This window comes from Notamacropus eugenii, chromosome X, assembly GCF_028372415.1.
Source record: "Notamacropus eugenii isolate mMacEug1 chromosome X, mMacEug1.pri_v2, whole genome shotgun sequence".
In the NCBI taxonomy this organism is placed as follows: domain Eukaryota; kingdom Metazoa; phylum Chordata; class Mammalia; order Diprotodontia; family Macropodidae; genus Notamacropus; species Notamacropus eugenii.
The window spans coordinates 99,199,830-99,342,195 of NC_092879.1; the positions used below are offsets into that span (position 1 = coordinate 99,199,830).

General features: G+C 47.0%; 3 protein-coding genes across 5 annotated transcripts; all 3 read left to right on the forward strand.

The window, feature by feature from the left end:
• Positions 1-268: 268 nt before the first annotated feature.
• Positions 269-6,039, forward strand: BMP15 (bone morphogenetic protein 15). Its single transcript, XM_072626814.1, has 2 exons — positions 269-882; positions 3,976-6,039. Exons 1-2 carry the CDS (start codon positions 567-569, stop codon positions 4,800-4,802), a joined length of 1,143 nt encoding a protein of 380 aa, XP_072482915.1. The 5' UTR covers positions 269-566; the 3' UTR covers positions 4,803-6,039.
• A 2,569-nt stretch (positions 6,040-8,608) lies between these two features.
• Positions 8,609-15,937, forward strand: LOC140516221 (liver-expressed antimicrobial peptide 2-like). The gene is made up of 3 exons (XM_072627257.1): positions 8,609-8,754; positions 13,714-13,910; positions 14,827-15,937. The coding sequence occupies exons 1-3, from the start codon at positions 8,698-8,700 to the stop codon at positions 14,861-14,863; spliced, it is 291 nt and encodes a 96-aa protein (XP_072483358.1). The 5' UTR covers positions 8,609-8,697; the 3' UTR covers positions 14,864-15,937.
• A 26,689-nt stretch (positions 15,938-42,626) lies between these two features.
• On the forward strand, positions 42,627-107,675 carry PHKA1 (phosphorylase kinase regulatory subunit alpha 1). 3 transcript variants are annotated; one of them, XM_072626781.1, is made up of 33 exons: positions 42,627-42,757; positions 43,686-43,844; positions 46,316-46,363; positions 48,841-49,009; positions 56,078-56,160; positions 56,681-56,761; positions 59,631-59,729; positions 60,649-60,795; positions 61,991-62,044; positions 63,935-64,057; positions 66,241-66,336; positions 66,766-66,873; positions 71,866-71,944; positions 76,115-76,249; positions 80,127-80,236; positions 81,847-81,991; positions 82,892-82,970; positions 83,857-84,038; positions 85,269-85,445; positions 86,698-86,792; positions 87,186-87,325; positions 89,949-90,105; positions 90,809-90,888; positions 92,995-93,073; positions 93,235-93,364; positions 95,541-95,642; positions 97,343-97,458; positions 97,536-97,574; positions 99,621-99,671; positions 100,277-100,447; positions 102,527-102,580; positions 103,243-103,443; positions 105,998-107,675. In XM_072626781.1, exons 1-33 carry the CDS (start codon positions 42,680-42,682, stop codon positions 106,169-106,171), a joined length of 3,741 nt encoding a protein of 1,246 aa, XP_072482882.1. In that variant the 5' UTR covers positions 42,627-42,679; the 3' UTR covers positions 106,172-107,675. The 3 variants fall into 3 exon arrangements, with proteins under 3 accessions (XP_072482882.1, XP_072482884.1, XP_072482883.1); XM_072626783.1 differs by lacking the exon at positions 99,621-99,671; XM_072626782.1 differs by lacking the exon at positions 97,536-97,574.
• The last annotated feature ends 34,691 nt before the right edge of the window (positions 107,676-142,366 follow it).

The window sequence follows — 142,366 nt, forward strand, 5'->3', positions numbered from 1 at the left end:
CTTAGAGCCGGGCCAAGCCTGGCCTGCTCGCCCCAGTGTCCTTCTGATGGCTCTTACCAGCTGCCCTCTTTAAAGGCAAGACAAGATGAAGCTGAAGCCGAGGAGAAGTCTGGGGCCCTTAATCCTTGGTGGACTCTGGCTCGCCCCTTTAGGTGGATGGAGAATCGTCTTCTCTCCTTTAGGTCTGCCCCCAAGGATTTCTCCTCCAGATTGCCTCCTTAGGGAAGCAGCTGGCAGTTAGGAATAAGGGCCTCGGGCTTCCTTGAGGGGGAGCCGACAGAGGGCCTAAACACAGGTGGGGAAGATCACTTCTCTATCAAAGCAGCTTATAAGAGGTGTAGGGGCAGGCAGGGATTCACCTGAACGCAGCAGAACCAGAGAGTGAGCGCGCAGCAGCAGCACGGACTTTCTTCTCGGTCCCTTCCAGGGCACCTAGGTTGAGCTGAGCCCGGGGTGTATGCCTCCCCCCTCCGGACTCCAGGGCCCCCAGTGTCCAGGTGTCTGCTAGTCTAGGTCCGGGACTACCCGTGCTTTCCCTGCGACTCCCTACCCTCCTCTTCCCATTCATGGGTCTCATGGGCATGATCCTGTGGGCACTGCCCTTTGCCCTGAGGCTGAGCTCCCCGACGGGTACCCAGGTCCAGGATGCCGTGACTCCGGCCCAGGTGCCCACGCTGCTGCCCCTGCTTGGGGCGCTGCTGCAAGAAGCACCCTGGAAGTCCCCCCAACCGCAGTTGACTCGCGGGCCTCCCCTACACTACATGCTGGCGCTGTACAGGCGGAACTCTGACCAGCACGGGCGCCCGCGGGAGAAGCGCATCTTCAGTGCCAAGGCAGTGAGGTTGGTGACACCGGTGAGCAGCCGCGCTCTGCCCCCCCGAGGTGAGTGGGGCAGGAACCTTAGCGGCCAGAGAACCCGAACAGCCCCTCATCTTACAGAGGAGGAAACTGAGGCATTCCAGGCCCGCGACGCCAGCTGTGGCTGAAAAAGGTGCCCTCTCTCCGAGGGGTGGCTGTGCTAAGCTGAAGAAGTATGCGGGGCCTCCGCACCTGCCCTCCCCCTTTTTCCTTTCATCCTTCCTCACTCTGGCCCCGTGCGGGTCTCAGGGCCTCTGGGCCAAGACGTGACTCATCCCTTTCCCTGCAGCAGGGAAGGAGGGGGAGCGCCCCGCCACTTCCCAGCTGAGGCTCCCCACCCTCCTCCTGGAAGCCCAGGATGGAATCAAGAAAGAGAGGGTCCCTCCGTCCCTCCCTCCTTTGTCCCTCCCTCCCTCCTTTGTCCCTCCCTCCCTCCTTTGTCCCTCCCTCCCTCCTTTCTCCCTCCCTCCCTCCCTCCTTTCTCCCTCTGGCCAAAGTGAGACTCCCTTGCCCCAGCCGGCCAGGGTCCAGCAGCACAGGCCAGAGGCCCTTAGATGCTTGGTTAGGGTGAGGGGTGTCCAGTAGCTGAAAAGGCAAGGGTCTAATGAGGTCAATGTGAATGACTTCTGACCTCTACACTCCCCTGGGCCTCAGTTTCCCCATCTGTAAAATGGGGATTGAAAAATGCCTGTAGCATATATTTTACCTCACTGGGAGGCTCAAAGGAGACAGGGCATGTAAAATGCTTGGCATTTTAAAACACATTTATAAAGCACCTTCACTTTTGGCCTAGACACTTGATGCATGAACTCAAGCAGTCTGGGAGGCCAATTGCACCTGTGCCTGTAAACCCCACCCCGAGCCAATTAGTCAGATAACTGATTTTAATTAGGCTTAGTCTTTTTCCTGGGGCTGGAAGGAAGGTGCGCTGCAGGCACCTTAGGAAGGTTGATTGACTGATGGCTAAGAGCTTGAACCTGGGAAAAGACTCATTTGTGCTTCCCTCTGTCTTTGGCCTCCAGCCCTTGTCTGAGCTAGAGTGGCCCCCCAGTACCCCAGGGAATACAGGGGGAAGGTGCCCTCAGTCTAGCTCTGGGGTAGAACCCTTGGCAAGACCCCTAAGCTGAGTGAAGACTGAGGTTCCTCTCCACCTTCTCAGTCTGCGACCTTCCAAGCCTCCGGTCGGAAGAGGCTGTCCCCCAGGTCAGCCACTTGGTGTCAGGGTAGCCTCAGGCTTGGTGGAGAGCTAGCCTCAAGTCCTCTAGCCCCAGGGAGTGGGTGTGGAGGAATCTGGATGCCTGGGGCTTCTCATCCCAGCTCTGCCTCAGCTATGAGAGGCTGCGAGGAGGCTTCCAAGGAGGTCCTTGGTCTGAAACAAGCTTCAAGCTGGAACCTGGGGAGAGGTAGCTGGAAGATTGGAGGAAGTGAAGGGACATGGGGGGCACGGCGGGCAGCAGAGGAAGGGTAGAGCCTGGGACGAAGAAGATGCTTGGGAGCGGAGGTGAGTCACTTCTTCCAGAGAAGGAGAGCAAGCTGGCCTTGGGTTATGTCACTGTATGCCCCCAGGATCTAGACTAACCCATCCCCAAGGGCCCTTTCTACCCTAACAGATGTTCGATTGTGGTCATGGCAATAACAGAAGACCAGTGAGCATTGATGAAGTGCCTATTATGTGCAAGGCACTGAGAATATACAGTCTCTGCCCACAAGGAGCTGATGCCATCGAGGGGACATAGACAAAGTACAAAGTATGGGAGAGGCATGAACAGGTGGGAGTCATAAGGGGTAGTGCTTGGGATGCGCATTCAGGGCACCAAGGGATGTGAAGAGGTAGAGGGGACAAGGGAGTGTGTCCCGGGTCTGGGAGGGAGGGATGGCAAATCTCTTCTGTAAGTAACACCAAGCAGGGCAATCTGGCTAGACCATCTAGCTAGACCTCACCGCATGAAGGGGAACAAGATCTAAGGCTGGAAAGGATGGCTGGAGCCAGGGGAACCCCTTCAGTTTCTTGAGCTTTGGGAATGGTGAGGTTTAGGGATTCCTGAATTGGAGCTTTAGGAAAGTCCCTTGGGCAGCTAACTGAATGGATGGGAGCCAGGGACATTCATTAGGAGGCTCTTGAAGTAGATCAGGTAAGAGGGGATGGAGGGTCAGAGAAAGGGGATTGATGGAGGTAGGAAGGAAAGGAAACAATAGAAACCTGACCAGTTGACTGGGGGGCAGGGCGTGGAGGCTCCGAGACAGGAGGGTCCTCACCATGGAACAGGCACCTCTGGCTGTGCATTAGCGTGTTGGAGGCTGGGGTATCCCGAGGTCCTGAGTGACCTGTTGACTGAGAATAACCCCAGTCATTGCTCAGCACAGACAGGGTTTCTTCTCCAGTTTCCTGGGGCAGTTTGAATAGCCTCAGAATGGCAGTGTCTCTCTTGCCTTTAGAAGGTTTGCGAAGGGATTTGTGTGTTTTGTCTCATTTTACAAATGAGGGAAGTGAGGCTGAGAGAAAGAAAGGAGTAGTAACTGGCCCAGGTGAGCTAAGAAGTCCCAGGGCAAGACTGGAATCTGGGCTCTCCTAGTGCCTCACTCTTGCCCCCTTTCTCCTCCATGAGCTTGAAAATGAAATCTCTTGGAAGGAAAAACCAAGTGTCTCCACGTGCCCAAAAAGGAGGTGCTTTGCTTGACCTACATGATAAGAGGAGCCACTGGGCGGGCTTTTGGCATGCACCCATGTGCACATGAACACATCCCCATGGGGCAGAAGGGGGTCTCTGGCTCAGGAGAGGCAGGGAGCTGACTGCCTTGGTCTCTTTCCATCCTCTCCTCCATGAGAAAGCATCATACCAACAGCTCACCCAGGTTCTTGAACTGCATTTATTTAAGTGCTAAGAGATCTGCGAGGCTAGGGACTAAGACTCCTTCCATCTTAGTGTTGCCCAAGCACCCAACTGCTCCCCAGTATGTAGGTGTAGCTTCCTTGGAGTCACTATGAGGCACCTTCTCTCTTGCTGGCTTTGAGGGGGAAGTGAACACCCCCTCCCAAATTGAGAAGGCCTGGTCAGGTGGGTTGGGAAGAGAAGCTGCCTTTCTGTTTTTCTTACATCCTTCATTTCTTCTTCGCAGGTCCCTGGTACGTGCAGACCCTAGACTTCCTGCTTCAGCCAAACTGTGACATGGACCGGCTGTTGAGGGCCACTGTTGCTTACCGCCCTCACCTCCACCTGTCCCACTCCCATCTCTCCTGCCATGTGGAACCCTGGGTGCACAAGAGCGCCATCCTCCCGGGAGGGGGCTCCCTGGGTTTGGCTTTGCTGGAGGCCTGGGCAGAGATAGATCTCACCAATTACATTCAGCAGCAAGTCTGGCCTCAAAAGGGGAGAAGAGTCCTTCACATTCAAGTCAGGTGTCAGCAGCAAGAAAGGACTGAGATTGGCCTTGGGAAGAGGCAGGCTTTGGCTACTGACACTACTTTCCTGGTTCTGTATTTCAACAATACCTTTCAGAGTGCGCCACGAACAAGGCTACAAGAACTTCTGGTGGGGGGGTCTGAGGGAGCTGATCTCCTTTCCCTTGTCCGACAGATCCGTCAGGTGGGTCCCGTGAGATCTGAAAAACCTGGCCAGTCACTGGATCAGAGCCAGTGTTCTCTCCACCCTTTCCAGGTTAGCTTCCGCCAGCTGGGCTGGGAGAACTGGATCATTGCCCCCCACGGGTACAGTCCCAACTACTGCAAGGGGGTCTGTCCACGGGTGCCACATTCTGACCTCCACTCACCCAACCATGCCATCATTCAGAACCTTATCAACGAACGGGTGGATAGAAGCATCCCTCGACCCTCCTGCGTCCCTTACAAGTACACGCCCATTAGTGTCCTGATGATTGAGGCCAGTGGCAGCATTCTGTACAAAGAATACGAGGACATGATTGCCCAGTCCTGTACCTGCAGGTGAGCATGGAGGCCAGGAGGCTCCTGCTTGCTAGGTGCTATTGATCTCAAGATACAGCACTCCTTTCACTAATCCCCAGACTTGTCACCTGCCACCCCCACACCACCAGGCACAGTCACTCTTTGATCATCTCACTTTTGTTTCCACAACTGATTTTAAAACCAAGCCCAGGCTTTGAACCGACTGAGTATCTAATGTCTTGGGAGATTGTTCCTCTGGCAGTCCTGCCTCCCACTTTCCTGCTTCTTCCTGTTGGGTGAGAATCCATCTTGCCAGAAGAATCTGAGACTAGTATGGTGAAAGGTGTGGCAGCTTGTTCTTTCAGAGTCCCAGCTCTAATCCCCAGACAAGTCCCAAAATTTTGAGAGCCTCTGCTTGCCCCAGCCAAAAGGGTTGGGCAGCCCTGAGCTCCAGAGGGAAACAGCCATCAGACTTGTCTGAAATACAGATTCAGCAAGGGGGATAGGGCAGGGAGTCCATGTTTTGAAGGCCTCCCAGGGGTTCTTGCTACTCATGGCTCTTGCATCTGTTCTGGGCCAACACCAGAACAGATTGCTCTCACCCTGGCTGGGCCTTTTGGAGTCCTGTTATTCTGTAGCTGCTGCCTGGGGCCCTCATGGCCCATTCCTTGCTTCTCCAGGATGCAGGAGGAAGTGGGCTGAGAGAGAAGATTCCTGGGATTGATTGTTTATAGGATTCACATCTCTTCACCCCATGTGTGAGGAAGAGGGAATGAGAAGCTCTCGGATCTCTTCCTCATGCCTTCTTTTTAAAAAATGTTTTTAGACACAAAAAGCGTCACTGAATTGTTCCTCATTTTATGTGCAAGTAAAGCCGGCCCAGCAGATGGACTGTGTCACTAGGACCTACCCTTTAGGGGGATGGAGGGCGCATAGGCAGGCAGCTCCAGCATGCCCTTTCAGGAGAAGGTGGGAGGCCCCACCTAGAGGCTAGGCTGGGCTGGAGGGCAGGCAGTCACTCCCAGCTTTGCTGTGAATTTTAAACTCTACTAAGGCCAAGGGCCATGGCTGTGGGCCCAGGGTTTCCTTGAGGAAGTTCTGATGCCATATGAGCCGGGTTCAAAGGGCCTGCTGGAGATGGGGCCCTGGTACAACCACTTTGGGGGGGAGGCACTGCCTGTACCAAGTGGCCTGTTCTTTCTGACAGAGTTAATATGAACAATGGAAGTTTTCTATTTTTGTGCTGTGGTCAATAAATCAACTTTTGCTTAAAAAAAAAAGGTTGAACTTTCTTGGCTTGAGAGTTGTTGGCAGCTGTGGCAGCGGCGGCAGGGAGGCGAAGGCTTCAGTTTCTGAGGAACTCTTCCAGCTGGATGAGCCAGGGATCCAAGATTTGCATCTCTCCGATGGCTCCTCCACTCCCCTTCCCTTTAACCTTTGGAACTTCCAACCCTCCATTATCCTTTAGGTGATTCTGGTGCCCCATGCTGGATAGACTGTATCAATTTGGGGTTACAGTAAACGTGGAGGCCTTTTTGTTTCAGATTTGGAAACTAAATCTAAACTGATTTGGTTCAATCCAGTTGTCGAGGATGAGTGCCAACCACAACAAGGTATTTGTGAGAAGCTAAAGGTCCCTAGCCTCCAGGGGGTTTCCTGCCACTGATGTAGAAGTGATCTCCCATACTACCAGGTCTGACTTGGCTGGGGCAGTGGGGCTGAGAGATAACAGCCAGATTCTGGAAGGACCGAGGTAATGCTAGGCTCAGGGGAGGGCAGGTTTGAGCCAATAACTCATACAAGTTAACTGGAGGTTCCTGAGCTTTTGAATAGCCAAATGTCTGATAAGACCCTAGCATGTGCCAGGTATACAAAGACAAAAAGGAAACAATCCCTTTTACACTGAGGAAAGCATGTCCAAGTGTTAGCATTAGAACCATGAGACCTGGGTTCAAATCCTGCCTCCTCCCCCTTACCAACAGCCATGTGATCTCTGAGCTGCTGTGTCCTTGTGTGTAACACAACAGGATTGAACTCTATGACCTCAGAAGTCCCTTTGGACTGATCTGCCCCCTGTGCCTCTAAAGGCAGAGCTGAGCCAGTATATTCCAGGCCCGGCTGAGACTTTGCGGCATCAAAAATCTGGAAACTCAGTGGATGCCCATTAGTGAAGGGAATGGGAAAGCAGTGGGGTTATCTTGTGAACTAGAAAGAGGGGAAGACTTATCTGAACGGATGCAAGGGGAAGGGATCAGAACCTGGCAAGCAGTCTGCACAATGACGGTCATCAGAAATGAAACAAACCCCAAAATGAAGACTTGTAATGCCCAATCCTGGGCCTCAAAAAAAGATGAGAAAATGTACCTCCTTCCTTTCAGGAGAGATGGGAGCCTACAGGTGCAGAGACAGTGTGGGGTAATGGAAATAATGCTGGATTTAAAGTCCAAGGACCTGGGTTCAGATCCTAGTTTGGCCACTTACCATCTGTATGATCTTGGGCAATTCACTTTGGTTCCTTTGGGTCTCAGTTTCCTCATCTGTAAGTTACAAACCTGAGTGACTGGGGTGGTGATGTTCTCAACAGAGAGGGGTTTTGAAGGGGGAGAGGGGCATTGAGGCCTGTTGAGTCATCCAAACGCTGTTGTCCAGTAGGCAGTTGGCAATAATTGGATGCATAGGTTTGGGAGCCATCTATGTCATGCATAGAGATGACAGTGAAAGCCATGAGTGCAAAGGAAATCACCAAGGAAGACAACGTAAAGAGAGGACAGAGGGCCAGGGAGGGTCTCAGACAGAAGGAGGTGGGTGAAGGTATAGAGTATCTTTGAAACCAGGGAAATAAGGGAGTTTGGGATAGCATTGGATTCCAGCATCCCACCTTGTAGAGACGACCAAGCCCACAGATTAGAGGGAGACAGAGTTTCAAGGGGGCAGAGAAGAAGAGACCCGAGGGCTCCTGGAGAGGATGTGGGGAGCAAATTTGGGCCTGCTTGGCCGTCAGGAGGAGTTCTGTATGGAACCATGAGGGACATTGAGGTAAGGCTCCCCAAAGGTTGACTCTAGAAACCTCCAATTCATTTCTGGGGGTGGTTGGGACCATAGAGTCTTATGCATCTGGAACTATATAGGTTACTGGGGGGAAGACAGGACTCAGAGACGAGATGGATAACTCCAGTGTTTGTGGGCATCTGTGATTTTATTTGCTGCTATGGGTGAAATAAAAGCAATCTGACTTTCATGGGAGTTGAGGTCCTCTGGCCTTTTTCTGGAGACTAGAGCAGAATGGCATCTAATCTCATTCTCAGGGGAAACCTGTGTTTGAGCAAAATCAGCTGAATTCTGAGTTTCCCCAGGGAAACTCTGGGTGGGCAGCAGATACACGAAAGGAGGGCAATTTTGGAGAAGCTCCAAAGCACAACAAAGTTGTGTCATGTCGATGAAAGCTCAGAGTGGGCTTGTGGGGTCCTGGGTCACACAAGGCAATTTCAGGAATCAATCCTGGGGCACATTCAGGCACAAGAATATTCTGAAGCATGGAACAGACAGTGGCAAAAGTCCCTCCCAGAGGATTCTATGGCCTATGCTTGCTGCTGAGGGTCTCTATCTCCAGACCATTCAAGGGATCAGTGCTCCCACCTCACTGCTTAGCTCAGCAATCAGAAGTTCAGCCTGGAGCCTGGTCGATATCACTGAGGCAGGAGGGCTGGGGAAAGGAACGAAGGGTGAAGAGAGACTGGTAGAAGGGCAGGGGTGAGCCATTGCCCAACAGCAGTTATGTCTCAAATATTTGAACACGTCCTGCAACCCAGTGGGGGGCTGGGCTAAACTGTCTATATGAAGGCAAAGGGGCTGGCCAGGGCCCACAGACAGGGACGGCGGAGGCCCGAGACAGCAGAGGTCAGCAACATCGGCAGCCATCCTGTGTGCAAGGGCTGACCATGAAGGGGGTGCTCTTTGCGGTCTCTGTGCTGTTCCTGCTTCTGCCTTTTCAGCAGGTGGGTCTGATTTGGGGGAACTGGGGAGCGGCAGGGCTGCCGGGAGCCTTAGAGACTATTGAGTCCTCCCTCTCCCCTCCTGATTTTCCAGAAAGGGAAGCTTAAGGCAATAGGGTGGCAGAGCCAGGAGGACCTTTACCATTGTTAGGCTAACTTTCCCCCTTATTGTACAGAAGAGGAGACTGAGGGCCCAAGAGACCCAGTTAAGCAGAAGCGAAGGGCTCTCAGGCTACCAGGGCACCGGTGGGCATTTCTCTCAAGGGACTCGTGGCATTTTCCCATCTATATTTACATTCATTTTGAATTTTTAAAATTTCCACACCAGAGAAGCAGCAAGATGCAGCTGGCCTTGGAGTCAGGAGACCTGGGTTCAAATTCCACCTTAGACACTCACTGGCTCGGTGACTCCAGGCGGGTTATTTGATCCATCAGAGTCTCAATTCCTTCATCCAGAAAACAAGACATTAGGCCAAATGATTGTTGTCATTGCCACCTTTGTCTGGTCTGGCCCTGACATTTCTTCAGTGTGGCTAACTCCCAGTGTGTGACCTCTCTCCACTGGTACAGAAGGATGTCTAGTGAGCTGGGCCACTGAGATCTAAAATCGCTGGGTCGTGGTCTTCCATGTTAAGATGGACCCATCAGAAGCTGCTTGCACCCAGGGCTTCCTGCTTCCAGGACCAGCTCCGCAGCCTTTCATCTTCAGTCATGGCACCATCAGAGTGCTCTTGGGAGTACCCAGCCAAATGAGCAGCAACAGCAGGCTGGCCATGAGTTGTCTGGCCCACACATCTTTAGGGGAGAAACAGGGGAGATGGGACTGGGGGAGGCCAGCTGGCAGGTAGGTGATGCTACAGGAAGGTGAGAAGTGGGAGAGGGGTGAAGCCTGTTGTGTGGGGGATGGGCCTGGACTTCCCAAAAATTCTGGTTAAACTGTTGGCTCGGGGTAATGATACCTGTGGGCAGCTGAAGCAAGTGGCTTCCTGAACTTGGCTCCATTCCCATCTCCCAGAGGGAGAGAATGTGCTTGTAAAAAATGCACTTGTCAATGCTTTGCCTCTGGAGTAGTTTTTTATGAGAGTCTAGTCCTTGAGGGAGAGGTTCTATTTGAAAATGTATTTATCAGATGCAGATTTTAGGAACCTGTGTTTCGTGTGAAAGCTTTTGGTTCAGAAATCCAAGTGTTGTGGTTTCTCTCAGAGCCCAAGTCCTAGGCAAGCCTGTGGGTGGGAGAGCTAGCTGGCAGCAGCTTTCTTTCCAGCAAAATGGTGGCATCCCCCCAGCCCTGCACTGCTCTTAGAGGCATCCTGATCATTCCCCCTTTGTCACAGGATGACCCAGTGCCACCCAGGGTGTAAGAAGAGCCTTCACAGGGAACCAGCACATTATAAGGGCTGGCTCAGTGAACCCTAGTGAAATAGCCTGTCCAGGCCCTCTGGGGGATACAAAGGCATAGGACTGGGCCTCTTCCTTCAAGAAGCTTACAGTCTAGTAATACAACAGCTTTAGGGGGAGGGTGCAACAGTCTCTCAAGCTTCTCAACTTCAAATATGCAGAGTCTCAAACCAGAATAATTTGAGAATTGTCAGAAACCCTGGATATCTGAGGGAGAAGGGACCTCTCACCCAAATGGGAAATCTAAACACCCAACAAGGGCAGCTGGGTGGCGCAGTGGATAGGGCACTTGGACTTGGGAGACTCCTCTTCCTGAGTTCAAATCTGGCCTCAGGTACTTCCTAGCTGTGTGACCTTGGGCAAGTTACTTTATTCACCTCAGTTTCCTCATCTGCAAAATGAAGTGGAGAAGGAAACGGCAAAGCACTCCAGGATCTCTGCCAAGAAAACCCCAAACGGGCTCACAAAGAGCTGGACATGACTGAACGCACTGAGTGATAATAAGAAATAACACCCAGCAAACAGCCAACCAGCCTTCTCTAGCAAGCAATGGGAAGAACATGTGGATTCAAACCATGAGAAAAAAGGTGGGGCTGGACTTGCTGACCTCTGAGGTGAGGGAGCTCTGCTATGGTGGCTGGCTGGGTGATAGGGCTGAAGGACATCTCGAAATCCCACCTAAGAGGTCCTGCTCCTTGCCTTCATGGAGGAAGCATTGAGGATCTGGGGTAGTCCCCTAGGAAGCCTTTGCATTGTAATTTTCAAGATGAAAGTCATCTAGTTCACCTCCCTTATTTATAGAGAGGAAATGACTTGCCCAAGGTCACACAGAGAGTAATAGACTGAGCTGGGATTTGATGAGAGTTGGCAAGTGAAGGAAAAAGTTTTCTCAGAAATGGCAGAAGTCCCCCCCTAGAGGGGCCAGCTCAGGAGGCAGTGGTGGGAGATTCAAGTGCTGGATCTGAAGTTAAGAAAGACTTGGGTTTGATTCCTGTTTCAAGTCAGTCCCCTCCCCTCTCTGTGAAATGAGGGGATAGATCTGGGTGACCCCAAAGGTCCCTTCCTGCTCTAAGTGGAAGATCTTTTGATGGATGATACATCAGTAAGCACGTGTATGGAGGGGATTTTAAAGAGGCCTTCTGAGCTTGTCTCAGAAGATCCCAGGAGACAGGTAGAGAACGGGAGTGACCTTTTCCAGTAAGAGCCCTTCACAAATGTCACCACCAGCATCAAGAAGCCCTCGAAATAGAAAAAAAACCACCCAGACCAAGTCCCAGAGCTCTCCTACTCCTAATGAAATAAATCAATGCCATCACATTTAGACAAAAATGGAAACAGCGAGGGAGAGTCACCCTCAGACATGGTGCTGTGTAATCCAAGCAAGTGGTTTCATCTCAGCTTCTTAGGACCAGACATTTAGGCTGTTAGATGGCATCTAGTCCAACCTGTGGCCTACCCCCCCCCCATTTTACAGAGGATGAAATTGAGGTCCAGGAGGAGGAAGTGACCTTTTTGTGGGCTTAGTTTCCTCCTCTATAAAATGAGTGAGTTGGACAAGATGGCCTTTAGGATATATTCAGGTTTAAGTCTGAGGTCCTATGAATGGCTGAGCCAGAATTTGCACATGGACCCTCCTATGTACCCACAGTCCTCCAATACTGTTGCTCCACTGTCTGTCAAATAGGGAGAATAATACAGAACTTTCCTCTCGGGACTATGGATGATCAAAAGGTACTCAGCAACCACGTGAGTACAATTAGGATTACAGCAGGTCTGTGGAAACGGTCAGCTCATTTTCATGGTCCTTTCAGGAAAACTGAAGCTGGACACCAGCTCGTGCATCCCAGCCCTGAGAGTTTCAATGGTCTGCTCTCCCCGCCCCCCCCCCCCCCCCCCAGGAAAACCACTGGCTTTCAGGACAGTTTGTTTGTGTTAGGAAAACTTTGACGAGAACTCAAATATTGTCCCCCACCCATGAGACCACATCTTCTCTTCTGCAGCTCAGCATCCTCAGCCCCTTCACCTGATCCCTGTACAGAGAGTCAGACTCAGTGGCTAAGGAACCACAGAAAGATGAGCCAAAGCCCCGGTGGATTCTGGGATGGCTCCACTTCTAGGGGGGGCTGGCTTCCTTGGTTTGCCTTTGTGGGAGGCAGACTCCTCAATTCTTCCTCCTCCCTCTCCCCCTCTTTCTCTTTCTCCTCTTCCTCCTTCCTCCCCCACCCCCAACTTCTGTTCCTCTCCAAATTCCCATCTATTATCTCTACCCCCAGCAAAGTTGGAGCAGTCCCCAAATTCCTTTGTCTCCTCCTCCCGGGACCTCAGGCTTTGGACTCAACAGGCTTGCTGCTGCCAGCCCTTAGGTGGCTACTGGCCAGGGGCAACACCCTCGCTCCCTCCCTTTTCCTTCCGTTTCTCTTTCAATACTGAGCAAGCCTTCCAGGGGACAGGGAGAGAGGCTCAGTGAGCAGGAAAGGCAGGGGACAAACCCTTAACTGTGGGGGCCCTGAGACCAACAGGCCCAGGGCAGACACTGGAGTCATCTTCTGTTTTAACAACACAGACAAATTGTCGGGAAAGCAGACAGTTTTACAGGAGGAGGAACAGAGGACCTGTTTGTCCCATTCTCATTCGAGCCTCACAACAGGTAGCCCCATTTTATACAGATGACTTGCCATGGGTCACCCAACTGGCTAGTGGCAGATCCTGCGATTGAACCTAGGACTCCTTCAGATTCTGTCTCTTCCCCACTGTGCTAGACAGACAGTGAGGGGAGGAGGGAACAGAGACTCTAGGCTGCCGCCCCTGTTGTGCCACACAGAGGTTTGAGGATGCCCTAAGTCTACTGGGAGGGGGGGGGCTGGTGGGTGGCAGGTGAGGCAGGCAGGAGGAATTCACCTGGGGTGTGGCTGTCTATCTTAACTAATTCTTCTAGCTCACCAAGTACAGAGCTCAGTTGTGCTGGTGGGGCCCTCTGCATTTCTGCACCCTGAGGCAAAGGCCCAGTCACCCCACCCAAATTTTGGCTTTGAGAGACAGACACATAAAACTATCTGTTAAACAATCCTACAGTCATGACTGTCAGCATGGATTCTAAATCTAGGAGGAAACATGGTAAGATGAAAATATGGAATAATAGTGGGAACCAGGCAAATTTTCTTCGTTCTTTCCATCCACAATCTCCTCTGAGCCACCCCAGGACATTGGGAGACAGTCAGCAGCTATTGGAACCCACAGGAAGGAAATCATGTCCCTGAGGTCACATAGCAAGGAAGCAGCAGACTTGAGAGCACCACCTTCCAGCTCAGGATGCTGTCCACAGGACCCTATTTCATTCCTGGGAAATGTGAATTGTTGGGCTCTGTTGGACATTGGACAGTTTCTGATCTGTTTCCTTGAGCACTTGAGGGTCAAACTGTACTTCTTTGTCATAAAGCCACCTTAGTTTTTCTCCAAATTCTTATTCTAATTTTGTTCTAAAATGAGACCAAAGCCATTTTTTTGCAACACATACCCCGTCGGGACTATGCCACAGTGATAGATGTCTCTGCTTTGTGATTACAGGTTGCGTCCAGCCCCGTGAGGGACAAAGAAGTCTCTGAACATGAGATTAAGATGGATACTTTGACTGGGGCTGGTCCTCTGGGGCAGCTCCTGCTTCATCGGGTGGTTCGAATGACCCCATTCTGGAGGTCACTGGGCTACAAACCTTCCCAGGCCCATTGCTTGCGGGACCTGGAGTGCATCAGCAAATACTGCAGGTAAGTGGCTCCAGTCTCAGTGAATGGTGGGTGGCAAGAAAACAGGCCCCAGGTCTTCCTATATTAGAAGCTCAGACCTTGCTGGCTGAGCCTTCAAGAGTCCAGGGTCTCTCTGTTGGGGGACTTTGGTGGATGCTTATAGACTTGCACATAAGCCTTGCACAGGGTCCATGTTAACTTGCTAGGCATCGTGCCAAGCAGTACCCCTGCTGCCAAGCAGGCATTGCAGCAAACAGTGGGCAGTGTTGGGACAATGGGTATCAACTGTACCTGAGCGCTGTCCCAAAGTGGGACAGGCAGCCGTGGAAAGTGGTGGGTTTCCTTGTCACCAGAGAGCTTTGAGGATAGACTTCAAGCTGAGTAAGGAAGAAGTGAAGCTATTGTAGGCCCACAGGAAATCCTGGGAAGTGTTTGAGGGGGACAGAGAGTGATCCAGTTTGGCGAAAGCATAGAATATGGGCAGGGGACTTTCCGGAGACAAGACTGAGAAGTGCCCTAGCTCCAGAGTCAGAGGAGCTGGCTTCAGGTCCCATATGATCTTGAACAAACTACTTTTCCTCTCTGGGTTCCAATTTCTTCTTCTGTAAACGTAGAAGGTCAGACTAAATTAACTCTATGGTCCCTTTCAGCTCTGATCCTAAGATTACTTAGGACTCTAAATGTTGGGCCAGGAGTTTGACCTTTGCCCAGTTGACAATGGGGAGCCATTAAAGATGTTTGAGCAGAGGAGTAATGTAGCTGATAGAAAATTATTCTGTCAGCAGCATGAAAGAACAGCTTGGAGGAAAGAAAGACCTCTTGGGAGGCTATTGTAGTAGTTCAGGCAGCTGAGTGGGAGGACAGCTTAGTTAGTTCTGGGCTCCTTAGGTGCTCAGGCTGCCTAGGGCCCAGCTTACTCTTGGATTTTTCTTGACAGGAATGGCTTCTGCTCAAAGCCTCAGCTGGAATCCTGAAGCAGTGGAAGCTGAGTGTAGAGAAGCGCCACAAACTACCTGATCTCCTCCTCCCGCCCCCCACCCCGTGTCCCTGCCTCACCCCCCACTTCATCTGAGGGCTCTAAGGATCTTCTCCTTGCTTTGCTTCACTGCATAAGAAATGCCTTCTCCCAAGCTTTCAGAACAGGGGGGCAGTCACACCCAAGAACCTTGCCCCTATGCACTCCAATCTGAACCTTGCCCCTGGAGAAAGCCCCTGGGCCCTATTTGGAGAGGCCCTTTCTGGTAGGGACCACTTCCAGCTGTTGGAGGTATAAAGCCATAACTAGGCTGTGGCACCTGGGCCTTTGTCCTAGGACATCAAAATTCAGAGGGTGGTGATAGCTCTTACTCTCCTTTGATAGCATAGAAACAATTGAACTAAGCACTTGATCAACAAGGATAATTAATTAGTTAAAAAACAGAAGCTACCAGTTCACATAACACCTTACTAGCGACACCTGAGGGCTCCAGATAATTCAGCATGGGAGAGAGCAGGTGGACCCTGATCAGTGAGAGAGGAGGTAGGGATCTGGGGAGAGAGTATCTACCTGGCACTAAAAAGAAGATCTGAGGTTTGAAGACCTTGGTAGCCCATAAATTGCCCCCCCCTCCCCCCATCATCAAAACAGAGCCCAGCCCTCCTTCCATGGTCCCTATTCCCAGGCTATTCTCTGCCAGTCTAGAACTTCTTACCCTCTTCATGGTGGCCCTGGATGCATACTGTAAAAGGTTGTCTCTTTGGGAGGGGTCATGTGATTCTCCCAGACTTTACTGTTTTAGGGATTTCCCTGGACCTCAGGCCCCTAGGGATGATCTGAAAGGCCATATGTTCATATCATACTGCCCACTATTGAGACTTTCTCACACCATAAGAGAGAGTATGCCTATGAGTCTGCAAGCAGGCAGACATGCACCTGCTCTCTTCCTTGCTCACAAACTCACGTTGTGTGAATTAGTCTGCCCTTGGAGACCTATGACCTTCAACATGACCTTGTGCTTCTCTGCCATGTGCTCAGGTAGGAGGATAAATAAAGTCTGCCATGCACTTTACACACATTGTCTCCCTTGAGTCTGACTTTGCCTGTTGGGAAGTCCTGCCCTCCTGGACCCTGGCTTTGACACCTCCTGCCTCACAAGGTCCTTAATGTTCCAGAGGATCTTTGACCTGTTTAGATGTTCCCTCTGTGGAACAAGGCTGCCCCACCCAGACATGTCCATGTCTTCCTGTAAGTTGACCATGGAGGGCCTACGCAACAGGCTAGTGGTCTTCCTCATATGCTCCTGTCATCAAGAGATGCCAGTAGGAGGACCTGACTGATCATCAGGTAGCTCACCCACTTTCCTTATTAATTATCCATTTCTCTGCCCCATTCCCCAGAGCAAGTCCTCATTTGTAATGTGTTGTAGTGTCCCCCTGCTCACTCCATGTGTGTGCACGTGCATGTACTTGCATGCATGTCTGTGTACCATACAGCCTAGAGAAATGGGGATGGTTACTATTATCAATAACCTCTGATTGGAGGGACACCACCAAGGGATGCTACCTGTCTCTGCCACTGCCAGAGGTACCCGTTTTAGGTTGAATTTGTTTTCAGGTGTCCCTGCTTAGGAGGGGACACTTGGTAATGTCTACTACCATGATAGCTAACTATAATTCACCAGAAAGTAGGGCCTTTGGGATGGGTCTTAGGGGATGGACCATGGAGTACCAACCTGAGATGCCTAGTCTGGGTGCTGGCACTGCCAGGGGTAGCCAGAGAATAACTCCCAGAAAAGGTCAGAGGACCTCAGAATTAGAGCAAGAGGGGCCCTTGGAGGCTGGCTAATCCAACCCCAGGGCAAGGGGAACTGGAGGCTCAGAGAAGAGGATGCAGTTTGAGTCAGAGATTATCAGAGCTGAAATCAGGTAGCAGGTCTTCAGAAGTTCATAAGGAAATCTCTGTGCTTGGTAGCCTTCACTGCTGGCATTGTCTTATCAAGGCCTGGCTTGGATGGGGCCACCCACCCTACTGAAGAACTAACTTCCCACACCAGGAGGGCCCAAGGGACCAGTAGCAGCTCCTGCACCGCAGCTAAATCTCCTTCACTGCTTCTCAGTCAGCAAAACCCAGGGCATCTGCAGAGCAAAGAGACCTTGGCAACTGCCCGTCCTGTGAGTTGGGAGCCTTCCCAGGCTGCCTAAAACTCAGCTGATTCTGAAACTTCAATCCAGCTGTGCTCCCACCAAAATCCATTTCTTGTCCCATAGATTGTTAAAGCATTAATTAAGCATTGATCATGTGCCAAGCACTGTGGATGCAAAGGAAGGCAAAGAAGCTGATCCTGGCCTTCTAGAACCTCTCATTCCAATGGAGGAAGGTAACACAGGAAAAAGAGGGGTGGTACACTGGAGCCAGGGCCATGGCCTAGGAATGCTGAGCTCAATCCACCATCTGGAGGAAGAGGGGAGAAGGTAGCCAGTCATCCCCAGGGCTGACCAGGAGAAGGAATTGTTGCTGGAGGATAAAAGGATCCTGATTCCTCAAGAGGCCAAGCCATGTCATGGATGGCCTAGCCCTAGGCATCAATAACTTCCCGCCTTCAGTAGGCATCAATGAATTCCTGCATTTAGTAGACCATCAATGATTTCCTTGAGCCATTCAATGGCTCTTTTTTTTCTCAGTTAGGTTCTGAGTTTTCCTTGACCTTTCCTAACATTTGCCCCCACTGATCATTCAGTCCTCCTTTGGCTTGCATAACATGATCCTGTGAATGGGTGTGACCCTGGGCAAACTCTCTAGCTTCAATCACCTCCTCTGTCAAATGAAAGGCTAAGACTCAGTGACCTTCAAGCTCCTCACCAGCCCTAGATCCCAGGTGCTATGATTGTTTCCTTGGCTCTTCTCCTTCAGCTGTGGCATTCCCTGAGGTTCTATCATAGCCTCTGAAGCTTGGCTTATCTCCGGTGCTCCAGCTGCCTTCCCTTTGTGAGTGCCTCCTGAACCATCATAGCCCCTGTCTGCCTTGGAGCTCCGACCTGCCCCTTTAGCCATCTCCTGGGCCTTTCCACTTGGACATCTCTCACCATCAGCTCATGATCTTCCCCCAAACCAGTCTCTTCTTTGTCCTTCCCAGTTTCAAACAGTTTAGCCTGTTGTCTGGGCTCTTTTTAGCTGCTGCCAGCCTTTGGATGATCCTTCTCACTGACTCTTTGGTTACCTTCTCCTTGGTACTTCTCTGGCCTCACTATTATTACCTCAACCTTGTTCCCCCTCTGGCCTTGATATCTTCACTTCTCCTCTCTGGTCTGTTTCATATTCTGTGGACAGATGAGTCTTTCTCAAATATGCAATTCATTATGTCAAGCCCTTCCTGCTCAAAACCTGTCAAATGCTTCCTTTTCCCTGCAAGAAAGTCCCCATATTCTAACTGACTTTTAAGGCCATCATAATCGGACCCTGCTCTCCCTTTATGACCTTGTGTCCTCCTAGTCTCAAACACAAACTCTAAAACTGAGGTCAAACCATGGCCTTCCCTATCTACAGAAGCTTCAGGGGTTCCCCATTGCCTCCAGGATAAAACACAAGTTTCTCCATTTGACATTTAAGGTCCTTCACAATGTGGCTCCAACCCATGTTTCCTGCCAGATCATCTGTTACTCCTTTCCAAACACTCTCTGGTCCAGCCTAAGTGGCTCCCCCAACCAAACTATCCATCTCCCATGGTGCTACCTTAGCACAGGCTGGACTCGCCTTCCTGGAACGCTGCCCCCCTTTCAGAACTCCTCAAGCACCCCCTCCTTCTACCTCTTGGTGGTCTGGCTCAAGTGAGTTTTTATTTCTTGACATGTGGATATGGTGTGCCTCCCCCTTAGTCGAATGGAAACTCCTGAGGGCAGGAGCAGTTCGGGGGATGGGTTGTCTTTTTATCCCCAGCACTTAGCACTGCCTGGAACAACTGACTTGCTCTGGCCAACCAGGTGTCCTGGTGCTCTTCTACCTTGCTGGAAGTCCCGCCCTCACGAACATGCCAGACCACACCCCTTCTGTCCATGCTCTTTGAAGCCCTCCCTCCATTCTCAAATTCTGTGCCACACAGCATCCACAGGCTGGTATTTAAAACCTTACACAGGAGAATCCCCTGACTAAGAGATCTTAGAAATTAGCAACTTTGCAATATCTCCTAAAGAACCCTCCCTCCCCAACCCCTGACTTCATCTTCATCAGACTCGTGAGAATTTGCCTACTCCACATGCCATGGTCTGATCTCAATTGGCTTCCCTTCTGTAGAGAGAATTCATTGGCATATGGTCTATTTATCAATTATAGTTGAAGCGAGCCCTTTCTTTCAGGTTGCATCCTTCTGGACCACATCTACAACTGTCTCCTCTCACATTAGCATCTATCTGACCCTGCTGGGCAGTGCCTGACTTTGCTAAAGGGTCAGATATAAACATGATCTTGGGAGTTTGCTCGAGTGGCCCTGTTGGCAGGGACCCCCACTTGCCCAAGAATTCTCTCTGCAATATTGCCAAGAAGGGCACAACCAGCTTTAGCTCACCCATCCCCCCTAAAGCTGCCCGTCCCACCTTCCACCAGGTTTCTTCACTCTCCTTGGGCCAGTAGCCTAGGGCCCCCCTCCTCAGAATATTGTTTTAGAATTCATATATTACAAATGCACAGGACTGCAATAGAAAACAAAGCTTAGCGAAAATAATGGTGTAATTTTTTCCCCTTCAGGGTTATGGACCTATGAAATCTAACCAGAGACCCCTTTGGATTTGGGAGGTCCATGGACCCCAGGTTAAGGACCTCTCTTGTACTAGTGCCTCTAGGCCTCTGGCCAAACAACTCAGATCAGTATTGCTCAATTGGTAGGTCAGAGGTCATAGAGCCTACATTTCAACCTGGAAAAGACCTTAATGGTCATCTAGTCTAGCCCATTCCTTTTACAGATGAGGAAACCGAGGCCTGGAGATTTGCTCAAGGTTAGAGGGATAGCATGTGGCACAGCTGGAATCAAACATATCTTTGATGAGCTGACTCCAACCAATCCCCTTTGCTAGCTTCTCAGTCCATGTTCTCATCCAGTGCCTGACCCATCCAACATCGTTGCCCATCCAAAAGATCTTCATTTCTCTGAAATGCCATGATAAGGTGGCTGGGAACATTGTCCCTGGGCCTTCTACATCTCCACCTTGAAGTAGGACCCAGGGGGAGGTGGTTGGATATCTGAGAAGATTCTCCTATTTCCAGTGACTCTCTCATCTCCTTATTGAGTGGGAATGGAGGGAATGAACTAGAGTAGATAAAAGAATCTGCTTAATCCCTTGTTGTTCTTTTTATGCCCTATCAGGCTGGCACCCCTTTCTGTGTCTCATAGTATCTCAAGAGATATGTCAACTGCCCCCTCCTGAAATTGGTATCACTCCCCCCTCATTGAGCAAGGACTCCATCAGGAAAAGCTGAAATGGTGGGCAAGGGTACAATTCTGAGGTTAGACAGAAAGTCTTGTTTTCATGGAAAGAGCACTGGCCAGAGAGTCTGGGGACTTCCCTTTTTGCCCTGGCGCTGTCACTGATAAACTGCCTAACTTAGTCTGTTATTTTATCTCTCAGTGTCATCATCTATATAACAGGCAGGTAAGCATTTGTGATGGGGTGCCAAAGGAGGAGGAGAGATCACTGGACCTAAGGATCAGAGGAAGCGTGGGAGTCAAAGAGCAAAGAGGCACAGAACCTGCACCTGGCCCTCTGCTGGTACTGTGAGTCATGTAGGCTGTGCAGGTCCAGGGACAGAGGCCCTGAGTTCTTTTCCTGCTTGGGGAGACTTCAGTCCTAGGATGTCAGTACAATTCATAAGCAACTGTATAGGCACTTAAAGAAAGAGGTTCCCAAAGAAGAGTGGGTCCTTTGACTACTCAGCTGTCTAGCTCCTGAGCAGCACATTTGCAAGAGGAAGAATGCCTTACAGAACACACAAGTCTGTCCTTTAGCTTTTATCCATTTAAGTTCTGTACTGGCAAAGGTCAACATACACACAGGTGTGTGTATATATGTGGTATATGTATGTGTTATGTGGGTATGAGTGTGTATACATGTGGTATGGGGTATATGGTGTGTGTGTGTGTGTATGTGTGTGTGTATGTGAAAAGGTCATGTGTCCAGCTTTGGATTCTGTACTTGCACTTCCCAAATTCACATGCCATGTCACACTTTCCCTTGAGTGTTAGCAACATGGGAGAGGAGATGCTGCAGAGACAGGAAGGGAGCATCAGGCCAGGCAGTGTAAGGTAAATGGCCCTTCAGTTGTAGCCCAGAAGCCCTAAGCTCATGCCTTGGGCCCCTGGGGACCTGCTCTGCATGTTGGGGTGAGTGTGTTTTTCTGGTCAACCCCCATAGGCAGGTAGACAAGGGAAGGGGTGGGATGTAGATTTCCCTCAGGGTGGCTGTGGGCACATTTCTCTCTCTCTGGCTGAGAGCAGCATGCAGAGGCCACTCACTACCTGCAGATTTGGTTGAAACTTCGGCCTTGTTAAACTCATCTGAAATGGCTCCTGCCATCCAGATGTGCTCACGAAGGCCCCAGAACATGGGGCCAAGGCTGTGTTATTCCCTCAGGAGTTGCCAGGCAAAGTATCCCTGCTTTTTCTCCTCATTACTTTACAGCACTTCTCTACCTGAGGCTGAGTGTATTTTGACCCACACTTGACTTCCTTGAGGTAGGCAGGGTAGAAAAGCTTGTTTGCTTGCACGCTTCTCTATATGTTTCCTTATTCAGCCAGGTGTCTGGTTCCTAAGATTCTGTCCTCAAGGATAGGGCCATCTGAGATCCTTGGCAAGCTGGTTCCTCTGACCAGCCATTCTGTTTGGGCTTTCTTGTTCTAAGACCTTTATTCTGGTGGAAGCTGTTCCCTCCCTCTTCTCACTGGGAACCCTGATGAGTAGCCAAAGCAGAAAGGACAATTAGTTCCACAATTGCCACATTTGAGACCTCCCATGTAGGCTGCTAACAGTTGTATTCAAAGGACAGGAGGGTTTGGATAAGGGTAGAGAGAGCTATTCAAGATCTAAGGGGGAGAACATGAGCAAAGATTCAAAGATGACAATGTACCTGTACCTGTTTGAGGGGAGGAGACAAGTGATGTCTCTCTCTCATTCCACAACAGGGCTGGGTTTTGAACCATTGTTGGGCCTTAAACACCAGGCAGATGCTTCCCTGGAATGCGAAAGAGGAAGAAATGCTGTAAACCTCAGTACAGGGGAAAGAGTTAGTAGCTGCCTATTCTCCCCACCCAGCCACCATGTGACCATGAACACGTTACCAGCTCTGTTTCTGTCCTCGTGTGTATTCTTTCCTTGTGAACTTCGAAAGGTTAGGAGAGCCTCCAGAGACCCAGCAACTGTAGTTGAGTCTGCTGGGAGCCACCACAACTGAACCTAATGAGAAGTCAGCCCTGAGGATCAGTCTGCTTGAACCAGCCCAGTGGTAAATGGACCAGGCAGTCAAGATGCTATGTCTTGTGATCAAAGGAATGGCTCCTCCACTGGCTCTGCAATAACACCCCGAAGTGAATGTGACACGCCAAATGGTGGTGGTGGTGGAGGAGGAGAGTGGGCCCTTGGCTTAGTACATTTTTGTAATTTGACTCTTGCTACATCTTTCTCAGGAAATACCCCTTTCCAAAAGTGAAAACCAAACTATACCAGAAAAGGGAGTTTATAGGCCTGCAAAAGGGAGCCATTGTAGCTTTTTGAGAAGGAGAGGGAAAGATCCGACGTAATAAAGCAGTGTTTTCATGTTTTCCATGGCATACTGGACTCTACAGTAGAAAACACAAAAAGAATACTCTTCCACTATCAATACAATAATGTCTATTTATTTGGACAAATGAGCCATGAATGTTGTTTGGAATAATAATATCAGTAGCATTGCTTACGCTACGGTGAGCCATGGCTTTGCCAAAGAGTTTTCCAGACCAAGAGATTGGGGGCTTGGGGCACGGTGATCAGGGCACCATAAGAGGAAGTTAGCCTGGCCCAGGGAGCCGCCTCAGCCTTAGACCACACTTCTTTCTGGCTTCCTAAGCACTGAGCATCATTGGAGCTGCACGGTGACATGGTGCCACCTCCTCTGCATGGACAGTAGGCCTAGCTGTTCTGTCCTGGTTGGCCCAGCAAGTGCCTCGGCCCCAGATGAAGGGAAAGCGATGAATCGATCTAATTGCTTGGTGACTCACTCACCGCCAAGTGAAGGTAATTTAGGAGGCTGGCAACCTACCCTGTGATTCATAGTTCTGACGACTTAACTTCAATGCACTTAGTCACAAAATTAGAAAGAGCAGCACATCAGTGTTCTAGCCTAGCTGAAGGTTGCTGAGGAAACCAGAACCTGGGCTGGAACTAGGTAACTAGGATGGGACCTGCAGAGCTTGCCCTTAGGGCACCCAGATTCAAAGGGCACACCCTCAGCCTTGGCACGCCTGCTGCCGGGAGAACTGAGCTTAGCACCTGTCAAGAATAATTAGCTCAGATAGGTAGCTACCAAAGTGTCTTGCTCCCAGCAGTGACCACACCCCAGCTCCCAGCTGGCTCATCTCACTCTCCAGAAGCAGCCTTGGGGATCGCCGCTGGCACCATGATTACCAGTCAGGACTCTGACTCCTACATCTGGGGAAGGCCTGGAGTCAGGACCGGGCCCTGAGGCTCCCACAGCCCTAATGTCCGCCTGCAAGATGCAGAAGAGGAAACCAAAGGCCAGAGAAGTTACCCCGGCTTAGCTTGGTTTAGCTGATGGGAAATCTGCCCCACGGGCCTGGGGCCTACTCTCTCAAACAGCTCCTTCCCTGGCTGGCGGATTTCTACTGGTAGAAATCCATGCCTTTAGGTTAAGGCGGTCTGTCTCTCGGATATCCTGGTTGAAATGCAAACAGTCTTGGGTATTCGGCTATTAAACCGTTAGCAGTTTAGTGTGAATTCATTTAGCATATTCCCTCCAAGGCCTTTAGGGAATTGAATTTGCAATAAACTATGTGAGCTGAGCTCCCGCAGTTTAGGGCACCTCACCATCTAGCCTTGGGGATTTATAACAATCAGAACTTAGAGCCAGAAGGGTGCTTCGAGGCCTCATTTTACAGATCAAGAAACTGAGACGGAAGGAAGCAAAGAGACTTGTGGCTGATGAAGTACTAGGACGGCATCAGATTGAGAAGGAGGGGCCTTAGAGATCATCCAGTGCTAGTCTGACCCCTTCATTTTACAGATGAGGAAACAGTCCCAGAGAGAGAGCCTAGGGCTCCCGACTCCTTTTCCCCTATACTACCTTACCTCTGTTCTTGCCCTGGGAATGGGGCAGGGGTCCCAGGGAGGGAAACCTGAAGGCTATGGCCATCTGGGGTCAAGGAAGCTGTGTGTGTGCATGTGTGTTCGTGTGTATGTTGGGGGAGCAGAGAGAGTGCCTCTGCTGAATCCTGCCAAGGGCAAGCCCTGCTGAGGAAGATAGGAAAGAGGAGGTCATTGGCCTGAGCCACAGCAGCTGTCCCTGCCAGGGAACATTGGGAGGCAGGGAGCTGAGCTCCCCATTTTCAGGGACACAGGGCACGACCTCAGCAGTTCTGCCTGCAGAGTCAGCAACACCGAGAGCAAGGTCCAGGGGCCTTGGCCTGTGGGGCCTGCACAGCTGTCTGCTAGCAGAGGAGAGTATACTAGCTGCCACTAGACTGGGCCCCTTCAGGGCCAACCTGAGGAGGCAGAGTGGAGAAAGAGGGAGGGGGAGAAGAAGGACAGAGGGAGGGGGAGGGAGGGAAGGGAGGTGGAGAAGGAGAGAGACAGGGAGGGAGGGAGGAAAGGGAGGTGGGGAAGGAGAGAGACAGGGAGGGAGGGAGAGAAGGAGAGTGAAAAACAGGGAGGGAGGGAGGTGGGGGACCCTAGCTTTCTTTTTGAAGGTAAGAGCCCTCCACGTGGCCCAGGCCAAGCCACCCTGAAACCCTTTGCAGCTAATGTTGATTCAGACACTCCTTCACACTGAGGCAGACATCACTGATAACAGCTTAGCCTCTTTCTTCTCTCAAGAGGACTGCCATTTTAATGGTGACCAGGAGTGGAGACATCTAGAAGAGATCTCCAAAGGTCCAGCACCGTGGACAGCTGCTCTTCCATGGCCACCACTCTCTTTCATTCCTCCACCTTTTAGCCAAAGCAGCTTCCCCACACAAGTTATCTCCCCAAAGAATGAAGGGTCCTTAAGGCAGTGCCTGTTTCCCCCCTCACGCCATGCCTGGTACCTCATAGGTACTTAGGAAAGATCTGTGGAGTGAACTGACTTGTGTGGGAGAAAGGGCCAAGAAGGGAGGACCAGAAAGCTGTGGAACCTCCTGGCCTGGCCCCCTTCTCTCTTGGCCTCTTTGCCTTCCCTATTCCACCATGACAAGACAAAGGGTTCCCTCATGTGACCTCTACCTGCCTGCCTTGCACTGGCACTGTGGTTCTAGAGTCAGTGGTGGACTTGGCATTAGAAGTCCTAGGTTCTGCCACTTTCTAGCTCCATAATGTGAACTTTGGCCTCAGTTTCCTCATCTAGCCAATGGAAGGGTTGGGTTGGCCTATGAGTTTCCTTTCTGCTCTCTGACTTTCTGATCATGGATGGAAAGTGCTGGGTCCTCTACAAATGTCAGACCCTCACAGACTCAGGGGTGCCCTGGAGAAGCAGCCAGAGTCAAGGAGCCAGCCCTGGACTGGGAGGCAGGAGTCCTGGGTTCTAATGCTTATTTGCTGTGTGAACATGGGCTGGTCACAACCTCTGTGAGCATCAAATGCCTCCTTTGTGAAATAATGCTCTTGATCCATGCCCCCCACCCTGGCTTCTCACAAGAGTCTGTCCCTACCCTCTCTAATCTTCAATCTTTCCGTGTCTCCTGATCACCTCCTCTCTTATTTGGAACTCCCTGCCCCATCTGCCCCCTGTGCCCCAGCTGGCCCCATGCCCTAGCTGCTCCCCCAGCTGACCACTTCATCATTCACCTGACATTATTATTATTCTCTGAAGTAACTCATGACCTCCCAGCTGCCCAGTCCAATGGCCTTTTCTCCATCCTCATCCTTGAGCTCCCTGTGACCTCTGAATTGATGACCACTCTCTTCTCTAGAGGTTTCTGGGCCGCCATTTGCTCCCAGGTCTCCCATCTGACTGCTCTTTCTCAGTCTCCTTTGCTGACCACTAAGGTGAGGGCCCCTCACATCTCTGTCCTGGGCCTCCTCTCCTTCCCGTGTACTCTCTCACTTAGATATCTCATCAGCTCCCATAGCTTCAACACACAGCTCTCTCCTGACCTCTTGGACAGTGCAAACTCAATATATTCCCTCAATCCTTCTCTTCTCAACTTCCCGCTTACTGTGGAGGGCCCCCAACCTTGGGGTCACCCTCAACTCCTCACTTGTGCTCGGCACCCATCATAGTCAACTTGGTGCCACGTCTCGTCATTTCTACCCTCACAAGATCACCTATGGGCGTGCCCTTCTTTCCACCTACTCTGTTCCAGGTCCCATATCACTTCATACCTGTCCTACTTCAGTCCATCCTCCACTCAGTAGCCAATGCTCAGACCTCTTACCTCCCTGCTCTCAATAAACTGCCTCCAGGCTGAAATAGAAAGTCCCCTATTTGGCATTTCCATCCCTTTCTAACCTGGCTCCTTCCTGCCTTTCCAATGCTCTTACACCTTACTTCCTGCCACAGAACACTTCTTTTCCCACCTCCACACCTTTGCTTTGACTGTTCCCATACTAGGAATACACTCCTTCCTGATTATCACCCCCAACTTCCTTCAAGGCTCAACTCAAAGTTCCCTTCTTCAAGAGGCCTTTCCTGCTGAGATTACTTCCCACCCACTCTTTCCAGATCTAGGATGCACCCTGTTGTTTGCATATTTTCTCCCTCTTGGTGTATAGGCCCCTTGAGGGCAGGGATGGTGTTTTATATCCCTTGTCCATAGTACAATGCCTGGAACACAGTAGGTGCTTGCTAGATACTTGTTGACTTGCCTTGCAGACCCTCCAGTTTTACAGATGAAGACACTGAGGCGTATGGGTGAGAAGAAACTGGCCCAAGGTCACCCAGGGAGGTAACCTGGGCTTCCTGCTCTTTTGTCTGTGCTCCCAGAATGCCCCTGTCATGGAGACAAAGGGGCAAGCTAGACCCCTTCCTCTCTAAGGGCCTCAGCTGAGGAGGGGGATCAGGTCTGATGACTGTGAAGAGCCCTTCCATCCTCGGAAAATGAGTGATGTTTTGATTCCCTCCCAAGAGACAAGATGCCTCTTAACTATTTGTGAAATGTCAGTGGACTTGGACTACATGACTGGGTTCAGGTGGGCATCTTGGCAGGAAAGACATGGTACCTGCCTAACTCCCAGGATTCCACAGAACCTGGCATGCTACCTTGGCCATTTGGAATGAGGCCTTGTATGTTTAGAGACAGACTGATACACTTGTGTGATCTCAAGCAAGTCCCTGCCCCTCTCTGAGCCTCACTTTCCCTCTTTGTAAAATGAGGGGAGTGGACCAGATCACCTCCTTTAAGCTCCCTTCCATTCTTAGATTGCCAGCCCCACCCCACCCCATAGGCCCCCATTTGCCTCCACAGCCTGCCCCCACCCTGGCCCCCTTTCTCATTCTGTGTCAAGGTCCACTTGCTGTATGACAATACTTTGGAGTCTGGATGAGTTGTCTGCACAATAAATATTGAAACAGTGATATTTGTGGTCCCTGAAATTTGTACTTGAACCATTCCCATGAAAAACAGGTTATTTCTCCAAAACTTGGCCATAAAAAGTACAGTACACCTCCCCTCCCCATAGCCCCAAGTTCAAGCCCCTTCAGCCAAACACTGAGCCATAAGGAACCTGGATACAGATGTGGCATGGGCACCAGCCTCAGTGTTGTCTTGAACAAGACATTTCCTCTCAATCTCACCTATAAAAGGGGCTTCCTAACATTCATCCTCTTTATCACTGGAAGACAGAATGAGACAGTGTGTGTGAAGCCTCTCGGTAGAGGCCTGCTCACCATAAAGTAAGACTTTAGACAAATATGAGATATATTTGTACAGTGCGATAAAGCACAAACAATAATGTGCAAGATAAAGGCCAAGTGTTCTCATCCATTGCCTCTTGTCTTTGGAATCCTCTGAAAGGGTCCCAAAGGATGTCAAGACATAGATTCTCCCCCCGCCCCAAATTGGAAGAGCTGCAGCTGGGGGGTGGTCTGGGCCTAGGCCTTGGGGACTGGGCCTGGGGCTGGTCTCTCAGTCTCCTCAATCTAGGAGCCATTGATCTAACCTCTTCATAGTTCCCTGTACACCTGTTTTCAGGAGCAAGGCAAGGCCCAGGCACCTGAGTGTCAGACCTCAGTTGTTCCTAAAGTGTATTTACTTAGCCAGCCACTCCTGGGTTTTTCAACTTCAGAAGCCATGGATGAAAGAAAGCGTTATAGGTCATGTCTTCACAAGATAAGGTAAGGTGGAACTTTGGGATTCACACAGTGACTGGTTGGTAGCAGAGACCTCCGTGATAGGTTGAAATGAAAATTCTATGTTTCTTTTCATTTCTGGTGGCCTGGGCAGCGGCAGGGGGGATGTTAATTGGGACACAAACAGTTGTTTTTCCCTGAATCATGCAGATAAATTCATTTGGATCAATGAACTTTTGGGTTTGCTAGAAGGAGGTTACTTCTGCTGGGGGCAGAGCTTGGGAAATGCATGGGCAGAAGTGTTGCCCATGGACCCTCTGGACACACAAGGGATTTGGTGGGAGTTGTTGGCAGCCAGAGCAACATCCTACTTTCTCTTCATCACCAGTCTTTGGAGATTTCCTCTCCCTGAATTTATGGATGCCAAGGTCCATAAGTGAATGCTTCATGGAGAGTAGGCCAGACAGGCATTCCTATAGCTACAAATGGCTGCTAGGGCCTTCCTGGGGAGTTTCAGTGAGGCCCCCAAGAGGAATCTGTGAGCACACCAAAGTGGATCTGGGGCAGGAGTTGGGCAGCTTTCAGCAAGGACCCCCATAGGCTTCTGGCCATGACTCTTGACCTGTCGCTCCCAGGTCCCACAGGGGATCACTTGTGATGAGTTCAAAGGTGGGAGAAGAGACCATGCAAGGCAGGTGACTCACCTACATAGTAGCCTCTCAGCTACAAAATCTCTCCTCTCCAAAGTAGCCCCTAAATTGTGGTTCTTTCAGGCTTTCTAACACCACCAGAATTCCACTAATTACAGACTTAACAAAGTTCAACCCCCCTCTTAAGAAATGCAGAAACTCCCAGCTCAAGTCTTCCCTGTCTCCAATCCATGCTCCACTCAGCTGCCAGAGGGCTATTCCTAAAGGGGGATCTATGCAGGTAACTCTTGTGCTCAATAAATTCCAGTGGCTCCTGATTATTTCTGCGATTGAATTCAAACTTCTTGATTTAATATTTACAACCCTTAATAACCTGGCAAGTGCGCACAATCCAGACCCTTTACACTCTACACTTCAGCTCCCCCACATGTCTGCAATGTTCTCGCTTCTCACCTTGGTGCCACCTTCTACATGAAGTCCTCGAACAGAAATTTTCCTGATCTCCCCAACTGCAAGTATTTCTTTTTTTACAATTTTTTTAGTTTTCAACATTCACTTTCATAAGATTTTGAGTTCTAAGGTTTCCCCCTACCTACCCTCTCTCCTCCCCAAGATGGTGTGTAATCTGATACGTGTACAATCAAATTAAACATATTTCCACGTTAGTCATGTTGGGAAAGAAGAATCAGAACGAAAGGGAAAAACACAAGAGAGAAAAACAAAACAAAATGAAGAAGAGCTACCAGCCCGCCCTGCTCTGCATCCAGACTCTATGGTTCTCTCTCTGGACGTGACAGCATTTTCTATCATGAGTCCTTCGGAATTATCTTAGGTCCTTGCATGGCTGAAGAGAGCTAAGTCTATCAGTCAGTCCTCGCACACCGTGGCTGTTACTGTGTACGATGTCCTCCTGGTTCTGCTCCCTTCACTCAGCATCAGTTCATACAAGTCTTTCCAGGTTTTTCTGAAGTCCGACTGCTCATCATTTCTTATAGCACAATAGTATTCCATCACGTTCTTAGACCACAACATCCCCCAATGGATGGGCATCCCCTTGATTTCCAGTTCTTGGCCACCACAAAAGAACTGCTAGAAATATTTTTGTGCATGTGGGTCCTTTTCCCTTTTTTCTTCATGTGTTGTCTCTCCTGAGGACAGAGATAGTTTCATTTTTGACTTTGTATCCTCAGTGCCTAGGACAGTGCCTGGCACATGGAAATTTATTAAAAAACGTATGCTGATTTAGTGTCTGCTGGGGGTTGGGGATTATCAGTCATTCACATGTTAGTTCGAAGGAGTTTGGTGCACTTACTTCCTTGAACCAAATGATTAGTAATTTTGCTTGGAGATAGAGGAAGCCATGAATTGGGGAGTACAGAGTGCTCTGATGCTCATAATAGCTGACAATTATATGGTACTGTACTAAGAGCTTTATAAATATGACCTCAGTTGATTCTCTTGACCACCCTAGGAGGAAGATGTTATTATTTTCCCAATTTTTCAGGTGAGGAAACTAAGGCAGACAGAAGTGAAGGGACTTGCCCAGGATCACACAGCTAGCAAGTGTCTGAGGCAGGATTTGAACTCAGGATTTCCTGACTTCTGGCCCAGCACTCTACCTGTTTTACCACCAGCCACTCCTTTTAGTGTGGAGAGACCCTGAGGGACAGAGAAGCACTAGGGAGAAGGAGACGGTGCATGAGGGAGGGGCAGAGGCAAAAGATAAGCATTCATCTATTTCAACATTTTGCTGAGGTCTGGCCCAGAGCCTGGCCAAGGTGGGAGGAACTGCTTTTCCTCCCTTCAGTTCCAACTTCCAAGGCCTGGGTCTGCTGCAGGCCCAGATGCAGCTCTCATCCTTGTTAGTTCTACGCTCCTGCAGTGTTGGAAGTGAAAGAGGTTTCTGGGAGCTGCCTCATAAGGGACCTTTTAAAGCTGGTGAGTGCCTTGCCTGGGGCTGCCCTACCACAGAGCTGGGTCTGGACACACAAGCCTGAGAGGGCTAGAGATATGGGCTCTCTTGGCCTGCATATGGCCCAAATATGGAGGGCTCCCCAATGACTTCTTCCCCCTCACAAAGGCAAGGTCAAAGAGCAATGAGATCAAGCCCAGGTCAGCTGCTGATGAGCTGGGTGACCCAAGACACATACATGGTTGTTCTCTCTGTCTCTCTGTCTCTGTCTCTGTCTCTCTGTCTCTGTCTTTCTTTTTCTCTCTCCTTTCCCACCCTCATTTTCTTTCTCTTCCTCTCTCTCTCTCTCTCTCTCTCTCTCTCTCTCTCTCTCTCTCTCTCTCTCTCTCTCTCTCTCTGTCTCTCTCTCTCTCTCCCTCCCTCTGTCTAGACCTCTATGGCCTTGGCTTGTGTCATTGCTTGGATTCTGACTCCAGGGGCTACAGTACTGTAGCTCTTCTCAGTGGTCTCTGGCTCACATTGGTCCTCCTTTTCCTTAGCGATTCTGGCCATCAGGGTTGTTACTATGGTTACCTCTGATGCTCCCTTCTCTACAATTGAGGCATCATAACCTCAGGTATGTCAGAAACACCTTAAAGGCCTGAAAACCTCCTCCTTGTCTTGGCCCCAAAGAAATGTATTCCTCCTTTGAAAAAAGATAACCCATGTGAAAGAACCCTGGTTTAACCAGCCAGTAGAAATGGACCAACTCCAGGAGGCGCCACCAGTCATTGGAGTTAACTATATTTGTTTCCTTCAGACCCAAAATGGATGGGAAGATTTCTTGAAAGTAAGGGAAGGCCTCTTCCTCCAATACACACAGTACAAGCCATGATGCTGCACCTGACTTGGCACTTCCCCTGAGGGTCTGAAAATACAGAGATACCTCCAAAGTAGCCAGCAACATGGGCATCTGGAAGACCCTCAAAAACATCCTTAAGGGTCTGATGAAATGCTTCCAGGGGAATGGCCGTCCTAGTGGGTCACAAACAAGGCATCTTGTTTGGAGGCAGGGTTTGCACATACTAAGTGCATAATCAATGCTTTTTCACTTGGACAGCTAGGAGGTATGGTAGATATGGTGCTGAAACCAAAAGAGGGCAGGGAGGGAGAAAACTGTTCACTACCTAGTGAAGCAGGTAGTAGGTGCCATCTGGGATGGAGTAGAGCATCAGAGAGGGCCAGGAGCTCACAGGAGACAAAATCCAGTATCGAAGAAACCAGCCATCAAGCAAACCCAGGGTCTGAAGTCAGCCTGGGAAATCGAAAAGAGTTCTGGATTCCAGGTAGAAGGGACTCACTGTCTCTGTGATTTCAGGCAAAACCCTCTCCCTCTCTGTAAAATGAGGAGGTTGGCTTTCTCTCCTTTGAGGAGTCTTTGTCAGTGCTGATTCTCTCTCTCCCAGGGTCCCGGGGGCTCCTCCGGTCACCTCACCACCCCAGGTCAGCTATGCACAAAGGCTCTTGATGTCTCAGGCCTCGAATCGGGCACTGGCCAGCCTGCCCAGTCTCCTTCCTTCCCCGGCGGCTGAGACGCCACCATACTCATCATTCTCTGGGACCTTGGGATCACTGCTTAGAAGGCCAAGCAAGCAGCTCTGTGTACACTACCATTTTTCCAGGCTGTTCTTGTCAACACTGGGCTTGGCTAGTCTGGGCCAACACTGACTGGTATCCTGGGTGTGGGGGTTCCTGACAGTCTGAGTTCCTTCAGGAGGCAGAAGGTCCAAGCCCAAAGGAGGATGTGATCTAACATTCAAAACCCTTTTCAGTTTTATGTAATCAAAATCACCCATTTTCCCTTTCCTGATCCTCTCTATCGTCAGTTTTGTTGGCCTCTGTAAGTAAGGAGATTGGGTGAGATGACCTTCTTGATTTTATGTGATCAAGGTGCCTAAAGCTTGTACAGAAAACTATCTTCCATTTACCCCTGGCTCCAATTCTCATAGGATTATAAGACCCCCACATAAATGTAGCTTGCTTGAAATATGGACCCCTTCCTTCCTTAGAGGATCACAGACTTAGAGCCGGAAAAGAGTTCAGGGGGAAACTGAGGCCCAGGGGGGGAAGTGACAGATAGGAAGTGACAAAGGAAACAAGCTTGGTCCTGTGTCACATGCATGTTGGCAATAAGGAATGGGGAGCAGTCTCAAGCAATTCTTTTGCTGAGCTCTATAGTTAATGAAGGATTGTATCCTCCCCTTTCTTAGGAGCTCATGGACACACCTGAATATTTCCTGCCTTTCCCTAAACATACCAGTGGGTCTTGGAGTCCCAGGAAGATCAGTTGGACCATGATAACTAGGTGCCAGGCACTGTGCTAGGTCCTGGGGACACAATGACAAATAAAGAACCAATCCCTACTGGAAAAGAGCTTACATTCTAAGAGGGGAGACAGCCAGGACACACAAAAATGGATAGATTACAGAATCTAAAAGCAGCAAGTGAATCAACACAACTCTATGCAGAGAAGTTAAGTACAAGGCAGTTTAGGAGAGAGGCCCCTGGCAGGTGGGGGGATCTGGTGTTGGAGATGCTGTATCTTAAAGGAAGACAGGGTCTCTGGGAGGCAGGGTGAGGAGGGAGTGCATTCAGGATGGCTCCCAGAGGGTTCCTGCCCCACCTCATTTTACCCACTTCCTCTCCCATCAGCTCTGCACCAGTGTCCCCACCAACTTCCCCCCCCTCACCCTCCTTGAAGAAGCATAGTCGTGGTCACAGATTTACAGATGGAAGGGCCCATAGAGGCCAATGAGTCCAATCCCCTCATTTTACAGATCTCACCTCTTTCCCTCCCAGGACACAAAAATATCCTAGTTACCGCCATGGCTCCCCCAGGCTAGACAACTGGGGCCTAGAGTGTGCTCCTAGCTCCATGGGCTCCATAGCTTTCTGGCTCTTTCCCCTAACTGACTTCTGGTCTCTTTGGCAGAATTCCAACCCCACCTCTGTTCTCCCACTCGATCTCTTAGCTATACAGCCCCCTCTTTGTCCTACTAAATTCCATGTACCCAAATACCTTTGAGCTCATGGCTTAAATCTCTCCCCACCCCAGTGTCTGACCGCCCTGTCTCCTCTCAGCCCCAAACAATTTGCAGCCTGGGAAACCATTAATCCTGACTTGGCCCCCAATTACCTTGCCTTAATGCCAACCTCAATGTTACTCGCCACCTCCCTTCCCCTCTGTATGTGCCCAGAGATTCTACGGACCTCAGCCTTGGCATGAAGATGGTTCCCCGACAAGTTTAGTGATTGCACACCCTGCCCCAGCCCTTTCAGGGCTGGGTGATTGGGGGAAAACCACGTGTTTGTGTCTGCCCCCAGGGACTCCGTGATGGATGGAGCTAGCAACTAGGAGAGATGAGGGAGAAGGGAGTAAGAGGAAAAGTCTACAGGAGAAGCCGTGACCCTGAGAGAAGAACTGGAGAATTCTGGGTGGCAGGTGTTCTTGTTTTGCCTGGGGAGATAGCACAGAAAGATTAGAGAATGGTCAAGTTGTCTTTACTTCCCTGAGAAACCTGGTAGGCCAGGCAGCCATGCTGGAGAGTCAGAGGGCACCAAGAAGGGCCACTGGAAATCAGAGGGAGACAAATCAAGCAAGAGCCTGTTTCCCTTCTACTAGCAGGATGCAACTCGGTCAGGAGAGGAGTTGGGGGAAGGCTTCTGCCTAACAGGGTCCTGGTTCTCAGGACTGGAAGTAACTCTGGGGAGCGACATCTATCTTTGGGCCTAATGGCTGCTCATTCATGGGTCTCAAGTACATTGAACTTTCATCTATAATGTGAGGACAAAGCTTGCAAGGTGGTCTTGGCATACATTTCTAGCAGGTTTCTAGAGTAGGAGTATGGGCCAAGAGAGAAAGAAAAGTCCTCCGAGTACACAGGGAACGCACAAGTAGCCCTTTGTGTCATGAGGAACCCAAGGGTGGAACAAGCCGTTTCCTGCCTCCACCCAATCCAGAAGCCCTAGCCCATACTGCAGCACAATCCTAAAGATATGGCCTGATAAAAGAGAATGCTTGTTCTGGAAGCTTCTCAATGCCTCCCAATGGCCTTCTTAGCCCTTCTGCTGACACCTCCTACTGCTAACTCATCTTGAATTGGAAGCACATGAAACCCCCAGCTTTTCTCATCCCCCTGCTACCCATCTTGGACTTGGGAGGTGATCCGGTGGAACTTCCTATCAGATTTCACCTTAGCTTTGGCCTGATGTCTGATCTGTCCAAATCTTTCTAGATGCTGATGGTGTCCTCCAGCCTCTTAGCTGCTCCTCCTAGTTTGGGACTATCTGCAAATTTGACAACCACGCCCCTTAGGGACTTGTTGATTTTTTTTTACCAGAGTGACCTTGAAGTTGAGTAGAGCTCTTCTGTGCCCTTTTGGGGTCTATTTGGTGAAGCCCATGGACCCCTTCTCAGAATCAGGCTTTGGTGCCTACATTATGAATAGAAGGAAATGCTAAATTTCATTGAGACAATAGCAAAAGTGAAGATACCATTTTTGTTCCCACCCAAGGGGGTCAAGACAGTTCAAGAAGAATCTCCTGAAATCTATTCACAGACTGCCTTGGGGATCTGGGGACCCTGGGTTAAGAAGCCGAGTTCTAGAGGCATCCTGATGGAGTAAATGGGGCACTGGGCTTCGAGGTGGGAATACAAATCCCAGTTCAGACACTGGATTGCCCCAGGTAAGTCACATCCTCCCCTGGGGGTTTCAATTTCCTCCTCTGTGCAGTTGTGATGTTGGACTTGACTTCTAAAGCCCTGTCCAGCTCTAAATCTGGGAGTCTATGACAGTCTACTTGAAGCAACCTTTGTCCATCATTGGTAAACTGGGAGATTGGGGTTTCCCAGATTAGATGACTTGATGTCTTGCTTGAACTCCTGCTCCAGAGCATGCTTGACCTGAACTCAGATGGGGCAAGATGCAAACACCAGAGCCCCTTGATGACCCTTCCCAAGTACAGCACTGGCACACAATATAGATATGGGAGAGAGGTGACTGACCATCCCGTCCCACTGGCTCCATGCCTCCTGGAGCCTTCCCTGACTTTATTCCTGGGGCCCCACATATAGTACTGCACGGTGAACCTCCAAAACTATGAGGTCCCCTGACAAGGGCCCAGACCCTAGAAGGGGATGTAGTGTAAACCTTTCCCTGACTCAGCCACATTCTGGGAACATTCGAAGGAGCCAGGTAGGCCCTAAATGGCACAGGGGAGGGGCAGAGCCTGGAGAAGGGGCATTGAGATGGGAAGGGAGGAAAATGGAGGTTCAGGGAACCCAGTTCTACCAGAGCCTCCATAAATCCAGGCAAGGGCCTGAGTGAGCCTGAAGATCAGGGGCTGGACATCTTAAAGGGAGTGGCACTATTCTTGTATAGAAGCTCGGCCCTGCCCCCACATGCCTGAAGATAGCTTAGCAAGCTTGGAAAAAAACATGGAGGGGGGAGGGGGGGGGGGCGGGCAGGCGCAGGCCACAGAGGGAGCTTTACTGTGGCTCCCCTGCCACCTGGTGGCCAACCAAGCTCAAAGCAGCCTCAGGCTGCTTCACTCCTGCGTTCCAAAATTTGCTTGAGAGATCCAGGCCAGGACTTGGGCGGCAGGCCCACAGCTGGTTCATGCGCAGAAGAGTGGCGCTGAGACTGGGCAGTGAGTGCTTAGGAAACACTTCACTGGGGAGCTGATCTCAGTGAGAGAGTCTCAGTTTCTTTTTTTATCCGTGGCATAATAACTTTTACCTTAAGAACAATTTCAGTGTTCAGTGGAACAAGGAAGCATTCCCAGGCAGCTGAGCCTCCCATTCCCCTGCCTCTCTTTCTTGTTCCCACCTGATCTGGGAAGAGCAGACCGCATGCTACAGCTCGGGGTAGGAGCTGGGAACTTGGGAAGACTGGATCTTCATGAATCCCAGGGGTTTGAGGCCTTGGGATTATTTGTGATCCTTTGTCATGGGCTAGACTGGAAGGAACTCATGTTGATCAAGACAGTTTACTAGACAAAGCAGTACTTCCAAGGAGGTCAGAGGCTTGTAGATCAAGAGCTGAGAAGGATGTGGGAGGTCATGTTCTCCACTCCCTTCACTTTATGGAGGATGAAACAGAAACTAAGTGTCCGATGAGGCTCATCTGTAAATTTTAACATGACCCAAGGTCATGGTTATTGTGCACTTGGGAGTACAGTGATGGAATGGTTCGTGAGGATGCCCTGTGTCAGAAAACAAAACCTCTCTAACAATGGGTTGGGGGATGGGGAGAGAAAGAGCAGCCCGAATCCCAGTCCGGAAGAGCTGTCCTGTACTCACTTTCCACACAAAGAGATGCCAGGAAATGTGCTTGACAAGGCCACCTCCAAGAGTTTATGAGAAGTCTGATTCAATTGGTCGGACACAGTCTTTAATGGAAATTTTTAAAAGGGCACAAGTAGAAATGGGTGCCTGTTGCACCCAACTGAGGCAAAGTGGGGTGAGGAAGGTGTGAAGAACTGCTGGTCTGCCATGTTTGTTTTTTCTCTCAGTGCCCCAGCCATGATTTTAACCGCCCCCCCCCCCCCCGCAGGCTAAAGCATGCTTAGTTTTTTCCACTATACTTTTCTATAGTTTCCCACTTGTATCCGGTAGAGGCCTCAGTTGGAAGAAGGCAGCAGTAAATGGGACATCAGCACTACTGACCAATGGGGTCCTCTGTTACCTTGGCCTCAAAACTTTTGCTGGATGGGGGAGGGGAAAACCCTGCTCTCTAGTCCTCATCTTATATTAGCTTCTTCTCTAGGTGGCACAGGAGATAAAGTGCTAGACTTGGAGTAATGAAGACCTGGATTTGAGTATTACCTCAGGCACTCACCAGCTCTGTGACCCTGGGAAAGTCACTGAAATCCTCTCCACTTCAGTTTCTTCATCCATAAAACAGGGATAATAATATATATAGTTCTGTTGTGAAGATCAAATGAAATCATATATGTAAGGTGCTTTGCAAACTTCCTGAGTTGTGAATGAACGTGATTCCTCAGGTCTTTGTGGCTAGCCCAAGCTTTGCCAGATGGCTGCTATTTTCCTCTCCAGTCCCTTGCAAAATCAGCTGGGACAAACATGGTTCCTGTAATCGTATACTATCTCACCAAATTCGCATTAGCACACAACAAAGTTCACTAACATCCCAGGAGGTCACCTTAGAATGTCCTCCACAGTAAACAGGCAGCAACAATATGCGCACCAGACATTGCATGACATGGACTATCACTTGGTGGGTCACTTCAGGTCACTAAATTACATCCAGGATTGTGCACTGAAGGCAGCCTCTCAAGCTGAGATGAAACAAAGTGTGCATCCATTAGCTGCTGGTGCTCGTTTTGGCCTAACAATTTACAACAAGAAAACAGTTCTTTACCAGCCAGCACCATACCATCTGTATGTAAAACCATTGGTTACAGCAAATGGAGAAGTTTGGAATGCTGTGGATAAATTCAGTTACCTTGGTGGTGTACTTTCCAGAGATGTCCACATAGATGGTGAGGTTGATGCACGCATTGCCAGAGCTAGTTCAGTGTTTGGGAGGCTCTGAAGGAAAGTGTGGGAGAGAAGAGGTATTAGGCTGACTACCCAACTGAAGGTCTACAGAGCTGTTGTGCTGACCTCATTGTTCTGTGTGAAACCTGGATGGTCCACCAGTGCCATGCCAGGAAATGGAATCACTTCCATTTGAGTTGTCTTAGGAAGATTTTGAAGATCACCTGGCAGTAAACGCTGAGGTCTTTCTTGAGCTGAACTACCAATTATTCAAACCCTACTGCAGAGAGCACAACTCCTATGGGCTGGCCACATTGTTGGAATGAAGTATGTTTGCCTAAAAGACTATTTTACAGAGAATTCACACAGGGGAAGTGCTCACATGGAGGTCAGAAGAGGTGATACAAGGACACTCTCAAGGTCTCTCTGAAGAACTTGGGTATCTATAGTGTGACATGGGAGACACTGGTGCAGAACTGTCCAGCATAGCATGCCTTCATCAAAGAAGATGCTATACTCTATGAGTAAAGTAGAACTGCAGTAGCCCAAAAGAAATGTGAAATGTGCAAATTCAGAGAGATCTTCACTCCAAATGTTCATATGGAATATTTGTGCCCAACCTGTTGTAGAGTCCTCTGAGCTTATTGGTGTGATCAGCCACAGTTGGACACACTGTACCTTGACCCCAATATAGGGATGCCATTTTAGTTCTCTTTAAGCTTAAATGACAATTAACCAGTGAATGAAGCAACATGTGGGATATGTCATGTGCACACTTTGGAGTGTCACATGCATGACCATCAAACAAAACCAAATGAACATAGAAGTAATAATGGTGAACCTACAAATTATCTTAGCCCATGTTGTCTCCTGTACTGGGATGGTGACCTCCTTCCCTCACCCCAACCCTAACTCCATTTCTAACGCTGCTTTTCTTGAGTGCATTTAGCCTCACATTGGTGTAACAACCCAAATCTGCCTTCCTGGTGTTCTTCAGATGATGCTATATGAATGGCAGATTGTCAGGGGGAACCTGGGCAGTCCCTGGGTCCCAGACTTTTCCAAAGAGATCATAATTCGTACTTGTATGGCCTCTTTTGACCTTCATTTCACAGGTTTCACAATGAGGTGTGATGGTAGTGATTCTGGGTTTCTGGTAGATACTTTTACAAACTGTGTATTGTTTTGGGGGGGGGGAAGGGAGGGAGGGAGAGAGAAAGAGATAGAGACAGAGATAGAGAGAGAGAGAGAGAGAGATTGGGATCATTGATGTATTTTATTGAAGGTTTTTTTCTGTATGTCTTTTGGTTTTTATTTTCTTATTTGAATGGTATTAAGACAGGGAAGCACAGTGACAGGAGTCTTGGGCATGGTGTCAAGGAGACCTAAGTTTGACCGTCATGTTAGATCCTTAGTAATTACAGCATCCTGGGTAAGTCAACAAATCAATGGGCATTAATTACTGTTCTGGTGCTACAAGACAAAAATGAACAAGTTCCTGTCCTCAAGAAGCTTTTATTTTATTAGCAGAAATAAGAGAAAAAACACAAGGTAATTAGGGGAGGGGAGAGACTTCCATTAGAAGATAGTACTTGTCAGGTCAAAGGGACTCCATTTTGTGACCCTATGTTTTGTTTCATGACCTTCAAATGTTTTCTGTAAAACCCCCACTGACAGGGTATATCCACATTCTGTGATCTCATCACAGCTTGCCTGATGCCTACCTGTTCTTCTCTAGTGCTATGTGTGAAATCATGTAGGGGCCAAAGAGCCATGAACCTCTGGGTCACTGTGCTGCCCAAGAGTCATGGACCAGATTTCTTTCTGCAGTTGCATGCCTTGCTAAATGAATCATCTGAATGTAATTTGGGGGTCCTTAATTTCTATAAACATGCTGTAGGTATGCTTTGGAGGAAATGAGATTCCAATTTCTAGAGATGGAGGTACATTCCACACATGGAAGACAGCCTGTGCAAAGGTGTGGAGGGGAGAATGTGGAATGTTGTGTGTGAGAAACAGCGAAGAGGGCCAGGATGGCTGGACCATAGGGTGCATGAAGGGGAGTGAAGTCCAGTGAAGGTCAAAAGGTGGCCAGGTTGTTAAGTGCTTTAAATGTGACACACAGGATTCTATATTTGATCTCATAGGTAATAGGGAGCCACAAGGGGTTGCTGGGGATATCACTTTGGCAACTTTGTGTGAGAGAGATCATAAACTCATAAGTCCAGAACCAGAAGGAAACTTAGAGCCCCTCTGGTCCAGAGGTGTCAAACACGGGTGGGCTGTACATGGCCCACAACACTCTTGAGTGTGGTCTGAACCAGATTAAAATGTAGTTCATGAATGTGTTTATATATTAATTACAAAAAGAAAAATAGCTTGCAGAGATCCATGGCCTCATTTCTATTTGAGTCTGATACCACTGAGGTAGGAAGTCTATTCCCTTCACTTTACAGATGAGGAAACTGAGGCCTTGATGTAGGATGGTTAATTGTTATGGTTGCTGAGTTATTTTTCAGTCATGTCTGACTCTTCAGAACCTGGTTTGGAGTTTTGTTGGCAAAGATACTGGAGTGGTTTGCCATTTCTAGCTCATTAAATAAATGAAGCCTTTCTGTCCTTAGGTAACATTGAAACAGTTCTTTAAGGTCTGCAAATGGCTTTATACGGATTCAGAGAGTAGTAGGGGTCATACAACTATCAAGTATCAGAATGGGGATTTGAACTTGCATCTTCCTGATTCAATGTAGCCTGTATCTCTAGTTAGGTATAAGGACAGAACTTGCCTGTGACTCCATCTGCCAGCTCTTGTGGGGGGACTGAGAAAAGTTCACACCTAGGAAATCAGCAGGCTTCATGTATTGTTTGGTTGTTTGTCTAGACTTAAGAGAGAGCTGGAGAAAATGTTAATTGTGGATGAAACTTCAAAGAGTGTCACCCATATATCTGGTTGGTGAACGTTTACCAGCTCGGTGTTGGGCGCAGTCTGGTAGAATTTGTTGTCGATCTGTCTGATCTCTTGTTCTGAAGTTGTTCACGTTATGCCGTCCCTTTCGTGTTTGAATAACTTAAGAGTTCGTGCTGATAAGCACCCCTTGCATTGGAGTTCTCCAGGATGCCTAGAGCACGACGACCTTTTTGAATTTCAACTCTGCTATTTATTCCTTCCGTGACCTTGATCAAGTCATGGTCTTTACACCGTCCTCAGTTTCCCCATCTGGCGGAACATGAGTCGTCCTACCTTCCTTGCCCCTTTCCATCTCCGTGGCCTCTCATTCCACAATGGCCAATAGTTCATGGGGGGCAGGACGGACTCGCTCTGCTCCGGCCAGGAGAGCTGGCCCCGAGCAGGGGGGAGGGGCACAGGAGGGGGCCGTCGGGCTGGATGGGACTTCACGGGAGGCGTGGGCCTGGGTGACCCCTGACCTTCCGGCCAATGGCGGCCCAACGACAGCGGCCCCGTCACTGGAGCTTCAGCAAAAGTTCCCGCGGGAGGGGGGAGGGGAGGCTCTGCGGTGTGTGTCGTGGACCCGCGTGTGACCCAGGCCTAGCCTCAGTTTCCTCCTCAGTAAAATGAAGGGGCTTGCCTGCGTATGGCTGAAGGAAGCAGAGAGGAGGGGCTCAGGGATGTAGAGGAGCCTCCCGTCGGGCGGCAAGGCTGCCCCCTGCCGGCCACTGCCGACGCCTGGCTGGCGGGCCTCCCTAGGGATCGTCTCGGCAAGGGGCGAACTAGGGGAGGAGCTGAGCTGAGCTCGCAGCTCTGGGCCTGCTCGAGGTTCAAAGCGAACGCCAAGAAGCCCCGGCTGGGCTTCGCGCCACCTTAAGTCGGGAAATGGCTGTCGGTCCCTCGGACCTTTCCGAGGCGAACGCCTCCCGAGGCGCCCTAGGGCCTCCCCCCGCCCCCGGAGCGAAGGAAGAAAAGACGGCCCTCTCAGTGGGGGCTTTGTGTCTGTGAGCTTGTGAGTGTGTGTGAACGCGCGCCCGGTCCCGGGGAGGACGAGGAGGAAGGGGCGGAGCCTCCTGCTATCCCGGCCCTAGACTCCTCCCTCGCACAACCGTCCCGCCCCTGCTGCTGCTGAAAGAGCCCCGCCCCACCCCTGCTATCCCAGACCTAGACTCCTCCCTCCTGCGGCCGCCCCTCCCCTCCCACTGAAGGAGCCCCGCCCAGTCCCCGCCCCTACCTCGCCCCGCCTCCGGCAGCAACGAACTCACAGTCACTTCAGCCGCCACCGCCACCCGGTCAGAGACGCGATGAGGAGCAGGAGCAACTCGGGCGTCCGCCTGGATGGCTACGCCCGCCTTGTGCAGCAGACCATCCTGTGTCACCAGGTGAGAGCCGGGGAAGGGGTCTTCTCGGGAACCCGACCCTGACCTTGGGCGAGTTTTAAACTCCGCCCCAGGCTGCGTTTCCCCACCTGGAAAAGGAGACGCTTGCCCCAGAGAATCGATCTCCAAGCTCCCCTAAAGTATGGGACCCCTTGGCTTTGACCCATGCAGGGGGGTCGAGGTGCTGACCTGGGGCCAGAGCCTTAGGGCCACCCTGAGTAGGAGATCTGGGGGACTTAGGAGACCCGGGTGCACTTAACGATGGCCGGAGATACCCGGATTCTATTGCCTCCTCCCAGACTTCGCTCCAGAAAAAGCCCCAATAAAACCAGAAGACCCACCCCTGTTATGACCCTCAGCTCTCCTGGGCTCTTAATTCTCGTCCAGTCTTACTTTGTCAGAGCTGAGAGGGACTTTGGAGACCATCACTCCAATCCGTTCATGTTACAAAGAGGGAAACCAAGACCCCAGAGGCCAGTGGACTCAGGATCACAGAATAACCCAAATAGAAATGACCTTGGAGAGCACTAAGCCCAACCCTCTCATGTTACAGAGGAGGGAAACTGAGGCCCAAAGAGGGGAAGAAACTAGCCTCAGGTCACACAGCCAACAAGTAGGGAACTGGGTATTGTTGCACAATGGGGGTTACTAATTCATTCTTCCCAGACTTGTTCTCAAGCTCTGGTTCTGTTCGAAGTGTCAGTAATTCAGACTTAAAGGCCAGGCTCCAGTCTTATAATAACAAGGTTTGCGGTTTCAGAGAGGAGCCACAGCTGAAGTAGAAGCACAGCCAAAGAAGGGAATGATGAGCCCATTTCCTAGATTAGGTTTCCTCCAGTTCCCTAGGAACTCAAGGCCCTTCCAGGTAGCTTCTATTGCCCCACCCTTCCAGTCTTTGGACCTCTTCTAACTTCCATTTTTGGCTCTGCAGAATCCTGTGACTGGCTTACTTCCAGCCAGCTATGATCAGAAAGATGCTTGGGTCCGGGATAATGTCTACAGTATACTGGCAGTGTGGGGCCTGGGCCTGGCTTACCGCAAGAATGCAGACCGAGATGAGGACAAAGCAAAGGCCTACGAGTTGGAGCAGGTAAAGAAGTTCCCTCAGGGCACTAGGGTACCCATGTGGGAACACCCACATGGGGACACCCACTCGAGGACACTGGATCTCTAAAGGGCTTAAAGGACATGGACAGGAAGGAAGAAGAAAGGCAGCTGGGACTTAGCTGGCAGAACTGAGCAAAGAAAACCAGGCTTTCTGTCTCCTCTTTCCTCTCCTCTCTCCCCCTGACTCCTGGGACATTTCCTGGCTGCGCTGTAGCCTGGGGATGTTTCTCAAAGCTCAGATTCCTTCTTGTAAATAAATGTGTTTCACTGTGCCTGGCATATCTGTTCTAAGAATACTCTTTGGGCCAAGTCCATCATGTTGTCTCTCATGTTTGACTCATGATGTTTGCCCAGCTGGACACAAGGAAAGACTGTTTCTTGACTTCACCCTGTTCAGGCCCTGTTGGTTTGCTCAGAGATCCTTCCGGGGGGAGGGAGAAGAGGGGAGGGGCAGCATTTAGGTGAGCTGCCACCCTGCCCCTGAATGGGCATCTAGTCTACTCACTTCCCACTCTGGGTGGATGGTCACTATTCAGATATCCTGAATGCCACATCTACAGGCCAAAGACTTGGGCTCAAATCCTACCCAGTTCTGCCCCTTATTACTTTTGAGACTGTGGCAAAGTCACCCTTCCTCTCTGAGCTTCCTTTTCCTCATCTCTATAGCAAGACATTGAATTACATGACCTCTATGACCCCAAAAAGCTTGAAATCTTTGGTCTTGTGACTTGACCAAGGGCATGCAGTCCTGAAAGCCAGGACTGCAAACCAAGACTTGGGTCACCAAGAGCCTGCCTTCTTACCCCAAAGCAATGCTCCCTCTTGGAGCCTGGGCCAGCCAGAGCTCCAGTGTGAATTAGTTTGGTGTACATCTGCTGACTGAAGCCATGTGCAGCCACTGTGGGGGACCAGGAGACCCTCCCAACTTCTGTCTCCAGTCTGACCTCAGAGTCAGGACTAGGACATGGGAATGGGTTGGAGCCAGTGAAAATGGAAGGTGTCCTCCATGGGCCATGAAGTTCCCTGACTGTGCTATTAGTGACCTATCTGGGAGGATTCAGGTCTGGATGGCAAAGGGTAAGAGAGTGTAGTTAGGGTGGTAGAGATAGGGATGGGGGCAATGGGCAGGGGAGCAAGCAGAGGAGCCAAATTTCTTACAGAATGTTGGAAAGGCTCCATCCTAGGCCTGTACTTTCCTCTTTGAGCACAGACCCTACTGTGTATGTGAGTGTGTGTGTGTGTGTGTGTGTGTGTGTGTATAACAATAACTTCAGTATATTCAGCTTGCTCAGGTAAGAGAGAAAGGGGGCAGTGGACCTGGTGTGGGCCACATGGGTCTACAGAATTGAATCTGGCTTCCAAGCATAGGAGTAGCTCTGACTTTTCCCAGCCCTCCCCAATCCTCCAAAGCACTTGAGCAAAACTGGATAAAGTGCCTTGTGAAACAGGACCACTCAAAGGTGGGGGGAGAAAGGACAGGAACTCAAAATCAAATCCCACAACTTTATAGTCCTAGCTCATCACTGATCAATTAAAAATAGACCTCTGCTTTCCCTTTCCCTTCTTAGGGGAGGGGCATTGCTTTGAGGGAGGTAACTGTCTTTTTGGGGGAAGCGTCTTGACATCCCTGGCTTGGGGTGACATTAAGTAAGGACTCCCATGCCCCCCATCCCCCACCATCTCTATCACCAGGAGGAGTGAGCTTCAATTCCCAGATGTCCTTGGTTCCCCCCAAGCCCTCATTCTACTCTTTGCCTGGCTGTGCTCCATTGGCCGTAGGGGACAAAAGCTGCTTACAAAGTGGGGCCACGTGGTTTGTGCCCTCTGAGCAGTCCCAGCCTGGGGCCTGGGCATTAGAGGGCTGAGTCCAGGATCCTCAGACCTGGAGAGTCTAGAATCAGGTCCCACTGAGGCAAGGGGGGCCTCCAGCTGGGGAGACCATCTCTAAGTGCCTCTGGCAGGAGGAGTGGCTGGGGGTTCGCTTTGGGCCTGATGGCTCTGCACTTGTCTCTGAACAAGCTGCAGCTCTCTGTTCCCTGGAACAAGTCCAGATGGGTGTTTCTGTGCTCTTTCCAGGCCGGCTCCTGGCTCTGGGAGAAGAAAGGGGCAAGGGGCTGGGGGGCCTCCTCAGCTGTGTAGCTGAGCAGCCTTCCCGGGTTTTGGTAGGACAACCTCCCCCTCCTGCCAGGGGCCAACTTTTGGGTGGCCAGCTCAGGGGCAGTTGTCACGTGGCTTGTTGCTTTGGCCTGTGTAGATGCAGGCGGGTAGTTTTCCACCCTCCTCCCAGCACCCTGTGCTCTTCCGTGTGCTCATGAAGCAAATGCCATGTCAGTCCTCAGTGGGGATAGAGTTACGTACTTTGCAAAGGTCGGGGCCCAGCTGCACTCGCTGACTCAGGGTGCTCCCGTCTTGGAACATGGGACTAATAGGTTGATTTTCTGTCCCTCCCTGCAGAGCGTCGTGAAACTGATGAGGGGGCTGCTGCAGTGTATGATCAGACAGGTATGCCACCATGGGCTACCCCACAACTTCTCCTCTCCAGTCCTGACGCCATGATGCCTGAAGAAGCTCCCTAGTGTGGCTGCGTGCAAACACACCCACAAGCTGCCCAGTGTCAACTCTGCCCTGTACCATATTGTACCTCTGTTCCTTGGCCTTCTCTCCTCACAGGCGTATCAAGGAATTATTGTTGGTAATAGAAGTGGAGTCCACATATGATGCTGAAAATGTCAGGACTGTAAAAGAGAGAAAAGGAAAGGGAGAGAGATCAAGACAGAGACAGGGACAGAGAGGGAGGGGAGGGGAAGAGAGACTGAGACAGAAAGACAGGAACAGAGAGCAGGACAGGGAGAGAGACAGAGATGGGGACAGAGAGGTAGAGACAGAAATATGAGATAGGCAGAAAGACAGAGAAAAAGAGGAGAGAGAGGGAGAGACAGAAGAGAGAGACAGAAACAAGGAGCAAAGACAGGGGCAAAGAGGGAGAGACAGACAGACACAGAAAGACAGGGAATAGGAAGTGGAGAGAGAGAAATAGGGATGGAGGAGTGGAGAGAGAGAGACAGAGAGACAGAGACAGAGAGACACAGAGAGAGAGACAGAAACAGAAAAAGAGGGGAGACAAGTACAGACAGGGAGAGAGAGGCAGACATAGAAAGGAACAGAGAGCCAGAGGGCAAGACAGACAGAGGAGAGGAGGAGGAGAGAGAAACAGAGACAGAAAAGGAGAATTGAAAAAGAACAGACCTTTCCCTTTTGCCTCCTCCTGGGCCTCAGACCATCTTATAAATCTGACCTCAGTGCCATGGTTCCTTGGGTTTGCTGAGGAAGGGGGTATTCCCTTCCCACCCTCTAAGAGGAGAGGCCACAGCCCAGCTTGATGAGGCCAGGCTCTAAGTTGAAAGGAATAGGGGCTGGCCCTGAAGTCTCTTCTGCCTCTGGCATTCAGGGATGCAGGCATTTAAGGTCTTTCATGCTGGGTGGCCCAGCCGCCGATGCTGGCTTCCAGTGCCTTGCCACTTGGTGTCCCATATAAGCATTAGGAAGTAGAGATGCTAGTTCCTCTCCCAGAACTTTCTGGATCAGTTAAAGGGCCCCCTCCCCACCTCCTCTCTAGTGCTAACTGTCACTGCTGGGTGGCAGAGGTGAGATGCCAGGAGACTGGAGCTCCCTCTGGGCCAGCCATGTATGTGCCTGTCACCCTGGCTTGTACTCTGCAAGCCTTTGTCTCTCTCTCTACATTCTCAAGTCTCAAGAATAACTGGCATTCGATGGGCACATCTCAGCACGTGTTGATGTAACAGCTGACAAATGTCTTGGACCAACTTTTCCCCTATCATTATCATGGCATTTTGGGCTGGGAGAGTTGTTTTAAGTGTCATGCGGGCCAGGCTTTAGCATGCTAGGCTGAGCACAGAGGGTTCAGCACCCAAATGGCCCCTGCCCACTATGATCCTAGTTCTGGTCAGTGAAGAGCTCCTTATCGGAGCTGGGGGAGTCAAGGCCAGCTTGGAGGAGGAGGAGGAAGCGGTGGTGCAGAGGGCGTCAGGGAGGGAACTGCACTGTCATGATGGGGGCAGGTAGGACTTGGAGATACTTCAATTTTTGTTGTTGTTCAGTCGGGTCTGACTTTTGATAACCCTGTGGACCACAGGATGCCAATGCTGACTGTGAAGTTTTCTTGGCAGGGACACTGGCATGGTTTGCTATTTCCTTCTCCAGCTCATTTTACAGATAAGGAGACTGAGGCAAACTGGGTTCAGTGACTTGCCCAGAGTCTGAGGTCAGATTTGAACTCAGGAAGATGAGTCTTCCTGACTCCAGGCCCTGCACTTAACTAAGTGGAGAGGGAAGATGCTGGAAGCCCTTGGAAACCAATTAGGAGTGAGGGTGAGATGTGCCACAGGGCCACTTGAAGGCGGTAGCTATGAGCGAAGACAGAGGACATAGAAAGGGCAAGGTTTGGGTGTGGGAGCCGATAAGGGACGTGAAGACAGACATGGGAAGGACAGATTAGGGAAGTCTGGAGGAGGACCAGGCAGAGGGTCAGTCTGAGGTGATGACAGGCCATCCAGGGACCACATTCCAAAGGCTGTTGACCATGTGAACCTGGCATTGAGGAGAGAAATTAAAGGTGAACACATGTGGAAAGAGGTGTAGACACATACAGGTCTAACTATAGGTATGGATGTATGGATGTGTGTCTACCTAGTATTTTATCTCTGACAAATACCCAAGTTTCAGAAAGGGTGGTGAGCTCCAAGAGGGTAGGGATCCCCCCCTTCCACTTCTCCCCCGACCCTGTGCTTAGCACAGTGCCTAGCGCTCAGCAGTTCTTAGTAAATGTTGGTGGGACTCAAAAAAAGAGAACAGAGATGCCAGTCATTCCAAGCTCTTCCATCATCAATGACAGCGGGTGGAAGAGGGGCTACAAGGCTGCAATTCTGGAGCCCTTCCTAGTTCTCCCTGTTCTGTTTCAGGTGGACAAAGTTGAGTCCTTCAAATACAGTCAGAGCACCAAGGACAGTCTCCATGCCAAGTACAATACCAACACCTGTGCCACCGTGGTGGGAGATGATCAGTGGGGCCACTTGCAGTTGGATGCCACCTCTGTTTTCCTGCTCTTCCTGGCCCAGATGACAGCTTCAGGTGAGTCAGGTGGATGTGCACATCCAGAACACTTAATCAGTCTCTCTCAGCCAGGCCTGGAGAGATGAGATAACCTTCTACTGCCCAAAGCTACGCTGTTTAGGCTGCTTTCCAGACTTCCCTGGGCCCAACGAGAGGGATTGCTCATGATTCTCGAGTGCTTGGCCTCCCAGGGCTATCAGGGGAATGCAGTGAGCTCTGTGATGTAAATGAATCAGAGAACCCTCATTCCCCAAGTGCTGAGGGCCAACCACTGGCCAGTAAGAAGCAGTGGTGATCGCCCTCCATTGTGTTGGTTGCCCAGCTGTTGGGGATTGGAAGGGCAGAAAATCCAGTGGGCCTTTTTTTCCCTACAGAAAAGTAGCCTTTTGTACTTCCATGTCATCCTAATCTAGCTTTATGACTCAGGGTTAAAGTTCCTTCTCCTCTGTAGGGGGGAGGGGGGGGGCAGCAGCTTCTTCTGTCCTGGCTCTAGGGCTCCTTAGCTGGCTTCCTGTGGAGGTGTAGGCACTTGATTTTAAAGGAGTGTTTTGTCAGATTCAACTGGTCCCATGTCAGAAAATGGAATTAGAAATTCTTTTCTTCACCATAGACTCCTGTAAAATTATGGGAGCACAACCCACTTGAGCTAAAAGGGACCTCCAGGGCATCTAGTGTGACTCCTTCATTTAGAGAGGGGTAAACAGTCGCACAAGTAGGGTGACAGTGAACCTCCATTACAACTGAGAGAACCTTGGAGATGACCTTGGCCATTCCTATAGTGTTGGGTTTTTTTTGTGGGGTGGGGGAGGGCTAGACTTATGGGTGAAAAACTCCCTCTATCAGGCAGCTGCAGGTACCACAGTAGGCAAAGTGCTGGGCCTGGAGTCAGGAAGACCTGAGTTCAAATCCTGCCATAGATGTTTAGTAGCTGTGTGACGCTGGGCCAATCACTTCACCTCTGTCTACCTCAGTTTCCTCAACTGTAACATGAGGATAATAACACCACCTACCTCCTAGGATTGTTGTGAGGATTAAAAATGAGACGACATGCAGAAAGAGGGCTTTGTCATCATCAGGAAAGCCAGAGACATTTCAATTGTTTTCTTGTGTGTCATAGTGCATAGAATATTAGTACTAGGAGAGGTCGTAGAGGTCATATTTGACAGAGGAGGAAACTGAGGCCCAGAAACTGGAAGTGATTTTAACTGTCGCCTCAAGCTTATGTATTCCAAATATTTTCTCTTTAGGAGAAAGACATATGATTAATTTTTTTAGCTAAACCCACACCATGATTTTAATAACTGTGAAATTGTTTTATTTTTAGGAAAATATTTTAAAACTATTTGCCTAAAGATGTTTATCGTTGGTATACATGAATATAGGAAAGCTCTGTGGTTTCTTGGACCTCTTGATATGGGCACTTATTCCCCCAAGAGAGACTGCAAGTCTACCTGTAATCTGTAGCTAAATTCTTCCAGGTTGCCTGAGGCTCAGAGAGGTGGATAAAATGATGAGAACTGGGAACCATCAACTGAAAGAAGGCTGAGCTACTCTATTATTATTTGCTTTCGTTTTCTCCAACCAGGAAAATGACCTTTGGACTGCAAGATTAGATCGTAAGAGATTAGATTTGTAAATTCCTTGTGGGCCAGGACTGGCTTTTGTCTCTTTTTGTAGCCCCAGCATTAGCATTGTGTCTGGCAAACAGCAGGTGCTTAGTACATGCTTATTGATTGATTGGGGTATGAGGAGATGTTAGAGAGCTTCTGGCTGCCCTTGATGGATTCAAGTAAAGTCCTGGAAGAACCAAATCCTTGATTCTTGAAAGACCTGGCATCTGTGGCTGCTGAGCCACTTACTGTCAGGGGTACGTGAAGGATCCTAGAAAACAGGAGAGGTGCTACAAGATTAGAGAAGAGCCCATGGTGCCCCCAGATGGCATCTCCACATGGCACCCCGGTTTTCATAAAAGGAAAAAGAACCATAGGCCAAGGAGCTTAGCTTCCATTTTTGGGAAAATGCTGGAATGAATCCCTAAAGGAATAGTCAGCCATGAACTAGAAAGAGAAACAATGATTCCAAGGAGCTGATTTCACTTCCTCAAGGCCAGGAGCTACCGGACTCGCCTCAGATCCTTTGTGGCTGGGCCAACGAAAGCACCTGTCGAGAGCTTACCTCATTGGTGATCAAGTATCTCCTATTGTTATCGTCCATCATTGCAACATACAGCATAGGATCGTTACATGGATTCAGTGATGGTGGGATGTCTGGATCCAAAGAATAGTCACTAATGGCTCAGTTGTCATCTTGTCAGAAGGCGTACTGAGGAGAGCCCCAGGAATCTCAGTGACTTTGAGTGAGGCTTAGAGGGGATGTGCAGCTGACCCAGCTGCCAGGGAGGGTCCCAAGGTACCAGGCTGAGCCCAGTGAGATAAAGTTCACTAGGGATCAATGTAAAGTCTTACCTGTGGGTACAAAAAATGATCTTCACCAATCCAAGATGGGGGAAGTATGGTTAAACAGCAGTCCTTTTGAAAAAGAACTGAGAGTTTCAGTAGAATCCAAGCTCAGGATAAGTAGGCAGGGTGGGATGTGGCAGCTGAGAAAGCAGATCCATCTTGGGCAACACTAAGAAGCCCCATGTGGAGGATTGTGGTCAGCTCAGGCACCAAGGTTTAAGTGTGCTCAGAAGCTGGAGGATGCCTCCAGGAGGATAAAGGGCCCTGAGTTTGTGCCATAGGAGAAGCTTGAGAAAAGTACCTGGGCATGTTTACCCTGGAGAGCATGAGAGCCATCTTCAGGGATCCAAAGGGCTGATGTGTGAAGAAGGGACTGGACTTGATCTCTTTGATCCCAGTGGGCAGAACTAGGCAGTAGTGGGTGATGTTGCAAGGAAGCTGATTGAGGCTTGAGGTCAGGACAAACTTCCCCCCAATGAAAGCTGTCCTGGTGTGGGAGGGGCTACCTTGAGGGATGATAGTGGGTTTCCCCTCCATTGGGTAGGTTACAGTGGAGATTCCTTTTCTTTGTGGGTTGTACTGGATTCCTCTGGATTTCCTTTCAACTCTGATTCTGTAACTGCTGGGATGGGGGCAGGGGAGGCAGCAGCTAGTCAGTCAATACATATTTATTAAGCACCTACTGTGTTTTAGACACTGTGCCAAGTGCTGGGAATACAAACATGAAAATAGGAAGACAGTCTCTACCCGCAAGGAGCTCATGATCTAATGGGAGGAGACAACACAGAAGGGAGATGAAAAGGGTGAGGGAGGTGCTGAACGTAGGGGCATCTGTCCCAGAGTAGTGCAACTGGCTGAGAAACAAGGAGAGCGGAGGCACCCAACAGCCAACGTCAGATACAGGATCTGGACCCAGCCCTGTTCCCTAGGCTGCGCTGTTTCTGAGAGCTGTGTTATATGGATACAGCTGAAAAAGTGAAAGTACCCTCCATGCCCGAGGTTGGTGGGGGGCACAGTAGCCTGAAGAAGATCCCTCGAGCATTGCAGAGACTGGCAAAGAGTCAGGAACTGAAGAAGAAATACAGAGAAACACCTAGGAAGGTGATTTTTTTTGGCGATGGCCAATGAAAACCAGCCTCGTTGTCATAGATTCCTGTATTCTAATGGGAAACTCAGCCCTTGCTGCCAAACGAAACCAGCTCCCCCAAGCACCAAAATTCATGATCCCCCACTTTGTTTGACTAGCTGGACTCTTCCTGAGCCAATGGGGTCATCGTGTGGTCCAGCCAGTGTCTGCAGTGGCCTTCTGCTGACTTCTAGAAGTTCATTGTTCTCTCCCCTCCACCATCTACATACCTCCCTCCCTCTCCTCTCCTTCTCCCTCTCTCTGTACCCTGGTGGATAACCACATTTTGTCATGGCCTAGGTCCCTGTGGAGGCAGCCCTGCCCTCTTCCTTCAGGGTACTGCCCTAAAGATCAGGGCCATTCTGGTGCCACTGATCATTGGCCATGAAAATGTTTTGGTGGACGGGGGCTCCCATCTTGGCCCTGATTCCAAGGTATTGTGAGCAAGAAAAGAAGCAGGGTTGGTTGTAAGCCTTCTGGTGACTTATTTATCTAGCTTTCCTCTAGAAGCTTCCAAAAATCTCTAGAACCAGTGCTCTAAGTGTTATGACCAGTAGCAAAAAAAATGTTTCATGAAAATTGATTCCCTTGTGATGTTGGTTTGGGTTTTTGGTCTGGAGCTGTGGTTCTTGTCGAGTAGGGAACTTCCATTGTGGAAACTCCTCCCACTGATGCAGGTTGTAATTCTTCAGCTTTGAGTCTTGGAGTGGCCTGGAGTTACACAGTTAGTAAGTGTCCAAGGTAGGCCAGGGATTCAGCAAAACCTGACTTCAAGGGATGATTTTTTTTTTTTTAGATAATTAGGCATGTTTATTATAATGTCCAATATAAGGTACAGCTTTTACACATATTAAATCTAGAACTTGGATGTTCAATTCTTTTGTTTTCTTTTTCTTAATAGCATAATAATAGTATATAATACTTAATAGCATTTTATTCCTTCCAATTACATGTAAAGGTAGTTTTCAACATTCATTTTTATAAGATTTTATAAGATTTATAAGATTCTGAGTCCCGCATTTTTCTCCCTCCCTCCCTTCCCTCCTCCCCCACCCAAACAGCATGCAGTCTGATACAGGTTACACATATGCAATCACGTTAAACCTCGTTCCACATTTGTCACGTTGTGAAAAAAAGAATCAGAACAAAAGGAAAAGCCACGAGAAAGAAGGAAAGATCATCAAAAACCAGTCTGTTTCCATCTGTATTTAGACTCCTTTGAGACTCGCAGTCGGTACGATGCTCACGGGGTCGCTAATGCATCGGATAAGTCAGAATTCAAATTGTTCTTAACAGGTGCAGGGGTGGGCCAAGGCTAAGAAGAGGAAATTTAAGAGGGAGAAACAGAAGGTTTTGTACTTGGATTCACAGCCACCATTCAAGTGCATCATAGGTTGAAGCAGGCTTAGAGAACAACTCATGGGAAAATGATGTGAGGGTTTTGGTGGACCGCTCAAACCCGAGGTGAATTGGCAGCATATGACTGTTGTAGGCTGTGTGGAATGGCCCCGTGGCCGGGATTAGACAAGGGATCATCTTCTGTCCTGGTCAGACTGTCACATCAGCAGGCTTAAGTTGTGGACATCACATTTTAGAAAGGATGGCAACCAGGATGGCAAGAGGAGTGAAGGTCGTGATCCGTGAAGCCCTGCCCAGGGAAGAGAATGCTCAGGAGGAACACAAGTGTGGTCTTCAAAGGGCTATTATTTGAAAGGGGTGTCAGACTTGTTCTTGGCCCCAAGCAGAATTAAAGTAATGTGAGGCATGGGGCCAGAGGCTGAAGGTGCTAAGGGCCCCCTTGGCTCGTATGTTTTAGCTGGGATTCTCTGCCATGTAAGGGTTGGACTAGGAACCTCTGGTTTCCTGTCTGTGATTGAGCCTTTTCATAATGACTCATGGTTGACATTATGAACCTCAATTATTGTTTTGCACTGTAATCTATATAACACTTGATTGTTTGCTGGATTTAATGCTCACCTCTGTGTATGTGGCTCCCAGATCTGTCTCCCCAGTGCTGGGCTTTCTCCTGAGCCCCTCTCTCACGTTCCAAACCTCCTGTTGGACATTTCAGATTGGATGGGTGTCCACGGGGCACCTCACACTCACCATGTCTAAATCTGAACTCATGTTCCCCCCACCTCCCTTCAAGCTTTCCCACCATCCTTCTGATCTCCAGTTTGGCATTGGCCTCATCTCCTCACTTCGTAGAGCTAATTAGTTGCGAAAGCTTGCTGTCCCTTCCTCTTCCACATGTGTCTCCTGCCTGGTCCCTTCCCTTCCCTCATGCAGCATGTCCCGGCTGAGCCCTTGCTCTGGCCTCCCAATTGGCCTCCCTGCCTCTCCAATCCAGCCTCCGCTGCTGCCACAGTGATTTTCTTTATGTGCACATCTGACTCCCCTACTCAGTCAGACTCCCTCTTGCCTCAAGGATGAAATACAAACTCTTCTGTTTAGCTTTTTAAAGCCTTACCCAAGCTGACTCCACCCTTCTCTCCAGCCTCTCTCCCTCCCATCTTCCCAGATTACCTTGTATTTAACAACTTATATTTAACTCTTTTGCTGTTTCTGCTGCATATACCTCCTATGTGTGTGTTGTCTCCTCAGATGAGGCTCTCTGACGGCAGGGAGTTCTGTCATTGTGACTCTGTGTCCCCAGTGCCTTCCCCTAGGTCAAGCCTCTGTGGCTAGGGAAGGGTATATGCTTCCTCACTGTCAGGGTTAGCCTCTGGCCTCCCTCCCCTCACCCTTCCCCATTTCTAAACTCCTTCTGATCTGCCATCCCCCTTGAGTTTAAGAAGAGCCAAGAGATGACTCGGGGAGAGCAGTAACCCTCATTAAGTCTGGAACTTTCACCACTTACCCACTTTGAAATTGGGGACTCTCCTCTTGTCTTGCCTGCAGCATAAGCCATGTGGCTTTGAAACAGACAGCACTATTCATCCTCATTCGTAGATCTCTCTTGGGCTTGGTTGGTGGCCACGTTCCTAATGGCTGAGGTTGCCATGAGCCATGAAGAGCTAAAAGGACCCTGCACATGAAATCCTAACTAATAATCTCCTGTGTACAGGGCTGTCCAACATGGCTAAGAATCATGGGGAATCCCCACTGCCATGCTTTGTCTTTCAGTGTTTCTCAGGCCAAAGCCAGGGTTCATGTGCATTCCCCCGCCCCCTGGAGTAGAATTGCAGTTCGGTGGTACACCCTGGAGTAGAATTGCAGTTCGGTGGTACACTGCGTAGAATATTAGCCTGGGAGTTGGGAAGACCTACATTCCAGTCTTGACTGGGACACTTGCAATCTCTGACCTTGGATAAATCACTTGACTTTTATGTGTCTCCTCATCTGTCAGACTGAGGGAGTGGGGGTGGGGGAGAGGGTGGGGGAGGTAGCCTTGCTGGCCTCTGTGGTCCCTCCCAGCCCTGGGTCTGCCATGGTTCCTGTGAGGAGAGGTGATTTGTGCTCAGTGTTTAAGCCTCTCTCCATATTCTGTTCTCTTCTCAGGGCTCCATATCATCCACAGCCTAGATGAGGTCAACTTCATACAGAACCTTGTGTTTTACATTGAATCTGCTTATAAAACAGCTGTAAGTATCCCTCTGGGAGCAGTCTCCTCAGCCTAGTAACAGTTTTTGGTCCTTTGTGGCCTTGTCCCTGCCCTGGTGCTGCCCTGCTGTCAGGAGGGGCTCCTGGCTTCTCAAGAGCCCAAGCACTAGTTGTTCCTGCCATGCTGAACTTTGGGTGTGGCCTCAACCAGCTTGCTGGTTTTGGGAGGACCAGAGAGATTCACTACCACTAGTGTGACCACCTTCCATGGCAGCCCAGAAAACAACTAAATTCTTTTTGCCAAGTGCAGCTAAGCCCTTTGCAACATAAATGTATAGAAAGGTGAGCTCTTCTAGTGTGCCAGGGGCCCCCTAAGGCAGGTGTCAGGTATTGCCACAGCATATCTAGGCTCTCTCCCAGCTCTTCCCTTCGCTATGCGGGGCCCCTAATAGCTCCCAGGGTGGTTACTCCTAGTTGTCCCCTTGACGTGTGGCCCAGGGCTTGTGTGGGTCATGGGGGTTTAGGAGGGTTCTGTTGACCAAGCTGTTATTTTCCTGGCAGGATTTTGGCATATGGGAACGTGGTGATAAGACCAACCAAGGCATCTCTGAGCTGAATGCGAGCTCTGTTGGGATGGCAAAGGTAATTCTCTTTAACTATAATTACAGATACAAGGTTTGTCTTCCCTGGAACTGAGCACATGGTTCCTCATCACGTGCACCAAACTTGGCCTCCTGACCCAGATGGACAGGCTGTAGACCCAGTACATTGTAAGGGAGTCCAGAGACAGCCCACAACTGACCCACAGGCCCCTCTCTGACATCTGTGGCAAGGGGCAGCTGATTTCTGTCTGAATATCTTCAGTGTTCAGCAGGAATTTGGGGGCAGCAGACCTGGGTGTGAATTCTGGGTCTCAGTTTCCTCCCCTGTCAAATGAGGGAATTGGAGTCAGTGGCCTCATAGGTCTCTTCCAACTCTTAGTCTGTGACCTCCAAACTCACTGCCTCCTAATGTTAGGCAGCTCCGACTGGTAGAAAGTCCCTCATAGGACCTCGAGCTGAAAGGGGCATTAAAGGATGCCCCCATGGTGGTACCTCCTGGGTCTTCAAACTTATCCCTATATGTCACAGACAACTTGAGGGACAAATATATACCGCAGAGCAAGACCAGATCCACATGGACACCAGTGAGTGGGACCAGCTGGAGAGATGTCAGGGAAATAGTGGACAGGGATGGACAGGGACATATGGAAGCAAACATATTGAAGGCTGGGGGACCCAGATCTGAGGACAGAGAGAGGTAGGGGATATGGAGAGACAATTCAGTGGCACACACGGTGGTGGGGGGAGACCCAGACAGATGTGAAGATGTGGTGATACGCAGATGTATAAGGGGACAGCAGAGATTAGATGGGTGACCCGGAAAGGAGATACTGAGGCACACATAGCCAGGGTGAGATGCGGACAGGCAGATGGAGGACAAAAAAGAGGCACATAGGACCGGATATATGGGAGCATGCATTGATGGGATCATTTAGACAGAAGGACATTGATGGGGACACACAGGCAGATTGGGGGTATTAGAAATTCAGAGATGGAGGACACAGACAGAAGGGAACAGACATAGGGTGGCACGCACACGTAGGTGGGAAGACACATGGACTACGGAGGCGGGGTGCATGGCTGAGCTCCCACGGGTTCACTTCTCATTTCTATGCGATGGTTCCCTGCTCTGTGTCCGGAGCTCTGGCTTCGCATTTCTAACTGCCTTTGGTCACGTCAACCTGTTTATCCATAGATGTCGAGCCTGTTTCTAGACCCACGTCACCAGTTTCCTGGTAAACGTTTCCAGCGGGGGGCGCCACATCTGCCTTTTAGCCTCTTGCCACTCTCACTCTCCATGGTGATCACGCTCATCAGGTGTCTTGTCCTTCCTCCACTTTCATGCCCTCACTCTGCTTGAGGCTTATCATTTCTCACCTGGAATATTGGTGTGGCCTCTGCTTGGTCTCCAGGCCCCTCCAGGCCAGCCGGTGCTCAGCCGCCAACTTCATTTTCCTGAAGTGCCGTTCTGGCCACGTGACCCTTCTCCCCCCTATTTAGTGAGTGCCAGTGGCTCCCTATTCCCTCCAGGATCAAATATCTCCTCATCTGTTTGACATTGAAAGCTCTTCGCAGCCTGGTTCCTGCCTGTCTTTCTAACTTTCTGGCCCTTGACTCTCCTGTTTACACACTTGGTCCCAGCCGCACAGTCCTTGCTGTTCCTCACACGCACCATGCCACTTTCCCGACTCCAGGCTTTTGCACTGGCTGTCTCCCATGCCTGGAATGTTCCCCCTCCTCTCTACAAGGCTTGGGATCACTTTCTCCATGAGTCATTTTCATTGTTGCCAGGTGCTAGGCCTCCTTCCTAAAACTGTCTTGCATTCATTTGGCGTATATTTTCTTTTTTTTCGTAAAGAGTATTTTGTTTTTTCCAATTACATGTAAAGAAAATTGTCAGCATTCATTTTTTATAAGATTTTGAGTTCCAAATTTTTCTTCCCCCTCACCAAGATGGCAAGCAATCTGATGTATGTCATTCATGTCACCTATATTTTTTACTTGCCTTTCTGTGTATATGTTGTTCTCTCATTCGAATGCATACTCCCTGAGGGCAGGGCTATTCCACTTTGTGTCACCCATCCAGGCATGCACTTAATAAATGCTTGTCAATTGATGGGTTCATCGAGTCACATGTTTCTGGAGGCTTCCCAAAGCCCTTTCCTCTGAACCTTCCTCCATATGCATGCCCAAAGAAAGAGCACCAGAGGTATTGTCAAAGACACAGCTGTCACAGCCACGGTGACTAAGAGACCTCAGACAGCTTGCGATATGGCCCAGCCCATTAGACTCCTCCACAGACACACACACACACACACACACACACACACATACACACACACACCTCAACCATGTGGGAAAGCCACCCAGGTACTGGCAAAAGGAGGAGTCTCCTCTAGCTCATTCTCTCTGTCAGCCCTGCAGTGTGGTGGTGGGCTTGCCCCAAGCTTCTGGCTCTCCCTGAGGCAGCACTAGAGGCTGATGGGAAGCCCTGGGGTCTTCCTGGGGTTGGATGATGGTTGATCTGGTCGGGTTACATCCCATGTCTGCTGCAGCGTGCCAGGCCAAGGAGTGCCTGATTCCCCCCATGGGACACCTAATGGCTCTGTCTAAGCTATTCTCTGGGCTTTGGTTGGATTGTCCCTTTGGTATAATAATCCTTTTTTCTTTTTAAAGAGCTGCACACAAATAATGTTGTTCACTCATTCATTCAATAGCCATTCATTAAATGCAGAGTGCCAGACTGAGCACAGAAGGAGATGCAAAGCTTTCATCAACCCACAGTCTCCCACAGGCTTTTGGAGATGCCTCTGTGTCCATACACATGGTGTGCGCAGGACAGCGGGGGCAGAGAGGAAACATCTGTGGGTGCTCAGGCATTTGTTTGTCTCTTTGCTTGCTGCTTACAGGCAGCCCTGGAAGCTTTGGATGAGCTGGACCTGTTTGGAGTGAAGGGTGGGCCCCAGTCCGTAATCCATGTCTTATCAGACGAGGTCCAGCACTGCCAGGTAAGAGGACAGAAGCTCTGGTTTGCTCCGCCCTAGGTTGAATCATACCACATGCTTGTACCAGTGAGCCTTAGAGATGGGGTGTGGGCCTGTTTCCCTGCAGAGGGCCCACCACTTTTCTAGGGGGGGATTCAGCCCCTGGGCTAACTGGGAACTGCATTCCCAAAGCTTTTCCTTTTCTAGATTTGCAGAGTTGGCAGAATAGGGTGGTAATCCGAAAGCCGAGTAAAAGGAGATGATCCTGGAAAAGTGTTTGGGGTCAGGCTAGGATTGATGTGGGGCTTGGGTCCTCTCTGCCGGGACAGGGAATTTGGGCTTTTTGGATAACGCCCAATGAGAACTGCAGAGCATGATGTAGAATGTGGCTTTGGGGATTAAGTCTGTAGCTCATGGCGTATACATTGACCTTTGAAGTTATTAAAAAAGTCTTTGCCTGTTTGGGAGAAGGCCCATGTGAGATGCTGGCAGCGGCAGTGTCATGTGGAGCTGCTCAGTGGCTACAGTTTCCCTTGTCTAAGCAGGTTCCCAGTTGTTTGAACAGTTGCTCATGGGCTAATGGGGCTTGAGGGATCTGTACCCATTAGAACAAGCGAGTTAAGCTCTGTGAGTACAAAGGGTGACTTGGTCCAAATTTGTCCCTTCATGCTGAAATCATGAGGCTCAGATCTTATTCTTGACTACCCTGCACCCTGAGGGTAGAGGACTCTAAGTTTGGGAGTAGGAGTCATTGAGTCTTACCAGATGAGACAGTGGAGGCAAGCCCGGCCTCCTGGTTGGCTCTTTCGATGTCCCCTCCTTCAGGACCCCCCGGCGGACCTTGCAAGAGGCCTCCTCTTTGGAATGCACCTTCTGAAGCAGAGGGGCTTGTATGTGTCCTAAAGACTCGCCTGACAGGGGCCTTTCCTTTCCTCCCTCTTAGTCCATCCTCCATTCCATGCTGCCCCGGGCCTCAATGTCCAAAGAGGTAGATGCCAGTGTCCTTTCAGTGATTTCCTTCCCAGCATTTGCAGTAGAGGACAGCCAGTTGGTGGAGATTACAAAGCAGGAAATAGTCACCAAACTTCAGGTGAGTCACTATCCGGACCTTTCTCTCACTCAGAGTGCTGGCATTAGGGAGACATAGCCATGTTTGGGGTGCTGGACTTTGGTCTGCTTCAGATTCAGTGAGTGCTGGCCTCTCAGCTCGTTTATAAAATGGGGAGACACACTCCCCTTTGCAGAGGTGGTGGGCTCCAGGAGCAGAACACCCCATACTCTGTCAGACAGTTTTACTTAACTGTCCTTCTTTTGGATGAGGGAGTGTAGAGGTGTGGAGGCTCTAGGGGGCTGTTGCTTTTTGGGAAATGATTGGCATAAAAAACAAAAGAGGTCAATAAAACTGGAAAAACAATTGGATTATGGAATGAAATCTTGAAAGAGACCTCAGCTCATTTGGCCCAGTCCTATCGTTTTACAGAAGAAGAAACTGAGTCCAAAAGAGGTCACATTGAGTGGCAGGTATTACAGTGAGGTTTTACACCCAGACCCTTTGGCTCCAATTCCAGGGTCCTTTCATTGTCCCCATCAGACATCACTGAGGCAGCTGGAGAGCACAGTGTATGAGCACTGGACTGGGGGTCAAAAAGACGTGAGTCTGAATCCAGCTTCAGATACACTTACTATCTGTGGGTCCCTGGGCAGTCATTTCACTGCTATCTGCCTCAGTTTTCCCATTCCCATAATAGGGATAATAGCAGCACCTCCCTCCCAGGGTTGTTGTGAGGATCAAATGAGGTGAGATTTGCAAAGCACTTAGTACAGTGCCTGGCACATAGTAGGTGTTTAATAAATGTGTGTTCCATTCCATGCCCAATCAAGACCCCCAGTCTGTACCACTGGGCTCTGATTGGTCAGGGATAGGACTGGGTGGAGACCGACTGTTCTCCGTGAATATAGCCCAAACAGGATGGGCATACAAGAAAGGCCCTGAAGGCTCCAGAGAGAGTGAGGGAGTAGGGGCTTGACCTTGCTGGGCCACAGGCTGTGGCAGAACCCCAAAGCAGGCTCCTTCAGCTCTCTGGCCAGACACATGATCTGTTCCTTTGCCATGCTGAAATCAGCAGCTTGGGGGTGAAGCACTGTGTTTCTGCAGCTTGAGCTTTCCCCAGTTACTTTGAAGTGGGCTTGTGCCCACTGCTTGGCTGGCACATTCTGCTGCCCTCTGGGTCTGCAGAGGGACCTGGGATTCTCACGCTCTCTTTTCCTTTCGTTCTCACCCCCAGGGTCGTTATGGCTGTTGTCGCTTTCTCCGAGATGGGTATAAAACCCCCAAAGAGGTGAGTTTCTTTCCGCTTGCCCTCCCCCACCCCTACCGAAGGCCAGCAGAACTTGATCAGTGCCAAGGACTTGGGGCACCTGTTTCAGCTGAGCTCCCTCCCCTAGGTTGCAGACAACCCTGTGATTTTTCCAGAGCTCATAAGGACCGAAAACTTGATTGGTTCAGGCCTTTCTGGAATGCGGCTGCCAACAGTGGCAGGGCCCCCGGATTGGTGGCTGGAGTCTAGAAGAGGGAGATGCAGGCAGCCCTGTGCTGTGCCAACTTTCTTCTTTGCCAGCTGGCCATGGACTGAAGGCTCCAGGGTTTTATTCCACTTACCTTGAAGCCGAGTTTCCCTTTCCGAGGCCTAAGGAGAAGCAGGGACCCCTTCTGAAAGGCTCAGGGCATCGAGGGGCTGGGCCAGGGCACACTCTCTGGCAGTGCTGAATATCTTCAGATCTCACGGCTCTGCTGGCTTTTTCAAGTCATGGAGGGCCTGGAGACATGACCCAAACTCTTCAGAGATGTGTGCCCTCACCCTGCTGCCTCAACTACCTCAACTCCCATTCCATTGTGTCCTTGCCAGCTGCCTTCCAGCTTGTCTCCATCACCAGATCCAGTGCCCTTCCTGAGGCTTCCCCACCCCCAGACACCCACTAGCTCGATGACCCTGGGCAAGTCAGCAGCTCTGACCCTCAGTTCCTCATTGAGCCCTTTCAGCTCTGCATCTGTGATCACACAATTAATTCCCTACCCCCTACCTCTTACCCCTCACTCTTTGAGCCTCCCACCTCCCTTTGGTTTCTATGACACTACACTCATCTACACTGCCAACCAATGTGCCAGTGAGACAAACAAAGGCCTCCTCCCCTGATCCCACCTTGGGGTGGTGGCGGTGGCAGAATCTTCCCAGAATCCTCTCCTTAATAGTCTGTCCTTCCTCCACAGTCATTCGGTACAGCTAGTCTCCAGGTTGTTCCACCTGAATCTCGATTTCCAGTCCTGACCTCTCTCTTCTACTCCAACCCTGCTTTTTCAGTGATCTAATAATAGATACTTTCCCTTGGATATCCTGGAGCTCAGCATCTTTTCCACTCACACTCACTTCCCTCCCAGTATTTCCTATCTTTCTGAGTGACCCTCTTAGGATTGCCACTCCACAGGTAGCAAACCTGGAGTTAACTTTGCTTCCTTGCTAGAAAGCTTCAGGGGAGGCCCTGAACAGATGTGTTGGCCCCCACTCTGTTAATGCTGGGAATACACTTCCCAAATATGATCTGTAGGGTAGCCTCATTTTACAAATGGAGAAACTGAGAGGTGAAATGACTCAGGTTACACCACTTGTCATTGTCAGAGGCTCTGTCTAGGATCATAATATTCATCTACCCTTTTTTTAACTAAAGCTCTAGTGTCCAAGCAAGGGCCAGGCTGTCAGTGCCAGGGGCTGATTATCAGCGTTCCATGACCTCTGACCCCAACATGCTCTAGGGTACAGAAAGATGTTCAGAAGGTGTTGGCAAGGGCACAGATGTCCCTGAATTGGTAATGCAGCCACTGTCAGCCAACCCTCCAACTGCGGACAGGCTTGGCCTGGAGCACACATAACACACAGGGACAGTCATATGACTCCCCTGAGTTTCACTGCCTTGCTATGAAGGGCTCTTATCTGGTCTTCCTGCTCTACCTGCTTCTGTCATGATCAGTTAGATAGCTGGGTGCCATGTGGCCCAGAGGCCTGGAATGTCTTTGCTTTGTTTGTTTTTGCTTGCCAACAGGCAGTCTTAGGGTGGGAGAAAGGCTGCTGCCCTCCTGTGGGCTATTGGCAGTGGTTGCCACCTTTCTGTGCCTGCAGCTCAGTTGCCCTGCTTCTTTGATTGGGATGACACAGGTCAAGCCTTGGTTCTTGCAGGATCCCAATCGTCTGTACTATGAGCCAGCTGAACTGAAGCTGTTTGAGAACATTGAGTGTGAATGGCCTTTGTTTTGGACCTACTTCATCCTGGATGGTGTCTTCAGTGGCAACATGGAACAGGTATGGTGGCCTCCAGTTGGCAGTGGCTGAAAGTCTTCTCCGGTAGGATAGTGCTGAGATCTGGACTGAGTCTCTGTCCTAATGGGAGGTTCTCAGGGATCTGGCTGACCAATCAGAGGCCCCAGTGATCCCAGCTGGACAGAATCTTCAGAGACCATTGAGTCCACCCCCCTTACTCTGCTGATGAGGCCAATGAGGCTCAGAGGGGAAGTGAGCCACTGAAAATTCCATGGCAGGGAGCCACAGAGCTGGGCTCTGAACCCAGGCTTCTTCTGCCTTCCCCACAAGGTCTCTGCTCATATCCGATGTTAAGGTGATATCACCAGGCTTGTTCACTTCAATCCATTGAGCACCTGCTCTGTCAGTCCTTGTGCTAGGCCCTGGAGAGACAGAAACACAAAGGAACCATCTCAGTGTTTGCCCATCTGTCTGCTTGGCCAGTTCCATACCTGGCTCTGTCTTCCTTGTCATCCCAATCCCTGCCCTTACGTTAGGGGACTGATGTTCCCTGAGACATTGGAGCCTCCCAGTTCTACGATGTCTTCAAACTCCCAAGACCTCCTCCTCCTCTCCACCTTGGCCACACCCAGGGGTAGTCACAGCCTTGATCTCATCAACCCCCAAGTATTCCATTTCCATGTCCAAGAACCATGAAATTGCTTTATCAGGTCTGAACCTTCTGTCATTCAATCTTTCCCTTTGTCTCATGATGCCTAACCCTGTTCTCCATCCTCCGTGGCATCCGGTCCCTCCATCACTTGGATCTTTCCCAGGTCATCCCCCTTGCACTGGTGATACTCTCCTCTCCTCTCAGTCTCCATCTCTGCACGATCCTCTGCTCTTACATCAGTCAATCAATAAACATTAAGTGCCTCCTATGTGCCAGGCACTGTGCTGTTCTAACCTGCAGTCATTTACTTGATCACACTCACCTTGGAACCCCCTGAAGTCCTGGCTGCCAAGCTGGGTGTCATCTTGGACTTGTCACTCTCTTCCCTTGTACCCAATCTCTTGTTAAAATCTTGTCACTTCTATCTTCATAACATACCTTGAATCCTCCCTCTTCTCTCATGTGACCCTCCTCACCCCTCTCCTGGACTATTGACCCCCATGTCTCATGCTTGTCCGCCTCTCAAACCATCTTCTACTCAGAAGCCCTGGAAATTCTTTGAAAGTGGAGGTCTGACCACATCAGCCTACCTCTTCCCCTTCCACACACGCAGTGAACTCCAGTAGCTCCATCTTATCTTCAGGCTCAAATAGATTCTTCTGTGAAAGGCATTGAAAGGTTTTCCTAACCTAGCTCCTTCTGACTTTTTCAGGTCCTCCTGTGGGGCAGGGGCCACACTGTGTGCCTCAAGACACAGCTGCCCATCTCCTGCCTTGGAACCTTTGTACACATTGTCCCTCATGCCTGGCATGCCATCTCTCCTCACTTCTATCTCTCAGAATTCCTATTTTCCTTCCAGGCTCAGTTCACGTACTGCCTTCTCTCCTGAAGCCTATCCCATCACCTATTTTGTGTATATTTATGTGTGTGGGGGTTGTCTTATACTACCAGGTAAGGCAGTGGATGAGCATTGGACTTGGAGTCAGTGTACACAGGGATAGTAGCAGCGGCTTTCCAGGAGTATGGGAGAAGCAGACTTCCAAGTGCTACCTAAATGCTAGCCTGGATTGTTAGTATTTCCTGATTGGATGCTGGCATCTCACTTCTGTCTGTTCCTGCGCCTGACATGGTACCTGGTGCACTCGTTGCCTCGGGTCTGGAGAGCTTCCGTACAGGTCCTGTGCCTAGTACTCTCTGCCCAGCCCCAGGCTCACAGAGCTCAGGTTCCTGCTTTCCTATCCTCCTGCTGGCCCCTCGGCTTCCCCATGATGCTCCCACTGCCCTTCTGGCTGCACAGACTCTGCTCTCACTGCTTGGTTCCCCAGCCCTTGGGCTGGGCTTCGCCTGCAAGGCTTTGAGCACCTCAGGTGAGGGTCCACTCAGCCTAGGTCAGTAGGCATTGTGCTCTCCTTTGTTTGTGGCCTAGCCCCAGAAGGCCCACCCCAGTCCTCTGATTCTGCCCACCATCCAGGATGAAGCTCCTTGACAGCGGCTCCATGCTGGCTCAGCTGGCCTTCCATGCCCTTCTAGGGCAGGACCCTAAGGTATCCCTCTGCCTTGCTTTCCTTTGCAGGTCCAGGAGTACCGAGAAGCTCTGGAAGGGGTCCTTATCAAGGGCAAGAATGGGGTCCGCCTTCTGCCTGAGCTCTACAGTGTCCCCCCTGAGAAGGTGAGCAGAGTGCAGCAGGAGAGGAAAGGAGGTGTCCTGTCCCTCCTGCAGGACTGGCCTTCTTCACAGTGCCTGGATTGCTCAGGACTTGGGCAGGCATGGCCTTGATTTTCAAGGTTCCAGGAATGAGCCTGTGCTTTTATTGGTTGCAGGTTTTACTGTGTCTCAGGGCTCGAATTTTGGGAGTGGGCCTCCATGGTGATGCAGGACTGGGACAATGTACCTGAGAAGCTGCCATATTTGACAGCCACCTCTTATACCAGTGGTTGGTGGCCTAGGCCAGGGCTAGCTGCACAGACAGTGCCTGGGGCCCAGGTAGAGCAGTCTGCGGCCTGAGGAGACATTCTTTTGTTTTCCCTGGAGCTCAAGCCTCCCTGAGGCCCAGAACTCTGGGATCATGTCCTCTCTCTAACATATGGCTTCTTATAGGTTGACGAAGAGTACGAGCATCCTCACACTGTGGACCGGGTGCCCATGGGCAAGCTGCCTCACATGTGGGGCCAGTCCCTGTACATCCTTGGAAACTTGATGGCAGAGGTAAGAAGAGTTTTGAGCCTTTCAGGACTAATCACATTCAGGTGTGCCATGTCCAAGGCAGGCACTGGGCACATGGTGGAACAAGCAAGGCGGGCACGGGGAGGGTCAAACCAAAGCAGATACCCAAGGAGGACCAGGGTGGGCAGGATGGCAGTGTGCAGCCATGTGAAAGAGGGGTTCACTTTGTTGTGCTTTGCCGAGCAGCGATGGGGTGTCTAGGTTCTTTGGTTGGACTCCAGGCAGGAGAAATTTCCCCGAAGTGGGAAGGGCTCCTGGAAGGTCGTGACTCTGGCCTGTGTGGAGGCTCCTGGGGCCCCTCCCCTTTGGTAATGCTGTGATGCTAATAGACAATGTCATTCGTCTTCAGGGACTTTAGTTCGAGGCTCTCTGGAGTGAGACCCTTTTTTGGGAAAGTTATCATGATTCTTGGTAATAATGACAGCAATGATAATAATAGTATGAATGTCTCTGGCACTTGGGGATTGGCAGAGCTCTTGTACCTCCTGAGTCTCACAGCACAGTGCCTGGCATACAGTAGGTGCTTAATAAATGCCCTATATAAAACACTCACCTAATGCTTATGGAAACAACTAATGGAGTCCAGCTAAAGTATGGCCGTATCCTTGGCGAGTCCTCCCAGGATGCCTTAGGGCTGGAAGGGAATGCCTCGACTTTTCTCATGCATCCCTTCCTCAACCGTGCCCTGAACCCATTCTAGTTATTCCCTCCACATAGAGGCCCTTTCCCATGGGCCCACGTATGGCTCATGTGACAGGTTCTTTGGCTCATTGGATTTGTGTCCTCTCATCCTACAGGCCTCTGGTTTTTCCGATCGCTTCTAGTGGGAGGCATTAAGTTTCTGCAGTCTCTTCTTGGAGTGGTGATGGGCACTAGGTGGCGCACCTGCTCAAGCCCTGCTCTCAGACTTAGGAAGAACATCTTAGACCCTTCTTAGCTGTGTGGCTCCCAAGCATTATTAAGCGCCTGCTATATGCCAGGCCCTGATCTACACTGGGGATACAAAAAAAAGTAAAAGGTAGTCCCTGTCTCAAGGAACTTAAAAATCACTTAACATCTCTCAGTCTCCATTTTCTGATCTGGAAAATGGGGATAGTATTAGCACCTTCTTGTTGTGAAAATCCAGTTGGATAATACAGGGTATCCCAAGAGTCTTAGTGTCATCTTAAGCTTGGGACACCCTGGATACGTAAGGTGAGGTGCAAACCTTAAAGTGCAATAGAAATATTCGTTATTGTTGTTGTTAGAGATGAGGCTGTGAGTGTCAAGTCTCACAGGCCTCTTATTTCCCCCGGGCCCTGCTGATGACCGCAGGACAGTCACTGCCCCCTCCAAAGCGTAAAATCTCTGGCCCTTTGGGACCAGTCACCAGAGCAGCATTTGGCCTGAGAGGCTCATGTCTGAGGCCTTGCTGCCTGAGGAATGGTGTCTAGGCTCATACGCCAACATGTGCCACGTTTGTGGCACATTGTAATTCATTTCTCCTTGTACTTAGGCTACAGCAAATAGCAGTAATGACAAGCCAATCTGCCCAGAGCTCCTGGAGGCTTATCTGGGGGAGGTGAAGGCCACAACCTGGGCTTCCTCTGCTTTAAGGCCCAGTTAAAAAGCAGGGTTGCTCCTTTCTCACTTTGCAAACCAAAAACAATTGAAATTCCCTCAAGTAAAAATGTCAGCAGGCCTGGCCCGTTGATGACTTAGAAACATTGATGATGGCTTTTGTCCATCAGCTCCATTTTCTGCTAAACCAGGGCTTCTTGGCCTTCTCTGTGCCCTGGGCCCCTCTGGCAGCCCAGGGAAGCCTGTGGACTCCTCAGAGTAAAGTGTGGAAACGAAGCAAAAAATGAAATGCATAAGATTACAGAGGAAAACAGATCTATTGAAATATAACTATTGAAATGCTAACCAAACCAAGGTCATGGGCTGCAGGTTGGGAAGCCTTCACTAACCCTGTTTTCCACACCCAGAGAACCTTCTAGAACAAACAGTTTACAGAGACAGACAAAAAGTAGTTCAGCCAAAGTAAGCAGCACATTAATGGCATGTGGGCTTCACTTTTGCCTTCTCAGGGTCTTCTATGTGCCAGGCCATAGCATTGATTCTGTTGTTGTTGCTTGTTTCCCATTTCCATTATCGTAGGCATCAGGTACATTGTTTTCATGGTTCTGCTTACTTCACTACATAAATTTACCAAATCTTCTCATGATTCTCTGTGTACCGATGCCTTTTTATGCAACTTAAAACCAAGCTGTGCCCCCCCTCCTGCATTTCCCCAGATCTTTCAAGACTCTAGCAAGACTCTAGCCCTGTACCCCCAATGTAAAGGTTGGGCAGACTTCCCTGAAATTATCAAACTTGGGGCTTGTTCACTCAGCCTTTCCTTTGGGATGAATATCTTCTATCGCGCCTTTTCTGGGTGTACCAACAAGGCTGTGTAGGACAGTTTAAGAGGACCTCTGTGTCCCATGCGCCTCACCACCCCAAGCTTTGGGGCTAAACAGGAAGAAGAGGGAGGAACACATTTCTTTTTCAACAATTAGATTTTTCTTTTTATCTTTTTATCGTATCCAGTCCTCTTCCAGAGGGCCATCTCTTATAACAAAGGATTTAAGAGTAAAGGAAAGGAGGAAAAGAGGGGAGAAATTGAACAAAATCGAAGAGCACATCAGCAGACATCCGGCATTGTAAGCAAGGTTGTGCCCTGCGGGCCCCCTCTGCAGAGGGGCGACAGTGAGCCGGCTGCCCTTTGGGGTTAGGCTTGCTCTTTGCGATTTCACAACATTCATTTTCCTTCTTATTTTTCGTTCCATTTTTCATTTATTTATTTTTTGTATACATAAAGATTAACAAAAATTAATTCTTGTTGATAGCTTTTGTTTTTCAATCACCTCAATTTCTCCCTGTACCCTTCCCCATGGCTCACTGTTTGGCAAAAGAGGGAGAAGAGAAAAAGAGAGTTGGCCAAACCAGTTGCTGTGTTGAACAAATCAGACATCGAATGCAGCTTCTGCCCCGTGGGGGGGAGGGGGTGCAGTCACAATGTGTCTGTTGCCTTCTTGGCTCTGCTGGCTTCATTTCACCTCAGGTCACATGTTCATCACATTCATCATTTCTTATAGTGTAGACACACTCAATTATATCCATGTGTCATTCCCCGCTCAACAGGTATCTTTGTTTCTGGTTCTTTGCTGCTGCAAAATAAGGGCTGCTAGAAATATTTTGGTGTGCTGAGGACCCTTCTTTTTGTCAGGTATCTCCTTGGGATATGTGCCCAGCAGTGGGAAACTCAGGGTCAAAAGGGATGGACCATTTTCTCAGCATCATTCCAAACGGTTTCACCAACCAGGCATGGGGCCATGTGTCTTTCCACAAGCCCAGCAACATTGACTGAATCTCACCTTTTGTCATCTTTGCCAGTATGCTGGCTGCCAACTGACTTGAGGCATTCTTTACCATGGTTGTTAATACTTTGCATTTCTTCTTTTGAGACCCATTTATTCATATTCTTTAACTACTTCACTTTTAGTCTGTTTTGGATTCCACATCTTTATCGGAGACTTTCAATGCAAAGGTTTCGTTTTCTTTTTCCTCCCTATTTCACAACTTTCCTTCTTATCCAGGATGCCTTAACTTGTTTGTGCAGCAGCGTTGCAGTCTGGGTAATCAAAATGACCTCTTTTATCTTTTGTAATGGCCCCTCGGCTTTGTTTGCTATGGGCGGTATATGATCTTCTCCTCTTCTCCTTTTTAAATGGTATGGTCTCATATATTTGGGTCATATATCCATTTTGGATTTATTGTGGAATATGGTGTAAGATATTGGCTGATGTTCTCAGGTTTTCCAAACAGTTCTTATTAAATAGGGAGTTCTTTCCAAAGTATCAAACTCTGAGTTATTGAGTTCCATGATTTCTAATTCTCCCTCATCTAGTCTGTTCCATCGATCTACTTCTCTGTTTTTAAACTAATACCAGATGGTTTGGATGGCTGCTGCTTTGGAATCTAGTTTGAGGTCTGGAAATGTTATTCCCCTTTCATTCCTCCCTTTTTCAATTTTCATTTGATTTTTGTTATTTTCTCTTGACATCCTAGAACTTTTGAGTAACACAATTCTTCAGGGGAGATTAAGTTCACTGCACTATGTGTGTTGCCACAGCTCCTAAGCCCAAGGTGACTTGCTGAGCAGGCGACACGGCATAGAGAGACACAAATGAGAAATCAGCAGGACAGAGGAGCTGAATTATGGAGGTTGGCACTATGAGCTTTGCAACCAGATAGGACTTGTCCAGGGAAGGCTGGAGTCTGAAACAAAACTAAGCTCTGGAGAAAAGAACTTGGCAGAAAGTCAGGAGATCATGGGTTTAGAGTTAGAAGGGAGCTGCTCTGGGCTGGGCCTGACTCCGGCCAGGGCCCTACTTGGTAGTGTTTGTTATGAAAACAAAATTAGATAGTCATAGGTCCCTCGGTATCTAATTAAAGGAGCTTTATGGCACCTTAGCTGGGGAAGGGTATTCAACAAGGATATGAATTAAGCTCCTCTCCCATTATCCCCTCCCATTATAATGGCCTATTATGACCTTCCAAGCAGACTTCCTGGAAGTGATTTTAATGGCCTGTAGGTCTTTAAGCTAATTAAATTTCGATATCTTTGGAGGAAAAACCGAACCTGACTTGCATGGGGAAGGAGAGGGTAAGGTGTGAGGATATTGCTCCCACCATAGGAACTTGGCAGTCATCTGGTCCAGCTGAAGAAACTGAGGTACAGAGAAGTTGTGCCTTGCTGGAGGTCACAGGACAATAAGCAGTAAGCTGCAGAGTAGGTACTTCAACTCCCATTCTCCTTCTGCTGGGCCTCACTGAACAGCGAACAGCAGCACTCCCTCCCCGGTTACAAACGTGGCGTTCTCATTGCAGGGTATTAGCTGATGGCAGAGGGGAAACTTTGTAATTGGTTTATTTCTGCTTTTTTCTTAGGGGTTTTTAGCACCTGGGGAAGTTGATCCTCTGAATCGTAGATTTTCAACTATCCCCAAGCCAGATGTTGTGGTTCAAGGTAGGTGTGTCCTTTTTGCCAAGAGCACAAGTTGTGTATTTAATGGCTTTTTGGAGGCAGAAACCTTTGGGATGATAGCAGTAATCGCATATTAATAGCATATATCCATATTGCATGTCAAGGTTTGCCAAATGTCTTATGTATATTATCTTATTTGATCCTCTCAGCAACCCCATGAGGTCAGTGCTGTTATTACTTCCATTTTACAAATGAGGCAATGGAGGCTGAGCAAGGCAAAACAACTTGCTCATGGTCAGACAGCTAGGAAGAGTCTAAGGTGGGATTTGAACTCAGGTCTGCCTGGCTCTAAATCCAGCCCTTTCTCCCCTGTACCTCACCTTTGCCTCAAGTTACTCTTCTGAAAAGTGTCATGCTTTATGCTGTGAACGTCATCTGGTCTGATTTATACAATTATCAACAAATCTGTTTTCCAGTGATTTGGCCCAACTGCAGTCGGCTTCAGGAAGCATCACTGCCCTTATGGCTGCCTTGTCCTCTCGCCCGTCCTCCTACCCCTTCTCCGTTTTCTTCCTTAGCATCTCTTCCAATTTCCATCTTGTCATTTCAGCTTTCAAAAGGCTCTATCGGATCATAGTCTCTGCCTTCTTCCCTTGCCTGGATATAGTTCTTCAGAGAGCTTCTCCTCCATTTAGTGCTTCTTGACAGCAGGGACCATCCTCAAAGCTTAGCACAGTGCCTGGCATGCAGTCGGTGCTTGGCATACAGCAGGTGATTAATAAATCCTTTTTTGACCAACTAACTGCCACTTGACAATCTTCACCCCTTGTTTACAGCCGTGGCTTACTGCCTACTCTTCCTGCCTCCAGACATTCCCCTTACCAGTCTGTCCAACACTGCACTACCAAAATGATCAGTTATGTCAGTTAAAATTCATACACCTTGGCCTGGCATTTGAGGCCTTCTACAATCTAACCCAGTTCCGCAAGTCAGACTTTTTATGTCACTGCTTCCCTACATGCCCCTTCAACTCCAACTAGGCCAGTTTCCTTATTGTCCCCTCGCCACACTATGCTAATTTTCTTAATACTTTTCCAATTATCTAAATTCTCTTCATTCTTTAAGGCCCACATTTGCCATGAAACCTTCCCTGACCACTTGAGGCCACTTTGTGCTCCCCAGGGATATGCTGGTAAATGTTTAACAAGTGGCTCTCAAAAAGATGATGCACAGCACACTTTTCAATGTCATCTGCATTGGAGCAGCTAGGTGGCACTGCAGTGGATGAAGCACTGGCCCTGGAGCCAAATGCAGGCCTCAGACACTTACTAGCTGTGTGACTCTAGGCAAGTCACTTAACCCTGATTGCCTCCCCAGAATGTTTCTGTCTTCATCACTTTCTTAAGTCTAAACAACCAACAGGACAACAACTCAAGCCTGATTTGTAGTCTTGGCCAGTTTCTGAGGTGTAAGTGCTTACTGCAAACATTTAAGAATTAGCTTTCATAAGATGATGTTAGCTAGTTCCAGCACCTCCTGTGTCTCCCACGCGTCTCAAAGCCTGTGGCTCTGACCCTATGCCCTCTTGCTTTCTCACCGTTTCATGTCTTTTTTCTCCAATTTGACCCTCTCTAAAGAAGGGACCAGATTTGGAACTTGTCCCATCAGTCATTCCTTCTCTCTCTTTCATTTTCATCTTCCTCCACTTTCTCCTTTAGCCCTGTCTCACATGAAAAGGTGATCTTTCTCCTTGCCAAGGTAAAGCCTTCCACCTGCACATGGGATCCCCTTCTAGCCCAGCTCCTCCAGCAGATCATCCCCTCTGCCATCCTCACTCCTTCACTTATCTTCACCCTCTCCCTGGTTCCTGGTACCTTCCCTGCCTGCAAACATGCCTATGACTCCCCATCCTCAAAGAACCCTCACCTGCCCTTTCCATTACTGATAGCTGTCACCTAGATTTCTTCTTCATTTTGTGGCAGAACTCCTGAAGAAGGCCATCTGCCTTTGATGCCCTGACTTCCTTTCCTCTCACTCCCTTTTTAACTCTCTGCAGTTCATCTTATCATTCTACCAAAATGACTCACTCTCTCCCCCTTATACTCTCTTCTCTCCTTCTTCTCCTCCCTCTCTGATGGCTCGTCCTCAGTCTCCTTGGCATCACACCCTCTAACTGAAGGTGTCCCTCAGGGCTCTGTCCCAGGCCCTCTTCCTTTCTCCCTCTACACTGCTTCATTTGGTGAGCCTACCAACGCCTCTGGATTTACTGACCATCTATATTTGTGCTGAGGATTCTCAGCCTGCCCCAGCCTCTCTGTTGACCTCCAATCTCACATCTCCAGCTGCCTCTCAGACATCTCAAACTGGATGTCCAGTAGATCTCAGGAATTCTGCATGTCTAAAATGCCTCCTAAACCCTCCCCTCTTCCTGTTGCTTTCCCATTACTATTGAGGACATCACTACCCTCCCAGTCCCCCAGTCCCACAACCTCTGTGTCATTGTGGACTCCTCACCCCTCCCCATATCCCACTTTTTGCCAAGGCCCATTGATTTTGCATCAGTAGCATCTCTCCGATACACCCCCTGGGGCAGGTCCTCATCTCCTTACTCCTGGACTTTTGCAGTAGCTGCTGGGGGGATGGGGTCACCCTTCCCTTGTAATCAGTAAATTGCAGTGACTCCCTATTGCCTCCCGGATCAAACAGAAAATCCTCTTTGCAACTTTTGAAGTCCTTCATACCCTGCTGTCTCCTCGCCTTCAGTCTTCTTTCTCCTTACTGCCCGACATCTATCCCCTTTGATCGAGCAACACTGTCCTCCTGGCTGTCCCATTCCTCCCAGCTTGGGACATTTCCTCTGGCTGTCCCCCAGGCCTGGAAGGTTCTTCCTCCTCCTTTCTGCCTCCTGGCTTCCTCCATGCATCAGAAGAGCCTTTCCCTCATTCCTCCTTGTTTATTTTGATATTTATTATTTCCCTTCATTCCTTCTCACTCTATTGATTCTGTTCAGTGGATCGTGTTGAGAGCGTGTCTATACAGAGTCACTGGCGTGTGGCCTCCACTGGATTGGAAGCTTTTCCCGAGCAGGAACGGACGCTTACCTTTCTTTGTATACCCAGGGCTTAGCTCAGTACACAGCATGTAGGAAGTGCTTACAAATGACTGTGAAGTTGACTCTGACAAATAATGCTGCTAAGAATATTCATATGTGTGTGCATGCATGTGTGGCTGTGTGGGTGTCTGTCTTTCTGTCTCTGACTTCCTTCAGGAATAAGCCCAGTCAGTAATGATCACTGGGTCAGAGAGCAGAGAGTTTGCTTGCTTTTCTTACAGAATTTCCCATTGCTTTCCAAAATGATCAGATTGCTTCTTGGCTCCAGCAAAAGTACACCTGGCATGTCTGTCTCCCCATAGCCCCTCTACCATTAACTGTTTCCATGTTTGATACAAGGCGTGGAGCAGAGCCTCTGACTTGTTTGTGCATGCATCTCTCTTATTTTTAGAGATGCAGAGTATGTTTTCATGAGTCATTTAGAGTTTGCATTTTTTCTTTCGAAAACTGTTCATTTCTCTTGGTTTCTAATAGAATGATTCTTGGTGTTAGATATTTATGTCCACTCCCTTTATATTTTGGATATTGACTTTTATTTGATGATCTTTGGCACAAATATTTTCTTCCACTTTACTCTTCTTATAGAAGCTGCCAATTGTTCTGCAAAGGATTTTGTCTTTTTTAGAAATGAGCTCTCAGACAAACACGGTAATTACCCATAAGCTCTCAGTGACTGAGCCAGAAGCAGAGCCTAGTAGACTAGATACTAGAACTTGCTCCTATTAGAGAAAACCATTCAAAAGTAGTAGAACTTTATGTAGATACAGAGCTTTTCAGTTTTTGCTGGTGACAAATTAGAGCCTTTTCCCAATAGATGCATGATCAAAGGACATGATGGGGCAGTTCTCAAGAAATACAAGCAACCAAAACCATATGAAAAAGTGCTCCAGCTCACTAACAGTAAGAAAAATGTAAATTCAGGCATCTCTGAGGTTCCTCCTCATGCCCATCAGACAGACAAGGAAAATGTCAGTTGTTGGAGGGGCTGTGGAAGGATAGGCACACTGACTGTCCACTGTTGGTAGACCTGTGACAGTAATATAGAAAAGACTAAAGAAGAAAATGCTCTTCTCTGGAAAGTCTCTTTTCTCTCCCTGTAGTGTCGTTTCTAGCTGAGACAGAAGACATCAAGGCCATCTTGAAGAACAGTGGAATTGATGTGGAGACCATTGCTGAAGTGTACCCCATCAGAGTACAGCCAGCCCGAATCCTCAGCCACATCTATGCCAGCCTAGGTAAGGAACTCTGCCAGCCCAGGAAGCAAAACCTTCTGTTTCTTTGGCTCTTGGCTTCATCCCGTATCATTGTATTCCACTGACCTTGAGGTGGAATTTAGGGGCTGTAGAATTTTAGCTTTTGTCAGCCCCCTTCTACCTCCTACATAGCCTTAGGGAAAAGGCCTCTTTCACCAAAAAAAAAAAAAAAGGCTCACTGCCTGTGGGGAGTATCACCTATGCCTCGAGTAAACAGATAGTGCTGGGCATCACTGGAGAGCCTCCTTAATGAAAAGGTTGGCCCCACTCATCCTTGGAAGCCATGCTCAGAAAGTGAAATGACATCAGGAAATTAGTTAATATGTCTTACTTCCCTAGGCAGCTAGGTGGCACAGTGGATAGCGTCAGCAAGAACTGGGCACCTCAGACACTTGACCCTTAATCAAGTCACTCACTTGCTTTCAGCCTCAGTTTTCTCAGCCGTAAAATGGGAAATAATAATAACATCTATTTCACAGAGTTATTGTGAGGATCTACTGAGATAATATTTGTAAAGTGCTGTTGAGATGGTAGCTATTATAATTGCTCTTACTTATTGATTGGAGATTTGGGTTGTTTTTGCATGTAATTGGGGAAAAATAAAACACAAAGAATTCAAAAAAATTTTAAAAGGAAGAAATAAATAAAGAAACGAACTTCCAGAGCATGAGAACACAGCTGGAGAACCACCCCTGGTTGAGAAGCTGACTTTCATATGCTGTCAGAAGCAGCAGTTCCATCACCTGCTTTGCCTTAATTGTTTTTCTTTACTATAAAGGTAAATAAAATGTGGAGGGGGGGGGAGTTCAGAAAATGCTTGTAGAATAAAATATGAAAGGTGTCAATAACATTTTTAAAGTTAATATCTACTCCACATATAGCCAAAGTGGGGAAAAAAACATGGGCAGAGGGTACCCACTAGGATGCGCCAGGCAAGCAATCTGTGCCTAGACTTCATTTAGGCTCCCTGGTGGCCATGAGTGGGAAGGCCAAAGCCAGATTGACTCAAGAAATAGAATGAGAACTAGGGTGGCAAGCAGGGAGCTGGGGAGCTCATGGGCCCCCCCCCAAGGGCTGAACCCCTCACTCAACCACAGAAAACAAGAGCAGTCTGGCAGTGAATGGAATGACTGGGCTGAAGGAATGCCTAGTGTGAGGCTATACTAGGGTAGGGGTTCAGAGGCACAGTCTATGTTCTGAGATCCCAGACTGATCTCCACGCTTCTGTTTTCGGAGGTAGCCTTAGATTGAGTCTCAGATTTTGCACACAGATTCCTGGACATTATTTTTATAAATTTGATTCAGTTCTCTATATATTTGAGAAATAAGGCCTTTATCAGAAAAGTTTTCTTCAAAATTTTTTTCACAGTTATAATTGCTAAATGTATTTCCATCCATCCTGTTCCCCCTAGTTTATTCTATTCTCTCTCTCTTTCACCCTGTCCCTCCTCAAAAGTGTTTTGCTTCTGAATACCCCAGTCCCAATCTGCTTTCCCTTCTATCACTTCCCCTTTCTCTTCTCCCCTTCCCCTCCTACTTTACTGTAGGGTAAGATAGATTTTTATACCCAATTGAGAGTGTATGTTATTCCTTCTTTGAGTCAATTCTGATGAGAGTAAGGTTCACTCATTCCCCCCCATCTCTACCATCTTCCCTTCCACTGTAAAAGCTTTTTCTTGTCTCTTTTATGTGAGATAATTTACCCCATTATACCCCTCCTTTTCCCTTTCTCCCCAGACATTCCTCTCTCACCCCTTAATTTTATTTTTTAGATATCATCCCTTCATATTCGACTCACCCTGTGCCCTATGTCTATATATATACTCCTAACTGCCCTAGTAATGAGAAAGGTCTTATGAGTTACAGATATCATCTTCCCATGTAGGAATGTAAACAGTTTGACCTTATTAAGTCCATTATGATTTTCCTTTCCTGATTACCTTTTTATGCTTCTCTTGAGTCTTGTATTTGGAAGTCAGATTTTCTATTCAGCTCTGTTTTTTTTCTTCAAGAATTCTTGAAAGTACTCTATTTGATTGAATGTCTGTTTTTCCCCTGAAGAATTATACTCCATTTTGCTGGGTATGTGGTTCTTGGTTGTAATCCTAACTCCCTTACCCTCTAGATATCATATGCCAAGCTCTCCAATCCTTTCATTTAGAAGCTGCTAAATCTTATGTTATTCTGACTGTGGCTTCATGATACATGAGTTATTTCTTTCTGACTATTTTCAATAGTCTTTCCATGACCTGGGAGCTCTGGAATTTGGCTGTAGTATTCCTGGGAGTTTTCCTTTTGGGATCTCTTTCAGGAGGTGATGGGTAGATTCTTTCAATTTCTATATTACCTTTTGATTCTAGAATATCAGGCCAGTTTTCCACAATAATTTCTTGAAAGATGATGCCTAAGCTTGTTTTTCATCATGGCTTTCAGGTAGTCCAGTAATTTTTAAATCATCTCTCCTGGATCTATTTTCTAGATCAGTTGTTTTTCCATTGAGATATTTCATGTTGTCCTCTATTTTTTCATTCTTTTGGTTTTGTTTTATTGTTTCTTGATTCTTCATAAAGTCATTAGATTCCATTTGCTCAATCCTAATTTTGAAGGAATTATTTTCTTCAGTGAACTTTTGTGCCTCCTTTTCCATTTGACCAATTCTGCTTTTTAAGGCATTTTTCTCCTCATTGACTTTTTGTACCTTTTTTCTTTGCCATTTGGCCTAGTCTGTTTTTAAGGTGTTATTTTCTTCAGTATTTTGTGTGCATTCATTTCCTTTACCAAGCTGTTGACTCATTTTTTCATGATTTTCTTGCATCACTTTTATTTCTCTTCCCAATTTTTCCTCTGTTTCTCTTACTTGATTTTCAGAATCCTTTTTGAGCTCTTCCATGGCCTGAGACCAATTCATATTTTTTTCTTGGAGGCTTTAGATGGAGGAGTTTTGGCTTTGTAGTCTTCTTCTGAGTGTGTTTTGATCTTCCTTGTCACCATAGTAACTTTCAGTAGTCAGAGGTTTGTTCTGTTGTTTGCTTATTTTTCCAGTCTATTTCTTGACTTTTAACTCTTTCTTAAAGTAGGGCTCTGTTTCCACTGTGGAGGGCTCACTGTCTCAAGCATCAGGGGTTTTGTGCAGTTGTTTTCAAAGATACTTCTAAGGACCTGTAGGTTTTCAGTTCTTCCAAGGTGGTGTCCTCTAAAGAGAGGTGTGTCTACTACTCTCCTGGCCCATGCTTAGTCTGTGAGCAACCACAAACACTCTTTTCTGCCCTGGAACTGTGAGGAGGGTCCCTGCTCCACTATGGCCACAACTCTGGTATGCTCATGCTTCTCCTTGCCCTGGGACCTAGGGCAAGCACCTAGCACTGTGACCTGGGTCTGAGTATGGGAAAAGCAGTAGAGCCTTGCCCCCAGTATCAACAGAGAACCCTGTAACCTCCTTCTGATCAGTTGTTCAACCTCCTTACCATCTGTGGGCTGAGAATTCTAGAAGCAGGCGCTACCCTGATCCCATGGCTTCCAAGGCCTGCCCCTAGTTTGTTGGGGTCTGGTCTGCACTGGACTATGTTCCACTCTCACGCAGGTGCAACAGACCTTTCCTGCCAACTTTCTAAGTTATCTTTGACTGGAAAATTATTTCACCCCATCCTTTTGTGGGTTCTACCTCTCCAGGAATTGTTTTATGGTATTATTTAAAGATGTTTGAAGGGGTTCTGAGGAGAACTCAGGCAAGTTGCTGCCTTTTCTCTGCCATAATTGGCTCTGACTGAAGCTCGATTTTTATTATTGTGGTCCTTGATCACATAACAACAAATTTTCAGCCTAATAACACCATGGTAACAATTTCTCAATCCTGTCTTAGGCCGCAATAGCCGGATGAAACTCAGTGGAAGACCGTACCGACACATGGGGGTCCTAGGAACATCTAAGCTCTATGACATTCGCAAAACCATCTTCACTTTCACACCACAGGTGGGTAGAATGGGCTGATGAAGGAATGGGGCTTAGATAGCCATTATATATACTAGCCAGGAAGGCATGAAGTTCTTGCTCTCTAGTATGTACGAACACGTTACATACAGGATGAATGGGAAAGAATTAGGAAGGACTGGAAGAAAGGCTTCCTATAGAAGGTAGTTTAGCTGGGACTTAAAAGAAGCCAGGGAAGGCAAGAGACAGTAGGGAGAGTGTGCCAGACCTTGGGGACAGCCAGAGAGAATGCCTGGAGCCAAGAGATGGAGCATCTTGTTGGTAGAAGAGCCAAGAGGCCAGTGTCACTGAACCAAGGAGTAGATGTCAGAAAGAAAGATGTAAGAAGACTGGAAAGGTAGGGGGCTAGGTTATGAAGGGCTTTGCTCCTGGAGGTGATAGGGAGCCACTGGAGTTTATTGAGTGGGAGTGGAGAGGCAGGGTTGGATCTGTGTTTTGGGGGGAGATCACTCTGATAACTGAGTGGGCATTGGACTAGGGTGAGGAGAGATTTGAGGCAGACCATTGCCATAGTGTAGGGAGGAGGTGGTGAGGGGCTGTCCTGGGGGGGCGGGGCAGGGTCAGAGGAGAGAAGGGGGCATCTCTAGGAAATGTTGCACAGGTTCACGGGACAGGCTTTGACACCATAGTGGTTGGGGGGTGGGAGATGAGGAGTCCAGGATGACCCCGTGGGGCTGGGAGGAGGATGGTGCGCTGGATAGCAATGGGGAAGGCAGGAGGGGGCAGGGTTTAGGGGGAAAGAGAATGAGCTTGATTTTGGACATGTGCAGTTCAAGATGTCTGAGAGTTGGTGGGAGCTGGGAGACTTTGGGGCAGGATGGGTAGATTTGAAAATCATCAGCATAGAGAGCATCATGAAATCTACGAGAGCTGAGGAGATCACCGGGTAGTCTAGAGGGAGAAGAGAAGAAATGGCCCTGGACAGAGCCCTGAGGGTCACCTGTGATTGGAGGGTGTGATCTGGAGGCAGGGCCAGCCAAGGGGACTGAAGGAGCAGTCAGAGAGCAGAGCCCTGAGGGTCACCTGCGGTGAGAGGGTGGGATCTGGAAGAGGATCCAGCCAAGGAGACAGAAGGAGCAGTCAGAGAGGGAGGAGGAGAACCAGGAGAATCAGGATATCCTGAAAACATAGAGAGGAGAGGATTGGGGGGGGGGGGGTAACCAGCCATGCCAGAGGATGCAGGGAGGTGGAGGACTGGCACCTAAGAGACCACTGGTAACTTTACCTAAATGCACCATGTTAAAGCCCTGATTTTGCTCTTTAGATCAATTGAATATTTCTCTTGTCATGCCAAGCCCTGGGCATTTGACTGAAGCCTCAGAGGTTGTGCCATAAATGCTCGTTAACTGACTGAGTCCTGTGGTCAGCAACACGTGAAGGGGGGGCAGGGGGTGAGGGGAATAGTCTTCTATCCTTGCTCATGGTGCGCATCTCCACTCCCATACCCCTGAAATGTAGTTCCCACTACCAAGTGCCTCAGCAACTTTTAAACGGTGAGTTTGTGGGGCATTGTGCAGCTGTGGATTTGTGGGCATTTCGTCAACAGTATTGAATGCTTGTGATGGTTTCTCTCTCCTTCCTTTTTTCACTAGTTCATAGATCAGCAGCAGTTCTATTTGGCCCTGGACAACAAGATGATAGTGGAGATGCTGCGGACAGACCTCTCCTACCTGTGCAGCCGCTGGAGAATGACAGGCCGCCCCACCATCACCTTTCCCATCCTGCACACCATGCTTGGTAAGAGTTGTAAGGAGCATGGAAGAAATCAGCCAGCTGGATTTCCAGGAGGCTCAAGGAACGCTTGACACCTCTAAGCTCCTGGACTCACTGAGAAGCCAATTGGTCAGTAGAATTCAGTTGAAACAACAGTCCCTCTGGTGACACAAGGCCACCCACTCGAGGGGAGTGCCATTTCCTGAGTACGTTGAATCTGGTTTCTCTTTGGAGGGTCTAGATCTTAGAATTCTGGGCCTGAGATGAAGAGAAATAGAGACCCCAACCCAGGCTCTGCCACATACCCCTCTTGTGACCTGGGCTATCATCAGTGGGGGAGGGGAGAAGCCCTGCTTCCCCACAGAGACTACAATCTGCCTATGACATCTGGTGTGTGTTTGAGGTAGGACTGAACCCAGGACTCCAGCTGGGAGGAAGAAATGAGGGGGAGCCCTGAAAAAGTTCAGGCACACCATAGCTGCTCTGAGGATACTTGGAGCTCTTTGGAATGTTTGTTGGGATGTTTGCTTTGAGGAATGATATCTTAGGGAGGTTCCTAGTCAGGGTTGTCTTGGAATAGCCCAGAATTTCTGGAAGGCTAGCCTAGAAACCATCCTGTTCTCCAGATGTCTGGCCTTGTCTAGAGGTGAGTCCCAGAGTACGTCCTAGGGGTCTGCTCAGGGCCAAAGCTCTGGACTCCATGAGGACCCTGGTATCTGGTTGAGCTGTAGGCATGACCTTGGGAACTCCCATGCCAAGCAGCAGTCAATATCATTACATTGGTGAGCCTTCCAAGGGAGGGTGGTTGCTCAAATGCCACACAGCTCCCTCCCCACTCATCTCTGATATGGCAGTTGAGAACACTTGCTACTTTTTTACAACCTCAAAGTTCTGACACCAAATATGTCTTCTGTCTATATTAAGATGAATCTGGAACTGCCATCAATGCATCTGTCCTGACCATGCTCAGAAAAATGCAGGATGGCTATTTTGGTGGGGCAAGGTAAGTGACCTCTCCTGCTAGCCTGTGGAATAAGAAATGTGGGACAGGATCATAGGCCAGCTTGGGAGAGTGAACAGATCCCTTGGTCCCCAGATGGATCCCGTTCTGATGCTGGGCACTGGATGACTCATAGAACAGATCAAGGATTTGGGTGTTACATGATGAAGGGAGCTGGTCCCCCTAGTTATCTGGCTTCAGTGTTAGAGACAAGACAGGAGATGCTTTTGAGAACAGCCCAAACTGAAAGTCAGAACTCTGGAGTTTGACTCCTGGCCTGTTGACTCTTACTCTAGATCCAAAACAGAAACAGATGCTATAGGGACCAGAGCTTTAGGGATGGAAGGGACCAACAGACCAACCCCCTCCTTTTACAGAGAAGGAAACTGAGACCCAGAGAGAAGTCACTTTGCCAAAGAGGCCCAGACAGAAAGGAGTGAAGCTGGGCTGTGAACGCCCTGGGTCCTTTGACTCCACGTCAGATCCACTTTCCATTCCATTGTACTGTTAGCTCCCAAAGCATGGATGGCCTTGGAGTTCTTTGGGGGATCAGAGCCATAGACTTGTCCTCAGCTGCTCAGTCCTTCTCTCTCTTGGTTCTCTTTGTGACCACAGACATGAGTTTGCTCTGGTTGGAATGAAGCAAAGTTAATTAGTCCGTTTGGGGCTGTCAGCACAGTATGCACTTAACACATTTCCTTCCTATTGGTTACTGACATTTCCCTTGGCCTTGTTGGCGCAGTTTCAGAATCAGTGTAGGGATTATGGTGCCATGGACGCAAATGAGCCCCTACCAGAGGTCCCTAGTCTAAATCTGCAGACCTCCTCTTGGCAACATGATATGTAATACCCTATTACTGTCCTTCTTCTCTCTACCCCTCACTATCAGGGTCCAGGCAGGTAAACTGTCTGAGTTCCTGACGACATCATGCTGTACGCACCTGAGCTTCATGGATCCTGGCCAGGAGAGTAAGCTGTATGGTGGGGATAATGATGATGACGAAGAGGACTACGGTGATGGGGAGTTGTACTTGGGCAGCTGGCTGGCTGGTTCCGACTCCCCCAAGCACGGTAAGTAATGCCACCCCTAGGCAGCAACACCAAATCTCGTCAGTAGCCATTGTAATCTCACTTCCCTGTCTTCACCCTGACTGAATCCATTGCAGTTGCTGCCCTGCTTTGGCATCCTTTCTCTGCAGTCTACTTCTGGGAGAATGTCCCGGGGCAGGAGCTCCAGTCTGGGCAGCTGGACACATCCCTGGCATCTGGGGACAGTGGGGCAGTTTTGCAGCAGGAGGAAGTGGTGGGGAAGGAGATGCAGGTGATCCAGAGTCAGGTGTGTTGTGGGGAGACAGGTAGAGGAAGAGGGTGAGTGGCGATAGCAAGGAAGTCTAAGGTAGAGAAGAGGGAGAGTCTTGATCTTCTCATCTGTGGAGAGTGCGGAGGGGCAGGGTAGGGGCAAGGGGTAGGGTCATCTTTCAGAAGAATCAAGCTAAAGGAGGCAAGGCCCTGAGCCCACAGAGGAGGAGGAGGTGAAAATATCAAACTGTGGGTGTGAAGGAGAGATGCATCAGAAGCCAACTGTGTCCTTCCCCCTTTCCAAGGCTAACCCTGCCACCTGTGCCCTTGATCCTCTACCCTTCTGCCTACCCAAGGCCTCTGTTCCAGTCATCCTTTTCTTGCATATGTCTTCTGGAATTCCCTTGCTCTCTCACCCCGAGCCTGCATCTATCTCACCCTCCTGAGATCTCAGCTGTGCTTTAAGTCCAAACTTCAATGCCATCCCCACTGTCACACCACTGGTGATTGCTCTGTCCAGAAAAGCACTTCTGCTTGAGTCAGAGCGTCTAGACTCCAGTTCTCTTTGTCATGACCTGGTCTCTCTGGGCCTCAGTTTTCTCCTTTATCAAATGAGAGAGTTGGTCAGCCCAGGTGGCTTCTCAGAGCTCTCCCATCTCTGAATCCGGGTCCCTCTTGCATTTTCCATGTATGCTTTGAGGAGAAAGGTTCCCTTCCTTCTCTGTGTTCTAATGATCTCCCCGACTGGATTATAACAAACCAAGAGCAGAGACCATCTCTTGTTTGGATTCCCACAGCAAGGCAGGCACACATCAGTAAGGGGTCAGTGGGTGGTGGATGAATGAATAAACGAATGATTCCTGAATGAGTGAATGTAAATGGATCCACAATTGCTTTCTTCCTGTGAATTTCCAGTGTGGTGTGGGCAGGCCTGCCCTTCGATTTGTCTGGAATGAACTAAGTCATGTTCCTTTTCTCCCTCCTCCCCCATTAACCCTGAAGCTCATGGTGGTGATGAAGTCCTGTGGTACTTGGACCACCTTTTGAAGCACACTGCACCCAAGCCCACGAAGTCCCCTACTGCCCAGCAGGGAGGGCTTAGTCGCTTCCGAACGGCAGTGCAAACAACCCGTGACTTCATGTCCTTAGTGACCAAGGCTAAGGACCTGCATGTACAGAGTGAGTAATCCCATGGCTCCCTGGAGGAAGAGGAAAGGGAGCCAGCCAGGGGCAGTGGAGCTACCTGTGGTCAGAGGGGAACAGAGGATGCCCCTGGGGGAGGGAGAGAGAGCTTTCCTTTGTTCTCTTAGAGATAGTTTCACCAATGGAGGAGAAATGGAACACCATATTGCCAAGATCCACAAAAGGCTGAGGGACACTCAGAGCTTAGAGGGGGCACTCAGGGTAGCACTCTCTGCCCAGAGCCTCACCCACCCTCCCATCCTTCAGCAGGGCCTGTAATGAAGGCTGTTGTCACTCTTCTGAGTCCTAAGGAGAGCCCTAAGGAGTGTGCCCACTGCAAGCTGGGGAAACTCAGCATGCATGGCCTTGCCATGGATAAGCCATTGACCCCCACTACCCAGAGGCACAGCTGTATTGGACATTGGCACCACTGTAGGCTTAGTGTGCAGACCCTGGGGCTTTGCCTCTGGCCAGAGGGAGAGTGCTGAGTGTGCTGAGGGAGGGACTGCCAGCCCACTAGCCTTCAGACGAGGACTGGGGTTCCCAGCTCTGCCACCCCCTGCTTGGGCAATTGTCTGACTTTCCTTCTTTTGTCCTTCTCCCTGGGCAGTGGTTCTGGTGAGTATTTGGATGGCCTCCTGCCCACAGCAGGCTTCTTACTTTGCACTTCATGGGCCTAGCATGGGAACCAGTCACCCCCTTCTTTGTGTGCTCTCACCCAGAAGCACCCGATGGCCTCATAGACCAGGCCAAGAGACAGGATATCAGAAGCTCCTTGCACCCATGGCGAGGGAGAATGACCAAACTCCCTGCTCTCGGTGCAGGATTTTGTGGAAGTGTTTCTGGCCACCTTGGCTGTATTGTATGCCCCAAGCTAACCTGAGTCACAAGACCCACAAGAAAAAATACTGGTTTTGGGGGCAGAGGCCCTATGTTCAATTCTCACCTCTGCTCCCTGTGTGACCTTGAGACAGTTAACCTCTTGAGGCCTCATCTGTAAAATGAGGGGGTTAGGCTTGACAATTCCAGAGGTTCCTTCCCACTCTGAATCGATTCTCCTTTCATTGGAGTTGCTCACCCCAAAGGGCTGGTTTTTCTTGACTGCTCCACAGCACTGCCCAGTAAGTGGGAACCAGGCTTTCTGAAGCAGGGACCAATCACTTTTGGAAACCCAGGGTAGTTTTTTCTTAAGCCCCAACCTGAGTGAAATATTCAGTCTCCCAATGCCTTCAACATCGATTTCTTCCAGATGCTCACATATACCTTCCCACAAAGTTACTGCCGGCCTCCCGGACTTCCTTCAGCTTCCTGGATGCCACGCCTCTCCCTCCCCAAGCTGAGCAGGTAATTGGACAGAAAGCACCCCCAGCCACTGTCACCCCTCTGGGAAACAGGCATTGCTCCAAGTGAGCAGCCATCGCCGTGGCTTTCTCTGCACAACTAGTGGTTCAGGAAGACAGCAATTTCCTTTCATTTGATTTCGCCTAGTTGTGTTCTCTCTGCTTTGGTTGCTGACGAGAGATCTGAGGCACCAGCTGTGTCTGGCTTTGTATTTTCCCCAGATGCTCATACTCATATCAGAGCTACAGACATGGGGATTGGAGGGGAAAGATTGATAGGGTCTAGGGCCTCTGCCTGATTGAAAACCATTTGGGTACCCTTCTCCTCCTTCCCCTCCCCCTCTTCCTTCCCCTCCCCCTTCTCCTTCTCCTTCCCTGCTCCATTCCATTGTTACAGGTTCCTTCTGTCCATGTGGAGATGCACCTTCCCCGGGATGAGTCTGGGGAGATCGACTTCCATGCCCTGGTGGCCCAGTTGCATGAGTGTCCGAGTTTACAGGACCAAGCTGACATCCTCTATGTGCTGTACACCATGAAGTATGTAGCCCTGACTCAGTTATTTTTTAAATTAAATTATTTGATTTGTTTTCAGTGTTCCACAGTCACTTCCATGTATCTTAGATTTTTTTCCTCTCCTCCCCCCCTTCCTCCCTCCCTCCCCACTCCCTCCCTAGGATGGCGCACAATCTTATATAGGTTCTACACATATATTTCAACTCGGTTATTTTGAAGCTTAAGAAGTCCCTATTGGGTGTTGAAGTCTGTTGATGGCACACTGAAACCTATGAGCTTCGCATGTGGGGAGGGCTGGATTACCCATGAGTAAGGTGTGAAATCCAATGGCCTCCTTGTTGGTTTCATTCTTTTCTTGGGCAGAGGGGAGAAGAGAGGCTGGTGAGGGCAGAGCAAGGTGGGAGGGAGGCAGAGTTGGATCCATCTGGGGACCCATGGGTCTTGGGGAGACCAAGCTTCCAGCCAGCTTTGACAAGCAGGAGCAGTGGTGGAAAGAGAAGTGGATTTGGAACCATGAACCTGGGTTTGAATGCCAGCTCTGTCCCTCCCTACCTGTGTGATCTTGGGCAAGGCCCTTTCCTTCCCCATGCCTCAGTTTCCTTCCCCATAAAGTAAGGGAGTTGGACCAGATGGCCTCTGATATCCCTGCCCACTCGCAGTGTCTTATGACTCCTCCACTGGCCCACCACCCCTGCTGACTCTGTTACTTCTTCTTGTTCCTGGCTTGCTAAGCTCTGCAGAAGATCTGGGCATCCCTTGTTGTCTTCTTGTGATAGTCACTGAGTTCTTATCAGGGCACATACCTGGCCAGGCAGGTTGTGGATAGAAAGCTGCATGTGTCTTACAAATCAATGATTGAGATTCTAGTAGGACAGGGGTGGGTCACCAGGGATTAAGACAAGGCTCAGACATAGCTTCCCAAACCTACCCAAGCTTTGGCACATTGGCAGGGGTGCAGCAGTTTTCTGTGTAAATTCAGTGGCTCCCTCTGCAATCTGCCTTATTGTGTGAGAGTGATCTCTGGCTTCCAGTCCAGCTGGCGTGCCAGCTGTTCCTCAGCCTGGCACTCCATACTCCTTCATGACTACCCCCTGTTGTTAGCATTCTCTCCTTCCTTAAATGTCTTAGACTCAGTGGGACATAGATTTAGAACTAAGGGACTTTTGGGGTCATCGAGTCTAATGCTCTCATTTTACAGATGAGGAAAGTGAGGTCTAGAGAGGTTAGGGAAGCCACCAATAAGTGTGTGAGGCAAAATTTGAATATTACATTCTGACGGTGGAGAAAGGTACAGATATAAGTGTATACAGAGTAAATGTAAGGAAAAGAAATTCAGAGATATTAGATGTCAGGCAGGTTGGGAGGGTGGAGGGAGGGTACTAGAAGCTGGCATTTATGAAGTGCCAAGGCTGGGGATACAGAGAATAGCAGAAACATGGTCCCTGCCCTCAAGGAGCTCCCAGGCTAGCGGACAAACTAGATCCAGCCAGAATAAACAGAGGCAATCTCAGAGGGAAGGCTCTAGCAGTGAAGAGGAATGGGAAAAAAAAGGCCTCCTTTGGGAGGTGAGATTTGAGCTGAGTTTGGAGGTGAGGAGGGCATTCCAGGCCCGGAAGACTCTCAGTGAAAAGATAGTGAGTTGCTCATGAGAAATGAGTAAATTAAGGAACTAGGGGATGAAGGTTAATATGTGTGCTGAAGCCCTCTAATACGAGGGCTGGATTTGTGTTTGTGAAGCCGAAAGCCTTCATGCACAAGATGGTGGCTGGAGGAGAGGACTCTCTGAGGGGAAGGACTGGCCATGGGACATGGACAGAGAGAAGGCCAGTTTAGCTGGATTATGGTTCGTGGGAGGGGGAGCAGTGGTCATGGAGGCTGGGAGGGTAGGTTGGGTTAGGCAGGGAAGGGTTAATGGGTTGTGATGGGGTTCGTCATTAAGGGCAGAGATGACCTTGGGAGTAGGTGCTAGGGAATTTCCCCACTGTCTCTTCATGCTGCCTGGAGCTACACTGGTATAGATTTCATTCATTTGAGTTAAAAAGGGTCTTGCTTTAAAATTCAGATTCTTCTGGGATGGTGCCCCTTTCAGATTTGGTTATCCCTTGCTCAGCCTATTAGCCAACGAGGGAGTGGGCATGTTCGCTGTGGAGGGGGTAGGGAAAAGAGCCATGGGACACAGGCCTAGGCAGGGCCATTAATTGCTCCAGAGGGCAGAAGTCTGGGAGCAGAGCTTTGGGTGGTCAGAATTCAGCGGCTTCCTCTCAGTCGCTGCTCTACTCTGCCCTAGAAGGAAAAGTGCCCTCAAAAGAATATAAGCTCCTGGAGGGCAGGGACTGGCTTAGCCTAGGTTTGGCATGTAGTAAGTGTCAATTAACAAATGATTGTGGTGTGATTGAAGGATCTGGCTCCTCGGTGGGCTTTCCTCCACCAGTGCACACCCCAATATCTTGGTGCCTTCGTGTCCTAAGCGGTTTGTGATGAAATCCTCCCCTGGGTCTCAGGGCCTGCCCCAGGTCCCAGTGCATCCTGCTGCCTCCTGGCAGTGGCATCATGTATGCCTCCCTCCCTGCAACAGGTGCATCTCTCTCCTCTGCCCTTTGGCTCACCCACAGATGTTTGTGATCTCCTCCTGTTTTTCCCACCCTAGGGGTCCTGACTGGAACACTGACATCCACGGTGAGGAGGGCAGGACAGTCCGGGAGCTCCTCGCTGCCCTATATGGCAAGGCCGGAGAAACACGTCACTGGGGCCTGATCCGCTATATCTCCGGCATTCTAAAGAAGAAAGTGGAAGCCCTGGATGAGGTAAACCCCACCGCTTTTCTTTGGAAAGGATGTGGGAAAGAAAGCACAGGGAAGGCTCTGAAAAGCCGCCTCTTAGACTTCATTTTGCCCATAGTGCCTGGCACAGTGCTAACCATGTCATCATCACTCCCAAATACTTTCTGACTTGATGTCGCTGTTGGGGAAGGGGAGGGTCTGGATCTGTGACTTCACTGCTATAGGGACCTTCCAGTCCGAAAACTCCTTTTATTGATGAACGTTGGCGATTTGCCTCAAAGTCATTGTCTTGGAGAACTGTCCAGGGTCCCATAGCCAGTGAGTGACAGAGGCAGGATTTGAACCCAGGGCTTTCCTAGTCTGAGGTCAGTTTTCTAGCTGCTCACCCTACCCTGCTTCTCATTGGACAGAATTACTTAAATAACTTTTGGACAGTAGCTTTGAATTGGGAACATTTTTCAGCAACAACAAAGTGAATAATTTGTAAGTCTTTTTTGAAAAGACAGTTTTCCATTAGGGAAGCACATCCATTTCACATGAGGCTGTAGAAGTGGATTCACTCAAAGACTGCAGTTGTCATGTGTATAAGACTGACTTACAGAACTGCTGGGATTGGGGGAGGCCATTGAATGATTTAGGAAGGGCTGAGGGAGGGGAGACCAGGCCTGCTCTCACTAGGCATCCCCTCCGGTTGTTGTCACACTTGGTACATTTGACTGTGTTTTAGGCCTGCACAGATCTGCTGTCTCACCAGAAGCACTTGACAGTGGGATTTCCTCCAGAGCCTCGGGAGAAGACCATCTCTGCGTGAGTCAGCTGGTTGGTTTGGCTGAGGCTGGCTTGCCAGGGTTGGGGAGGGCGTGTGAGTTTGTGTACATGTGTGTGCACGAACGAGCTCACACACGCCCAGTGGGGTAAGTCACAATGATAGCAGGTGCTTTGAGTTCTGGGCCTGATTCTGCCAATGGCTAAAACTGTGACCTTAGTCAGATCACTTCCCTCAGTTTCCTCCCCTGTGAAATGGGATGATCTTTCTTGTGTGTCTCAGGGTGATTGATGATCCAGTGAAATGAGGTTCAAGAGGGTTCTTTGAAGTCTCTGTGGAGCCTTCCAGGGATCAGGGTGGGGTGAGAATGAGGCTCCTGGTAGAGCAGTAGTGTGGCCATGTGTGGTCACCACAGGACAAGCAGGCACTAGGGGCAGAATACTGGTCTGGAGGAGCCTGGAGCTATGCTCCAGAGGGGAGGAAACTAGGAGTGGGGGTGGGGTAGGGGACTGAGGAAGGCCATGGACTGGGCTGGCATAACAGGCTAGTGAGGCACCTCCTACTGCCCCTGACTAACTCTTCTCTTGCACTGGCCACTCTGGGCCCACCTCACCTGGACTGTGTGGGGAGTTCAGACTGCCTCCCCTGCTCTCCTTCCCATATTCTCTGAGGTGGGCCACAGAAGCCTAGGCATTCAGGCAGTATATCACATGGCCCCTGAAGTAAGCCCAGCCCATTTATGCAAAAACAGAAGCATCTTCTGGGGTTGTGTATCCTGTATCCCTGAATACATATATCTGAAGACTCATTTTCCTGAGTTCAAATCTGGCCTCAGACACTAGCTCTGTGACCCTGGGCAAGTTACTTAAGCCTGCTTGCCTCAGTTTCCTCATCTGTAAAATGAGCTAGAGAATGAAATGGCAAACCACTACAGTATCTCTGCCAAGAAAATCCCAAATGGAGCCATGGGGAGTTGAACACAACTGAAAACTACTAAACAACAACAAAATGTATATGTGCCTGTGCGTTATACATGTATGTGGCACGTGTATACCTATACTATGTGAAGGATCATGGTCTGTCTGAAATTTAGTAGATAAATCCTAGAGAATTGCCTAAGGCCCATAAAGATTAAGTCCCCTGGGTCACCTAGCCAGTGCCAGAGGCAACATTGAAACCCAGTTTTCCTGATTCCAGGCTGAGAACTCTGTCTCTACCCTATAGTGCACCATAATTAACTGATCAAAACACAAGAGACACCTAAAACAACAGGGACTCTCCAAGTCACCCATGAAGCCTGGCCTCATCATGGCTTGGATAGACAGCAGTGCCAGGTGTTAAGGGGTGGGAAGGCCAAAGAACAGGAATGTTGCTTTGGGGAGATTGGAGTCTGAAAGGGGAGCACAGAAGTGGATGCTACTGTATGAGGGAGGAAAGCCCCTGGTACCCATAATGCTTCTGAGATGGCAGGGGCAACCAATGAACCCACCTGGGGCAGGAAGACAGAGGGTGAGGGGCACCAGGAGAGGAGGGGTGTCAGAAATGGAGGTAGGATGGGAGGGGCCCCAGGTTCAAACTCCCAGTTGGAATTTGGAGCAAGCTCTAGTGGGAAGCCATTGTGCAGTTCATGGAAGGCTGTGGCTGGTTTCTGTCATGAGATGAAGCAAAGCCAGAGAAAGCTGGAATGCCAACTGGTGCCCATGCATTGCTCTAAGACCTACAGAGAGGAAGTGACTTGCATAAGAGCACACAATTAGGCATGGAAGCCAGGCTGCCTTCTGGGGCTCCATGGCTCTGAGAGGCATAGTTTTAGAATTTGAAGGGATCTTCGAAATCATCTCATCGGTGAGGAAACTCCACGCCTCACGTAGAGTGTAAGTGACTTGCTCAAGGTGACACAGAGGCAAGATCTTCCCTGGGGGGAAAGAGCTGTTGTAATGTGGAAGGTGATTCTGAGAACAGAGGGGATGAAGGAGAGGCACCAAGAAAGAAAGATGTGATGGTGGCAGCCTTGGAGGCTGAGTTGGGGGCCTGAGGCCCAATTCCTTCACTCACTGTCTTCTTTTGAATGTGCTGGATTTGGGGATGGGGGAAGTCCCGATGAGACAAGAACATTCTTTGCAATGATGAAAGGTTTCATCCCTTAGTCCTCTACCCTATGAGGAGCTCACCAAGCTGATCGATGAGGCCAGTGAGAACGATGTAAACATCTCCATCCTCACACAGGTGAGCAAAGTGGCCAAGCCTGGCCTGGTGACTAGCACCTTCAAGGCAGAGTCTGCTTCCTTGTTGGTTGCTGAGAGCCCCAGAGTCAGTCAGCAAGGAGCCATGGGCCCCTGACTTCCCTGCTCTTGTCTCCCCTCTCGTCTGAACCGTTGCGTGTCCAGGAAATCCTGGTGTACCTGGCCATGTACATGCGGACTCAGCCCAGCCTTTTTGCGGAGATGTTCCGGCTCCGGATTGGTCTCATCATCCAGGTGATGGCAACAGAGCTGGTGCAGTCTCTTCGCTGCTCAGGTATCTCATTCAGCAGCCCTCTCCCGGGGAGCTTGCTTTTACTTTGGTTCTTTAGCCTCTTGGTTCCAGAAGAAGGCAAAGAAGCCTGTGCATCTGCTGCCCATAGTGCCAGCTCCCAGATTGCCCCTGCTAAGCCTGCTCCTATGCCAATTGCTTACTACTTTGTCAAACATTGGCAAGGGACTGGTTGGGCATAAGCTGTGAAGGAAGAGGAGGTTCCACAATCACTTGGAGGGTCTGAGCCCGGACGACTGGCATAGTAGTAATTTAATCAACAAAAGTAGAGACCTAAAGGGGAGAGGAAGATTTTGAAGGAGGGTGGATGAATTCCACTTGGGGGACCTAGTCAGAAGTCCTGGTGGGGGATACCCCAGCAGGCAATTGGAACTATGGGACTGGAGCTTTGGAGGAGAGTGGAGGGTGAAGATCCAGATTTGAAAGTCTTCTGCCTAGAGGTGCTCACTAAAGCCAGGGCAGTAGCTGAGATTTCTAAGATGGGAGGGCCAAGGACAGAACCTTGGGAACCTCTGTTCATCCACGTGGAAGGTCAGAAAGATGAGGTTAAGGGAGCAGCTCCAGCCACTTGGAGCATGTTTCCTGGTGCCAAAGCCTGGCTTCCAGTTCCCCACAGGATCAGACCCAAGTTTCCAGTTTCCAGGTTTGGGTAGTCCAGGCCACAACCCCTTAACCCATTCTTCCTGATGTCAGAGTCACAGACCTGTCCCTGGGATACATGGGAAAGAACACGAACTAAGTTAGAGGGACTATGTGCCAATCCCACTTCTGCTACTTGCTACCAGCGTGTTCCTAGGCGAGCGACTTAACTTCTCGAGGATGTTTGCCCACGTGCCACATGAGGGGAGTTACAGTAAAGGAGGAGAAGCAGAGTGGATGGCCAGCTGGCCTCGGAGTCAGAAAGGCCTGAGTTCTACTTAGGTCACCTCCTGGAAGTGGAACCCTGGGCAAGTCCCTTCTCCTCTCAGTGTTCTGTTCAGCTCTCTGAGACCATACATTGAACAGAAGATGATGAGCAGCACTGGTGGAGAGTTTCCTTACCTGGGAGTTCCCTAGACCAGGAGTGGGGAACCTGCAGCCTCAAGGCCACATGTGACCTTCTTGGTCCAGAAGGGCAGCCCTTTGACTGAATCCAAACTTCACAGAACAAATGCCCTTAATAAAAGGATTTATTCTGTAAAACATGGACTCAGTCAAAAGGCTGCACCCAAGGACCTAGAAGGCCACATGTGGCCTCAGTCGCAGGTTCCCTGCCCCTGTTCTAAACCATTGAAATTCCAAGTCCAGTCCTTGGCCCATATACTAGGTAATGTCTAGGTCCCTTCCAGGTAGATAGGTGACACAGTGGATAGAGTACCAGGCCTGGAGTGAGGAAGACCTGAGTTCAAACCCAGCCTCTGATACTTACTAGCTGTGTGACCTTGGATAAGTCACTTCCCCCTGTTTGCCTCAGTTTCTTCATCTGTGAAATGAGCTGGAGAAGGAAATGGCAAAGCACTCCAGTCTCTTTGTCTAGAAAACCCCAAATGGGGTCACAGAGAGTTGGAAATGACTGAAACAAATGACCCTAAAGCATGGGATGCCTTGATCCCATCAATTCTTTTATCCTTCTCTGCAGCATCTCTAGTTCCAGGAAGTCATGAAGAAGTAGTGCTAAGGAGAAAAGACAAGAGAATCCAATGCACAGCATTAGCCGGGCCCAATATTCCCATATACCCAAGAGCAGTATCTGTTTTGTAGAGTCTCATATGTGTGTGATGGGTTTCTTTTTGTGCCTGTGTCCTCAGTACCTGGCAGAGGACCTGGCACAGAGTATAAGACCAAGCCTGTGATTCCCTGCTATTGGGAATTCCCTTGACCCATGTAGATCAGTGCCTTCCATTCACTGTCTAGTCTCAGTGTGCTTCCCAGATTGTTGAGAGGTTAAAGGGCCTGTCCAGCATCACACAGCCAGGAGGTCTCAGAAGCAGGGCTAGAATTTGGGTCTTCCTGAGTCGAGGCTGGAGGTGAGCTCTTCAGCCACCTTTAACAATGCTTCTGGAATGATTGAAGTGGTGCAGTCCAGTGGATCATGAAAATGGATCCTGAAGGAAAGTGGGGAAGAGGGGGAGGAAGCCCCAATGGCCCCCACCCCCTCCATCTTTGGGTTTCTCCTGTGCAGCTGAAGAAGCCACAGAGAGTCTGATGAACCTCAGTCCTTCAGCCATGAAGAATCTATTACACCACATTCTCAGCGGCAAAGAGTTTGGCGTGGAACGAAGCAGTAAGTCTGAAGTGCTCTAGTCCATGCCAGTTTGTCCAGAGGGGACCCATTTTGTGGCTATCATGGTAGGAAGTTGGGGGGGAGTGTTTCTGCAGCTCTGCCCCCAGGAGACCCAAGCACTGAAAGACTCTGGGGTCCCAGCTGGTGGGCCTTCTCACCTTTGCCCCGGAGTTCCAGACTTTAGCTGTTTCTCCATCTGTGCCTGCGGTTTTGGCAGTAGCCAAGATGGCAGCAGCTCATGCCAGGCAGTTAGAACAGAACAGTTACTCAGCTTTGTCATGGTGCCAGGTGGGGGAAGAGGGTGAGAGAAGACAGTCCAGGACAATCAGCCACATTCTACAACAGCAAGTGCTTCCTACATGGCCCCTATCTGCCAGCCTTGGGTGGGGGCACACTGCCCCTAGCTTCTAGTCTAGTGGGAGAATCAACACAGATGGCTCTAATGTTGGACTTGAAATCAGCAGGGCCCCGAGGGGTGCAGATGAACTGGCTGTCTGAGGTTTGGAGGTGGGCTGGGATTCCTTCCTGGTAGAGATGAAGTTCTCCTAGGATGGTCAGGAATTCAAGCAGTGAGTTGGAGAGGATGGCATTCCAGGTACGGGGAACAGTGTGAGCAAGAGCATGGAGGCTGGAGGGCACCAATGAGTGTCAGTGGGCATGCAGATTCCCTAATGGATCTGAGCTCAGTGGAAATTCTGTCCATGATGAGAGTGGCATTTTTTATTTTGTAAGCTGGCTCATTGCCTTTCATTGGCACATTTATATCCTATTTTAAAAAATTCCCTTGTCCTGGAAAACATTCTTGTATGATCATTAAGCTTTTAGTGAGTTATTGTGTGGTTCTCCTTTCTAATATGACCTGTGGCTTTCATGGTTGGCTCTCAGTACCAAGAGTGCTTGAGCTCTCTGTGATATCATTCCTTCCTTTCTCTTGGCTGGGCTTCCTTCAGAGCTGTGTGCTGCCCTTGGGATTCAGCTCAGGCTGATTGCCCAATGGTTAGTGTTCCCTTTGAGGAGACAGTGGGCCAGGAAAGTGGGGCTGAGGGTCTGTCCCAGGACAACAGTCCGGTGAGTGGACAGGAAGAAATGTATGCAGGCCACATCACAGGTACAATTGACAGAAGTTGGTAACTGATCAGATGAGACGTGGCAGAGAAGGAGGGGCACAGATGATACCAAGGTTACCACCTTGGAGATCTCAGTGGGAGGTGGTGCTGCAGACAGAAGGGCATATGGTTTGGTATGTTTGAGCTGCCCCTGGGCTACCCTCCATGAGAGGCTCAGAGTAGGTCCTCAGAGATGGCAGAGGAGTGAGGGCAATCTGGTTAGCTGAAAACATCCACTGGCAGAAGCCAAATGACCCCTGGCTTTCTGGGCCCCATGATTTCACTCTTTCTCCCCCTCTGTGTGTGTCTTTGTTGTCTCTTATTCCTTCCCTCTTTCTCTATCCCTTGGTGTATCTGTCTCTCTCTTCCCCACCCCCTCTCTCACCTCCTCTCTCTCCCTCCCTCCCTCCTTCCCTGTCTCCCTTTTCCTCTCTCCCTCTGTCCCTTCCTTTGTCTGTCCATCCATCCCTCCCTCCTTCTCTCCCTCTGTCCCTCCCTCTGTCCGTCCATCCATCCATCTGTCCATCCCTCCCTCCCTCTTTCTCCCTCCCCTCCTTCTTCCTCCTACTGTCATTCTCTCATTCTTATCCATAGTGCGTCCTGCTGATTCCAATGTCAGCCCTTCTATTTCCATTCATGAAATTGGTGCTGCTGGGGTGACCAGGACTGAACGGGCAGGAATCATGCAGTTAAAAAGCGACATAAAGCAGGTAAGGTAGAATCATGAGGAAGCTGGTTAGGGCCTTACCTCCCCATTGGGGCTCACTCATATTCATTTATTTTCTAGGTGGAATTACGCCGGCTGTCTGTCTCAGTTGAGAGTCAGGTGAAATGACTAACCTCTAAACTATTTAATAGCTTGTGCCATGGGGGGTGTTCCCCACCCCCCACCCCCAACTAAATGTGTTCTTGACCCTTCCGCCAGCTAGAATAGATGGCCACAGCTGCTTTAGCCCCCTTTTCAAACAATCAGTCAAGGACACATGTATTAAGTCCCTACTATGTGCTCTGTGTGTGTGACCTCTGGCCTGCTCCCAAGGGGCTTCCATTCTCCTCTATGAGGAGGACATAACATGCCCACAGATGAGTAAATCGAGGAGATCTATAAGTTCAATACTGGTGCTCTCAAAGCAGCTGGGGAAAAGAGCTCAGCCTCCATTTTGTCCACCTTTGGTTGGTGTCTCACCAGTCACACTTGTAGCTTTTCCAGGCAGAAAGAGTGTCTCTGGTATCAGGAGAGATTCCAGTTTGGAAGGGGGATGGACCACATTTACCACTGGACCTTGTGGGGCCATTAATTGAGAGGAATTGGCTAAATTGTATAAATAGTGGCTCTCACTTAAGTTTTAAGCCTCAAGTGCTTATTTATTGTTAGACTTGTAGGGTTTTTTGGGTGCTCTCTGGGATTTTTAAGAACTTGTCCTGGTATTCTGATTTGCTAATTTTCCATCTTGATCGGGAAACAGCCAGTGCTAAGACATGGAGGAGGGAGATGGAGTATAGTATGTGAAGGGAGGAGAGAAGGCCATTTTGGCCAGATTGTAAAGTGCAGGAGAGGGAGCAATGTCCAACGAGCTGAGGAAGTCTGTGTAGGTTGTATGGCTCGTGGCCAGCTCGTGCAGGGTTTTAGAAACTAAACAGGTCAGTCCATACTTTCTCCTAGAAGCAATAGAGAGAAGAACTGAAATGGAATGAGGAGTGGAACCACATAGCCATTGGCATGGATTGGGTGGGAGAGAGACTCAAAGTCAGGAGGTCAGTTAAGAGGCGAGAAGTGGTGAGGGCCCGAACTAAGGAGTGGAGAGAAGAAATGGCATGGAGGTGCAAATGACTGGCTGTGTGGGGTGAGGGAGAGTGATGAGCTGAGGATAAGGCAGAGGTGATGAGACTGCTTGGGAGATGAGAAAGGTGGTGGTGCAGCGGCACCTTCAAGGGAAATCACAAAGGGATTGGAGGGAATAATTGATGAGTCCATTTGGTGATGTGTTGAGTTTGAAGTGCCCAATACGCCATCGCTGAGAGAGGACTGAAACTCCTGAAGAGAGTAACGGGAGGGCGGGCTGGTTAGCTGAAAGCACCCCTGGCAGAAGCCAAATGGCTCCTGGCTTTCTCGGCCCCATGCTTGAGCCATCTGCAGAGATACAAGTTCAAGCTCTGAGAGCTGATGAGGTTTTTGCAAGAGGGTATAGAGGGAAAAGAAGAGAGAGGCTAAGACAACGTGGCCTTGGTGATGGTCATAGTCAGGGGGTGGGATATAGATGATGAGTCAACAGAGGAGACTGAGAAGGAATGACGGGATAGGCAGAAGGAGAACTAGGAGAGAAGAGTGACGTGAATGGTCAGCAAACTCGAGAGTTCCTACCAGCTGAGCGTGACCAACTACACGTTTACCACCTTGTGGGTGTCAGGAGACTCCATTCAGAGCACTCAGCTTTTCTCCTGTGATCGTATTAGGGAGCTCAAAATAATGAGAGCTTCCTGCTAACGCCCCCATGCAAACAGAAGCCACCCACTGCTCTTGGGTCCCAAGCCTAATGCAGTTCCTTACACTTGGTCCAATCTCTTCTACCCTCTTCTGCTGAGGAACTTTGAGAAGCCTTATCCCATCATGCCACATTCCTTCTGTTTTTCTGCCACTGCTCCTCCGAGGACTTTACTAGAAACATCAGTTCTAATAAAAGGGTTATGGATGTGTTTGTGGCCTGGCTGCCTTCTCTGTGGTTTCTCTTAGACTAGTTCTGTTGTTTTTGGCTTTTCAGTGGGAATATGCTGGCCTATTCTTTGAAGAATCAGTAAAGGCCTTTATTAATCATTTTATTTTGTTAAGTGTCCCATTCCTTTTAAATTATTATTCTTTGGTTTTCCTTCCTAGTCCAATGGCAGCCACATGCTGAGTGCCGAGCTGATGTCCCCACCTCTTCTGGTAACTGTTGTCATCTTGCCTTTCTTGTCTCCCAAAGGCCTCTTGTGTCTGTGTGCTGCTGGCCCAGGAGCTCTGGGCAAGTTTGTCGATGTCAAGGGCCAGACCAGACTAAAGAAGCTAAGCTTTGGGGGATTTAGAGCTGGAAGCACATACAACTCTACCTGCCTATTTTTAAGTTTAAAAACATGATTCATCCTAAGTTGTTATTAATCACTTAGTATGGATGTCATTGTGATAAAAAATATCCCAGAGTTTTCAAAATTGTGACCTGTTAAGAGAAGAGACGCTCCAAGAGGACAGATGTCATCGATGCTTTCTTCCCATTTGCTGGGGGGGAGGGGAAAGCAGGGCAGCGCACCAAGTTACTCACCCTGGAATTTTGACATTACCATGAACTCAATCCACTACATTTTTTAGCTTCCAAGTTTCTGTTAGAATGATAGAATTCTAATCCAGTGACTTCCTACAAACATTTGTGACGTCAGCATGTGCCAGGCTCTGATCTCCTGGGGGGGTATAATGGAGGGGGCATGTTGGTCCAACGGGCTTGATCTGTCCGACTTTTTTGCCTTTGGCTCCACTGTGTTTTCCTTTTTTCTATTTAGTCACCTGGACCTTCATTAAGCCCAAGTAGGGGCTCCTTCACAAGTGCCTATGAGGAGCATTCCTGGAAAGACACTCGCCAGGGCCAGTGGCAGCGCCGGCGCCGGCTCGATGGAGCACTCAATAGAGTCCCCATTGGGTTTTATCAGAAAGTGTGGAAGGTTCTGCAGAAGGTTTGACTCCACGCTGTGGCTTTCCCCTCTGAGCCCTCAGCTAGACTAGCACTGGGCCCTTGTGGTAGGCAGAGGCTTTTTCCTGCTCCCTTTTCTCCCTAAGGACAAGTAGACTTTTCTGTCCACCAGCAATGGCAGCCTTCTCTCAGGTGGGATGGCCCTCCCCTAGGACTGGCTTCTCCTCTAGCCAACCTCCATATGCACTTGCTATTTCTAATGCTGTATCAGATGGACTATTTCTGGCTAACTGCTAGGAGGACCTGAATGAGAACCTCATAGGCTGATCAGGCCTCACAGTTGGGAGCTCCCATTATCACTGAGGTGCCTGATCATTTGGGGGAGTTGATTCATTCTCCTTGAAGGCTGGTGACCTTCCCTCCTCGACACAAGAGATTGGACTGGGGGTGAACATAGATGTGATGGGAAGGAGGGATACTAGACAGAAAGCCCTAGATCTCAGGGAGCTCTAGAGGTAAGTAGGGCCCCTAGCATGGTACAGCAATGAGAACACGAGAGGCTGACTCAGGAGAGGAACCTGGGTGTGAGACTCTGTTCCACTACTAGCTGTGGGACTACACAGTAGTCACTTTGCCCCTTTGACCCAATTCCTTGTTCTCTTCCCTATATAATGAGAATACAAATGCTCTCCTTCCCAGGCTTATAGGGAAAACCCAGTGGTGGGCGAGGTGAGCCCAAGGCCCAGTAGGGGCACTTGCCTGGTGGTTCCAGGGTCATGGCTGTTTTCTCTGCCTTTGGCAGTTGGAGCCTCTACCTGGCCTGACATCTCCGATTCCCAGGTGATCTGTGTGCCCCCACAGTATTTGCTCCAGATCCTTGGCCTCAGTAGCACCTTAGTGAGTGACACCATGCCCAGTTCTGTCCCATCCCATTGCAGGGATAGGCAAGCTGAGACCTGGTCCTTGGTCACCTATAAAGCTGGAAGGAGAAATGCAAGTTCTCGAGCCCTTTTCAGTGGTTAATGACACACCTTGGTTCTAGCTCTGGAAGCAGACTCAGCAATTACTTGGTTCACTAGACTTGCTGCTCCTGTGCTAGGGAGGAAGTTCATTATGGAGAGGTGACCAAGCCCGGGCCTCTCATGAATGGTGTTTCTAATTGAGATGAGTGATGTTGCTGGGGACCATGTGACAGACCCTAACACCTCCAGCTCTCCAACCCAAATAGAGATTGGGCTTGGCAGCCAAAACTTACTAAAAAAGGCATGGATTTCCAACCAGCTACCCCAAGAACATCACTGAGTGTGTGGGAGACTGTGGATTCCAGCCTTCTCCCGTCATCACAGAGCAGAGTAGTTAGCTTTGTTCCAGTGAGCAGGTGGCTGCTTCCCCTGCTTTTGAATCCCTGAGCCAGTGAGGCTGGAAGAATGAAGGTTCTGCCATCATCAGTAGCAGGGGCTGCCCCATTAGGCAGCTGCTTCCTCACCAGGGTTTCTACAAAGATCTCTAAGGCTCCTTCCCAGGGGGACCATGCTGACCTAGCGGGACCTTTTTGCATAACCTGGGCATGGGGCCTGACTTTGTCCTGCTGGAGGCCCAGAGAATAGGGGCAGAATATGGGAGGGAGCTGGGCCAGTGGCCTCCAGAGACCCCTTAGTGACCTGGATGCACCCCAGGGGTCTCCACTTAGCCCTAAGGATTGGGGAAGTTTGGAGCCAAATCTGGCTTGCTTTAAAGCCCGGAACCTCTGTGGGTGGCATCTAGAACTGCCCAGTTTACCACATATTTTCTAAATCTGTGGGCCTAGCCTGGCTGCTGCATTTAGGGCTAGGATTCCCATACACATGCACACACAGCACAGGAGAGGTGCCCTCAGTTCCGATGCCAAAGTGGCTTCTGGGCTTCCCAGTTCAATCAGGTTTTCCCAAGTGCCTCCTATGATCCAGGTGCTAGGGAGAGAATGACAAGTGTGAGACCATCCCCCAGCCTTCCAAAAGCTTCTGCTTCTCTGTTCTGCAGTCCTTGATTGCGTACCTAGTGCTGCAGTGTTGTTAGTGTAGCCTGGCAGAGAGTGATGAAATCTGCATTTCTGGCTAATCACCCGAGCTTTCCTCTCATGCAGTGCCATGGCCTGTCCGTGGAAGGCTTCGTTCTTCCTTCTTCAACGACTCAAGAGGTAAGAGTTTGAGTGCTTCCTGGCCTGGGGGCCTACAGAGCCATGCACGCTATAGCCTAAAGTCCTGCGCACCAGGGAGAGCGTTTCTAAGCCACTTGCCTAGGGCTTACATTGAGAAAAAGGAGAAATGTTGGTTGGGCATAGCTTAGCAGCAAGGCAGCCTCTCTGCCAGCCATCTGCCAAGGTTGCTGGTATTGAGAGGACCGAAATAATGGAGATGTGGGAATGGCCTCGGAATAGTGGAGATCTCTCTGGAATCATTGCAGACTCACATGCTGAAGAGGGTCCGAGTGCCAGTTGATTATTCTAGGCGTTATTCTTGTTCCTAGGTCCTCTGAACACTCTCATGTCCTCCATTTGTCCTCTCTTGAAGACAAATGGGATATTTGTTTTTTTAAAAAAGAAAAGTGCTTAGGATAGTACCTGGCACATAGTAGGTACTATAGAAATGCTTATTCCCTTCCTCTTCCCTGCTCTGCTTCTCTACCCGGAGGCCAGGCCAAGGTGGGAGGCACCAGGCAGATCCCAGGTACTGACTCAGTTACTTACAAAGGGACCAGAACATGGCCCTTGGCTCCAGTGGTTTTGCTGACTTTATAAATCCGTGATTCATGTCTCTCAGACGGTGGGCCCCTTGGGAATGGTGCTCTCTTTCCTTCTAGATGACCCCAGGGGAGATTAAGTTCTCCGTTCGTGTGGAGTCTGTCCTCAACCGCGTCCCTCAGCCAGAATACCGCCAGCTGCTGGTCGAAGCCATCCTCGTCCTGACAGTGCTGGCAGACATTGAAATCCAGAGCGTCAGTGGTATCATCGCTGTGGAGAAAATCGTGCACATCGCCAATGAGCTGTTCCTGCAAGAGCAGGTCTGTGCAGCCTGGGCAATCCAGCTGTTGGGCCAGTTTGACTGCTGGGTCGCAGCAGTCAGTTTCTGTCTCATTCTTTTGGTTGCATTATGTGTGCCCCATCCTCTCCGAAAACCAAGCTTTGACAGTGAACTTCTTGATTTCATAACTGTTTAGGGTGGTGGAGCTCACTTTCTCACTGCCTTCTCCATTGCTCTGTCCACAGAGCTGGGCTGTTGTATTGGTCAAAGGGGTTGGGTGCAGAGGGCACCACTGTTCAGCCTCTCACAAACAACGAGGCAGCCTGGTCTGTTCCTCTAAGCTTGACCGCTCTGGTCTTGGGACAGAGTGCTGTCCGGCCCTCGGAGACATTTGGTGGTCTATGCTGCTCATTCAGATTTCTTAGCAGGCACAGCATAGGGTCATTTATAATCATATTGGCTTATTAAGAGACACAGGGACACATATATTGTTTTTTTCTATTTGAATTGTATTGAATTAGTAAGAGAGGGTGGACTTTCCTAAGTGGTCTTGATAGGTGTTCATAGGATCATGGCATGTAGAGCTGAAAGGTGTTTAGTCCAACTCCCTCGTTTTACAGCCAAGGATACTGAGGTGGGAGGGAACAGAGCTTGCCTAAGTTCCCATGATACTAGTTAGCCATTTTATAGATTGGGTGTGAGCCAAGTGAGGAGAATGAAGGGGGTGTGACTTGCCTTAGCTCTGCTGTTGGAGGAAAAGATACAGAAAAGCAGGGAAGCCTGGGCACCAGCACTCCTCACAGGCCAATTAAGAGATCCCATTGCTCACTTTGGAGGGAATAGTTTTGGTGGAATGATGAGGTTGGAAGATGGATTGGAAAGAGTTAAGAAGAGAGTGTGAGAACATGACTATTATGTTTTACATGAGTATACATGTGTGACCTATATCAAACTGCTTGCCTTCTCAGTGAGAGGGTGGGGAGGGAAAAAAAGAGAATTTGGAACTCAAAGTTTTAAAAATGTTTAGAATTGTTTTTATATGTAGCTGGGAAAAATTTAAAAATAAATAAATGAACCAAAAAAAAGAGTGAGGAGAGGAAGTGAAGGCAGCTCTTGTAGACGCCTTTCTGAGGAGGTCAGCGAGATACTGGAGAGATATAGGATCATGGGTAGTGGCAATGGAAGGCCTGAGTAAGGGTTTTCCAGGATGGGGGAGCCATGGCATGTTTGCAGGCAGCAGAGAAGGAGCCAGGAGCCAGGGACAGAGTGAAGATAAGTGAGGGAGTAAGGATGGCAGAGGGAGCAATCTGCTGGAGGAGCCGGTCTGGAAGGGGATCCTGTGTGCAGCTGGAGGGGTTGGCCTTGGTCAGGAGTAAGGTTGTGTCTTCAGGGGAGATAGGGAGTGAGGGAAGGGACCTGAGTGATAAGAGATGAGGCAGAGGGGAGTGGAGGCAGCTCATGGAGAATGGCCTCCATTTTTTTCTGTACAATCTGAGGCAAAGTTTTCAGCTGAGAGAAAGAGGGAAATGTGAGCCATGGGAAGTTTAAGGAGGGAGGAAACTTTGGAAGAGCCTTTGTGAAGAGTGAATTAGTAAGATTGCCTAGCAGCAGTGAGGGCCTAAGTGAGATTATGTAACATAAATTTGTAGTGGCCCCAGTCAGAGTAGTTGTGTGATTTTTCTCCACCTTTATTCAGCATCACACAGATGTGATGGTATGTTGATGGGAGTGATCCAAGGCTGAGATATGAGGACCAGGGATTCAAGAGAGAAGGTCATTGTTGAATTGACTCACCAAGGGGTTAGGATGGGGAAAAGAGGAGGGAGTGGCTAGTGCCAGGAAGATGGCCTGGGAGAGAATTAAGGGTTGAGTGACTGGAGGTCATGGTGTGGAAAAAGAGTAAGGTTATATACGGGAAGGCAGGGGAAGTGGTGAAAAGCCAGTTGCTGATGGTTGGGTGAGGGGCTTTCAGAAATCCTGAACACGGAGCAGGTGCATTTGTGGGTGATGGCAAGATTCAGGGTATGACCATCTTTGTGTGTGGCTATGGTGGGGTGGAGGAGGGGCGCATGGGAAGGCTGAGGAGGGGAGTGGTCAGGGTATTTGAAAGAGGGTCACTGGGTATGCTGAAGTCCTCTAGGATGTGAGCCGGAGCTGGGGAGGAGAGAAAGATTATGAGTCATGCACTGAGCTCGTTGAGGAAGGAAGGGGGTTGAATGGGGTGTGCAGATAACAGCTACCAGGCTTTTGATGGAGTGGTAGAGGTGAAATAGCAAGGACCTCAAAGGTCATCATTATCCCCATTTACAGAGGGGGAAACTGAGTCTCGGTGAGCTGAAGTTGATCTTCCCTGATCACACAGACCTGCCTCCAGAGGCTAAATTCCACTCTGGAAGAGAATGGAGACAAGGAGAATTTAGAAACAGGCCTATGTGTGCTCCTACCTTCGTCCCCTTGGGGCTCAGATCCTGTCAATAGTAGCCCAAGATCTTGCCAGGCAGTGGGAGGTTGGGGGAAATGAGCCACTTGGACATAATCAGGAATTGATTGGTCATTTTTCCTTCTCCCCTTGTCTTCTTCATCCACCGGACCAGAAAGCTCTTGGGGCAGACGACACCATGCTGGCAAAGGATCCCTCCTCTGGAATCTGCACCCTGCTGTATGATAGTGCCCCCAGTGGCAGGTTTGGCACCATGACCTACCTCTCCAAAGCTGCAGCTACCTATGTCCAAGAGTTTCTGCCTCACAGTGTGTGTGCCATGCAGTGAGGTGTCTGGCCTCTGCCACTTTGGGAGCTGGTGCAGGACTGAGCACGCCCTCCCTTTTTCTCCTTAGCTTAGAAGGGGAGCAGACCCACCTAGTACACAGTAGCTGCTTGGGCAGAAGCCATTTCCTCAGGATGGCCTCCAGGTGTGTGGGCTTGGCTTGTTAAGGCTGTTCCTGACTCCCTTTTCCTGTTTCCGCCCTAACTTATTCCTCCCTTCTAGGATCGCTCTATTGTGGGGTGTGAGGTGGGATTTTTCCACTGTGTATTTAGTTGTTTCACTCTGAAAGCTTTGAGGGGTAGGGTGGAGTCTAAGTCTTTCCTCCTAGCTGCCTCCTGGTCTTCTTGGGGTCACATGCCAACCACATGAATGGCCATCTTCCCACCCTCCCTTATGTCCATCCACTCACTGAATGATGCAGGATCTACCAGCTCAAGGCTGGGGGCTCGCGGCCAGATACGACTCCTGATGCTCAGCTGCCCACAAGTGGCTGGCATATGGATATATGTGTAGTGTCTGGCCTTGGACATTTCAAAGAAGGCTGGGGAGGCAACTGATCCTCTTCACTAGCCCAAAGCCAACATCCAAAAGTGATGGGTCAAGGGACAGTCTCCCCTGCTTCTTCTCCAAAGAAGGTTCCAGGCTGTCCTACTCCATCTCACTGCCTTCCAGGCCTCTGGCTATCAGGTATCCCCACTTTCCCCACAGGCACCTAGAGAGTTGTGGGACACATCTGGCTCCAGCTGAGCACATGCTCATGGATGGGGGTTTGGAGTAGCTCTCACTGTGCTTGTGTGGGCCTTATGGGAGGGTTCCAACCTAGCAGGACTTCCCAGAGAGGGTGAGGTGCTGAAACCCTTCCCTAAGTTCAGTTCTCTGACCCTGGTCCTGTATCTGGGTCACCTCATCTGTAGAAGGTTTTTCCAACTTTTCCTTTTGATTGGAAGACCAAGATCCTACCTCCATACTCTCCTGGCATTTACTGCCTCTTCCCTCCTCCCCACCCCCAGCAATCAGTCTGAACTTTGAAAAGAACTCTGAGCCAATGTCCTTTCTACCAAGAAAACCTTCATGCCCAGCTCAATGAGAATCTTCTTAGCTATAGAAAAACGAGCAGTCAGCATCAGGAAACCAAGTATAAAGACAATTTTCCTGTGCTCTCTTACATTCAAAGGGCAAGGGGTGACTGGAGAGATGGGGCTGTCCTCGAGTCTAGTTCCTAGTCCTTCCAGTTGGGGGCCAGCTTTTCCATGGAGCTTACATCCACGACTGCCATTTGACCTGGCACAGCCTGGCATGTGGCTAGCATGGCCCAGCACAAGGACTTCTGGGTTTCCCAGCTGAATCCTTGCTGGTGCTCCCTCACACAATGGCGTTGCACTGTCTAACTTAACGTCAACAGTCTACTGGACACACTTGACACGGAGGATGTGCATAGACTTTTCTTGTTTAAAAAGAAAACAGCAATCTTTTGAAAGCTGGCAGAATAAAAGTGAAATGTACCCAGTGTTTGTCTGTGTCTTTGCTACCAGCATTTCATGCTTTGTCACTGTTTTCAATGACTGGAATCCACTGGGTTGTGTTCAGTTCTGGGCATCATGTTTCAGGACAGACATTGAGAAGCTGGAAAGACTTCAGAAATCAGCCTTGACTTCTGTGTCAAACCATATAGAGAGACGGGGGCCATTTAACTTGAAGAAGGGAAGGCTCTGCAGGGACATGTGAGCCATCTGAGTGTTTGTGGAAGAGGAATTGGACTTGTCCTTCTTGGTCCCAGAGGACAGAACCAGGAGCAACACTGGGTGGAACTGTCAAAGGGATTTGGACCTAGTGTCCTAGAGTGCTTTCTAATGATGAGAGATGTCCCCACCAGAAAGGGGTTGGGCTTCGGCTTCATGGAGACCCTCAAGTAGAAGACAACTTGTGGGCTATGTGAGCAAGAAGACTGCTGTTTAGGGACTGGCTAGCCAAGATGCCCTCTGAGGTCCCACTGACTTGCTGTCATATTCTTCTTTGCTTGCTGGTTTGCTACTTAACATTTCAACTCCTGCTCCACCAGTGGGGGCTCAAGTTTCAGGGAGTGGGTGTCCGAATTAGAAGACTTTTTTCAAGAAATATAGTCTTTATTTTCAGGTACATACATTTGCAGACTCAGTTGACAAAGTGTGTTAATTCACACTGGCTTGTTGGAGTCCTTAGGAAACTTGTTTTGATAGATAAATGAGACTGATTTTAACGTAGAAAATTGCTCGTCGAGTTTTTGAGGGTGCTTCAAAACACCTGTCCTATTAGCCAGTGGTGGTGATGGAATCCTGGCAAAGCTGTCCCCAGCCCCAATATTCTGACTTCCTTAGGGGCTCCACTGAATAGCAGGTCCTGATTTAGCCATGCCGCAGGCCCCCAGACTCCATATAGCCACTGCCCCTAGCTGGCCACAACTCCCAGATCCAATTCACATATTTGAACAGATGTGTTCTTGTACTCAACCACAATCACATCCTCCATTTACCCCAAGACAGGACCACAGTACCTAACTATCCATCTTGACCAGACAGGACCACAATAGCTAGTCTCTCGGTGGGCAGCACAACCAGAATGTTTGACCACTGAACCAGAGAAAGAATCCCTCCCCCGTTACCTCATCTCTTAACCAATCCCTCCTGCCTTTTTAATATTTATAATCTTTGTTATGTAATTGCATGTTTACTCTATAAAAATTCATCTTGCTTTCTCTGAAGTTGCTAGCCTGCTTCTGAGGGATGTCAGTCCTCAATAAGTGCCTACAATTGGATTAGAGGTGGTCTGATTCTGAATTCTTTGAGACAGTGCCACTGCAACACACCATGAAGCCAAACAGTGGCAAACTCAAGTGGTTGGTTGGTTGGTTGTTGTCCTTCATTTTCGAAGAGGACCAAAATGACATCACCATGATAAAGTGAAGTTTCCGTGTGTCCAACTGTGGCTGATCAGATCAATGCAAGCTTGGAATGCTCCACCACAGGTTGGGCACAGATAATTCATGTGAATATTTGGGATGGTTACTCCAGATTTGCGCATCCTACCTTTCCTTTGTGCTGTCTCAATTCTATTTTGCTCATAGAACACCACACCTTTTCTGATGTGGGCATGCCATGCTGAGCAGTCCTCTGCCAATGTCTCCATGTCACACAGTCAAATCCAGAGTTCTTCAGAGAAACCTTGAGAGTGTCCTTGTATTGCTTCTTCTGACCCCCATATGATCACCCGTCCCATGTGAGTTCTTCATAAAATAGTCTTTTTGGCAAACGTACATTTGGCATTCGAATAACATGGCCAGCCCGTTGGAGTTGCACTCTGCGAAGCATAGTTTGAATGCTGGGCAGTTCAGCTCTAGCAAGGACCTCAGTGTCTGGTAGCTTATCCTGCCTGGTGGTCCTCAGACTCTTCCTAAGACAGTTCAGATGGAAGCGGTTCAGTTTCCTGGCATGGCACTGGTAGACTGTTCATGTTTCACAGGCATCCAGCAATGAGGTCAGCACGGCGGCTCTGCAGACCTTCAGTTCGGTAATGTCTGATACCTCTTCTCTCCCCAGTAAATAAGTAAACAAATAAATCACATATAACAAAACACAGATACCATTACATTTGCAAACTACAGCCCTCAGCCTCTTTAGGCCCCCGTGTCGGCCTGGGGTCCATTTAAATGGGAGCTGCTGCTGCCCCTCCAAGGGCCATGGGGGAACCCCCTTGGGAAGGAGGCTCCTGGAGGCCATGATTGGGCAGTGTTTTCGCAGCCTCATTGCCCACCTGGTACAGAGCCTGGCAGCCAGTTAGACCAGATGACCAAGTGACTCTTGGATTGGGAAGGGCAGTGGGAGAGGGTGAGGTCCAAAGGAAACGGAAGGAAGAGCACTAGGGGAGTTCTCGGGGGACCGCAGGCCATTGGTTCACTTGTTGACCCCAAAGCTGCGCGTGAGGAGTCTCAGTTGTATGGGTTTTTTTACCTAGAATGTGGAGCCCCCTTTAGTGCCTTGCTCAGTATTACCCTCTATATCCTGATTCTGGATCATAGACCTAGAGCTGGGGCCTCGGAAGGTAGCTAGTCATGGTAGAGGCCACACAGGGTGTAAGGAAAGGGAAAGGCTGCCTACTCTGTGCCAGGTGCTGTGCCTATTAGTGCTTTCCAAATCCGGTCTCATGGGCGAGGTAGTAAGGGACAGAACTGGGATTCAAGCTTAAAACTTCTGTCTCCAAATCCAGCTAAATAACATTAAGTCATTGAACATTTATTAAGCACCTACTGTATGCCCTTCCCTGTGCTAAGCTCTTTATAAATGTGATTTCATCACAACAACCCTGGGAGGTAGGGACTGTTATTATCCCCATTTTATAGTTCAGGAAACTGAAGAAGATAAAGGTGCACAGCTAATAAGTATACTAAGTCCTGAGAATAGGAAAAGAGAAAAAACAAAATTGCTGACTTCAAGGACCTCACATTCTAAGGGGAGGGGCAACATGCAAACAAGTGCCAACTGATGGATACAGAATAAGAGAAGGAAGACATTAGAATTAAGAGGGATTGGGAAAGGCTTCTTTCTTGTAGGAGGTGGGATTTTAGGTGGAAAAGGAAAGCCACAAGGTGACGATGAGAAGTGAGAGCTTTATAGGCATGGGAGACAGCCCGAGAATATGCCAAGTCAGGACATGGAAGAGGATTTGGCAAGGAGTGAGATGTGATAAGACTGGAAAGGTGGGAGGGGACTAGGTTATGAAGGGCTTTGAATGCCAAACAAGAGCATTTTGGTTTTGATCCTGGGGGCCATAGGGAGCCACTGGAGGTTACTGAGTAGGGGAGTGATATGGTAGAACTTTAGGAAAATCACTTTGGTGACCAGTTGGAAGCAGGAAGGCAGGCTCCCTCAGCTGACTATTGTCTGTGAAGTCACTAATTTTTATTGGTCGATTCTAGTCTTCAGGGAGAGTCCTTTACTTGAATAAAGTTAGCACTTTGCCTTCTAAGCTGTTCTTGCAATGCTAGCTATTTTTAGCTATAGGTCAAATAATGCATTTACTATAGTTTCACATTGGATTTCTTGATTATTGATTGCTGTTGTGAACTTCCATGATTGGTGGAAGTAGGTATTGAATGCTGGGCAGTCCAGCTCCTGTGCAGGCAGCCACATTACCCAGAATTTCCATCTTTATAACCTTCTGGACATCTCTGTAGAAGTGAACACTCTCTCCTGGATACTTCCCTCTAGATTTTCCTGATACTGCTCTTTCTGGCTTTTCATACTTACCTCACCATTCCTTCTTAGTCTCCTGAACTAAATCTCTCACCATGTCTTTTGCACCAGCTGCACTGACCGGAAACATCTACCTTGGACCCTCTCCTTCTCTCCTGGTGATCGTATCAGCTCTCATATCTATGCTGAAGACTCCCCTCTTTCCCCTTTTCTTAGCTCCAGCCCCATATCACAAACTGCTCAATGGTTCCTTTCTAAAAATCTTAATTTTGTCTTTTCCATTTTTGAAAATGAAATTTTAAAATCTATATTTTATCTATAGATTATGTTTCCAACTCCCCCCCAAAAATTGGGATAAAAACCACCCCAACACATACAGTCAGTCACAATAGATTCTCACGTTGGCCATGTTGAAAACTTGGGTCTCATTCTGTAGCCTGAATTGGTCCACACTCTGCCAGCAGGTTGCGGTGGTCTTCATCGTCCCTTCTCTGGAATCCTTGATGTCAGTAGACTTGGAGAGTCTTTCAGTTGTTCTTTTTGTGCATGTTATTCTCTGCTTCTGCTTAGTGTGAAGACTTACTAAAAGTCGCCCCAGGTTTCTCTGATCCAGGGATGGGGAACCTGCAGCCTCAAGGCCACATGTGGTCCTCTAGGTCCTCGGGTGCAGCAGACTTTTGACTGAGTCCAAGTTTTACAGAATAGATCCTTTTATTATGGGGATTTGTTCTGGGATGACAAGATGTGAGGGAGAAATGAGAGAGAAGTGGAAAAACCAGGGTTTCTGATTTAGGTGACTTTGTACATTTAAGTTGCTTGTCCACTTGGATCTTAGGGTAGTATACAGAACATGAGTTAGGGGTCTCAAATTCATTTCTGTCATCTGTATGGAGAACTCAAGAGCCATGTTTGTATTCTGGGGTTTATTGAATATGAGGTTCCTGTGCTAGTTTATTCTTGAACCTGGTCTACCAGGGGAGGATGCACAGGTGTGTGCACATGCACACACATGCTTGTGTGTGTGACACCACATGTACAAAGATAAGTACATGGAAAGTAAGTACCGGAGGAAGGAAGTACCAGCTACGGCTGGTGGGAGGGGGCAGTGGGCAGCGTGCGGTGGACATGAGAGAGGTAGGGGTGTCACCTGAGCTGAGCCTTGAAGGAAGCCCGGGACTGAGGAGCTTTAAGTGCTTCAGATTAAAACATAAACACGAGAGCAAACTTGTGCTTTTGTGTCTAAAAAAAATATTTCCTTGATACAAATGTTCCTTCCCTTTGAGGTTTACCATCGTAATGTTTCTGTTTATAACATTTGAATCCCAAAGCAGCTGTTTTACAGCTGGGCGTGGGTACACTAGCGGGAGCCTGTGTGTGTCCATTCAGTCCAACTACCAGACATCTCTCAGTGACAGCTGGGGAACCTCATTTTGGCAGAAGGTGAGTGTTCACTGCAAAGGTTACTTTAGCTGGCTTATTCAATGTTCTTTATATCTGTAAAAATAGGATCTTGTTTACAAATGGGCAGAGGAAAGCTCCAATAAACAAAAGATTTCAAAGCACGTTCCTTTGGTCCAGAGTTGGCTGAGTGAATCAAGCAGGTGGGGCAGCCTCCTTGTCAATACACAGTAGTTCTTTTCTCACTGTTAGCAAAGCCAAGTGTGTGTGAGCCAAGCTTGTGTAAGATGTTTGCCTCAGGGGACTTTCACCTGCTTGGACCAGATTTGTCATCTAGGCTGGATCCAAGCAAGACCCCCAGTGGGGGAACTGAGTGGAACTGAGAGTGCGATGTAGTCAAATGGCATCCACATCCCACCTCTGCCACTGACTGTGTGGCCAAGTCACTCAGATCTAAGAATGTTGAAATAACAGAGTCGAGAGGTTCCGATGAAATAATCTGAAAGTACTTTAGGAACCTTCAATTGCCTCATTAGGGTCAGCTGTTGATACTTGGTATTAACTTGTTGAGAGAGCTCTATAGTCAAGAAAAGCAAATGTAGACATGTGAAAGGGTCCTTTGTGTTCATGGCGATTCTCTTGAGGATGCCCTGCTTGGTGTATCCTTTACTTACATGACAGAGTCTATATTTCGTTGGACAGCCAGGCCGCATACATCAGGTATGGTACTTCAAAGAGATTCACTTTATTCTTTATTTTTTCGCTTATTTATATTTTTAATTTATTCTGTCATAGAGAAAGTTGGAAACTGCTAAGGTGAGTACTGGGTAAAGAGGCTGGGAAACCACTAACCCTAGTTCTTTATTCTGTCCACTGATTATCATATGATGGTCAGATAGTTGTGAACTGCTGAGCAACAGTGGAAGGAAGAAGAGGCATTGAGTAGGGGCAGATGCTTAGATTCTGTGAATGGAAAGAATGAGAATGACGTCGATGCATAAATGAACTAATGAATAATTGGCCAGATGTGGAGAAAGACTATGGAACTAAAAAATGCAGAGTTAGTTGTGTGTGGGGGTAGCCAGGACTGAAGGTTAGTTCGGTGCTGGGTACATGGGGGAGTAAGTTTTAGCTCTTCTCTCTATCTTGCGTGGGCACTGATGATGCTAAGCCCTGGATAGGTAAGTTTTAATGAGCCTCAATTGGTATGGAAAAAAAATTAAAGAGCATTAGATGAAACCCTAAAGAACCCAGAACAAGTAAATGATTCCAGTGGTGTCTGAATCCTTAGATAGGAGGATCCTCAATCCATTGAGGCAGATCTTCTCTTATTATTTTGAAAAGGTGAGTGTTACTTGGGGTGGGCTTGAAAGAGTTTCAGCAAAAGTAAACATTGTGATGAACTCTTGAAAGAGTATGGGAAGAGACAGTATTGCCTTGCTAGGCACCTTTGAACCTGGCCAGGGCACCTGCTGCTATGGTTTGCAGTGGTTCAAAGCCATGCAAGGGTCCATCCATTTGGGGTTGACCTGGCCCTCTTGGTGAAAGCCAAGAGATAGATGATTAGGGCAGTTGTTTATAATGATTGGGGAGCTTCAGAAAGAGAAGCAACAGCTCCAAGTGCACACACATGTGACTGTGGTTTCTGGATTTGGAGGTCCACCCATTAGGAGCCACAGTTTCAATGGGAGCCAAGAAGTTGAGAAAACTGTTCTTGTACAAATGAGTTTCCTTAGCTGTTATGGCTGTGAAAAGGGAGGGATACTTGAGTAGTGTAAAAGTTGGAATGAAAAAGTCCTAGAAAAAAACACAAAAAAAGTAAAGTGGGAACAGCTTCAGGTCTTTCTGGAAACTTTTTCAGTTGTGGGAGCTTCTTTGGGCAATGTGAAGGTTGGCTGCTCTATTGGACTGTGCCCTCGAGAGGTATAGGCTAGTTCACCATGGGCTTCAATTCGTGAGCACAGTAGAGGAGATAAAGTGGCCTTATTGTTGAAACATTTGGTGTGAGGCAGGAGCCATGCTTTGGTGGGAAGACTGTGGATGGCCAAATGCATGCCTGTCCCCAAGTCATGGGGAAAAGTGTTCAGAGACATGTGGGAAGATTGGGGGAAAATGCCCTTCAATATATTGTCTAACTTGAATTTTGAAAAATCAGCCTTGCTCCAAGGGGTTCTCTGCAGGCTTTGTATGCGACAGACTTGCACAAGGGCACACACTGACCTGGCACCCGGCAGCGTGGAGAACAGGGGCCGTGGCTTGGCTTTGTCCAGGAGACAGGAGGAAGAAAGGTGAGGTTTTAACTTTATTCTTCAAGACCCAATCCGAAGTTTGTACCCATTTGTGGTCAGTCTAGATTTTCTTTTTTAAAATGTTAATAGAAAGGATGGTGAATGATATAGTGAGAATATGATGGAGAGACAAATGAGCACCTCTTGGAAGTCACTTTGAAAATGTTCACAGGCTTTGTGGAGATGTTTGGAGGAAGATGAGCCACATCATACTCTGATTGAATATTTTCCAGTTGGCATAGCTCCAGGAGATTGTTTGAAAGCTGTGAAGATGATGACTTTAAAATGGCACATGTTGAGTGCAGGCTGGTAGCAGACACTTGGGATGACTGCTGCCTTGGGGGTGATATATCCACAATTTATGACGTAGAAAGTTGGGGTTGGAACTTGTCTGGAGACCACTGAGGTTGATCACGTTACCCAGTCCCAGGTATGACCCTCTTTGGGACAAACTAGAGAAATAGGTGGTTTTTTTTAAAATAGCAACCAAGATACTGAAAATACTGAGGATAGATAGATGCCTAACTTCAATCAAATCACCTTGAACCCCCCCCCCCCCATGTTCGTGGAGCTTGTGGGAAGATGGTGAGAAAAACTGCCCTCTCATTGGATGTTGAATTAGAGAAACGAACTCAAGGGAGTTTTTTACAAAGTTGGCAGATCTTTACAAAGTTTACTTGGCACATGAGTTCAGTGATACCGCTTATGTGAGGTTTGAACTCAAGTCCAGTGAAACTGAGCAGCTTGCCTAGTCCTTGGTTTATACCTATTGACAGCAAGGGACTAAGAAGATGGTGAATGGGCAGGTGTACTTCTCTTTCATAATCGCCTTGAAGAGTATTTGTGATGCTTATGGAGAGACTGGATGGAAAAGCCTACATGCAAAAGCCGTTATTGTGCTTCTTCTCTTACTGCTATAGCTAGCAGTTCTATGTTGATAATGGATATCCTGGCTGCCCCAATCTTGTTGGGCAGCCTTCTAGTTTATCTCCATTACAGATAATGCTTACTATCAGTTTGAGATATATACTACCTATTTTAAGAAAAGCTACATTTGTTCCTGTGCTTTTGAGTGTTTTTAATAGGAATAGGTGTCATAGGTTGTCAAATGCTTTTCCTTTTTTAAAAAATAGGTTGATTTAGTATTTAATTTCCCCCCAATTACATGTAAACAATTAACATTTGTTTTTTTGAAATGTTGAGTTCCAATTCCCTTCCTCCTTCCCCTTCCCCTCATTGAGAAGGTAAGCAATTTGAAATAGCTTATACATGTGCAGTCATGCAAAACGTATTTCCATATTAGTCATATTGTGGGAAAAAAGCACAGACCAAAAAGCCAAGAAAAATAAAGTGAATAAAAGTATGCTTGTATCTGCCTTCAGACTCCATCAGTTCTTTCTCTGAAGATGAATAGCATTTTTCATCATAAGTCCTTCAGAGTCATCTTGGATTATTGGATTGCTGAGAATAGCTATGTCATTCACAGTTGATCATTGTACAGTGTTGTTGTTACTGTGAACAATGTTCTCCTGGTTCTGCTCATTTCACTTTGAAGTTTGTGTAAGTCTTTCTGGGAGCATCCTACTTGTCATTTCTTATAGTACAATAGTATTCCATCACACTTGTTCACCATTCCCCAATTGGTGGGCATACCCTCAATTTCCAATTCTTTGCCACCACTAAGAGAGCTACTGTAAATACTTTTGTACATGTGAGTCCTTTTCCTTTTTGTTTTTAATTTCTTTGGGATACAGACTTGGTAGCGATATTGCTAGGTCAAAGGGTATGCACAGTTTTATAGCCCTTTGAGCATAGTTTCAAATTGCCCTCCAGAATGGTGCATCAGTTCACAACTCCACCAACAATGCATGTGTCCCAATTTTCCCACATCCTCTCCAACATTTGTCATTTCCTTTTCTGTCATATTATCCAATCTGATAGATGTGGGATAGTACTTCAGAGTTGTTTTAATTTGCATTTCTCTAACCAGTAGTGATTTAAAGCATTTTTTCATATGACCATAGATAGCTTTGATTACTTCATTTGAAAACTACCATTTCATATCCTTTGACCATTTATCAATTGGGGAATGGTTCTTATTTTTTATAAATTTGACTTAGTTCTCTACACATTTGAGAAATGAGGCCTTTATCAGAGAAATTTGCTGTAAAAAATTTTTCACAGTTGTGATTGATAACTGTATTTAACTCCATCCTATTTCCCCCTTTTTATTCTATTCTCTCTCTTCTTTGACCCTGTTCCTCCTCAAAAGTCTTTTGTTTCTAGGACTGTTTCTGATAGATTTAGCCCTTTACAGCAATGCAAGGACCTAAAACATTCCCAAAGGACCCTTGATGCAAAATGCCATCCACATCCAGAGAAAGAACTATAAAATTGGAATGCAGAATGAAGCAGACCATTTGCTCTTATGTTATGTTTTGGTTTGGTTTTTCTCATGGTTTCTCCCATTTGTTTTAATTCTTCTATACAACATGACTAATGTGAAAATGTGTTTAATAAGAATGTATTTGTAGAATTCATATAAGATTGCATGCTGTCTCAAGGAGAGAGCGGTGAGGGAGGGGGAGAAAATTTAAAATTTATGGAAGTGATTGTTAAAAACTGAAAAAAAATTAATTTTTTAAAAAGTTTTTAAAAAGTATTTTACTTCTGACTACTACCTTTTTCAGTCTTTTAATTTCTCCTAGTTATTAATGTAGCCATGTAAAATTTTTATCCCTTGAGGTTTCATTTACACTTATAATTCAGTTAGATTCACAGTTAAATTTATTTTTTTCATTTTCTTAGATTTATCCATCTCAACAACTTTAGTTTTGGAATTGGTGCTTTGTGACTAGTCCAGACTTCACTCCTACTCCACTTTGATTTAAGGTGCTCTTCTCTATTGCAGTAGATACTTGGCCCCTGGATACTTGTGCTGACCTCTATCTCCAGTAGTTAAGACCCCATAGATCTTTGAGTTCAGAGTTTTGGATCTCCCTGGCCTTCTGTTGTATCTCAGGACATAGTTTAAGGTACCTCAAAAACCCTGTTGCTTGGTCAGTCCAGGTATGAACACTATGGCATTATATTTGATCATCATTGTGTTGGGCTTCAACTGCTGTTGCTCACTGGTACTTCCAGGGTCCCCACCTTGGAAGTTACTGATCATCTAGGGCACAGAGGCTTGTAGGCTATCTAGATCCCTTGGTAAGCTCTGACTTTGTCACTAGGGACCCTTTCTTTTTCTCTTGAACTCCTGGTTGACTTTTTGTGTAGCCATGAAGTGGAAGATCTCATTTCCTTTAGTTTTTTCATTGGATTTCTTAAGCATTTTTTAGTCTGGTGTTAAGTGCAGGCTTTTTTTGGAGTAGGTACATGTGTCCTGGGCAGACTGCCCTCCTCTTCAATTAGTCCTCTTGACCAGTAGAAGAAAAGACTTTTGAGAATAGAAATGTGTATCAACTCCTTGTGATTAATTTTGCAGTTGAGAGAACTTCTATGCTACTTGGGAAGTAAGCAATAGGAAATGTAAATGATTAATAACCTGTCTGCCTGAAGACCATTGAGCAGTGGGTGAGTTAGGTTCAGGATAAGGTCCAGTATTTTGGAGTGGTTAGAGAAATCAAGATACTTATTTCCTGGGAAAGCCTTGAATGAGTATGTTGGAGAGCTTCAGAGGAAAAGATCTTATAAAGAAGTAAACTATGAATGATTTTTAGAAAATTCCTATAAAAAAGATTAAGATGTAAAGCAGCTTCAGAGGACTAAATACCAGCTTCAAAGAATAAAATGATACTAGAGACAACTTCCTTGGCAGATGGAAAGTGGATAAATATGCAATATGGACTACTACAACCCTGTCTTTTTCAGCACTCCTGAGGTATGGATGAGTACTGGTCCAAAGGATATCCTAGATGCAACTCTGCCTCTCCACCAAAAATGTATGGAGGTAGAAGATAAGGATCATCTTGACTGGTTTGTGGATGGTAGATTTTAATCTTCCGGAATTTTCTTTGGTTCCAGTGAAGTGGTCAACAGACAATATGGATCATTTCTTCCATGTCTATTTCAGTACTCCTGATACATGGAATCAGAATGGCAAATAGCTGTGCCTTCTAAGATGTATCAAACTTTGGACTCTTTGGTATCCATATGCCTTGGTTTTTCAAGGATGGAGAATCAGTGTGTGTAGGAAAATCGACTGTGATGCTATAGACCCAATGTTGAACTTGAAAAGGATGTGGAAGTTTTGGGTAAAACAAGTTTGTCCCCTCACATGACTTGAAAAGCTTGCATGCAGCAAGTTGAGTCATTTCTCTCTGTTTTGTTTTGTTTTGTTTTTAACTATTGTTAAAATTTTCCTATTCCAGGCAAAGAGGGCAGCAGGCAGTGTGGATCATTGCTACCCTGTCTACCTTCACGGAGGTATCCAACTTGAGACTGTATGATACTCATGCCTTGGTTCCCCAAGTATTGAAGATCAGTATGTGTAGAAAAATAGACTGTGATGCTCTATCCCCCTTGCAGAACTGTAAAAAGGAGGTGGGAGTTTGGGGAAAACAACTTTGTTCCCTCAAACAACTTGAAAAGCATTCAAGAAAACATGCAGCAAACTGAGTCATTTCTTTCTGGGTTTGTTTTTGTTTTTGTTTTTTTACCATGGCAGTATTTTCCTATTTCAAGCAAAGAGGGCAGCAGGTAGTGTGGATCATTGCTACCCTGTGTGCCTTCACAGAGATATCCAACTTGAGACTATGTTCAGGTTCAAGGATGGAAGATCAGCAGGTCTTTTAAAAAATGGACTGTGATACTGTATCTCCATTGCAGAACTTTAAAAGGCTGAGGTCATTTGGGGGAAACAAATTGTCCCCCCAAGCCCCTTGAAAGACATTCAGGGAAACATGCTACAAGTTGATTTGTTCATGAGTTTTTCATCATGGCAATATTTCCATCTCAAACAAAGAGGGCAGCAGGCAGTGGGGAATATTGTTACCCTGTCTGTGCCTTTGTAGAGGTATCCAGCATGAGGCTGCATGATACTCAAATGTGTGAGAGAGAAAGTTTAAGCAAGTAGAGGTAAGGAGAATGGATGGAGCATTAAAGGAAGGTGGAATCCTTTTGCACTCACCTTGTGAATGGAGCATAATGTGAAGTAAGGTTTGAGAGTTTGAGAAAGAGATTAGAGGAGGTTTATTATCTCATTGATAGAAGGAGATGGAAAACTTTCTCAAGAAGTTTCTGTTAGCAATTTCAGATAATACAAGCTATCAAATTACATGTGGATGCAATATAGAAATAAATTTGCAGCATGGAATTATTTTCATAAAGCATGTGAAACTTCTGTCCTTTAAGGCCCATTAGATGGGGTGTCCCCATCTTTAGAGCCACCATGCATCTTTTGAAATCAGCTGACTGAAAATGGCGAGCTCTGTAATTTCAGGTGTTGGCAGGTAATGAGCTTCAGGGAAAGTTGAAACTATGAATGGAAGCATTTTTTACTATAAATCCAGGTTTGATGTGTCAAAATTTTTCCTGAAACTAGATTAAAAAGCAATCTTGTTTAAAGTGAGATGTGTCTCCTGGTAGGATCGTTGTGGTGAATAAGAACTTAATGCAAAATATACTCAATAATGGGCATGAAGGTGATAGACTTCGAAACTACATGGATTCCCAAATTCAAGTGTGATCTCAGACGATTATTGGCCATGTGACCCTGAGTAAATCACTTCACCTCTGTTTGCTTCAGTTTCCTCATTTGTAAAATAGGGACGATAATAATAGCACCTACCTCCTTCGGTTGTTGTGAAGATCAAATGCATAATAATTGTGAAGTGCTTAGCATAGTGCTATATAAATGTTAGCTATTACTATTATTTTTAAGTATGCTTCATGATTGGTATTTGAATGCCATTAGCAAAAGGATTCATAAATGCATTAAATTGAATTGATGCTATGTGTCAAAAAGTTTTGTGTTGTGTTTTAAAAATATAATTTTTAAAATTTTGTTAGGCTTCTAATTTTTCTTGTATTGTGAATTTGGGGAAATATTTGTCTAAGAAATGCTGTTAATCTGAAAAATGATACCTAGAGGATATTGCAATTATACCATTTGAAAATTAACTTCTCATTATGCTGTTAGGTCATGAATTGAGGTATTAAAGAATGTGGTCACAATGTTTGAAAACTGTTGAAGTATTCAACTGGGTATATCTTGGTTGATAATAATTTACTGTTGAAAAAAGCTATCACAGACCTTGCAAATTGTCTTTCTGAGGTTCTTTGGGATCTTTTATTTGAGTAGGGTTATAAGATCTTATCAGTTTTGTGAGTGAAGCTGCTGGTAGCATGTTGTGGAGTTCTAAAGTTATGAAGTTGTTTGAGAAACTAGGATCTCTCCTAGCTGAAGTAAAAGCACTTGAAAGTCTCTGTTTAAAAAAAAAGAATTTTTTATCTGATAGATTGTTTAGCCATTGCTTATGAAAATTATGAAATTGTACCTGGAAAAGTGTATGTTGAAGTTACACCTTTGAGCCAATTCAGTATAACAGACCTTGGATTTGAAGGTATTGTTTTTTCCTTAGGAATTAATAGGCAATATGGATATCTGTTGGTTTGTAGGCTTATGACATCCAACATTTTTTTCCAGGATTTTTCCATGAACTGCCATGTATTCAGCATATGTGAAAACTACAGAATGTGATTAGTCTTAATTTCTAATGATTGATTTCTACTCCAAGATGAATTTAAACTAGAAAGGGCCAAAAAAGATATGGCCTTATATGTGATTATGTGTATTTATTTTTCACTGTTATTACAACAACATGAAAAAAGTAACATAGCACTAAGCTGTGATTAGTAAAATTTTGCTATCGGAAATAAAATTTCTTGGGATTGTAATTTGGTAGTGTTCTGAGTTTTTATTTCAGGTAGGACTATCTGAATTGTCATTAAGTTAATATTCTACCATTCAAGGGAAATCCCATGTGCTACCCAAAGGGAGTACAGTCTGAGAACTGCTATAGGTTAACTGTTATACATCATTTCTATGCCTGGGAAAGTTGAGAAGATGACCATGGGTAGATGAATGTAGTATCCTATAGACTCAGTTTCCCCATTATGATATTTTCTTTCTGAACAGGAAATTTCCCCCATGGTTAATTTTCAGCCTGTTTATGATGTCCTGTGAATAATGTGGAACTTCACCATATGATTGGTTGTTTCAGAATAAATGTTAACTTATGACCCTTATGTGGAATCAAACAGAACTGAGGGAGTTTTTCCCATTTAGCTTATGTCAGGCTAGTCTGTGCCCTTAAAGGGAACAGTTTTTATATTGCTATAACCGTGTGCTTCTATTTTCATAACAATTTTTTATAATCAGGGCAGGTGAATTGTAGAAGTTTCTGTCATTTCAATCAATATCAAAATATCTCTGAGTTACTATAATGTGTGTTCGTCCTTTGTTGCCGAAGAAGACCATGCCATCAGAGAAATGATGACATGACTTGCACTTGACTTTGTTTTGAGTGAGGGAGGGCTGTGCAGGTCACCAGCCTCACTTCTCCTCCAGAGCCATCTGAATCCAGTGACCAGATATTCATCAGGATGACTGCAGATGACCCAGGATGAGGCAATGGGAGTTAAGTGACTTGCCCAAGGTCACACAGCTAGTGAGTGTCAAGTGTCTGGGGTGAGATTTGAACTCAGGTTCTCCTGACTCCTGCGCTGTCGCTCTATCCACTGCACCACCTAGCTGCCCCTTACTATAATGTGATACAGGTATGAAAGATCTTACCATTTTTAATCTGAATTTGTGGTCAACTTCCTATCCTAAGCAACTAGATAAATGAGTTCTTAGGCTTCCCATCCCTTTGCTAATGTTTATATATTCATGTATAATGCTAGATCCTTAAAGTGTCTCATTCTTTCTATGATATGAGAATTTTATATAGATATATAGATATCCTTAAAAGGTGGGGGGATGGGTTAAAAATATAATGGAATAGTAAACATAACTTCAAGAATGCAACAAGATTAGGCTGTTTTCTCTCAAAATTGTGTGTGTGTGCATGCGTGCGTGTGTGTAACATATGATTGATTGGCTTCCATATGTTTCTAATGTGATATATGGGTATTGAGTATGTCTTAGTAATAAGTTTTCAAAGTTGGATTATGGATTTTATACATAAATCACCTTAATAGTTGTGAAAGGAAATTTTAAATCATATTTTTCCTGTTTTGAAGTTTCTATCTTGATAATATTAAGAGACAGGAAGGCTCATTTTATAAGTCAGGCCCCTCTTGGATCCTTTGTAAGATTCTTCCTTCTGCCTGTAGATGGCATTGTCCATATCAGGTACAAGGATCAAGTAAAGATAGATCAAGTGGTATGTAAAAACTGAATTTTTCTGATCTTTCAAGTGAATTATAGATTCCTAATTTTATGTTCTTACAGTTCTGTCATACATAGGTTAGATCCATAAGGTTTGAGCTTTGCACCACACAAAGTAGCTTCTGAAAAACCAAATTTAAGGGGGTGTACTAAATTGCGTTAAGTCCTTGTTATGGCATATTTTAGCAATGTTAAAAAATGAACCTCTGCAAGTGACATGGAACCAGAAAACTGGATGTGCTGGGAGGAGCCCCTTCCAGACCTGCCATGAAAATGAGGCCTATTCCAGAATGTTAAAGGGAAGATGTTTCCAGGGATCAGATGGCTATACCAGACAGCTGGTTCTCAAGATGAAATGTGATGATTAAATGGACATTTGGAAGAGAGTTTGTTATTTAATATTTGATTATTTTGATTTTACTGTCTCATGGTGTTTATGTTTGCTTGCAGGAGAAGTATGCCAGTTTCCTTTTATTGTTCAGAGATTAGAGCCATTCCTCTTGCAATTTTTGGTCAACTGCAAGCTTGTCTTGTGTTCCTATTAACTTCACTTAACTAAAACCTGACTTATAGAATCCTATGGTTTGTTTTTTGACATTCTTCAGGTAGAAGCCAAAGGGAATTTTGAACTTCCCAAAGTGATTTAGTTATTCTCCTAGCTAACTGTATAAGGGCGGGTTGCCCTGACAAGGTATTATCTTGTCAATATGTAAATTTCTCTTCTCAATCAGTCCATCGTAACCCCTCTAAATGTAATTTAGTCTATAACCTGACTTAGTTTACCTATAGAGTCTGTTTCATGAAATGCATCTCCCATGTGAGATTATAACTCAAATTTGTTCAACTTTTAAGACATTGAAGGAAGCATGGGATTATGATTTTTTGTGATACTCATGGCCACAGTGCATTTGTTTCCTGGTGTAAGTTTAAGTCTCCTAATTTACAGCACCTGAAATTTACTCAGATTGATTCCTCTGACTCTGAGAGATTGGGAAAAGTTTGTTGCCAATCTGGTTCCTACCCCTTCTGAAAGGAATTCTATTAAGCTCTAGACAAGATAGGTAGTGAGAAGGGTGTCTCTAATGATTTGTGTTATTTTAATGAACTTCCTTTGAGAATTTAGCCCAGCTCTCTGCTTATGACATTGGGCTTTAAAAGACTCCAGAAGAGAGGAATAATGAGGAAAGTAGTTTATCGTTTATCCTTTATCAATATTGTTTGAATCTAGCTTTTTGTGGTTAATTAATTTTCTAACCCAAAATTGACCTTAGAGTTCAGGTTGAAATCAATGATACTCTGGGGAAACAGGATGGTTGCAAGGAATACTTAAATCCCATCCATATCTCTTTTGGGGGCCACCTAAAGCTTGTATTTTGGGTTCCCCAAACTGGAATCTTTATACTTAATTACTGATACACATCTCAGACTGCTCTTCTCTGCAAAACTACCTACTGCCTACCTGTGGCCAATCAGGTAAATATCCTTATGCCCTTGTCTGAACTCTATATAATGTAACCTCACAAAGATTTGGGAGGGAGCCACACCTTTTTCCAGCTCTCTCCTTTGCCAAACTGCCAAGCATTCAAACTATGCTTCAGAGAGTGCAACTCCGATGGGTTGGCCACATTGTTCAAACGAAAATGTACACTTGCCAAAAGACTATTTTATGAAGAACTCACATAGGGCAGGTGATCACATGGTAGTCAGAAGAGGTGATACAAGGATACTTTTAAGGTAGCTCTCAAGAACTTTGGAATTGATTGTGTGACATGGGAGACACTGGCACAGGACTGCTCGTCATGGCATGCCCACATCAGAAAAGGTGCTGTGCTGTATGAGCAAAGCAGAATTGAAACCGCTTAAAGAAAATGTAGGATGTGCAAATTTAGGGTAGCCACCCCAAATGTTCACATGGACTACCTGTGCCCAATCTGTGGTAGAGCATTCTGAGCTCGTATTGATCTGATCAGCCACAGTCGGACGGACACATTGAAACTTGACTTCATCATAGTGATATCATTTTGGTCCTCTTTGAAAATGAAAGACAACGACCAACCAACCATATAATGTAACCTCACAAAGATTTGGGAGGGAGCCACACACACCTTTTTCTAGCTCTCTCCTTTGCCAAATTACCTAATATAAATTCTTTATAAAAGGTATTTCAGGTTTTAGGGTTTGTTCTCACAGCTAACAAAGACTACTGTTTGAAAGGGTTTCCCTTCAATTAGAACAGTGAATTAGATCAAGATGTGCCTTCTCTGGGCTATCCAACTTTAAACTATTGTAACCACTTTTATTTGGCTACCTAATGATGGACAATCAGTTTGAGTAGAAAAATGGACTAGATTCTGTATCCCTATTAAATAACTTTATTGCTGTGAAGCAGTGTCGAGGGAAAAAAAAGAAATGCCCCTAAAATCCCACAAAAACATTCAAGGAAACATAGGCAGCAGATTGAGTTATTTGCTCATGGGTATTGCATGTTGGTAATTTCCCCTGGCTCAAGGGAAAAGGGTAGTGGGCAGTGTGGATCATTGCTAGCCCATCTATCTGACATCCCTGAGCTTTACAGTTGGGCAGGGTTTCCACTCCCTCAGAATGGTGAATTAGATCAAGATGTGCCTTCCTTCAGCTTTGGAGTTTGTAGTACACACCTTTGCTTGGTTAGACAATGATAGACATTTTAGGCAGAAAAATGTACTGAGATTCTATACTCCTTTTTGAGAATTTTAAAAGTATGCAAGAGTATGGTGGGAGAAAAAGATCCACCCCCAAAACCTAATTTTTCTTAGTCAAAATAAAGGAGTAATAATTTTGCTGAATGGAATGAATGAATATATTTATTAAAATCAATCGATAACCTTATTCATTTACTATAAGAAGTGAACATTGCATTTGTTCAATGAAAAGATTAAAAATAGAGCAGCAGGTATCTTGAGCCCCTGACCCCTTAGTAACAGGCTGGTTCTTGATAAGATCACAGGAATCATGCCATGTTCCTTGCCCATCTTCAGTATTTGTTGAGGTTATTTGGGGACTTTTTTCCTATTTTCTTCCATGGCATTTACGTTATTGGGAAGCATCATTTTCTATAACTTGTCCAAAAAATAGGAAAATGGATTTGTTAAAATAGAGAAATAGAGAAATGGATGGTCTCAATCAATTTGTTCCCTTAAAAATCATGAATGAATATGTCACTTTTTAAAAATTAAATTAAATTTATTTAGAATTAAAAATAAAATAATTTGTTCAAATAAAAGTTTGAAAAATGGGTAGCACTGGCTCCTCCCTGGCTTTTGGTAGCCTTGAACCCCTGAGCTTTGAGCACAAAGACACTTCCTCTTGATAAGTAGAATAATAAAGGGTACTTTGCCCCTCTCTAGGCATTTTTGTATACCTTAACATTAGCTTTAGCAATAGGAAACCATAATCCTTGTTATTCTGAGAACTCAATTTGCCCCTTGCCTGCTGCTAGAGAGGTGAGGAACTTAAAATGCGGAGAGTTAAATTGCTTTTCTTAGGAATGAATAATTTGTAATTGGGGGAAAAAATAAAATTTCCTCTCTGAAAAAACAATTAGGTAAATTTATTCTTTTCAAATCAGAAATAAGCCACCAGTTCATTTGTTTAAAGAAAAGATTGAATAAAGTGTAGAAACTAGTGTTAGGAGTCTTAAGTCTCCAACCTGTTGGCACAAGAGTGATTCTTGGCAAGATCAAAGAAATTCTAATAGGTACTTCACCCTCCCCCCCCTTTAGTACCTTCTTACATTTTAATTTGAGCTTTGGCAAAACCAAACCAAAAGAATAGAAGAGCAGAGAGTAACCTTGTCACTTACCTGCTGTGAAGGAGTTTATTTGAAAATGCAGCAAATTACATAGTATTTTTGGCTTGACAAGTATGGCAAGGCTTTTTTTCATTACTTGTGGTGCTTTGAAATACAGGTTTGATTTGACCTTTTTTTCAAAGGTATTTTTGGACATTCATCTTTTCTTTCATGTGATTGGAGTTACTGGAAATCACTATTTTGAACAAATTTTCTAAAAAATGCAAAATAAAGGAATATATTTGTTGAATGAAATAAATATGTACATGTGCTTAATTATCAAAATAAATGTATAAATTTATTCTTTTCAAATCGGAAACAAGTTAGTCTTTTGATCAAAATGATCATGTCAGAGTTCTTTAATTTGTGACTCCAAGAGACATGGATGGTTCTTCACACATCACAGAAATCATAAAAGATGCCTTGCCTTTCTTGAGCATTTTTGTGTCCCTTAGTTTGAGGTTTTGTAAAGTCAAGCCAAAAGAATTGAAGACTTTTCCATATGTTTCCTGCCATGGTTGAGATTAATTTAAAATTCAGTGAAGTACATACCATTTTGTGACGTGGCCAATATGGCAAAGCTATTTCCTTGCCCAGACTGCTTGGTCATATGGGCTTGGATCCAAGGGTTTTTTTAAATGTATTTTTAGAAAATTTTCCAATTTTTGTTCCATGGGGATGGGGGTGCTTAAAAGCACTATTTTAACAATTTTTCTTTAAAAATAGGGAAATCTATTTCTTCCTTAAAATAATGCAACAAATTCACTGAGAAAAGTGAATGAATTTGTTAATATAAATCACTGAAAATGTTCATTTAAAGACTAAATTTAAACTAGCTTGCCCTTTGGACAAAAAAAACCCAAAAAAACAAAAACAACACAAGGTGGCTAAAACAGTAGCAGTGCCTTCCCTTCTGGTGCTTCCTCCACCCCACCCCTAATCCTCATGGCAGTAGAATTCTTGGCCAGGTCACAGGAATAATAAAGGACCCTTCATCTCTCTTTACCGTTTTTGTACTCCTTTGTTGGAATTTTGGCAATGTTGAGCCAAAAAAGCAGAATCTTGAAGAATCTTGCTACTTGCTATCAGAGAGGTGATCCATTTAAAATGCAGTATCATATGATTTTAGGCATGGCCAATATGATAAGGGTTATTTCCTGCCCAGGCTGCTTTATAATATTGGTTTGGCTTTAAGTTTGGTAAGGGTGTTTTGGGACATTCTTCTGAATTTTGTTCCATGGGGTTGGCTGGGCATTATCATTTTGTAAAAATTGTCCAAAAGAAGATTTTTTTTGACAAAATAAGTGAAAAAATAAATGAATAAATTTCAGTATATGAAATAAATTGATAACTATTTCCCTTAAAATCAGAAACAAATTTGGTTATTGGTTTAAATAAAGGATTAAAAATGATGCAGCTTTGTATACCCCCTGGGTGTTGAGAGTTTTGAGCTACTGATCTCTTGGAATGGAAAATGATTCCTGACAAGATCCCAGGAATTACAAATAGTACCTTGCTTTTTTTTTTTTTTTAAAGATTTTTGTACCCTTTATTTGAGATTTTGCAAAGTCAAGTCAAAAGAACAGAAGACTGAAGAGCAGCCTTGCCACGTGCATGTTGTTTGTCCTTTGTTTTCAAAGAGTACCAAAGGCATCACTCTGCTGGGGCCACGGTACAGTGCGTCGGACTGTGGCTGATCAGTACCAGTTCAATACCAGCTCAGAAGGCTCTGCCACAGTTTGGCCACAAATAGCCCGTTTGAACAGATGAGATTGAGATGTCTCTGGATTTGCAAATCTCATGTTTCCTTTGGACTACTATGATTCTGCTTTGTTCATGGAGCCTACCTGTCTGCTGCCAGGGAGGTGATTATTTTAAAATACAGCAAGTTGTATCTAATTTGGGTTATGGCCAAGGTGGCAAGATGTGTTCTTACTTGAGCAAATTTGTCTTACGTGTTTGGTTTTTATTTTTGACCAGAGTCTTTAGGCTTGGTTTTCTGATTTTTTTCTTCCACGGTTCTGGAGGTACAGGGAAGCACCATTATGAAAAATGTGGATCAAAAAACCAAAAGGCTTGGCTTCGCAAAAATGAATGAATTGATTTCAATGCTGAAAAATTTAAATATTTAAAAAGTATATTTATTATTTCATTTAAAACCAGAAGTAAGCCAATCTGTTTATTGGTTCACATAAAAGATTGGAAAAAAGGTAGTAGCAGCAGCACCATTGGTCTTGAGTGTCTTGAGCCACCGAACTTGTGGCATGAGAATTATTCTTTGCTTAATAAAAAGTATAATAAATGGCATAACCCTATTCCATGTTCTTTTTGTAACATTTAGGTCTAGCAAGGCAATCACAAAAAGATAGCGTAAACTTGCCACTTGCCCGGTGCCAGACGTGACTAAGCTGCAGTTCAAGGACACATGTAACTTTTCAGACTTGGCCTATGTGGGAATATATATCTTGTTCAGAAAGGTTTTTAATTTTGGTTTTGTTTTTATTTTGACTTGAGCTGTATGGGATGTTTTTCAGATTTTGGTTCATTTGTGGTAGGTGTGATTGGAGGCACAAATTTTAGATACATGAGTAGAAAAATAGAGAAATGTATAGTCTCAATGGATTTGTTCGCTTAAAATAATGAATAATGTATCACTTTTTAAAAATTAAAGTAAATTTATTTAAAATTGAAAATGAAACAGTAAGCCAAAGGACCGTTTAAGGGACTTGTCGAGTAATATTACATTTGATATTAACAATTTTCTGTCACAGCTATCGGATCAAGTTGTGCAGGCACATTTTTATTATCCTCATTTTACTAATAAGAAAACAAAAACTTAGTTATTTTAAGTGATTTGTCCCCCAGTTAACAAGGGTATTTAAATGGGGAAGTCTGGACTTGAATAGCTGCACTTCTCAATCACAATCTAAAGTTTTCTTCCACTGACAATCATATTTGTTTATATATGGATAGCTATATGTGTGTATTTGCCTATATGTTTCATTCCCACTAAGATGTAAATTCAAAAGCATGAATTATGACCATACACATATGGGTATGTTTGTGCATATGTGTATGTGTGTATACATGTATAGTTTATATATGTGTGTGTGCGTGTGTGTACACACAATCACCATGCTAGGTATAGTGTGTTACTTGAGTTTGCCTCAGAGTGGGAGTACCAGAGCCGAGCATATTATATATTCTGGGCACTGGTGTAATGCCACTCATGGCAGCACACCTGAGGACTGCTGTTGTGAATTATTTTAAGGGTCTAATCGAATAATATAATGACTCTCTACTCAGCCATAAACTAAACATTGTTCAATAAGGTAAAGTATAACATTTGTAGCAACATCCTTAAGTAAAACATACAATCTAACACACGTATGTATCTCATAGCACTCAGTATGTCATATGGTGCATAGCATATATCATTGCATCCCCAAAGTCAGGGAGTCCCAGGCCAAGGTCATTCTTAAGGGACAGCAGAAAATACCACACCATCCACACAGTATCCAAGTCCTCTCTCATCTTGACTGGAGGCTGACTTGCAAACCCCACAGCTCCAGCTCCTGTGGGGAGATCACTACCAGCTCTTGCTTGGGTTCACATGGAGGCAGCTCTCTGCTCTTGCTCTTTGTCTCAGTTCATGGGGGACTGTTCCACTCCAAACTCTTCCTGCTTCTGCCTGACAGCAGGCTCCAGGGGATCCTGCCCACAGATTCTGTTTCTAGGAAAATAAAGCTTAACAGGGTTATAACAATATTTATACATATTACCAGGGCCATCATCTCAATTCACTTTAACAGCTCTTAAAAGGGGCTTAAGCTAAACCTCCTTCCCATGGGTAGATCTCTGCTCTTCAGCTCAATTCACTCATAAAGACCAACAGACAGGTCTTTTATCTGAGGAATTAGCACAGATCAACAGACAGGGCTCCCCATATCACAAACATTCTTTCTGTTAGGCCTCCCCACAAGCAAGTTCCCCTAGCCTGCTCACACTCACTTCTCTCTCTCAGCTCTGACTCTCTCTACTCTCACCCTCCAAGCAATACAATACGTGTGTGTGTGTGTGTATAAATTTACTGTTTCCAATCAAAGACTCTTAATTCAATCAAAGACAACACTCTTGAATCAATCAAAGGCACTTGATTGACTAAAACTCAATCCAGAACACATCAAAAAATCCTACTTTTCTTGCTGTTACACCTGGTCTTTTCTTCTGGCATTTGGGTTCAGTTACTGATCCAGGTGAGGAAAAGGAGGATATTGACGCCAGGGTGAATGGCATGACATAAGATGAAGCATGGTCTGAAGATGTTACCATCCTTTCCACTTGGAACTCCTCTCCTTTCTCTGTCTCTTCTCCCCTCTCACCTCCTGAGTGACTACTGATTATGTTTTTCCCTCTCCAGAAATATCAATTCTTATACTTAGAGGGGAGTATAGGTCTTCTCCTGAAGTTCCTCCTAAATCTTTTGTCCCTTGATTGCTCTTTGTCCTTTATTTTAAACCTCCATCAGATTTTAAACAAAAAAATAACCTTGTCTTGACTGAGATGGATGAAAACAAATTTATTTCATTCTTTTCTTGGTAAATGCCTTTTTTCCCTTATGTTTCTCTTGTTTAACATGTTTGAGTAAAATGTCCTGATTACCTCTGATTTCTTTTGCAAGAATCAATAAACAAACTTTTATTAAGTACCTACTAATTCTTGTGTTTGGTTCAAGGTCCATAAGTCTCATGGATTATTAGACTCAGCTTTGGAGAATATGTTGTTGGAGGAGGGTACATATCATTCTTATTTGCTTTTAGAATATGCTATTATAAAATCTCTGATTACTAGATATATAGAGCAGTTTTGAGTTTTTCAAGCTAAATCCTCTCCATAGTTGAAGCCTTCTTCCTCTCCTTGTGGATAATTGTAAAATTCATTTATTGTTATGGAAATTGTGAAATTCAAGCACTGCATGACTTGCAGTTTTAAGAAGTGGGTTTTTCTCTGGCAGAGATCTGTGGATGCTACTAATCAGTACTTTATCGTATGTTTTCAAAACATCTGTATAGTTTTCTTGTATTATTTCCTGTAATAGTGTATTCAGGTTTTTAAATTTATCATTTTTTTCCTGGGACACTATCTCCTAGGAAACTACCATATGGGAACTGTTGTCAATTCAGGTGTCAGGGCAGAATAAATGACTCATCCAACATAAGCAAAAGGAATAAAAGTAGACTGACAAAAGAAAAGTAGGTTTCGAAACTACAGATCAATAAGGCATGCTGATAGCGCTGGTAAGTACATGACATCCCTTTGTCTCCCTATCATCCATGGAGGCCTGCTCATGATGGTGATTGGTGTAGCCTTGTTGGATAAGGAACTAGAACCAAGTACCACTACCTGTCTCGGTCCATAGCTTCCACGTCCATCTCCTGGTTGTCCATCATAGGTACTGACCTCAACCCTGTCTTCATACTCCTCTCCTTGTTCACTCAACAATTGGGAGTTGATTTTGTCCCATATTTTGTCTCTGTTAAGCCTCAATAGATTTCACTGGTTTTAGGCTTTCCTTGAGATGAGCTGAGTGGCTACCTCTGCTTGCTCAGGGCCCTATTCAGAGCTAACTTGGTCTCTTGCTGTGATTCTGACGCACTGAAGATTGTATTTGATTTAAACCTTTTGGAGGGATAGTAGTGCATGAGGGTCACGCACTGTCAGGGCCTGTCTACCCATCTCAGTCTCCTTGAGCGCTGACTTACCTGTAGCTAGCCTTGTCCCTTGCTCTCTGACTAGCTTCAGACCTCATCTACCAGAGATTGTCCTTTAGTTTTCCTGGCGTGCATCTGACCATCCTCCTAAATGATCTTAAACTAGACGAAGGAGCTGTACTGCTATTTCCCTTTGGTTTTGTGGTTCTTTTCTTTGTCTGGAACCAACCCTTTAAAAATCTTGTCTGGGAAACATCATGGGGGAGATAGGCTTTGCTGTCACCTTTCACCAGCTTCACCAGAAGATGGTGCTATTTCACCAAGTGCTGCTGGGTGGCTAAAGATGGCTCAACTTATCAGAAACTTTCAGAATCACTGGAAGAAAACCATAAGTGGAGCCTTCCTTCTGTCTCTGTGGGACCCTCTAATGATAACCTACTAAGGAAAGTAGTCTGTCAAGAAGCCCAGGTATTTGGAAATCAATTCACCCTACAAAGTATAGGCATAGAGGGACTTTTAAATGCGTGTGTGTGTGTGTATACACACACATATGTACATAAAAAACAAGAATCCTATGCAATGAGATACACTAGAACCTTTTCCAATAAATATGGGAGTGAAGCAAGGATGTCTACTCTCCCCACTACTATTTGATATAGTTCTGAGAATGTTAGTAATGAGACAAAAGAAAGAAGTTAAAGTTACAAAGAGAGCTGATAAAACTATAAACTGATAAAACTATCCCTGGTTGATATGATGGCTTACTTGAAAAGTTCAAGGGAATCAGCAAAGATACAAATTGAGACAATTGAAAGTAACAGCCTACAAAATAAATCCTCAAAAATCAACACCATGGTTATATAATAACAAAACATACATCAATGACCAACAGGGAAATCCCATTTCAAACTACAAAATGCATTAAGCATCTGAGGATCAATCAACCAGAGTACATAAAAGACTTGTATAGATTCAATTACAAAGTGCTTCTTGAAGAAACAAAGAACTTTAATAGCTGGAGGAATAGACAGTGCTCATGGCTAGGTCACTCCAATATAAGCAAAATGAAAGTACTACCAAAATTAATTTACACTTTTAGTACCATACCGAGGTAATACCAAATGTGCTATGCCAAATTACCAAAGGGATACTTTATAGAATCTGATAAAATAATAATAAAATTCATTTGGAAAAACAAAAGATCTAAAATTTCAAGGGAAATGATGAAAAGAAGTAAGCTCAAGGGGGAAATGGCATTTCTGGACCTCAGGCTAGTAAAGAAGCAATCACTAAAACCACCTGCTTTGAAAAGAGAGATAGATCAATGGAACAGATTAGAAAAGGAGCAACAAGAAACAATAGAACTCGTTAGCCCAGTGTTTGATAAAGTAGAAAAACTAGAGAGACTAGGGGGAAAACTGCTAGGAAGATGGGAAAGCAGTCAGCAGATATTACAACATTTTGTACCACATTCCACAGTACGTCCTAAATAGATACATGAACCTTAATATTAAAGGTCATACCATTAAAAATTTCAAAAGAAACAAATGATATATCTCTCAGATGTATGGGTAGGAGATGTGTTCTTAGCTAAACAAGAGCCTGAGGCAGTTACCAAAGAGAAAATAGATAACCTTGATTACTTGAAACTGAAAAGCTGCAGCACAGGCAACATTAATGCATCTAGGATAAGAAAGGAGGTAGTAAAATGAGGAAAAAACCAACAACTTTGTATCATATTTCCCTTACAAGGGTTTGGTATCTAAGATGTATAAACAGTTCATATGTACATAAATATATATCTATATACAATATATGTATATATATATGACTAATAGCCATTCCCAATAGATAAATCATCAAGGAATATGAGCAAACAGTTCTCAAAGGAACTTCAAAGTACATGAAGAAATGCTTCACGTCACTAAAAAGATAAATGCAAACCAAAAGAACCCTGAGATTTTACCATACATCCTACAATTGTCAAAAATTACCAAAAAATGACAATAATCAATGTTGGAGGGGTTATGGAATGATATATAGACTGATACATTGTTGGAGCTGTGAAATAGTACAACGATTTTAGAAAGCAATTTGGAATTATGCAAATAAAGTAACTAAAACTTTGAAACACAAAGACTCTATTCACTGCACTTGTACCCCAAGGAAGTCATCATTAAGATGAAAATTTCCACGTATTCCGAAACATTTAAAGCACCATTTTTGGTGATAGCAAAGAATTGGAAACAAAGTAGATGCCCATCATTTGGGGAATGGATAAACAAATCATGGTACTGGAGTGCCATGGGATATTACTGCGCTATAAGAAATGATCAGTGTGATGAATATAGAGAAATCTGGAAGATCTACATGAACTGATGCAGAGGCGAGTGAGCAAAGACAGGAAAATAATATTCAGGAACTGCAACCATGACAATGGAAAGAACTCTGCACCAATACAAATCAAAAGGGAATGTAACAAAATTATGAAGCTAAAGCATGACTTGAATGAAAAGCTACGAGAAGATTCCTCCAACCTAATCCCCCATTTGTATTTTAAAAATAGATATAGCAATATTTTACTTTTCATAATTGCATGTAAAAACAGTTTTTAACATTTTTTTTAAATTTTGAGTTCCAAATTGTCCCCCTCCATCTCTCCCTTCCCTCCGCCCAGAACTAATAAGCAGTTTGATGTGCAACCAACCCCTTTGAGGATAGGAGGTGGGGAATCCATAGGTGGTACACACTGCACAGGTTTTGAGATTTTTCTCAATGTAACAATAAGTTATACTGATATTATTTTTCCTGGCTAAGAAATACTGTTCGTTATATGAGATGGCTCTCTGGAAGGGGAAGGATACTATTGTGAAGTAAGAAACTCAAGATATCAATAAAAATTTATTTTAAAAGAATCATTAAGAGATAACATAGCAAACATTTTCCCTCCTTATTAGTAAAGGCTGAGAATTGAAATAGAAAAAATGAAGCACAATTTACAAAATTCACAAACATCCAAGTCACCTGATGCTGCATTAGACTATAATAAGGTAGAGAAAATACAAATAAGGTACAGAAAAACTGAAGCTGATAACATCAGAGATGTATTACCTTTCGTTCTGGGAGTTAGGAAACAAAAGAGCAGCTAGAAAGAGTCCTTTTGGAAGTACAGTTGACTTGCTAACCTTATCAAGAATAAAAAATAAAAAGCCCTTGTTTTATATTGCAAAAAAAAAAAAAATTCCCCAATTTTTTAAACAAGCCACCCTTTAGTAGGAGCTGGGATCATTTGGAGCGTTAACTCTTTAGTTAACTCTTAAGTCCTTAACAAGCTCCAGATCTCCTAAGGGCCAAGAAAGCAACTCAACATTTCTATGGAAGAGATAAATGCTGCCTCCCAGCTGGAGCATTGTTATTAATGAAGAATTATATTTGTTATACCAGTTTCTGCTATCACAACAGAATGAGTCATAGGACTTCAAATAAAACTGTTTCATGATACAATGATTTCCATGGGTTTATAAGTTCAAGATACACAAAGAATTGGTTTTAGTCTCATGGATTGCTTATGCTCCTTCGGGTAGTTACTAATCATTAGACTAAAGCTTAACTAAGAAAAACCAAACTGTAATGCTTAGCTAGCTGAAACACTCTGGGGTAAAGGTAAGAATGCCGCTTTCTAAGGGTTAACTGGCCTACTGGCATCCAATTACTGGCAGACTATTTCTCTCTAACCCTAAATCAATTAAGATCATTTCTAGGTTTGTTTTTTTTTTACTTCAAATTAAATGTGTTAACATTACTCCATGTTAAGAAGAATTTTTTTTCTATTAACTCCTGAGTTAGCTATAACTCATCTGGGTGATTTTATTGCCAAGAATTATCAAGCACAGGATCTTGGTCAATGACCTGTCCATTTCAGGAGGTACAGAGAGCTTAGCTGAAAACGAACGGTGCCTTCTAGTTTAGTTCATTTAAAAGGATTTTTAATGGTGCACTTGTTTTGATAAAATAAGTCATTGGAAAATTTATTTAATACACTTTGTATTTCAGATTAGATTTTAATAATTTTTTGTGTATGATTTTCACTGGAGGTAGGAAAAAAATTATCAAACACCAGAGATCTACAAGGAAAGTGAAGTTGGCCTGTTATTAACTGCACTGCAAAGAGGCAGGAAGTGGTTCAGATGTGACAACAGTGCCACACAAATATCAATCACGTGGTAAGGTTGCCAATGGTGGACAATGTAGGTGCATGGCCTCTATTGCTCTCAGCCCATAAGAAGCACATAGTATGGCAGCTTTGGACATACAATGGTATTCACACTCCAGTAAAAAGCTGAAAGTCCTATAAGGCTCAAATTTATATAAAGTTTAAGTCCAAAAGCTAATAGGAGGCTGCCCTGTCATCCCCCATGAAAGGGCAGTGCAGGAATCAAGATCATTGAAATGAATTCATTTTCAGAATTGCCCAATAAGGGGCAAGGTCCCAGGAAACTTAATTAGCAGTTGAGGTTAGAGGCTAATGACAAGGCTCCAGGTTTATTAAGGGTAGCTAGTTGGCTCAGTGGCTAGAGCACAGGACCTGGAGGCAGGGAGACCTGAGTTCAAATCCAAACTCAGACCCTTACTAGCTGTGTGACCCTGAACAAGTCATTTCACCATGTTTGCCTCAGTTTCCTCATCTGTACAAGGGGCTAGAGAAGGAAATGGCAAACTACTCTAGTATCCTTGCCCAAAAAAATGCCAAATGGGGTCATGAAGAGTCAAACATGACTGGAAACAACTGAATCGCAATAAAGATACTGAGAAGTTGGGACAGTGACAGGGAGGGTCAGCTGAAAGACAGTGGATTTAGTTTGGGAATGTTGAGTTTAATGTGTCTAGGAGACATCCAGTCTGAGAAGGAAGATGGGAGATTAGGCCTGGACAAGGTCATCTGAATCATTTACATAGAGATGACAGTTTAATCCATGACAGCCATGAAATGGTATAGAGCATGGGCTTGGCCAAATCTAGCCTCCCACTTGCTTTGCATGGCTATGAGCTACAGATGGATTTTACTTTTTTTAAATAAAATTTTATTGTATTTTAAAATATCAAAACCAGTCTTAGCTCACCAGTGGCATGAAAGTAGGCTTCAGGCTGGATTTGACTCTTTGACCATAGTTTGTTAAAGAAAAGAAAAGAGAACCAAGAATAGAACCCTCTGGGATATCTATGGTTAGTGGGCATGACCTGTATGAAAATCCAGCAGATGAGACTGACAAGGAGTGGTCAGAGAGGTAGGAGGAGAACCAGTAAGAGGGTGAGGGTGTCACAAAATAATAGAGAGAAGAGAGGATCAAGGAGAAGTAAGGCTGGGCTTGAGTTCTAGTTATTCAGAACAGTTGAGAGATGAAGACACCTTATACTGGAGGTTAAATTGTGTGGTCTAAACTGGTCTTTTTTTTTTTTTTTTGGTTACCAGGAGAAGAAAAATAACTCTGGATCCACCCTAAAATGCCCTTTCTTCTATTCCAGTTGAAGATCCACAATAGTTTTGTGGGATTTTTAGAGGAAATGATCTTGCAAAAAATAGATTTATTTAATGTATTTCTTCATATGTGTATGCATTTCTTCATATGTGTGTGCATCTATGGGTATTGTATAATACTTGCAAATAAAAGAAAGCTTTTCAGCCAATTTGTCACTTCAATCAGGAATTTGCAGCTTCGGCTTTTCCCATGGCATCTGATGCCCTGTCTGGCTGAACACCCCTGAGCTACCTGTGAGTCATGTTATTCATTCAGGTACTTACCCACTGAACTTCCCATGGACTCCTGTTTTGGTGAAAACCCAGAGACTGAGCATAAGTGTGGCTGTACCAATGAACTTCCCTTCCCTAACCCTTTGAGCCTTCTGTTATTGGGGTTTTACAGAGAACTTTGGAGGAAAAGCTAATAATACTAATAATAACTTGCCAATAATTTTTTTAAAATAAATGTAAAAAGTGCAATGTGCCACAGTCACCGCTGATTAGCCAGGCACTTCACAGTTTAGAGTGCCCAGGCCTGCTGGCAACGCAGCTCATTAAGAAGCTGGCTGCTTGGACCCTTATGTTTGTCTCAGGCTCCCATCTTTGAAATTCTTGGGAAAATGAAAGCGCTCAGACTTGCAGACAAAGCCACAAGTGAATTGTCGAGGTCTCTGGTTTGGTAGAAACTGAGACATTCAGAATGACATGAATTGGCAGTGTTGAGTTGGTGGAGTTTTTAGAGATACTACAGAAAATAAACTGAATGATTTCTCTTTTCACTTTTCCAGATCCAAGTGGTTGATGGAAGGTTGTCCTGTCAATAGGCCTTCCATGGCACAGGTTGAGCATTTAGTAACACAATATAGATAAGAGACTGATTCTGGGAATGGTCAAATGAACTCCCCTTGAAATGTGTCATTGGGTTTGTGGGGAACTTGAAAGGGGAAAAGCTATGCAAAAAAGGCATTGGCCAATTTTTTGTTTTTCATTTTTTGGGGGAGAAGCAGAGCATTTGCTCTGAGGCCGTGTTCTAGGGCCTTCCAGATGACTGAACATCCACAGCACACAGTGTACATTCCGTCTCTCCTTTCTAAGTGGGCAGCAGGTTTTATGGGTAACTGCTGTAACTGAGCTTGAGATTTATGAACCAGGGAGATTTCCTTTGGGCCCCGATCATTCTGTGCATATGAGATGATCACAGTGCCCCGGCTCTCTGGGTATTTGGGATGCTCCATTCCCAAGAAGACTTTCCTCTTCCAGATTTTTAGTCACAGGCCCAATTCTTTGATCTTTTTTTCTCTTTTTTATTGATGAACGCCTCAGTACAAAAGTATTGTTGTATTTTTCTCATTGCCATCATTTTCTCCGATGACATTTTCTGTTGCTTTGTCTGCTTTATCTCGTGTCACTTTGACAAATTTTAGTATGCTTTGTGGAGGGGTTAGGCTAAAGATGTTTGCAAAAAAACCTGAAATGTTTAATGATTTTTTTATTATTAAAAAGTACATCTCCAGGTTATTGCTTTGCTACTGTATGGTTGACAGACCTTCTGGGGTACAGTGGTTAGTGCCATGTTTTCACTTGGCAGACAGAAGCAGTATAAGTAGACAGACTGACCTTACTGTTAACCCATGTGTCTTGGGGTCCCTTCCATTGGTCATGCATTGGCCTGTGCCAGTGCTTCCCCTTCAGGGGTATAGGACATGTCACTGTAATTGAACTTGGGCCCTGAGTTTTCAGAGAAGGCATCCGTGGAAAGGTCCTCAGCACACCCTAGTGAGGGTTGCCTCTCTTGTTTTCTCTGGAGCCAGGTGAGGGTACATACGTGATCCACTTATGTTGGAGGGATTCCTTCTATAGAACCTGGGCTCAGGGGATAAGATTGAAAGATCCCCTGTAATATTCCTGTATTATGGGGAGAAAGTGAAACCACCACCTGTAGGTGAGTTTGTGAACAGTGGATTCTAGAGCAGGGGAAGGAGAACCTCAGCACAGTGTATAAACTGAGGCAAGACCAAGAACTATGAGGATTTTGTTTAGACTCCCAGCAGCAAGATAGGGAGACAAAGCAGCTCTCAGCTGAGAATGCCAAAACAATGAGATTGACAAGAAGAAGGAGAAAGGAGCAGCTGCCATGGAATTGGAGGCTCTAGTTGTGGATCCTTGTGGCCAAGCCTCCTGGCACACGGGTTGGTAGTGGGAGCCAATCCCAGCAGCAATCTCCACTTTGCATGAGCTGTAATAATGCTAAACCCTGGATGGAAGTGATACCAGAAGTGACAAGTTTCTGAGCCCCTATCCCAACAGGGAGAGGCCAAGAGACCCAGGGCAGTGGAAGTGTCTTTTGTTGGGGATAAGAAAAGGACAGGGCCAAGAAGGATTGCTTCTCTTTCTTTTATTTTCGAGAATTGTTGTAAGGGTGAAATCACATAATAGAGGATGTTCCCAAAGTCTCAATTAAGTTTCAAGCTATTGAAGCCTAAAACTGCACTAAGAATTTGGGGACACCTGTATATATGAAGGCACTTTGAAAATTGCCAAGCACAATGCAAATGAAAAATGTCATCATTCCTGTCTTTGGGATTTAGATCACATTTCAGCAGTCTGAGGGACAAAGACTGTGACCATGGTCTTCTGCTAAGAAGCCTTCATATTGGGTTGATTACCTCAAGAGATCTTGGTGATCCCATCCAACTTTCCACTGATCTCTGCCTAGACTTCATGAAAGTGGACTTGTATGTTCCAAGATGACAGCCTGTCATCTTTGTAGACTCAGCTTTCATAATCTCACTTGTGTGCTATGTGATTTGAAAATGTCTTATTGGACCACAAGGTTTTCCTTTCTGTAAAATGTTTTCTTACCCTTACCCTCTTCTTTCTCCTAATGTTTTCTGACCTCCTCCTAAATTCCCAATTCTTAATGGGAACAGGAGGCTTCAACCTTGCTCAGATAGTCCAGTGCTAGACGTACTTGACTGGGGGCATCCTAGGGAGAACACTGTCTTCTAATATTCCAGATCATGAGGCAGGACTGCCAAGCCCTCCCTTCTTTGATGAGAAGAGCTGAGTCATTCCACTTGATCAAAATCACATCTTCATGCTCCCTACCATTGTGTTGAGAGACATGCCGATTATAATAATGCACTTTTCTGGAAATACAGTAGACTCTTGTTTCTGAAAATCTGAGACCTGCCTCTTTTTACAAAGAATCTGAAAAACCAACCAACTTTAAATTTTCAGCTGAAGAGGTCACCTGTTGACACAAAGAACTCTTTCAAATATGTGCATATTTTTACGACCCATCACCAAAAGAGGTCGATTTTGAAAAGTCCCCTCCACATTCTGGAGTATCTGTTCTTCAACGATGTTCCTGGCACTCAACTTTCCTTTATTAATACAAGGCTTTATGAAATGACTAACCATTACAGGCAATATCCTATTTTGGAGGATTTTTTGTTTCTTTCTTTAATAGTGATTAGTATACAACAGTTGGGTTAGGAAAATTTGCTCAATGCAATATGCCTTTTTTTCTTCACTTCCCTTAGCCTAAGTAGCATGACAATGTGCAATGTTTTCCAGAGTCAGGTTTTCACTCATATTTGCCCAATGGAAGTAAACACAAACTGCCTATAAGCAGTCTCCAAGGTGATTTTACCTAAGTTCAGGTCTAACCATGTGACTCCCCCCACCCACACACACACCAGTGGCTTCACTTCTGAAGTCAAATTCCAGATGCTTTGTTTGGCATTCAATGCCCTTTTTGACCTAGCCCCCTCCTCCCTATCTAGTCTTCTTACATCTCATTGCCTGACACATTCTCTTCAATCCAGTGAC

Coding starts and splice junctions, on each gene's coding strand:
- LOC140516221 (XM_072627257.1), top strand. CDS start 8,698: ATGAAGGGGGTGCTCTTTGCGGTCTCTGTGCTGTTCCTGCTTCTGCCT. Junction 8,755..13,713: donor TGCTTCTGCCTTTTCAGCAG/GTGGGTCTGATT, acceptor TTGTGATTACAG/GTTGCGTCCAGCCCCGTGAG. Junction 13,911..14,826: donor TGCATCAGCAAATACTGCAG/GTAAGTGGCTCC, acceptor TTTTCTTGACAG/GAATGGCTTCTGCTCAAAGC.
- BMP15 (XM_072626814.1), top strand. CDS start 567: ATGGGTCTCATGGGCATGATCCTGTGGGCACTGCCCTTTGCCCTGAGG. Junction 883..3,975: donor CCGCGCTCTGCCCCCCCGAG/GTGAGTGGGGCA, acceptor TCTTCTTCGCAG/GTCCCTGGTACGTGCAGACC.
- PHKA1 (XM_072626781.1), top strand. CDS start 42,680: ATGAGGAGCAGGAGCAACTCGGGCGTCCGCCTGGATGGCTACGCCCGC. Junction 60,796..61,990: donor AAATAGTCACCAAACTTCAG/GTGAGTCACTAT, acceptor TCTCACCCCCAG/GGTCGTTATGGCTGTTGTCG. Junction 87,326..89,948: donor TATGTGCTGTACACCATGAA/GTATGTAGCCCT, acceptor TTCCCACCCTAG/GGGTCCTGACTGGAACACTG.